General features: G+C 48.0%; 3 protein-coding genes across 7 annotated transcripts; all 3 read right to left on the reverse strand.

The window, feature by feature from the left end:
* Positions 1-16978: 16978 nt before the first annotated feature.
* On the reverse strand, positions 16979-28878 carry IL13RA1 (interleukin 13 receptor subunit alpha 1; the record flags this gene model as incomplete). Its single annotated transcript, XM_080624913.1, has 10 exons — positions 16979-17095; positions 17663-17747; positions 18323-18419; positions 18862-18994; positions 19710-19861; positions 20225-20409; positions 22454-22574; positions 24194-24329; positions 25626-25783; positions 28800-28878. The coding sequence occupies 10 exons, from the start codon at positions 28876-28878 to the stop codon at positions 16979-16981; spliced, it is 1263 nt and encodes a 420-aa protein (XP_080481039.1).
* Positions 28879-34272: 5394 nt separating this feature from the next.
* DOCK11 (dedicator of cytokinesis 11) lies at positions 34273-103860 on the reverse strand. 3 transcript variants are annotated; one of them, XM_080624985.1, is made up of 54 exons: positions 103753-103860; positions 89270-89386; positions 88955-89044; positions 88704-88786; positions 87777-87846; positions 85307-85402; positions 82117-82251; positions 80912-81089; positions 80384-80463; positions 79295-79378; positions 77234-77374; positions 75860-76069; positions 75397-75519; positions 74314-74396; positions 72719-72841; positions 72480-72556; positions 71213-71397; positions 71056-71121; positions 70816-70908; positions 70296-70419; positions 69567-69688; positions 69078-69164; positions 67827-67916; positions 66079-66197; positions 64115-64184; positions 63913-64038; positions 63168-63239; positions 62693-62839; positions 62024-62107; positions 61513-61624; positions 57808-57986; positions 55745-55861; positions 54858-54933; positions 54322-54428; positions 51945-52056; positions 51751-51817; positions 50889-50936; positions 50645-50722; positions 50277-50419; positions 49544-49659; positions 49094-49231; positions 47682-47864; positions 46891-47004; positions 45070-45285; positions 44930-44987; positions 43306-43412; positions 41737-41859; positions 40655-40768; positions 38762-38908; positions 37654-37864; positions 37137-37327; positions 36429-36529; positions 36013-36151; positions 34273-35067 (listed from the first exon to the last, which is right to left on the reverse strand). In XM_080624985.1, the coding sequence occupies exons 1-54, from the start codon at positions 103852-103854 to the stop codon at positions 34945-34947; spliced, it is 6297 nt and encodes a 2098-aa protein (XP_080481111.1). In that variant the 5' UTR covers positions 103855-103860; the 3' UTR covers positions 34273-34944. The 3 variants fall into 3 exon arrangements, with proteins under 3 accessions (XP_080481111.1, XP_080481112.1, XP_080481113.1); XM_080624986.1 differs by lacking the exon at positions 50645-50722; XM_080624987.1 differs by lacking the exons at positions 80384-80463; positions 80912-81089; positions 82117-82251; ... (4 more) ...; positions 89270-89386; positions 103753-103860 and having other exon boundaries at positions 77234-77395; positions 79295-79355.
* Positions 103861-108410: 4550 nt separating this feature from the next.
* WDR44 (WD repeat domain 44) lies at positions 108411-130940 on the reverse strand. Of its 3 annotated transcripts, XM_080624697.1 has the most exons (20): positions 130772-130940; positions 125958-125991; positions 122823-122897; positions 121975-122605; positions 121020-121150; positions 120832-120924; positions 119792-119928; positions 118704-118787; positions 118325-118431; positions 117189-117340; positions 115946-116084; positions 115787-115851; positions 115356-115469; positions 114619-114741; positions 114154-114345; positions 113927-114028; positions 112361-112476; positions 110860-110987; positions 110056-110187; positions 108411-109269 (listed from the first exon to the last, which is right to left on the reverse strand). In XM_080624697.1, exons 1-20 carry the CDS (start codon positions 130846-130848, stop codon positions 109175-109177), a joined length of 2727 nt encoding a protein of 908 aa, XP_080480823.1. In that variant the 5' UTR covers positions 130849-130940; the 3' UTR covers positions 108411-109174. The 3 variants fall into 3 exon arrangements, 2 of the variants coding, with proteins under 2 accessions (XP_080480823.1, XP_080480824.1); XM_080624698.1 differs by lacking the exon at positions 108411-109269 and having other exon boundaries at positions 110109-110230; XR_013957523.1 differs by lacking the exons at positions 108411-109269; positions 112361-112476 and having other exon boundaries at positions 110168-110187.
* Between the last annotated feature and the right edge of the window lie 11691 nt (positions 130941-142631).

Here is a 142631-nt window from a genome sequence, read left to right on the forward strand (position 1 = left end):
AAGGGGGTGAGGGGTGCTGGTTCACCGTCTCCTTCAATGCCAGGACTAAGGATCATTACATCAAACAAGCAGGTGCCAGGTTCAAAACAAACAGAAGGAGGCACTTCTTCACGCAGGGTGTACTTAAGCTGGTGAACTCCTTGCTACAGGCCAAAAATGACTGGACAGTTTAATGTAAGAAAAGAACCACAACATTGGGAAATGCTATTTATAAAACTAGCACCTCTGGTTGAGGAAGTCCGTGAGCTGCAGATCCCTGCAGGCACCTGCAAGCGCGCTCACTGCATCCTCCCTAAGCCCCTGCTACTGGCTCCCAGGCAGAGATGAGCCTCTGTGGTGGATTTGTTCTTACGTCATCAGCCTGTTCCCATGTTGAAGCTTCAAGCTGGAGGGGGAATGTTTGGCCGAACAGTCCCCATCTGAGGTGGGAGGAACTGTCCTGCAGTGGTAGGCAGAGCTACTCGCTCACAGGATAAGTAGACACGGGGCCCATGCTGCTAGGTGATTCTGTAGCACAGTTTCATTTCCTTCCTGGGAGTTCTTCATTGAAATAATCTTAACTTTTCCATAACAGGAAGAATAAACCCCAGCAAGTTGTCTTTACGCAGGTACTAAGCTAACAGTGAATGTGTATTGTACCACCGCGGTGAGTCACTACACGACTGAGGATTACGATAAACTGAGTGCACTGTTCACAAGTTCAAGGGCAAACTTCTCACCTCTGTCTCTGAAGGATCCTTGTACTGGTGAACTTTTCATTCCAATGTCGTATTTGCTTAAAGAAGTCAGTGTTCTGTAGGATAGTCCTGTGCTTCCAAGATTGCAGTGGGAGATGGGGTTGGTGTTGGGTTTCTGACCTCTTTATTATGAATATACCCTACTCACGTTTCCAGCTATAAAATAAACCATATAACACACACGTGCGTGTATGTATATATTTGCAGGTAATTATATCCACTTTGGTAGTTTAACATCACAGAACATTGATCGTCTCAAATGAATGTTCTCATATCCCCTCCTCCCTGCTTGCAAATGTATTTTATTCTTTTAAATAACTCTTCCCTGCTCTAATTTCCCCCTTAGCAGGAAACCAACGTTTCAGCAAAGCTTGCGCTCTTGGAATACCAAAAATAGTTTGGCCACAACAGTGGAAGGGTGAAGGAAGTGAGTGAGAGGCCCTGCCATGCTGGCCCCATCAGCACAGTGTCTTTGCAGAGCTGATCCAACCATTCTGGGGGGGGTTTGTTGTTTTAGTGATATACATACAGTATTTATAGAATTAAAAACATTGCTATATAAGGGAATGCAACAAGAAGCTGGTTCTGGTGGAACTGCTTTGCTAATAAAGCACCCACTCCAAAGGGGTGCGAGGTGGTAGCCCTGGGCAAGGCTCCAGGCAGGGTACTTGTGGGGACATGCTGTTCCTAGCTCCTGCTTCTGCCAGCACCAAGACAAGGGTGGAAAGAAAGGGGAAAACGGGTTAAAGGAGAGAGAGAGAAAAGAGTCAGGAAAGAGGTAACTTCTTAAAGCTTCTGACAGGAAAACTAGGGAGGAAATTAAGAAAAGAGAAAAAGGGAAAAATAAATTCAGTGGTATCTCTTCTCAGGAGCTTTCAACTAGAATTACTGTCCTAAAGAAGGGGTCTCCTTACCTCGTCTACCACATCTTCAATGTGTTTTGGTGCCTGGCTTCTCTTGCTCTCAAGAAGAAGATGGTTTCATCAGCTCAGCCCTCAGCCATGCTGGTCCAGGTCTGCAGCAAGGGAGCAATCTGGTGAAGGTAACTGGGAAGAAAAAGAAGGGAAAAAGTAAGTTCTGGGAGCACTGTCGGCATAGACACACACACATTGAGGGCAGCCCTGAGGAGGAGAACTTGGGGTGCTGGATGAGGAGAAGCTCCCCATGACCCAGCTTCAGTGAGCGCTTGAGCCCAGAACCCCCCCATGTGCTGGGTGCACCCCCAGAGCGTGAGCAGCAGCTCAGGGAGGGGATCCTGCCCCTCTGCTGTGCTCTGGGGAGACCCCTCCTGCAGCCCTGATCCAGCTCTGGGGCAGCAGCACAAGAGGGACGTGGAGCTGCTGGAGCGAGGCCAGAGGAGGCCATGGAGCTGCTGCGAGGGCTGGAGCAGCTCTGCTCTGGAGCCAGGCTGAGAGAGCTGGGCTGGGGCAGCCCAAAGCATTCTGCGATTCTGTGATTTTAAGCCAGTCCCCCCAGAGCCTCGGCTGCCCTCCCGAGGGGCCAGGGCCATCAGCCTGCTTTGTGCCACGCTCTGCCACTCGCCTCTCAGCCCCGCTCCCCTCTGCACTGGCTGCAGTGACAAGTGCCTGTTGGGCCCTGACAGCGCTTGGCTGCCAGGAAGAAGCATTCACACACGATGGCAGCTCAAGAGAAAAGTTGAAAAGGAATCAAAGCCATCTCTATTGAAATAAACATCTGCTCTGCTTTCAGTATCGTGGCAACAGGGCTCACAGAATGCACGGGCAGCCCTCCAAGGACTCCTGGCCCATCACAGCTATCAGTACCTGCTGAAAACAGGCTGGCGGAGCAGCCATGGCACGGTGGGGAGCACAGGCAGGGGCACTCACAAGAGGAAACTTTGGTCAAAGCTAGAAATAACTTCCTCGTTCCCTTGGAGGAATATGGCTTAGAAATCCACTGCCCCTGCAGCGATGCTGGCAGATAGAGCCAGCGGCACCGCGGCTCTTTCCATGTGGCTGGGATGTGTGCTCGTCACCCCAGCCCACAGCCGGTTTCCTCCCAGTTGTCCCAGTGCAGGCGAGGAAGAAAGCAGTGGGATGCAGCTGAAGAAAGGCATCTGTCCCTGGAACCCATGCAGGGAGAGACGTGCTTGGTGGCTCTCCATTAACACGCAATTCCCTGAGGAGTGGTCAGGATAGGCAGAGACCTGTTGCTTTTGCCTCTGCCTGCAGCTTCTGTAAGGCCAAACTGGGCCATTAAATGCAAACCTCTCTGCTCCCTGTTTCTAGCTTTGCGTTCCTGTTTTCCTTCAGAGGCAGCACTAAACACAATGTCAAGCTGAGTCTGAACGGAGCAGTGAGCTCTGAGCACTGGGACAGTGTTACTGTCACAGCCAGCGGACCCAAGTGCTGTGTTTGTCGTGTAGACCCTTTGCTGGTCATGATGATGCCTTCGCAGGGGGAAAACCACAATAAGCTCATGGAAACCCACCTGAGCCTTCAGCTGGAACTTAGTAAGGATGGCAAAGAGTCTCCTAATGAATGAATTGGATGTGGCTGAGCCAGGAATCAGTGTGAAGGGACAGACTGAGAATACCTCTATTACTGAGCTCCTTCTCAGAGCAGAAATGCACATGAAATACAGGAATCTGATATCTTCCTGGGAGACTGAACAGAGAGATACTTGTCTTTGGTCCAATTTACCCAAATTCCTCCCAGGGCACTAAGTGACAAACACGGCCTTCACTGAGAGCTTCAAAAGGAAATTGCTGTTTGCATGAGAGACACACTGAGTTGAGTTGGGAACTTGAGCAAGAGGAGAGAATGGAACAAATCTCTTGGAAACATGTCCAAAAGCCACTGGATTGTGGGAAATGAGGCTCAACATCTGTGTCCCAGTTGGGTTCTCACTTGACAAGAACAGCGAGCGCCTGGCTGCTAGACATCACAGATGGTGGCTCCTGTGTAGAGACAATCAGGAGGTGCTCAAGACTCCAGCAAGGGCGGTAAGAGGGAAAGGGAGCGCGATCTGAATGTGAGGACAGTTTAGTTTTGCCAGTTTTACAGCAAGACAGGGTAAAAACTAGAAAAGGGAACAGAACTACCAGAAAACCCTGCTAGGTTTTCATCCCGTTTGAATATGTAAGTAGGGTGAGCTGGAAAAATGTCCTGCCTCCACAGTTCTTGTTTCCAGGAAATGAGCCCTCAAGCAGCACCACAAACCAGCATGGCTGCGACTAGCTGGGGGGCAGATGTGGTGACAACAGGGTGACAACTCTCAGCCCTGGGTCTGCAATCCCACTGGTATAGGCAGAGCCTGGTAGGAGAAATACAGCTCCATGCAAGGGCCAAGGTCTCTCTGGGTGAGGCCAAGGCACCAGCATGGGGAGCTGCATGGATGCAGGTGGGTTCAATGGCAGAGGCTGCAGCAAGGAAGGGAAATTTCCACTACAGCCCTGTGCGTATGGAGTTATTTTTCTGCCAACTAGAAGTAACCAAAGAGCAGATGACTCATAAGTACACATCTCCCCTGGCTGCGTCGGGAGCTCTCCTCTATCTGGTCCAACTGCTATGTGCACTTATCCCTTGTGCTGACGAGGAAGTCAGACGTAAACACGTGGATTGAGGCCAGCAAGGCTACTGGTGAGACTGTAAATACCACCATGGTGACAGGGTGAGCTGCGTGCTAGAAGGCTACATCTACAAAACACGCAGCTGGTGGTGCATCTTTCAGGTGTGCTCGTGCTTGACCACCTTTGTGTCCAGGGAATTGGGCATATTCTTCACGGAATAATGGTGGGACCTAGTTAAATACCAGCTTCTACCAGCGGTGTTGAACAGCACACTCTGCCACTGCAAAGGTTAAAGTACAGGGAGGATATGAGTGAGAAAGGGATGAAGGGAGGAGGAAGCACCACAGACCCTATTACCATTCACTGCTAATGAGCTGCTGAGTACATGGGTCAATGGTTCCCCCTTTCTCAATGTGTGAATGAGGAATGACAGCAGAGTAGCCCCCACGATGAGTGGGAAAGGATCCGCAGGAGATGTGTCAAGAGAGCACTCCAGAGCTTGATCTTCCTGCTGTGTGTGGAGAGGCTGCCACAGGGCGAAATGTTTGCTAGGCTGACTCAGATACTAATGGGAGTCAGGGGATAAGTGGGAGAAGAGGGAAACAAAGAAGTCAGCACTGCACAGGAGAGCTGAACTTTCATAAGGGGGAAGTGAGGAAAGCTTGTTTTTGAGCTGCTTTGCCAGGAAATCCTGTGACTAACCTTATTTCACACCAAAAACTGTGTGTGTGGCATGCAGGACAAAACGCACAACAAAGCTGGGCAAGGTGGGCTCACACATCCTTCATAAGCTTATAGCCAGCTCCCTGGGAGCCAGTGGAGCATCCCAGCAGAGCAAGGCTTTGCCTTTGCAGCTGAGACTGTCACATAGGGCCCGGGAGCAGGTTTGGTAACCCTGGGGAGGAAATGAACCCGGCGGAGCTGTGTGTTCTTGCAACAAGACCTGCTCTTTTTGCAATGTAAAGAAAGCAGATCTGCCGTGCTGGGCTGCACAGGAGCCTGCTTTGGCAGAGCCTTCCACTGGCTGCCCATACCACAAAGTGGACAGAAGCGCAGAGATGATCTGAGGAGTTTGTGCAAGCCAAGCAGGATGGACATGAAGCACAGCATCACCTGGAGAAACCTGTGCTCATGGCAGGGCAAATCCAGGAAGATGCTAACAGACGATAGAAGTCAGGGGAGAAGAGGGAAGGCTCAAGGGCAAGGGTGCCAGTGCAGAAAGACTGAAACAAACTAACGCTTGACTTGGTTAAACATCAACTCACAGATACGTGTCACCAGGAACTTGGTCACGTTCAGGCTAGACAGACACAGTGCTCCTGCCCCCTTGCCTGCATGGTCACATTCACCTGGCTTATTATAGCTGGGGTAGATTGAAGCCTCTCCTGGTGCTACCCCATGTGGTGCAGCACACTTCGGTTGGCAGGTAAGGGCCTTGCAGCGTGTCCAGCTTTCCACCCATCTCCATGGGGACCTCCTGTCCCCACCATGGGTCAGCGCAGCCCTGACCACCCTCTCTGAACCTCACCTGCAGCTGTGGTGCTTCCCCAATGCTCTGCATGGCAGTTTCTGTAGGTGCTCTGCTGTGCTCCAGAGATGCCCGAATAGGTGGATCTCATTTAACCCGCTTTGATGTGCTTCTGCTGTCACCTCGCATTCCTCCATCCATGGTGTGCCCATGCTGGTACTCCTGTGGCATGGACTTCTGGAGCAGTTTGTAACAGCTGGATGGTGCTGCTGTAGGCATGGTCTGCAGCCCCTGCTTTCCATCACGATAAACACCCTGAGGCATCCTGCAGCACAGCTTATCCAGCCCTCTGGTTTTGTCCCAGTTATTCCCCCCCCAGAATCCCAGACTGGTTTGGTTTGCAAAGGACCTTAAGATCATCCAGTTCCAACCCCCTGCCATGGGCAGGGACACCTCACACTAGACCATGTCGCTCAAGGCTCTGTCCCTTTTTTCCCAGGGGGACCTGAGGAATGGTCCATGGCACAGACAGACCCTGTGTGGTTCCAACATGGGTGACCCTTTGCTGGTTTTGGACACCTGCCTCCATGGTGGCTGGTGCAGACCTGGGTGCACCTCTGCCTGCTGGGGACGGCGGTGATGCCCATGGCTCAGTGCAGGGCCCTGGCACATGGCAATGGGAAGGGCTCTGGCTTCCTCCCTCCCTGAACCCTGCCGGGCATTAAAGAGAGGGGGGGTCCTTGTGCAGAGCTCTCTGCAACCTCCAGCACATGGCAGGGATGGGAGTTTGCCCCAGTTGATGCCAGGGCAAAAGCTCAGCATCTTCCACCTCCCTCCCGGTTTCTACTATGTCTCCAGCCTGAGAAAGGCAAGCAGCCTGGCAGCATGCCCAGTGCATCGCTTTGCAGGGTGGAGGAGGACGAGGGTCAGAGTCAGACCTTGCTGGGTCAGGTAAGGTGGGGATAACCTCCCCTTGTGCGCCAGCGCCCAGCCAGGGAACCATTCCCATGGACATCCGCCTTTCTCATTACAAAAGCCATTCAGGAGCGGTGCCATGTCCCTGCAAAGGTTTCATTCCCTGGAAAACCACTCCACACTGTCCCTCTCCACCCAGAAGTCCCCACTTCCTCCTGCTTTGGGGGATAAGGGAAGAGAAGGAAGGTGAGCAGCACACAACCACCTTCCCCAGCGTTAGCCCTCACGTTATTAGCTGGGAGAGGCAGCAAAGCTGTGGGCAGATCTCACAGTGGCAGAGAGCACCTGGTGAAGCCAGGCCTCTCCCCCAGTTATTCCATAGATATTTATCTCTTGTTATTCCATAATATTTATCTCCACAACACCAGCACCTGCCCCAGCACCGCCTTTGAAGAGCATTTGTTTAGGAAACAAAAATGAGAGAAAATAACCAAGTCACCCGAGGTGCGTGAGCACGAGAAGGAAGCTCCACAGTCCAAAGGAGCTTCCCTCTGATGCCTGAAGTGGATGGGATTGGGGGGCGGAGGAGAGATAAACCACCAGATTGCCTGATTCCATCCATGTGCAGCCAGGCCGGTTCAGCAGGATTTCTGGCTGCTGACATCAGGGTGCTCCTCAACAGAGCAGCATAGGAAGTGTGCAGGAAATGCCAAAGAGATGCTCATTAGTGACTTATTAATGAAATGCCACCTTTCGCCGTCATCCTAGGCTCTCCAACAGGGCCTGGGCACCCCGCTCTGCCCCCTAGGGGCTTCCCAAGTGTACTTCACCTTTACTACTTCAGCCGGTGCCGGTGGAGCAGCGCCGGGTCCTTTCCTATTCATTCGCCCCACTGCACCTATTCCTCTTGATCTGGCAGGAGCAGAAATCATGTTCGTATCGTGTTGGCAGATGCTCCTCCAGGCGCCAGCGCTGGACGTCCACAATCCCATGGGATTGCATTCATGGAGAGATGTGTAGTGGTAGAGGTGACTTCACCAGTGCGACGTGCTGCATGCCTGCAGCACCCATCTTCTGCTACTGGGAGCCCTAAAGCAGGGTGTAGCACATCATCAAACATCCATGGGTGGCTGGTCACGGGTCACAGACTGCTTGGTCCTACTTGTTAGAATACAGACAGCCAGTTAAAGCAAAGGAAACAGACTTTGTTGAAGTATCAGAGTGTGGCTGTTGCTGGGATGTAGGGGTTGAAGGTGACTGCAAGAGCCCTTCCTGCAAAAGGGATTTTGATACCTGCTGCTAATGCTGGGCAGCTCTTCAGTAACGCACCATGGGCACCTCTCACCCACTGCACTTCTTGGGAAAAATAAAATCATTAAATATCAGGAGATGGCTCTGTTGTGGCTCCTGGCAGGTACACACCATCCATCCATCCATCCATCCATCCATCCATCCATCCATCCACCCTCCATCCATCCCCTTTCACCTTTGGGCTACATTTTGCCCCTCGACCAAAGGCCCATCTGGTCTCTCTGGGTGCTGCTCAGTGCCTGGGATGAGGGCTGTGGGTGAGTGGAGGAGTGGGAAGAGCTGGAGGACTCTCACACAAGAGCAGTGGGTTGGTGGGAGGCTGTAGTTCAGGAACATTCCCAGCTGGGAGGTCCCTGTGCTCTGAGAAGTCCTTGGAGCTGCTCCCTGGGCAGGGAATGGCTAAGAGCTCATCTCAGTCTCACCACAGCCCAGCAGGAACCTCATGGTGTCTGACATTCTCCCAGAGCTCCACATCCTGGACACAAACAGCTACAGCTGCGCCTGGAAAGGAAAGCTTTTACCTTCTTTACTATGACGGGAGAGCCAGGAACTGCCTCGATTGCACCAAACAGTCAAAAAGGCAGGGAAAGTAAAAATAAAAACACTAATGCTACAATGACCTGTATGTGTCCCATCCGTACCTGTGCTGTATCAATCAATCAAGCAGATGGGATTCTGTGCTTCTGGAGGTACAACATGCCAAAGCTTTCCATTTTACCTGGGCTTAGCTTTAAAAAACCACAGGCAGCTTCTTTCTCCCAGCAAAGAGGAAGCTCTCGCTCCTGCGGCTCAGGAATCAAACAGGACTACAACACAAAATGTATTGCCTTAGCTTACACAACAGCAAGTTCTGTGTTTCTCCGTCACTCATTCAGAGGCATCCCCAACAGTTGAGCAGTGTAATAACAGCATCAATTGTGTTTCAAGTCCTGTAGAGGCCGCACACAACTCGTCTATAGCAGCAGCAGGGGATGTGCTGACAAGCCTGTCCCTGCATCGGGAGCTCCGCATGCTGGAGAAAATGCTTCTTGCGCAAGCTAATTTCATGTGTCTGACCTAGCAATGAGTAAAAATGAAACCACCATTGACAAGCAGGAGGTGAACGTAATCGAAGGACAATATAAGCAGAAGCACATTCATAAAATCACAGAACCCCAGACTGGTTTAGGTTGAAGGGACCTTAAAGCTCCTCCAGCTCCAACCCCTGCCACGGGCAGGGACCCCTTCCACTGGAGCAGCTTGCTCCAAGCCCCTGTGTCCAACCTGGCCTTGAACACTGCCAGGGATGGGGCAGCCACAGCTTCTCTGGGCACCCTGTGCCAGCGCCTCAGCACCCTCACAGGGAAGAGCTTCTGCCTAAGAGCTCAGCTCAGTCTCCCCTCGGGCAGGTTCAAGCCATTCCCCTTGGCCTCAGTAGAATGTGTGCTGGCTCCTCTGCTGCTCCTCAGCTGAAGGAGCTGGGAAGGCCATAGCTACTCCTGCTCTGAATCAGCGAGCATCACACCCCTTTTGGGGCTGCTTACCTGTACCTCTGGTAGGGAAATAACTCAGCAAAGCTGTGCTCTGCACTAGTGACAAAGGTCTCAGTTGCTTTCTCTTCCCAGTTGCTTAAAAGGGAAAACCCACAACGAAACAAAACAAAACACAAAACCTCTAAAGATTTCCATTTCCCAATCCCGGGGTGTTACATTTCCTCAGGCGGAAGCAGCACTGTACAACAGCTGAACCAGCTCCAGGTTGTGTGATCTACACCTCTGTGACCCAAGAAGATAAATCCACTCCAATCCCAGCGTTACCAACATCCACAAGTCCCCATGGACTGCCTGTTGTTAACGGTACATTTCACAGCTCTGGAAGCCTTCAGTGACTACAATGAACACTATGGAACCCATGTGCATTATGAAGTTGCTATGCAGTTCCCCACATACAGATGAAATGAAGGTAGCAGGTATAAATAAGACCCTTTAAAGACCAATGTCATGAGGTTGGGTCCTAGCAAGCTGAAAATCTCTTACTGCTTATGGTGCACCTTATAGGAGCACAGCAGAGCCCTGAACCCTCCGGCTGCTCTTGTTCAGAGTGCACTTCCCTTTTCTGTTCTACTTCGCAGCAACAGGGCAGAAAAATTGCTTTACGGGCACTTTCAAATGGAGTTTTTAAAACACTTTTAAAGTTACCATTTGCAAGTGTGCAAAAATTCATGGTGTGTAAAGCAAACAAGGCAGGGAGCTGCTTGGGAGCCACATGGAGCCTCCTTTGAGAGCCCTGTGAGCAGGGAAAGCCCTTTGTGCATCGGAAGGGGCTGGCAGGGCTCTGCCTCCCTGTGCTCCCGCCAGGCACTTGCACCATATTTGGTAGGGAAACAAGGACACAGAGCAGAAGGAAAGCCTGGCTTGGTAGGCAGTCCACAGCCAAGCCTGCTCTGTGTATGCTGTTATTTATGGTCACCATCTTGGTGAGCACTGATGCCCTTCCTCTGCCCTCCAGTCGTCACCCCACTGGGGATGGCGCTCTGAACCATGGCTTCCAGCATGACTGAGAGCATCAAAGCAGCAGGCTAAACCAAGTCCTGAGAAACAGGGGATAAAACAGACAAGAAAAGAGCCTTTGGGTATCTTAAAGCTAAGGAAAGATGAAGAGTGAGCTCAGGACAAGATTGGGAAGATGAGAATGAGCTGCAGTGAAGCTCAGCGCAGGCAATTTTCCTTTTGGTTTAGTCCTTACAAAAAGGGTCCTCTATAACCACAGCAAATGAACTTTAACAAGCAAATAAGCAGACACCCAGACAAACAGGCTGGAGAGCATCAGATAAAGCAGACGTCTTCAGGTAGGCAGAGCCTTAGTAATCCATCCTCACATAATGCACTAAACACTGGTGCAACCTGAAACACAGGCAGTTTTCTTTAAGGCCTGTAGACAAGAGGAGAAGTTTTTAAAACCATAAGGCTACACATGATATTTGTGCTCCAAAAGGAAGAAAATATTGGTCCATTTGTCCAGCTTTCTTCCAGAATTACTCTAGGGATAAAAGTGAACAATTCCTTTCTCCTTTCTTTGCGTTGTTTACCAGCCACCCAGAACAGTTTGTGCCAAAGCAATCCAGTTTCCCTTTTTGATAAGCCTAACTTATGAAGCAACATCCTTCTAATCAGCTTGAGGAAACACAACAGTTGATCACCGAGGTGGATATGCAGCGAGCTGGGAAGAAAAGGAGCTCTTAAAAAGCATTTGTTCACCCAGGACAGCGAATGCTGCTGTTCTGCAGGAACCTGCCAGGCTCACAGCTATGCTCAGTGCTTTAAACAACTTGATCATGTGGAGAAGGCACTCATAGACTGTAGTGAAGGAGGGATGCTTAGAAAGTGTGCTCAGGACACAGTTAGGGTATTGAAACATTGCAGCAGTTTTCCTAGTGGCACAGCAACACAGGTGACACAAATGCAATCCAGTGAAGTTGTACAGAGCATTCCTCTTGGGCAGGTGGAATCGGATTTGCAGTAAGGAGCATCTCACAGGGCAGCAGCATTGCTAAAAAGCTCTGGAATCGTAGACAGCCACAAACCGAGGAGCAGCAACACAGAAGGAGAAGCTGCTTGACCTGGATGAACCTGGGCAAAGAGGCACATTGTTCTGCCGGTTCGGGGATGGTGCAGCAACACACACAGCTCTATAGGAGACCGGCAGAAGCCTTTCTCTCTGACTGGTGTGTTACCGGCTCTTCTACCTTTTATTCCTCCTAATAAACAAGTTACAATGCCTTATGTATGCAATATAAGCACTGTGAAAATCAGCTGTAGAGAAATGTCAACTGATGGCTCTGCCTTAGTACCTGCCGATGGAGTCAAGGCTGGCTCCCAGAACACGACGGGATGTGAAGTTAAAGCTGGATAGCCATCCCCTGGCTGACCTTCCCTGTAGCTGACACTGACATTTGAAGGCCTGTGCAGTTTTCAGGGTACCAAGCTGGCATTTTTGAAGTTTCTACACTGACATTTTGTGTGAAGGAAGGAAACCAGTGAGGCTGAGAGGCTTTGAAGTGCAGGGGGAGGAAAGGCAAAACAGACCCAAGCTCATCTCGGTGCTCTCACTGCCACTGTCAAACACCCCAGAGGATTTTGTTTCAACTTGCTGCATGAAAACAGGTTAAGGAGAAGTGGCAGTGACTGAAGTGCCTTAAAAGTGCGTTTCTGGTGTTTCAGACTTTACAGAATTGCTCTGAGGGCAATTGCTGAGAGCATGGGATCTGATTTATCTACCATGAGATCAACAGGAAAGGCTGCCCATGGTACACTCCAATTTGTTCCTAGCATAAAGCACATTCAGTTGGATTGTTCTGGTTTGGTTTTACTAGTGAAGATGTAGGGCCAGCTCTACTTCTAAAGCAAGACGTTAGTTTAACTTCTGATTCAACCTGCTCCTAACTCTGCTCTAGCTTAGTGAATTTTGTCCAGCCTCCAAAAAGTGACAGCACCTGAGCTTAACAAAACCCCCATTCTCACTGAGCTTTCAACATCTTCATGCTCTTTGCTAAGGCCATTTTAGCAGTCTGAGCCAAATTAAGTAGAGGAAAACTTCAACGTAATACGCTAAGAGTTTGATTACTGGCAGTACTGGTTAACTGCAAAGCTTCTCTTTGCAGATGATTTGTGTAAGAGTTATCAAAAGTATTGCAGTACTTGGGCAAAAGGCAAGATATGGAGCAGAGAGCTCTACTAGAACACACTGGGCAGTAACCAGAGTACCGCTGTAGAAGGGATACTTCAGTGATAAACGACACAAGGCTCACAAGCAAAAGAGGAAGGATTTCGTTAACCTGAGCAACACAGATGGAGAAAAGAGAGCAAAAAAAACCCCAGAAGTCATCAACAAACTTTCAGGCTCCTACGTGCTACGCACGTGAGGCAGAGTTTCCGGACCTGAAAGAAAGTTTGCCTCTGTCCTGTGCCTCCCACTCAAACCCCTATTGCTTTGCTGTGGTGAGAGCGTGGATTTAGTTACATCAAAGTGATCTCAAGTCTCCTGCTTTCACCATGATTCAACATAGGTAGAACGAAATCATCCAAGTAGATCTTAATCTGATTTTGCATTTGGATTTCAAGTGTTATCTAGAAGCCACACTTCTACTGTGGCAACGCAACGTATGGCGCTTGCTGCCATAAAACTAACTTTGCAAACATCGAGTAAAACTGAGGTATTTGAGTGAACCATCAGTAGCCCTGGCAGATCTGCTCCTCCCGTTCCTGGACCTGAAGATCCCCACTGTAATGCTGGGGTGGAGAAGAAGGGGTGCAGGTTTCTGCAGTGCCCTGACCCTTCCTGTGCTTCCACTCACCTACCTCCTGCTCTTGCTTGGGTGAGGGGAAAACCCTCCAAAATGGAAAGTTTCTGCTTTTTTTTAAATGAAAAAATAAATCAACGTTTCCCTTTCAGGGGAAATTCTGAGTATTTGAGGTTCCAACTCAGAACTAAGCTTATTGAACGCTTTCCAGTGAATGGAAATACCCAATCTCTATATAGTTCTTCCTAGTAAGTATGAAACACCATGGCTCACAATTCGGTGTGTTCATCTATTGAGTCCTTCTCTTTTAAAGCTGTCCAACTATGTCCTGGCATTCCTTCACTGAAATAAATGAAAATTCACCAAAGTGTTTCATATGGAACATTTAAATTCCTGTAATGTATTAAAATAGGAAAAGGTCACGCATGGGGAGTCATTAACATCATTGAGGGTCCTTATTGCCACCAAAACTGTAGAATGGGGAAATAAATCCTCAAAGTCTTGCTTTTTAACATCAGTTTATGCCTTATCGGTTATCAGAGTGATCTGCTGATGTTCAGTTAGGGAACCAAGCAGGCTTTCAAAGAAGCCATTGCTAATGTGTTCATTTGGCATTTGAGCACATTTGGATCTAAGCAACTAGGGATTGGCTTCTGTCAGTTTAGCAACCTGGCATCTTCAAGGACTTCAGCAGCGAGCAGAAGACACAAAATATTGGAGCTACCTTTGGGAAGGCTGCAGCAACCTCAGCCAAATTCCAGTCTGAGAATTTATTAACTCCCTGCAGCCATATGACCTGTCACAAAGTACCATGGCATTGAGTACACAGAGGGGGAAAACATGAGGCTTGTGCACAGCTCCATCTCTGTTTTGTTACCCCAGCCAAGAAACCAGGACCTGTTGCATTCCTCCCCTGATTCTAGGTCCCTTCTGAAAGGGAAGAGGGCAAAGCAAAGTCAAGTGTTTTTTCTCTGGGTTCTGCAAGCCTCAAACGTGGTTTCTCATTAAGCCACTGCCATCTCCTCCATCCCAGTTTATCTTTGCAACCCCAGAATGGAACGCCATGCAACTCTATTGAAAAACATTCAAACATCTTTATTCAGCCTTTAAACAAGCTTCTAGACCAAGTAACTGCAACGAAGAACAAACAAATGACAGCAAAACTTGGAAGATGCCAAGCTATAAAACTCCCTAACCAGAAACAAGACACACTGAGGGTGAAAATACCCTCAGACACTTCACAGGCCAAAACACAGGCTCAAGAAATCCATCCACAAGGAAGTGTGTCAATGCCTATTATTTGAAGGAGAATTACCCAAACCATTTTGCTGTAGTGATCTAAACCATCCTCTTCATTCACGGCCTCCTTTTGCTGAACACCTCCCATCTGGTTTTTCCACCCCTTTAGCTTTATAAATTCGGGGTTCCTTCCTGTTTTTCAAACAAATGAGCTTTGGTTTTACCACAAAGCCCAAAACAAAAGTCAACAGAATTGAGGGTGAATACCAAGGCTCATCTTCCTAGATTGCTATACTGAAAGCCACAGGAGTTTATATTACACTGTTATGCTTACTTATCTTGAAATCATACCTCTCTGGTGAGTGGTCTGTGATGAGCAAGATTCTAGATGAGGTAGATCGGAGAAGTCTTTCTATCACTGTAATAACTGTTGCGGGGGAGAGGGAATGAAGTTGGCACAGGGATTTAATTACCCTTTCCCCCATGCTATTCCTTTACCTTTGCAGGATCAGACAGTGCTGCTGGCTGGCATTGTACAACCTGAGTTTTGCTTTAGCTCACTGAAATCCCTGAGGCTTTCTTCTCATTTGTCTCATGAACCAAGTTTTTTATAGACTATTTTATTTTTCAGCCTGGTTGTAGGTAAAAGATTGAAGCTAACACAGGGTTGCTTGTCCTGCTACATTTCTCCTCCCCTTTCTACCACCAATAACGAGAGGTAGATAAGAGATGTAGAGGAAACTGTACAGTTGAGAGGAGAAGTGGGGACTGGAGAAAGAATTGGCTTGAGAGGGAGGGAGTACATAGGAAGGTAAAGGATGGAGATGTGTAGCTAAAAAGCAAGCTCCGTTCTAGTTCTTGGAGCACAAAGTGTTCTGAAGCTGTAACATTTCACTCCAGATTTCTGCCTCAATGGAGTTTGAGGACGGGGCTGAAATCTGAAAGGTCACTGGTTATGGAATTTGCTCCTGGCAAACTCCTGAGCACATCTCTTCCCAGTCTGCTGAGACTCACTGTATCAATAACTAACATGCCTGCACCTAGCTGCGAGGAACAAGACATTCCTGAACACTAACCATAGGCAGTTTGCACGGATCCCTTTCTCCCCATGGATCCCCTACTCTCCATGACACTACTTTCTGCTCCAGCACAATCAAGGTACTGCTGTTAACACCCTTGCAGGGTGAAAACTAATGCTCAGAATGCATAGCAGAGAACTGTCACAGTTGTGCCAGAGAGCATCTGTTGAGCTTTGCTGGGTAAAGCAACCTCAAAACAAAACCACCAGAAAAGCATCAAATCAATTAATCATTAAAGTCATCAAGCTGCTGCGGCAAAATACAGAAGAAATTTGGTTTGATAGAAAGTCTAATGGGCACCTGGTTTCAATTGCTAAGCTCCTAGAGGGGAAGCTCAAATCACAGCCCCATCACTAACAAAAGAATAAAGCTTATCCCTTAGAAAGCAGGCCAAGGCTGTCATCCCCTCTTCATCCACATCCATCAGCTCAGCAGTGAGGATGGCTCTTGAAGCCTTTGAATTAGTTCAGTTTCTATGGTTTGGCACTTGCTCATCTGACCACAGCTCCTTAGACTCACGCATCCATCCTGGTAATTATGCTGCATAGACTCAGGATGAGTTAGCTTCCAAAAATCAGGTGTTTTCAGGCCAATGTGGCCAAGGTAGAATCAGAGTCTGCTGAGACTCAATACAGTTTCCTGCCACTGCACAACACAAGTGAAAAAGTTATAGTTATCATTTTAAAGAAAGTATAATCAAGCCAAGGAGTTCATGAAGACATCTGAGGGCAGGCACTTGAAAGGACAAAAAGCAGCCTTCTCTATGAATAGTCTGAATGCCAGATGGAAAGTGGTGAGGCTTTTCACACACACTGGTAAAGAGAAAACAACTCTCTAATGGGGTTTGCCAGGCCACTGCTGACGCACATCAACCAGAAGCATAAGAAAGGCAGTCCATAAATGTCCTCTGGAAAGTGTCCTGGTGCACATGGAACAGGCCATCCACAAACTGTCCATGCTCTGGCATCCCACCTGGCAGCAGTTCCACAGTAGCACTAAGGAGCCATCCACTGTAAACGAGCTCCAGCTCATCTGCTGCAGAATAGAGCCAAATAGTTCCGAGAAGTCACAGCTCTTGCTCAAAAAAAACCATTTACAGTCCAGTCTGAGGCACAAAACCAGTGCAAATGACAAGCAACAGGGCAGAGCTGGCTGGAGCCAGGAGAGATGCTGCAATGCAGTCACATGAAATATATGTACATGCTCATCTTGAACGATCCAAGATGAGTATTCCTAGCAGAGATGGAGGAATGGCCACTGTTAGTGATGTGTCTTCTGAGCATCAAAGTAAGGCTCAGAGAGGACTCAGCAAGGTGAAAGTTGGTGAATGTCTTGGAGGCCTCTTCACATCTTCATTGTCACCTGAGGTACAGGAGCAGGAATGAGCTTCCTCACCTTTCTCTGGTAAAGCAGAGTTTATCAGTTTTCTGTTTCAGAATTAGTGCACTCTGGAGGTTCTGTTAAAATTAAAGAATGAATTTCCTCTTCCTTTATTAATCGGTCGTAAGCATTCACAGGATCATCCTTTGCACAGCTCTGGAAGGGAAGAACAGCATTTTAACAGCAGTTCATGGCCGTCATGGTTTGTTCAGCCCAGTAACACAAGACCTGTTTCGCAATATGTAGCCCTATATTATGGTGGGAAAGCCAAGGTAGATGGGCAACAAGCTATGCTTACTAGGGACACGGCTTCGGCCTGGTTGACAGGAGTAACTGCTTTATTCATCACCAGAAATATGGACATCTAGCAGAGAAAGGCTGAATGTTCACAAAAAGCAGTTTAATGGAGTAGCAAAACCCCCAAATAAACCAACCAACCAGAAAACTCCTACCCAAAAAACCCACCCCCAAACCAACCCAAACACATTTAAGGGATGAGCAGGCTCTGAAATAACAGAATAATGCAATTCCACTACTGTAGCTAGAGAAGTAGATGCAACTTGAGGGGAAAAGAATCCCCCTCAGCTTTGGGTAACTGCTTCTGAACAACTCTTACTACTGTAAATCCTTCATCTTTTTACAATATATTTACTTATATACAGTTGGCTTTAAGACCAACATTTGGGTTCAATAAATTAGTTGGCCCAACAGGTTCTTACTAACCTGGGAATCCTCATTCTGCTCTCCAAACATGCGCTTAAGAATTGCTCTAGGGTCTGGAATTGGTGGAAGAATCAGTATCTTCAGCCTTCAGAAAATGAGAAAGGACAGATTTAGATGGAAGATGTATTGAACATCACCATTTCAAAATCACATTTGGCTGCAGTCAAGAAAATGCGTGGAGTCAGCTTTGGCATCGCTGGTCAGCCCTCATGCTCTGTATAACCCAGTTCCTAGTTTTACTTCCCAAATCAAAAGGAAATGTAATTGTTCACACAGATTCTAAATAACCTTCACTGTTGACCAAGACAGCAACAAATGTGGACTTTTTAAAGAACTCTGGTTAAATATAGACAAGCTTAATTCTGAATTTAGACTTCATTGCTTAGAGACAGTATACAACAGCTGTGCAATAAGAATCTATCTGCAAGCTGATATAAGCAACATTACCCATGTGCATTCAGAGCATGTACACGGTCTACAAACCCAGTTTTATTGACTGAGGCATGATGGTGCCATCAATTTTGTTGTGCAGCAGATGTTATGGATAAAACCGTTGCTATTGAAACATGCAACTGATGGACAGTTACGTGCAAGAGAGAACTGTAACACAAGGCACAGACCAGCAGATTTAGTGGGCTGTAAATGGAGATGGTTATTTACCTTTTTAGATAAACCAGTAGGATTACTGTAGAGACTGCTACTATTACTGGAATGGTGACTATCAAAGCAAAGGAGAACGTAGAGTCCATCTTCTCACCTGGAAAACAAAAACTGTAGAAACTTAGGGATGCTTTCAGAAGGTTTTTTAGGAATAATGAAAACGAATTAATTCTCTAAGTTGTTCGTAGGTGGAATGGTGGTCAAATACACCAGCAGCTTGGTAGGCAAGGTCTGGTTTTGCAAAGCATATTCTAATGTAGATACATTAGGCAAGAAAAGGCAAACCAGCAAGACTCAGGACTGAAAGAGTGACAGCAGTGAAAGGGGTCACTGCACTGATGGAACCCCATCGACATACAGAGCAGCACAGGCAGTAACTGATGGCATTGCTGAAAGACTAGAACTCTCTTGCCCTCTTTTCACCTAAAATTAAATAGATCCATAGGAAGATGATCTTTGACTCCCATTTCTTTAGCAGATACAGTAGAGTCATTACAGACGAAGAATAAAGTGCAACAAATTGCAGGAACTGCTCTCACCAATGCTCTCCTCTTCACTCCAGTCACTATAGAGGTTGCTGCTGTAACACTCAGGCTTTGGTTTTGCTCTCACTTTGAAGATGTACTTGCTGTTAGGATCAACACTAGGAATTGAGGTATAATTACTTTCAACCTAAGGTGAAAAGAGAAGGTAATTTGCCATGTATTCTCAGTCATTCACAAGCCTGTTCTCATTGTGCAGTTAATGTATTCTGAATGTTCTGACAGAAGATCTTTTTATGAATACTGAACTTCATAAAAAAGGACACAGTATCATTTAACCATCACAGACTGCATAAGCAGAGATTCCAAAGCTAGGATTTAATCTTACTCACTACAGCATTTGGCATCAGTGATTCAACTAAGACTCAGTGTCTGGAACAGCGTGTGAAAATCTCTAATTCACACTGCCTTCCCCTCCCTGTCAGGGCAGCAACTTTGATCGAACTTTGACCATAGCAAAGGTTTAGTGAACAGATGGGATTGAACGTCATTTATTTATGATCCAAAATGCCAGTTTCCTGAGGAATGCTGATATTACTCATATTATCCCAGACTGGTTTGCATTGGAAGGGACTTTAAAGCTCCTCCAGCTCCAACCCCTGCCATGGGCAGGGACACCTTCCACTGGAGCAGCTTGCTCCAAGCCCCTGTGTCCAACCTGGCCTTGAACACTGCCAGGGATGGGGCAGTAGATGGGGAGAAAAATCTGACATCCACACGACAGCTCAGCCAGCACCCAGACCCATTCACATGCAGCATTTACAAACAAGTACTGTGATTACTGAGACCAATTATAAAAGGTACAATTAACTGACTGTTTTCCTATATAAGCTATGAAAAATTACTTTGATTAACTGTGCATTGTCCATGTCACCATTGTGATATTCAACTTCGTAAAATAAACAGTTTTCTGGAAAGGGCTCTGATCCACTCCATTCCACATATATCTCATCATTCACCTTGGACAGTGTAACTCGTCTCGGGGTAGCAGGTTTTACTGAAATACAACATGGAAGAATTAGTTGAAAAGTATATTTCACTGCTTACAAAATTGTTCACGTTGTGTATTGCACAATATTACACTTACACCAATTTAGGAACAGAAAGTGGAAAAAGAAGTCAAGAAATAATGAAAACAACTAAAGAGTATAAGTAAAAATGACCCCCCCACCCTCCAAAACCCAAAACCTATCTATATAATTCCCAAATCAAAGCTTGGTAGGTGAAGGAAGCATCTAATCGTGTTGTCTCATCCACACCTTATGAGGTGCAAGCTTCTCAAACACAACAATGTACCAACAAACTTCTGTTTTAATTATTTCTTATAACACCATATTATAAAATGTGGTGTTAAACTCACCAAGGGTGGTGGGGTTTTTACTTGCACACAGAGGCCTAATTTCTTCAGACTCATCTTTAATCAGAATCCTTATAGCTGGGTAAGTATTGGTAACTTTTGGGAAGCTAAGATTGAAAACGCATCCAAAGACTCCTTGGTGCACAGAAGAGTTGCTGCACTTCTTATGCTTCTTCAAACCATCAAACCTAGAGGAATAAAACCATTGCTTTTAAACTTCAGTAGAACAGGACAGCAAGGGGCCAGCTTGTTTGGAAACCTGTGTTACAAACTCTAAAGCTGTGCTATAGCATGTACAGAAGGAAAGCCAGGCAAAGTGAGAAGCTTCTGATTTATCTCAAGCTGAATGCTGGTTTTGTGAGGAGTACCAAGTAGCAGTGAGGGGCAGGGCTGCTTTGTATCAAAACATCAAAGGCAATTGGGAATCTATTCCTAGGAAAGAAATGATTTATCAAGTACACATATTTGGATCACTTCCCATCGACAGAATTTCACTTCTGTGCTAGACGGAGCTGCTCTATCTCCTTTAGCTGTGCCTCAGGTACCACAGCTCTTGAGTTCCGCCCACTGCCTGTGTTTGCTTTTCAGAACATCAGTATTCACTTTCAATCACAGAGGCTGGAGAACCTTCTCCCTTGCTCCCCTTTGTTGCCCAGATCCCAATGAAAATATGCCAGTAGCTTTTCCTCATGAGAAAATGTTTTTTTTTTCTAGTTAGTTATTTATTTAAAAGTGAGAGAGAGTAAATCACGGCTTCGTGTAAGAGCACAACAGGAGGGATGCTCCCCTGTTTCACATCTCAGTATATAGGGGCTGGGGAAGACAAAATTGTCTGTCCCATTCCCAGCACAAACCCGTTTTTACCCACCCTTGTCACCTCTTCGCCCCGGGGCTGATGAAGATGGAGCACTGAGAGCAGAGAGCACCCTGCCATGCATCAACCTGCTCTTGTAAGCCTCTGTTTCAGCAAGTATTACTGAGCACTGACTGAATTTGTTTGTTCTACGCTAACATTACATTCACATTCACTTTGGATGAAAAGATAGGGCTGTAGAGAAAACCCAAAAGCTCCCCAAACGCACCTCACCTGCCTTATGGAAAACGCATTTTCCAGTCCAAAAATCAAATGTTTCCTTAGTTTTCAGTTTTAAAATCTAAAAGGGATTTTTCTTACCACACAGCATGAATTAAAACACTTTGCTGTCCTGCAGCTTCGTCTTTCGTTAAAATTAAGGGGTAAGTTGAAAATATATAGCTCTAATCCAAAGCATTATTCCAGAAATTCAGATCTTCCACTGCCTCCTTGGTACTGTTCTTGTAATAAAGAAACAATCTGTTTGAGTAGCAGCTGAGAGACAGAACAGTCCTCCCTGCTTTTAACTAGAGCAGTGAGTTTTCTGCTGTTTGCTGTCCAAATGTATTAAATCGAACAACCAGGCAGTGAGACTGCCACTGGAAAGAAAGAGGAAGAAGTATAGTTAGTTGAAATAAGACAGAAAGCCGGTTTAAAGCTCTAACAAGGAGCTTTCAGAAAGAAAAACTCAATATTTCTACAGCAGCTAATGCAATTTGGCATTTCACAAGCCTCATCAATCTGCAGAAGTATGCATAGATGAGCGTGCACAGATCTTGATGCCAAGTGTTTGCTCACAGCACGACTCTGTTCCTCTGGAACAAGAGCCTATCTATGGCACTCTGCTGGCAAGCGAGGATGATGCTAAAAAGATGTTCTCCATAACATTCGAGGTGAATCGGTTATTTATGACATCAAAGACGCAAACAGGACTACTTCTAAGTGTTCCTAATGCTTTCAAACCATTTTCCAATGATTTAAGAGCTTACACAAACATTAGTGAGTGATTCCAACTTAGCCCATGTCTGCTGGGCTGCAAAGAAACCAATTGATACATTGGTCTAGCTCAATTCTTAATTCTTCCCTCTGTGAGTCCACAGTTAGAAAACAAATAGAAAGCAATAGCAGTTGTTTTAAAACAGGCTACAGAAGCAGTCAGTGCTTCACATAATAGTTATATCAACTTCCCCAAAAGACTCAGCAACAGCACCCCTGGACCCCTCAGCAGGGAAGTTTGCTGTCGGACAGGACTGAGCAATTGTACACAATGCCCAGGGACCTTTCAAAGCAAGGGGAAGCAGACAAATCAAATACGTAATGTAAAACTAAAGATTAGCACTAAAACAGTTTAGAGTCGGGAATTAAAAGTTCATACGAACCAGTAGAACAACGTATAATTGGTCTCATTGCTCGCATTTCTCCCAGGACGCCACGTACAAACCATGTACTCCAAATTGTGCCAAACACAGCTCAAGTCGACAGCAGCAGTACCTGGAATACCTGCAAGGCAAGTTGGAAAGATCCCTTAAGATGGATTCCAGTTGTTTACCACTTGCACTAGCCAAAATCTCAGCACAGTAACTTCTAGATGCAAGTAAATCATAGCAGTGAATCTCAGCTACCACCGTGGCAATTACTACTTGGAGTTACCTCATGCTAAGGTGTTGAGTCAGGAAGATATTTTGTTCTATTAAACTACAGATACTTTAAAGAGGATTTAAAGTAACTGGCAATTATATGGATAATTATAAGAAAGCCAAGCCAATTATAAGAAAGCTATAACATTAGAAATAGTCAGCATTTAATTATAGTTATCTTCTGCAGATACAATATTAATTTCTCAGTGGATTGAATACAGAAATACCTGTAGATCTCAGATATGGACAAACACAACATGGGGTAAGTTGAATTTTTAATTGAGACCCCTATATCTCTAGACATTTAACTTCTTCACATTGAAAACTCAAATTACAGAACATAAGTACAAATGAGCACATGGCAATTGTGAACAGAGACATCAGTGCATCTCCCGGGCACAGCAGTTGTGGAATCCAGTCTTACATACTCAATCTTCTATGGTACAAGTTCTGCATACTGTATTATTGTATTATAGCATATTAGATGTTTTTTCCTTGTAACGAGTAGCAACATGTCCATGAACCAAAAATAAAATGCATGTTAATTCTATCAACAATTCAGACGTATCCATAGCAAACCCCAAGCCACCTTCTACATCAAGCACACTTGTAAAAGCCCCAGCCTGGTTAGTACTTGCTGTCCCAACGATCTGCTTCCCTGATCTTCCACAGCACCCTTTTGATACAGTGCAGATGCAGTGATGAAGTCTCAGACTCTCCTGTCCATGTGTGGTTTTCATCCACATCAAGTCACACTCTTGGGTTACACAGACTTTTACTACTCAAGGCAAGAGGCTTTATTTCCCTGCTGTACCTCCTAACTCCCAGCATCCAGCAGAACGCATTATTCCTTAAAGTCTGCTTCCTAACAACCTTGCTATGGAACCCTTATTTCTGGATGTCAAGCAACAAAACCCACTTTGTCTCTGTTCATTTTGCTGTGCACAGCTCTGTAGACCCCAGCCATGTTTTTTGAAATAGAGAGAACTTCACAATTGTTTAACTAACTCATTTATTCAACTTGTTTTCAGTTTGCTGGATTCATCCCTCCACCATCTGCAAATACTGTGTTATTTCAGGGACTTTTGTTTGTACAGAAAAACAGTATAAAATAAACTGTCCTAGATGTTAGTCATGAAGTCAGCAGCTTAACATAGCCTCAGTTATCTCTTATCCCACAGCCACAGCATGGCAGGGCCAAGAGGAATGACAGGAATCACACTGCTGTCTTGGAAGATCATTTACATTTTACAAGCTTGCCCACAAGGTTTTAAGTATCAGAAGGCTTCTGTTGTGTTTGAATGCACTATGATAGTTGTGTTTAAGCTCTATCGATTGAACTGTCCCTTGTGTCTGCCATCTCCCTATTAATCTACGAGATATTTCTATGGTGTTTGGTTAAAATAGCAGAGAAAATGGGGCCATGTCTCCTCAGACCAACGGGGGCAGCTCTGCCTTGGGTCTGGCCATGGCGTGTGTTACCTTCTGGCAGGAGAGAGGCCTCCACCCACCGGCTGGGCTCGCTGGTGTTGGCATTCTTGCATTCACTTCTCACTTTGAAACGCATTTCCTCATTCAAGAACGTATCTGTCACGCGGAAGCGGCTCTTACTCCATTTCTGGGTTCAGATTGGGAGGAAAGAAGACCAGAACACATGGGAATTACTATCAGTGTAAGGACACATGACAGCCCCTTGGAAAGACTGCAGCCCCAAGCCAAATGAAGTCTGACAATGTGGGAAGACTCAGCATCACTTCGCTTCTCTTTTTTCTTCATCAGGCACACTCAGAACTCAAAGGAAAAGCACTTCTACTCCAGCTGATTCTAGAGGAAGTCTTCATGGATAATGCGAAATGAGCCTGTTCATACTATAGCTTCACTGCTGCTGACCCTTCCATCTGCTGGAACCTTCCACAAACTCATTCGTTAACCAAGTGGGCTTTCAACTTGTTCATTTGTTAATGGACCCATCAGAAGAGGTAAATCAGTTTCTGCTCAGTTAGCAAGTCTGACTGGCTCATGTAAAGGTCCAGTGAAGATTATTAGAGAAGAGGCTGTCAAAAATGACATATCGTAACACTCTTAGCAGTGTTAAGCCATTAAATCAGTTCAGCTGTTGGCAGAACAACAGCCTTCAAGTGCAGGATATCCTGGAGCTGTCAGAATTCAGCAATCAGCATGAAACTATAATAGGGCTCAACAACAAACGACTGTTTCAAGAGGCATTTTGTTGTTTTTAACCATATCCAAAAACACGTTCCTTATTATCTTCAGAACACAATCCCCATGAATAACGGGGACAGAGGAAATGTGGGAACATTAACACTTGGCATTACCTTCAAAAGACACTATGCTGTCAAATCACAGTAACACCAAGGCTAATGTGCACACCTCTTCATCATCATCGAGTCATAGAATGGTTACAGTTTGAAGGGACCTTAAAGCTTATCCAGCTCCAACCCCTGCCACGGGCAGGGACCCCTTCCACTAGAGCAGCTTGCTCCAAGCCCCTGTGTCCAACCTGGCCTTGAACACTGGCAGATGAAGGAGATCAGCCTTTGCAAATTCCCATTTAAGCTGCAGGTCACAGACTGCTCTACATGTATTTTATTTGCTCTAGAAAGCTGCATAAAGTAAAGCCCGAAACAAGTCTTTTCATGTTGTTATCGTGGTAATTCTGCATTATGGGGAGCAGCTCGGTTATCAGAGAGGGACAGGCAGACTTCTGTCATCTGAAGATCCCACATGCTGGTATGACTCATTGCTGAGGTTTTGATCCCATCACAAGAACTAAAGGATGTATTAAAACTGTGTTTCTATATATTTAATGGTGTATATGTGCTTACACACATGGTTCTCTCACAATAAGACATCTCCCAGGGCACAGCAGAGGTTAAAGAGGTGATGCACTTACCCTGTTGTCCTGGGGGACCTCATCAATCACGATGTCGCTGGAATACTCCAGGTCACAGCCACTGCTGATGTTCTCCGGGGGGTTCCATGTCCAGTTCAGGGTGCAGATTTGGATAAATGAGTATTCCAGGTTGGATGGAGGTGGGAGAATATTTGCTCCTAAAACAAAGATGTTATCAGTGTCACAATCCTGCAGGTCCATATTTTACCATTAGCAAAACTGACAGACTAACTAACTCTCCAACAGAAAAGAATACAAATGACTTCTTGGCTCGTGTTTGCTACCAGATAACCTGGTGCCCACTAAATCGTTCCTACTATTCCTGTTATCTCAGCCCATCAGTTGTTTAAATAATCATACAAAACACATCAAACATCACTGAACAGTCATTTTTAAGGAACCACAGCATGCAGCAGTGCGGTGGCTGCAGTAATGGAACACGCTTGTGGAGGAAAAGGAGTCATTTTCCACGTCTCTGCTGCTGCGGGTTTGCATCATGCATTGTTGAATCTTCACTCAAAATAGTACCTCTGTTCTATGGAGCAACACTTTCTTCTACCCCTAAAATGATCCCTCAATGTGGTTTTAGAGAGAAAGCTTTAAAGAGCGACTCCATCTTCCAAGCAGCAGCTGTGTGGCAGAACCTCAATTCAGCTCAAGCCAAGCAAAACCAAGAACACCAAATAACATCAAAGAAACCACAATGTTTTTTCAATTACTCGCCCATTAAACTTTGGCTGGCCCAGCAGCAAAACCAGAGCGGGACAAAGAGTCATTTATTGCTGGCACACCTCAGCCAGCTGCTTTTCACCTCCTCCAAAGGAAGATAGAAGCAGAGGAAGAGCCATGACTCAGAATGTTGCTGGCATAAAACCACTCGTGTATTGACCCTTTGTTACTCAGTCACAGTCTATTCAATACCCAGGCACACGGCTTGAAGGTGCTATTGGAAAACCAAGGGAAATATGGCAGAAAATAGAACAGTGCCAGGAAAAAACAAAGGCTGTGTCAGACGCGAGGAGAAAATTGCCAAGTGGTAATTCCCTAAGAAAATGAAAGTGAAATTTGGGGTTTTAAAGGGCTACTCAGTGTCCTAGTAGAAGATATTCAGTAAGAGGCCAAATGAGACAGCTTCTCAGGGGTGTCTACAGGTACCATCAGAGAGGGACCACCACCTATTTGTCTACAGAAAGAAAGTGCCCTTCTCGCACAGCAGTTTCACAACCACTTTAGACTGATCCCAACTGGTGCTGCAGGTCTTGCTCATCCCAGGGAGCCTGTTTTTCCCAGGAAACCAGGCTCAGCCTGCCCCAGCGTTTGAGGCAGTGCCCAGGGAAAGGGCAGAATAACCCCATTGAGATCAGTTTTCCCACCCAGGTCATGGTGCAGCCCCGTTTCCTTCTTGCAGCACCAGGAAGAGGGCAGACGGAAAGGCAAAGCAGCTTATTTCAGGAAGAATTCTGCTCAAAGCATCCACGACACCATCACCTTCCATTTCCCAAGAGCCAGAACTTGATGGAAATTCAAACTCCTAGAGCTTTCCCTTTGCATAAAGGACAGGCAATGGTAGAAATGAGGCACCATTACCACAGCAGGGGAGTTGGAACTGGATGATTTTAAGGTCCTTTCCAACCCTAACTATTCTATGATTCTATGACTATTACCATCTGTGTGTCCACACGGACAAACACGTGCTCACACAGAGACTGAGAACAAGTGCTAGGATTCACTGGGTTGTCTCAATGTGTTTGGCTCGTTCGAATACTCAAAGCTTTGGGTTGTTTGTTCAAGTTCTTTTTGTTTTGTTTGTTCAGTTTTAGAGCCCAGGGACAGAGAAGAGGAATTTCTGTTGAACCTCACCAGAACATCTCTGCCTGTTGCCCGTTCCACTAACAAAGACCTAGGATGGGTTTTAGGAACAGCAACAGTGTGCAAATATTGAGCCCTTTACATCATATAAAAGCATGATAAATACTTATCTAACACCACCACACAGTTCCAAGTGTTCTGTCTTGGCATGATCAAGCTTTTTCTTACATACAAAAGCCACAAGCCATTAAAAACATTCACACTCATCCCTGATCAATGTTCTAAAGGTTCCTTTTATTAGGTTTAATTAGAAGTAACTGTGCCGAAGCTTGCACACTTCTAACTACACAAAGTAAGAAGTGAGAATATCCAAGGTTTAGAAATAAATCAATACATTGTATTAGCAGAAAACTTCAAATCTAATAGGTTTCAGATTGATCTCTCCCTTAAGAAGCTCTAATGTTCGACTCAGCTGGAGATCTGCTCTTATTCAGAGGCTCGGCCAGGCTCATACTTTTCTTGTATAAAATACACAGAGGGTTGAATACTTTTGTTAGTAAAACTTCACCCTACAGCAATTCAGAACAACCCAAAGTCCAAGAGCAAACCACGGTCAAGGCCTTATTTCAGCCTTAACCCCCAAACCCCTGGTGATGCTTCTAAGAAAGCAGAGACGAGCAGAGAACAGCTGAGGCAGCTCCAAAGGGAAGACGTTTTGGTTCTAACAGCCGCCAAGTGGAAACATCAACAACCACTTCGCATCAAGCATCTTAAAAGCGTTGTAAAGAATCATTAAAGACTTCGTATTTTGTCCTCCTGTGTTTTCTTAAGGCTGATCTCATGCCTATAAACCACGTTATAGCCTGTTGAACAGTAACAATGCTCAGCGTTCGTGCGCAGCGTCTGCCAACACAGAGCCGGGAAAGCTCCGAGCTCGAGTCCTGTGAATCCCTCACAGCCACCCCACTTCCCTGCGTTGGTGCTTCCAGAAGCGGGGAACCTAAAAGCAAGGACAAAGGCACTGGCAGCCCCAGGGCGAGGGCAGCGGGTCCGTGACCGTCCCTGTGCTCAAGGAGATATTGTTTAAGCCGGTGTCACCGCCGAGCCCCGCAGGACTCAAGAGTCCCGGGAACCGAAACGGAGCCCAGCAGAGCTCCGCTGCCAAACGCCGCTTCACTGGGAGAAAAGCGGCACCATCACAACGGGGCCCCTGCACCGGCACCAGCACCGTCCCAGTGGAGCACCCGCACCCCGCACCGGCACTGTCCTAGCGGGGCACCCGCACCGGCACCGTCGCACCGGGCTCCCGATCGCACCCGCACCCGCCCGGAGCCCGGTGGTCCCGCCGCCCCTTCCCGCCCCTACCTGCCGCCGTGCCCCCGGCGAGCACCCAGCAGACGGCGAGCAGGAGCCGTCCCCGCACCGGGGCTGCGGCGCGATCCATGGCTCCGGCGTCCGAGCGCCGTTCCCCCGCTCCCACTTCCCGTCGCGGGGGCCGGGCCAGACGGGAAGAGCCGGGCAGCGGCCCGCCCAGGTAACGCGAGCCGGGCGGGACCGGCGGCAGCGGCCCGCCCCCTGGTCCGGTCCCGGTCCGAGCCGGTCCGGTCCAAGCTCCCCCCGATGCCCCCAGGTCCGGTCCCCTCCCGGTCCCTCTCCCCGCGGGCCGCCCTTTCCCGTCCTTGCCTCCCCACCCTGCTCCGGTCCGCTCCGGTCCGGTCCGCCCCCCCGCTCCACGCCGCTTCCCTACCGCGGGGGTCACCCCTCGTTGTCGCCCCACGTGTAAAAGCGGCCACATCTCGCTTTGGGAGGCGAAGTCGTTTTCCTTTCACCACCAGCCCCACGCTCAGCGCCTGCTGTTGGAACGTGCCCAGGACATTCCTGTCAGCTCCTCAGGAAAGCACCTCCATCTGTCAGCACATCCCCATCTTGATGCTGAAGTTCACCTCCCCCGGCCGAACTCCTCTGTCGCAAATCGCTCCTGCAAATCCCGGTCACTTCCACAGTTCTCATCTGCACTAAACCCGCATTTGGATCTTTCTCTGCCCCGCTGCCCCAGGTTCATCTTTCCACAAACTCCCCCAAGCTCTCTCTTGGAGCAGAGTTTGGGGAGTTTGCTAAAAGCTGGAACTGGCAGCCCCTGCCAGGCCTGACCCCGTCACTTGCAGTTTCCACTCACTTCTATGGACGTGATGCAGCCAGTGGTTTTCCCAGATTCCCACAGAAGTGGGAACGTCACAGAAGCGACATTTTGATGCGTTCCAGGAGCAGAAAACATCGGGGATGAGGCTTTCCCTTCTGAGCTGGATTGCTGTGGCAGCTCCCATTCAGCACCCAAATACAGGTGTTAACATCAGCACAGACCCAGCAGCGAGGAAGCTTTGGCAACCCCACATTCGTGATGCACATTGGTTATTCCGAAGCCAGCAGAATGGTTCAGCGTTTCCTCAGCTCTTCAAGGAATTTTGCAAGAGCTCATCTGCTGCTGGGACACTCACTTCAGAAAAAGGGAATCAATCCCTGTGGGAGCAGGGCAGGGAATCCCATGGTGAACTTGGTTCGTTCTGGTTTCTCCCAGTTTGTTTTTGTACTCCTGGAAAAAGAAGAGGATTTAACAATTTCCTGGTTTGTTATAATTGAATGGAGAATTGTGCCTTCAAGCTCCAGGGGCTCTGCCTGTGAGCGAGGACACCGCTGAAGCTGACCCAAATCACCCTCCTCACTCCTGCTTTCGGTTTCCCCACTCATGTTTCCTTTCCTCCCCTCTCCAAGCACACATCCAGCGGTTCCAGTGCTTTTGGCTGCTGGCTGCTGGCTGCATCTTTGTCCCTGTCACATTCCCTTCCCGGCACAGGGCGGTCAGAACTCCTGCCAAAGCCTCTGATCCCTGACACCTACCCGAGACTTCCCGGCTCCCATCTCATCGAGTCCTGTCCTGCATCTTGCTGTTGCAAATCTCCTCCTCACTCCTGTTCCTGTTGGACAATCCACGTCGCTGCAGTGACTGAGCTCACACAGACACACCTGAGGTATCTTTAGAATGATCAGTTGAAGAGGTACTTGGGATATGGCTTCGTGCTTGATGTACGTTGAGTCACGATCGTGCTGGTGATCTGCCCTTGGCTCTGTGCTCCTGCTGCTTCCACCCACACAACCAAAGGCATCTGACACTGTCCCACAGAACATCCTTGTCTCTGTATTGGAGACACAGGGATTTGATGGATGGATCACTCGCAGGATAACGAATTGGCCATATGGTTGCTCTCAAAGGGTCACTGTCAGTAGCTCTATGTCCAAGTGGAGATCAGTGATGAGTGGTGTTCCTCAGGGTTGGTGTTGGGACCGATCCTGTTCAACATCATTGTCAGCAGCAAAGTCCCAACCCCTGCCACGGGCAGGGACCCCTTCCACTGGAGCAGCTTGCTCCAAGCCCCTGTGTCCAACCTGGCCTTGAACACTGCCAGGGATGGGGCAGCCACAGCTTCTCTGGGCACCCTGTGCCAGCGCCTCAGCACCCTCACAGGGAAGAGCTTCTGCCTAAGAGCTCATCTCAGTCTCCCCTCGGGCAGGTTAAAGCCATTCCCCTTGGCCTGTCCCTACAGGTCCATTTCTATGTCTCAGATTTTCTCATGAATCATAGCTTTGGGATCCTCCGAGCTGGACGTGTGCTCTTCAGGATTTCCGAATCAACATCTTCTATTTGCCACTGAATAAGTCAGTGTTAACCGCTTCATTTGGTGCATTTATGCATTTAAGATTTATTGCAGTCATCTTCTTTAGAGGCAGCACATGCAATAGCTCATTTGTGTAGGTTTTAGTAGTAGCAGGTGTTGCATTTACATGAAAGGAGAGTAAGTAACATCCAGAATTGCTGTATTATGTCTATATCATAACTGGTTCATGCTTGCTTGACATGAGCATATTATCTGAAGGTTAAGTACTACAGGCTGTGATTGCACACTAATGAGCTGAACACAGCATTGCTCAATCCAGTAAGAACCCTGTGTTTAACCAAAACAGCTCAGCTCAGTGAACATCAAATGAACACAGGCTGCTCTCCTCCAGGGGCTACATTGAGAGGATGGGCTTTCATTTGTGGTTTTGAGCCTATGACTTCCACTTACATTTCCCTCCAGCTCTTTTGGGCTATGGTACATCAAATTGCGCGGTTATCCTTAAGCCTGCTGCGAATCCATGGGGCTCAGTCCCTACAGGAAGGCAAACCGAACAGATTTTATCTACTTTGAGACAAAAGGTGTTGTGTTTACGCAAACTCTGATGCAACAGCAAAGTAGCACATGGCGTATGTTAAAAATGCTTCTGGAACAAAATAAACATGTTTTATACACTACAGGTATTGTCACATCCATCTGTTGGCCTATCTCATGACAATGTCTGCTATCAGAAGACATTGAGAACAGTGAGTAATGTAGAAATAGATCCTTGGCTGCAGTAAATTCTGGGTTCCAGATTCTTTTTGGGGAAAGAAACAACACTGAAGTCACCTGTCTTAAAGTACCACTTTCTAATCTGCAGGAAGAAAAGCAGTCAAAGCAGAGAGTGAATGCTTACACTTTGCTTACTCTGTGTAGGAGTACAAATCTCCAGGAGCATGTTCGTGTACATGAAGTGCTGGCAGAACCTGTGTTGCTTTATTATGTCTGATATGCAAACAATCTGGCTCCAATCCCATTATTCAAAGCAGCCCTGGTACCGAGAGTAGCCACAAGCTCTTAATCCTCACGGACAGATGCTTTATCCTATTTTTTCTCCTTTTACGCAAAATTGCCAACACCTCCCTTTTGAAGAGTTGATGTGTTATACAGCAGGTTTGCAGCTAAAGTAATTAGAGGTGTACATAGGAAAGATGTATCTGTAGCTCTAGAGACATATAGAAAGACTGCACAGGTTGTCATTTGAAATACATCCACTGACTTTTACAGATCAAAACCCTCCTGCACTGCTTTAGGTGGTGTAAGAAATCCCAAAAGTATTAATGAACATTAAACATTTATATTCCTCCAGAAAAAGTAGTAAACAGGAGGTACCCGTTGTGAGCACCAGCTACATAAACCAGTCACATCTATGAAGCACTCCCCACGTGTATCTGTGCATTCAGCTATTTCAGCCAGAAACAAACAAAAATCTGGAAGACTTCTATAAACTGGGACAATAAGGCAGGAAAAGCATAGGCAGAGAAAACATGAGCATCTTTTTGGCACCAGTGTCCAGCTACAGCTGTGAAACAGCCTTTGACCAGTCCCTATCATTTCTAGATCAGTGACAATGGAAAGCAAAACCAGCTGGTTTGTTCCCAGTCTTATTATAACCCATCTCAAAAGGACAAATAGGATGTTACAAATCCAGCTGAACTATTTACCTGCAGGACAGAAGCACATCCTTAGGGTATGATCATCTCTGTTACTCATTAAAACTGCACAGAAGCGTGTATTCTGAACTGCACTGACTGCATGTATTCTATTTGGCCTGGTATTAAATACGTTTTTTGGCTGAATTACTGAAGCAGCCTTCCAGTAAATGAAACTGAAATGACAGGACAACTGCATCACCACCAATAAATTGAGATGTTCAGACAAAAATTCATCTTGCAGCATTAAAGACATCTGAAAATAGGGGTAAGAATTTCACTGTAATTCCAGTAAAAGCAAGGAATAGTAACTGAAAATTCACCCAACAGTGTTGTTTCAGGACATCAAAGACATCAGGACACATGAGTAAGAATTTCACTTCAATTCCAGGAAAACTATTAGGTGTAGTATTTAAAAGAGTTGTAGTGCGAGAGATCTTGGTGCCCACATCTCATCATTGCTGACTGCATTCAAGATACACCTTTAGGACCGATGTTTAGGGTTTAACTAGCTCCAAAAAATATGGTACTGTATACACTATTAAACAGCTTCATCACCTTTTAGTAATGTGGAACACTCTCACTATCTGCCCTTAAATGCGATTTGGTGAAAGATGAAAATCAATAAGGTAGTAACTGTGTTTAAACACTGCAGTCTCAATTCCTCTTTCTGCTAAGCTAAATTTAGAGCCTGCCTGGCATAAAAGCACACACAAGCAGAAGTGTGGTCTGGTTGTTACAGAGGCACATCTGTATTTTGCTTATGGCTGAATTTATGGATCACAACATTATTGTTCTCAGCAGAGGAGTCATTTTAGGTAATTGGAAACATGCATAATAAACATTTTAAACTGTGGTCAAAAACTATTTGAAGATAGTTTTTGTTACAGACATTAGAAGGTTATTACTTTACAGACACTTAAGCCAAGCTAAATACCCAGCTGGAGTCCTTTTATTATGGCATTTTGTTACACGTCCTTAACCCCCCGCATCCTTCCCATACGAACTACTGGAACCATATTTACAATGGATAGGATTTGAAAACCATGGGTGTTCCGAATCTTGCTGGATAAAAGAATGCCTGATCTGGTTTCTTCTTCCTGCATCTGAAAGGGTCTCACTAGAAACAGAGATAATATATTAAAGCTTTGGGGAGGGGAAGAAGGAATCAAAGAATTCCAGAAAATACATGATCTTCAACCACATGTCAGAAAAAACCCTGTTTTCTTCCAGAAACCAGAGCTGTTTAACAGCAGGGAACATACATGCCATATGATGGTAAAAGCCCCTCAATTGTGCACGAGTTATGTTGATGTGCTGGGTTTTTTTAAGCACATCTCTCAGATTATTGGATGTTTTTCCTGAAAGGTGTTTATAGATTTATAATTCCCAATTACATATTTATAATTCCCAATTATATATTCAGAATTCCCAACTTCAGGTGCCCTCAATTTATATTTGTGAGACCGTGAGTGGTCAATAGAGAAACTCATCTCAAATGACAGATCCCCTGGCCAGAGGTGAAATGAGCTGTAGGAAGCTCAGCTTTCATGGGGGTTCCTTTAGAATTATCTGCTCAGAGGAGGTATGAAAACGATCACTTCTGACTTGGGTTTTAGCTGTCCCAGACTAGGACAAGCATCCTCTCAGGGTCTGAGTGCAATGGGGACATCGGGACCCCAAGTCACTTTTTAGAAGAGGAAGATCTCTTACTAGTTGGCTATGATTTCTCCTTCACGTTCCCTATCCAACAAAGCTTTTAGCAGCAAATATGATACAATGCTAATTTCTATAGACTCCTATTTACAAAGTAGTTTTACATTTTATTATATTCCATTGTACAACTTTACAGAGTACCGTTCCAATTCCCATTCATAGTTCAGCAATTCAATACCTAGTTAGATGGTTTTCCATGTCCTGTTACACATTTAGCTTTAAAAAAAACACAGTAGAAAAGCAGCACAGTGGTGCAGTGTCCAGGCACTTCAATGTTGCTCAGCAAAAGAAGCAAGCACCCTGTTTGAAAGCATGGCAACTTTGGGGGAAAAAAAGAACTGTATCTTTGCTCATCATGGATTCCTTTAAACATCCTTTGTACAGTTCCACTTCTTCCTGAGAAAGCTCTGTGAAATAGGAGTGCTATGCTTATATTTCAGCAGTAGGTCTGAGTGAACAGTAACTTCCATCCCCAGATGTCCCGCTGATGGCACAGAAGACATGGAGGGAGTCGTGCATCCAGGGCGAATGCATCGTATCTGCGTGGTAGATCTAGAGGAAACAAAAGAGTTAGAGCTTCAGAAAAGGTTCCACGTCATGATTGCAATGCAGGTGTTTAAAAAGATATGCAAAAGAGAGAGCCAACCTTGTCTTCAGAGCTGTTTCACAAAGGCAGCATAACAGAGAAATGAGAAAGAAGAATTGAGCAATTTGTGGAGCATTCATATACACATTGTTGTGTCCTACTGGATCATTTTTAGTTACAATTGCATAGGAAAGAAACACTTCTCTGTAGAGCAATAATATACTGTATCTTTGCAGTAAGAGAACTCTGGGGTTTTTTTTTTGTGAGCACAGGGAGTAAATGCAGCTAAATACAGCGCTCACTGCATCTGTGCCATGTGGCAAGACTGTACTTTATAACCTGAAGGATGGTCTTACAACACAGGATCTCACTGGAGTGGAGGAACTGCTCTAGAGTGACTGTATTTGTGTCTCACCCTGTGATTCACCAGGCAGCAGGTCGGTCAGCCTCAATGTGTTACACTAGGGAAACTGAGCTCATCGGCCATCGTAACCAGTTTCTGGACATGCAGCTTTCTGCCAGCCTCTGAGCTTCCTGCACCTCTTCAAAATGGGAATTTTGCCAGAGAATTTCAACCTGTGACTTGCCACAGGATTCTTGTGATGCACAAAACATGAGGCAAACCATGGCACAGGACTCTGGATGGCTGCAGCACCAGGAAACTTACGGTATGTGTCAGCAAAGCCTCCACCCTGAAGACCACTGCATACCAACACCAGGCTGAGATTGTCCATCAACAGAAACTGGTGTTTGGAATCCACCAAGTCTATCATTTACTTTTCAAGTTCAATTACTTGCTTTTTTGTATTTAGCTACATAACATGAAGAGCGATCAAGTTTTCAGCTAGTTTTCAGTGTGAGTTATCAAGCACAGAGAGCACCTCCGTGGGCTCTTGATGTGCAGTACGTGCCTGTTCATGAATGATGTCAGAAAGCTCCTTCACCATATCCCGAAAGTTTGACTTGAGCCCCTCATGGTATTCCAATTGATCCTCCTTAATGAGTCGCTCGTTGAGCTCCAGAGCAATTCCACAGGCTTGTATAAACTTCCTGAGGAGGAAAGGAATGAACGTCACCCATTAAAACAGCCCAGACTTCTACAAAAGCAAGCAGATGGCAAGTTTCATTTCCGCCCCCCCCCTTTTCTGCAGTGTTTGGGAGAATCACAGACTGGTTTGGATTGAAGGGACCTGGGTGAAAAGGGATTCACCAGCACCAGGATCTTTATAAGGCACATCTAAGCATTCATCATCTGATTTTGGAGACAGAGCTACAAGCAAAGTGGGTATCATGTTCCAGCCAGGTTTTATTACATCAGAAATCCTACCTGAACATTTCTTTTAAGTCATTCACCTTCTTAGTAGGATATTTGCTGGACTGGCTGTCACTCAGGAAAGCTCTGGCATAGGCCAAGGGACCAGCATTAACCTAGAACCAGAGAAGTCAGAAATCATTTATGGTAGAACTTGTGTTGAGTTGCTAAAGGCAGTTGTGAAGGGAATAACCATTTTAAGAAGAACCACCACAAAACCAATCTTAGCGTATTATTTGCATGCCACCAGCTCTGCATTACTAAGGTAACCAGAGTGTTAAGTTTTCCTATGCTTTTTAAGACCAAAAGATAAATGAAGATAAAAACAGAGATGCAACCTGGTTCCTCATACTTACCTCCTAGTTCCATTTGGGAAAGCAGTTTGATCTGAGCCTTAAGGTCATTTATCCACCTTGAGAATACAGGCTCACAAAAAGGCTATTTGTGCCTGATACTGACGATACAACCTCCAAGAGTTAAGTGTATTTCAGCATTCACCCATGGCCAACTAATGACAAAATGCTAATTGCCATGAGCCCCCCGCTAATGTACTGCTGTGTGCGCGGACAAGCTGTGCTTGTGTTTGCTGTGGTGCTGCAAACAAGGTAGTTAATGAGTTCTGGACAGTAAATGTGCTGTGTCACAAGAAGATGACTCCCTGAATCATCTTATAACTCCCCGAGTCAGCTGTAACTGTGATTTTGGATGAGGATCAAGCCTTACCTGCACAGAAACACAGCCTTGCAGTTTGAGTTGCAGCTGGATCATGTCAACATCACCCGCGGAGCACAGCTTCTGCAGCTCTGCTGTCTTGTCTTTTATCTCATCAGCAGCCACATCGATTGGTTTTAAATTAACCTGGTGTTCATAATTGACTGGAATCCTCTTCTTTACATATGGAAAGGAGTTCAAAGCTAGCAGGAACAGCAAAGGAATTACAGATTGAAAAGTCACACAGCATAGGGAACTACTCTTCATGGAACACACACAAGCAGATCCTTGACCTCTGGGTTTTACTTGGTGTGTGTGAAATCCTGAACAAGACTGTATTTTACCAGCATGATTTGTTATTTTATAAACATTTGCACATAGAAACATAAGGCAAATTCCCCTCCCAGCCAGAATATTGTAGCATGCTTCTGATTACGTAGCTGAGAGAACTTCTGACTCTTTTGGGATATTTTAATAAGCTAGAACAGTCTAAAAATAGTGGCTGATACAGACTCACATTTGTACTTACTAGTTAAAATGGTCCTTTTTTTACACTGCTCTTCCACACTGCCATGCTTTTTTCCAGACAAAGTGTAAGGAGTTTCAAATACAAATCTATTGATGTTATGGTTTCTTTCAAATTCAGTCTTTCTTTCAGACATTTCTTTGTCTTCAAAATAGGGCTTCACATAAGTTACTTGAATATGGGCATACTTGGGATCGAGGTCTTTAATGTTGACCTGTGAAATAAGAGGGTTACTCACTAGAAGAACAAAGATTAATAACCTGATTTACAATTGGTTAATGTGGGATGTGATTTAAACTGATTCCCTGCTGACTCAGCTCCATTGCATGCAGTGAATCACACACCAAACACTCCCTCTGACCCCAGCTGTGATGTCTAGACCATCCACTATCAGATACACAAGACAAGGAGGTTGGGCACAAGAAATACCTCATCTGCAACAGCTAGCCATATCACCTTGTTCATCAATGCAGCACATGCCTGTGCTACTCAGTCCTTCTAGTATGACCATATTGCTTCCAGGCCATAAATTAGCACTCCTACAGTGCTGTGCTGTGGCATGCAAATCTGCAAGCTTGCCCAAAGCAAGCTTTGGGATCACCAACATTGCCTTCGGTAACCCAGACACATCCATGGTTGCAAGATAAGGGTGTGAACAGCCCTTGCAGGGAGCATAAACGGGTGTTCCATAGGAAGAGGAAGGAGTTAAAGCTGCAAGGCCCCAAAAGGTTTTCTTTCAGACTGGCAGTGTCAAAGCAACAACGATTCCACTTTCAATCATCTGCTCCTCTGTGCTTCCCAACAACATGGCTCAAGAGAGATGGGGATTGCCATTTCCCATTCATAATTCCCAATTCATTTATTTCTTCCTGGGTGCCAGACCAGCACCAAAACTTGTCAAGCTATGCAATATGTCCACACAGGAGCATGGGGATGACAAGAACAAATGGAAGCAAGGTGCTTGTAAGAGGGTGGAAGAGAGGGCTCATAGAATGGTCTGGATTGGAAGGGACTTTAAAGCTCATCCAGTTCCCACCCCTGCCATGTAATATGGCCCTGATGTTCACCACTAATTACATTTCATTGGCTTATTCATGCAGTTGAACTCTACCTTGTTAGAATCCTGGATAATCTTTACAGTCTCTGACCCAAATTTTTCTCCATAAAGTTTAAGAAGCCGGAAGGAGATCTCCGAGAGGCCCGTCAGCTTGGGTTCCTTATAGATGTATTCCTTCCCATCTTCTTCTTCAAAGAACGTCTAGCATTAATCACAAAGAGGTAGTGAGGAATCACTGGGTTTCTTTGCTTGGAAAACTGTATTTGAGATTTCCTACTTTGAAAGCAAGTTTCCACTGGCATGTCAGAAAGCCAAGAAGGTTCAGAAGGCTACAGCTTGCACAGGGTCTCACCGAGCTTCGCCTTTCAATAGGTTCCTTCAGATTAGTGTAAAAACGTCATGAATTTCCTCAGCCAACACGTCATTGCTGAACACAAAGGCTGGAGGATGACCAGAGAGCAATATAAACACTGTGGCAGCTGGGTTTGGCCAGCACTTGACTTTGTGGAAGGATGGAAAGAGGCCAGCAGGAGAAAACCCACAAAAATAAGGTATAGGGAAGGAGCAGAAAGACATGCAAGTGGAGTAAGCCCTGACAGCAGAGCCATGTGAACAGCCTGAAGGATTTTGTGTAGGCTAAAGGGACTTGAAGCAATAAATACAGAAATGAGTTTCCTCTGCTTTGATTCCTCTTGTATTCAGGGAAGTGGAACTTGGTGTATTTGCTGTAGAGACAAAATTGCATTAAAGGTTGTGCCTGCATCACCAGTCCTTCCTGTATTGGGAACAGCACGAAAGCTTCATGTTTTGGCAAGCTGCTCCCATCAGAAGTTGTGACAGAGTGTTAAAACTATGCCTGTGTAGCTGGCGTATAAAGCCGGCAAAGCTTTCAAGTGCAAAACTGGATCAAGTGTTGGGTGTCAGGATGATCCGTTGCTGAATTTTAGGGGCTGATCCAGTTATTTCTACAGCTTTTAGAAAACTAAGCTAGCAGTTGTTTCCTTTTATCTATTGCTAACCTCATTCACTTTTCACATACCCAAAGTCAAAGATAAGATGAGGACAAAAATAAAAGGTATGTTTCCTGCAGCAAAAGTCAGTGCTCCAACATGCTGTGCATGTAACAACAGTGGTGTTCAAAGGTACCAGCCTAAGATGGTTTCAGGGGTATTAATCACCTCCTTTAAAAGAAGGAACGAGGAAAGACAGAGCTAATATAATTTACACAGTATTTCTAAAGAAGGGTCCTGCATCTCCCCCATGGTTACAGGTCCAGAAGCAGAAGCAGATAGTTCAGAGACACAAGGGATATGAGGGGTAAGGCACTTTATTAGGTTAACTGCTACAGCTGGAGGAGAAAAATGAAAGCACAACTCCTTTCAGGTTCAGAAGACTTCATCAGGCAGAAGATCATGCTCCTTCTTGGGACTCTGAGCCCCAGATCTTGGCCATTTTTTCCAGCTATCTCAGTTAACAAAAATACTCTATCTACAAGTATATAACCAATACTGAGATACTTTGTCTCCAGCTTCTCCAATAAGCTTTTGCTCTACTAATATCTACAAAAAAGCAGCAATTGTCTGTAGAAGAAAATGTTATTATGACTATTTGCATACAATGGTTATATACTGTGACTGGTACATACTGTACACGCTAAATTGTGTTTGTGTAATTTATAATAACTAAAATTACAATCACCACCACTGAACCCATTAAGCCATTTCCCACCTGCTGAGGTGTTTTATGGCAAGCCCACCAGCAGCATCATAAACTACAATAAATCAGGTGCTCCCGGAGAGACACAAACCCTCACCTCAAGGGTGGACTATGGAAACGTTCACAAAGATGCGCCAGTGCCTGCTCCAGAGGAGCCAACAGGCTTCTCAGCTCCAGGTCTGGCAGAGCAGCAGCTTTAGGGAATGCCTGGTGAGTGGGGTATGTACTTACTTGTCCATAAAAGGCCACTCTAAAAAAGGTTCCAAGAAGCCTCTTCCTGGTATGCATGACTTCCAATATCTTGGCGTATGCTCCATGAAGCGTTCTGTACAGCTGGGTTAGTTTCTGGAAATCAGATTTTGACATCATTAAAGCAGGATTTTGCAAGCAGAACATCCTAGCCAACCCTGGCAGCTTCTGAGAGATGTGATCACGGTCCACCGGAGAATTCAGATGTGGATTTCAAAGGAGGTGGAACACTTGCAGTGTTCTTTGAAAAACCTCAGTCTTAAGCACATGCTCAGCTCCAGGTCCGAGAGGAGCTGCAGGCTGCAATGACACTGCTATCCTTAGGGAGAAGGCTGAGCCCGCTGTCCCTGCATGTCCCCTGACCAAGCCTTCATGGGTAGAGCAGCCTGCAGTATTTTACCCAGATATCCGGTTTTGATCAAAACCAGATGAAGGCTTCCACTAGCTTCAGCTGTACAGCTGGATGCTGTCCTGGGGTCATGGGATAAGGGAAGGAAAGAGGAGCACAGCAGCCTTTCCCAAGCACAGGTCACAGCAGGCACTGGGAAGCAGCAAGGTGAAGGGCTGGGAAAGCTTCCTTCACTCCTCTTCACTTGCACGGAATTACCTGCAGATCTAGTCCTTTCTTTGAACACACTCCACTGTGCTTTTAACTTTTACAGTCTTCAAGTCTCAAAGAGAACCTGGCTTTGACTATCACAGGGCATGATGACAGCTTTGTTTTAGGGGACGGAAAGTGGGAATTATTCACTAAATATGAGTCTTGTGTGTCTTTAGCAGTAACAATCACCCTCCAGACCACTGCTTTCACTCATGTGTTTAGTGACCAGCAATGAAGCACAACGTGTGTATTGCTGCCATCAGTTCACTGACTCATAGCTTCAAAAATACAAAAGCCTCTTGTATTTTTTCTGAGGGATCTAAAACATTACATTACACCAGAGAATCACAGAATGGTTTGGGTTGGAAATGACCTTAAGATCACCCAGTTCCAATCCCTGCTATAGGCAGGGACACTAGACCATGTCTGTTTGCATATAGGCAAACTAGTTCAAAACACTCACCTCAAATTCACGCCGCTTCTCATAAATAGGAATGATCAGTTTGGACACTTCAGAAATGGTTTCATACCGCTCTGCTTTCCACAGGCCATCAACACATTGCTCCAGCAGCTCCACCAGCACTTCCTAAGAGAGCAGCCGAATGGTGGTGTTAGTGACAGTCTAAGTTAGAAGGGAAACCCATTTTATTCTCAGTTTCTTTAACAGGTTGCAGTACAAGCAGCCACAGTTACAGCCCATGGTCTGGCTTTTCCAAAGGGAAGAAAACAAAAGATAAAGAAAAAAGGAGAAGTTATTTTTTGAAAGTTCCTTTATTCTTTATATCATTAGCACAGGAGCCAGCAAGTGTGTCTTGGTTATTTAGCTTCCTCCCCAGGAGAACACCAAAGCTCTGGGAGGGTATGGAGATGGCAGCACTGGAAGTCAGAAGTAGGCATCTAAGCAACACGCCCAAGAACATGTGTGCAGCAGCAGTGGGATGTGATGCCAAGGATCCTCAAGCCTAGTCTTGATGAATGGGCAATGCGGCAGCTCAGCCACGTGGCCCCCCCCAGCGCAGTGGTACAGGCATGGTACAGGAGTCATTGTGAGGCTTTCTGACTCACAGCACAGTCTACCCACTTCCTCAATGCCTTGCTGTGGCTTCTGGGTTGTTCTGCTAATGTGGTGTCCTGCAGCACAGCCCTAGCTCAAGGGGAACACAAGATGGGCTGTTCAGCCCGGAGAAGAGAAGCTGTGTGGAGATCTCAGAGCAGCTTCCAGTGTCTGAAGGGGGCCTACAAGGATGCCAGAGAGGCACTCTTCATCAAGGACTGTGGTGATAGGACAAGGGGTGATGGATTTAAACCAAACCAGAGGAAGTTCAGATTAGATAAGGCAGAAGCTCTTCCCTGTGAGGGTGCTGAGGCGCTGGCACAGGGTGCCCAGAGAAGCTGTGGCTGCCCCATCGCTGGCAGTGTTCAAGGCCAGGTTGGACACAGGGGCTTGGAGCAAGCTGCTCCAGTGGAAGGGGTCCCTGCCCGTGGCAGGGGTTGGAGCTGGAGGAGCTTTAAGGCCCCTTCAACACAAACCAGTCTGGGATTCTGTGATTCTATAAACCCTCACTCAGCAAAACCTGACTTGCATGTTGTCCCTCCTTGGCCATACTGTACCACGCTGCCCCGTGCTGGCGGAATTAGCACCCGCAAAACACAGTAGGCAAAGATTCTTGTGCAGTTTCTTCAGTCTCAGTGCTAGAAAAAGCTGTTAGTAGAAAATCTTTCAGTAGAACAGCTTTTAGTAGATAAGCTTTGCAAAGAAACCAAGAACCTACACCAGTTCTGTATTGTACACAGAAAATCCCTCAAAGCAGATTTCTCCTGGGAAATTGCTGGGAAGCCACTTTCCTTACCGCTGTCAGTGCACAACTGCAATTTGTTAGAGCTTGCACAAACGAAGTCTAAAATAATCACAGAATCCCTCTATTCCATGATGCCTTCATGGAACGTGCCTGCACCAGAGCCGATCACCTCAGTGAGTGACCCATCCTACCCAGCTGCGAAATATCCCGTGCTCTGTACTACAGGACCTCACCTCACTGTAATGTACATCCATCATCCCACCGTCTTCTTTCATTGCACCTTCTTCATCAATGTTGGGAGTGATTTTCCTGAAGGCAGCGCATCCACTAGGGAAGAGTTCTGTAGGGGACAAAAGCAAATGGATTAGTGGAATAACAGCTCAAATGCATCACACTTTAATGGCTGGGAAGCAGTCTGGCTGACAGTGAAGTCCTACAAGTAGCAGTAGACCTGACTGTCATTTTACTATTGAATGTATGAGACTGAACACAACAGAACTTCCCAGCCATTTGCCACGGGAGTCATTCCCAGCAACTAACACCAAGCACAACAGGTTTCCCTGGATAGGGAATCCCCAACCTAACCAGCTGCAACCAACTGAAAGTCATGAAGAACATAGGTGTATCTTTGCACAGAAGATGCAAGTATCATCAAATCAAATAGTTTGGAAAAGACCTTTAAGATCATCAAGTCCAACCATTGCCCCAGCACTGCTAAAGCCACCACTAACCCATGTTCCTAAGGGCCTCGTCTACATGAAGAACACAGCTATTGCGGGATGCTGGAGAGCTGGGTGGGAAGTGAACAGGACTGTACACTCCTAGCAGAAAGCAGTTATGTACCCCAAAACATTGAGTAGTTCAGCCTTTCCTGAACCCTTTTCAGCCTACATACACATAAAGAGCAACAGTGACAGAGAGAACTCAGTGTATTCACTTGTTATTCCTTTGGATTTGTTCCTCTTCCTTTTTAGCAGTTCTCCTTTACCACTGGTTGTGGTAAGCAGCCTCCAGGGTACAAATAAAGAATTACCAACAATACTCTCCCTTCTGCAGCCAATGAAGTGTGCAGAGGGATCAGAAAAACCAGTCCTGAGTTTTCACACTTCGCCAGCACAAAGTACAGGATTTGGAGGGACTCCAAAGGTGTCCAAAGCCACCTGAGCAGAGCACTTCACACCTTTCCAACCAAGGCAGTGCATGTACTCAATGGGCTTTTATGCAGCCTTAACTTTCTGAAATGTGAAGTATCCATGTCAATAATCACACCCTTACATGCAAATGAAAAATGGGGTCAATATATCAACTGTGGAGCAGACATTTAAAAGAAATCCTGCAGAGTGGTGTTACTTGAGAACACACAAGCCTGTCCTGCCCTTCCTGCTTTGCATCAAATCACACCACTCTCTTGTTTCCTTAGTATTCCTTACCTATTTGTTTAGTTAGGCTATAGTAGTATTTTTGACTGCATTTTGACTGCTTTACTCTAGTTTTCTATACTGCCTCTGGTGACGCTGTGGATGAACAGATTGACAGCAAGTTTTTAGCATGGGCTTCCCCTTGTGAGTACAGTTCCTAATATAAAACATAACAACATCTAAACCACGACATGATGTGTCAGTTTGTATTTCACTCAGCAACGTGCCAACATGACTGCTTAAGCGGTCCTGGCCAGCCTAGTAAATGCCTGTATACAAACAATTGGATTCCCTCTTTAAAAATACTCATCCCTTTCTAACTTTACCCACTGGTTAGTTTGTTTCTAAAATAATCATTTACCACCCAAGGAGACACTTGCCTTTAACAAGATTCTGATCCCCCAAACCCCACCAAACCTTCCAAGCACCACACACTTACTTTTTCTGTGCAGGAACTCGGCAACGAGTGCAGCGACATGAACGTAACACATGGCTGCCTGCAAAGGACAATGGAAAATCAACGTGTAATCTGTGCCTCTGGCTTGTGGGGTAAAACCATGGGTTTAATTCCAGAATCACCTCTGAGAAGTCTCCGTTTTTCACATGGATCTTTGCCATGCTGTCCAGCCACGTTTTCCGGAGCTCTGGGGTACTTGCGTAAGACTTGGCTAAACTGTACTGCAGATCTATCAGCATTTCTGGATCCTTTTCATGTTCTTTCATCTGAGCAGTAGCCATGAGCACTGTACGGATTCTCTTTGTCAAATCTTTGACTTCGGAAGGAAAAGCAGTTGCCTGACACAAAACAAATCCAATTAGAAGCAAATACTGAAATAAGAGGGGGGACTGAGATGAGCTCTTAGGCAGAAGCTCTTCCCTGTGAGGGTGCTGAGGCGCTGGCCCAGGGTGCCCAGAGAAGCTGTGGCTGCCCCATCCCTGGCAGTGTTCAAGGCCAGGTTGGACACAGGGGCTTGGAGCAAGCTGCTCCAGTGGAAGGGGTCCCTGCCCGTGGCAGGGGTTGGAGCTGGAGGAGCTTTAAGGTCCCTTCAACCCAAACCAGGCTGGGATTCTACACTACAGCAATGCAGGTATTTTGGCATCCTGAAGAGCTGGTGTGAGAGCAAGACAGAAATGCTCTGTGCATGTGAAAAAATAAATGCATGGGACCATAAACCAGGCCTGAAATATTTTCCATGTTATTCAACATCCGCTTGTTAAGTCTCTGATGTGGTCACTCTTCAATTCCTAAAGCACCAAAAGCATTTGTAGAGGTTCCCACCACAGGAATGTAAAAAATAGAGAATGAAACAGGCTCCAGACTGACCCCCTGCGCAGAGCTGGATGATCATCAAGTTAAAGCAAGCTTGTCCAGCCAAGTTTTATCATCTCCAAGGACAGGAATCCCACCTCCTTTCTGGGAAATAATTCTTTTCAAGGCTTTAAGTAAAGTTGGACTTTTCTTTGCAGCAACTTGTGCCCGTTGCCTCCTGTCTTGACATTCCCCACCTCTGAGAAGAGCCTGACCTCCTTGTCTCTGTAACCTCCCTTTTGGTAGGGGAAAGCAGCAGTTAGGTCCCCCTCAACTTTCTCTCCTCTGTGATGAGCCTGGTTGACATTCGCCTCTCCTTGGGCTCCTGCTCCCTAGCTGTATCTATAAGCTGTTCATGGCATCCTTTCCAGTGTATTGAAATCTCTCTTGTACTCTTGCACTTACATAAACTGGATATAATGGTCTTGCAGTGTAAAATATGAGTAGCAAAGTATGGCTCAGTGAAACCCTTATAGGCATCATTGTACAGAAGAGAACAGAGGGTTTTGCCAGGTATATCCTAACTATAAATTCATTATAGAACAATGCAGCAACTACAGAACGTTCCCGTCCCATGGGTGCAGTGTTGACACATTGTTCAGTAGGTTGAGTAGAAGGTGTTCATTCTAGCACAAAAACAATTCTTTTCCAAAGAAATACAACCATTAGCCCCCTGAAAGAGTGCTTTCTTGATCTTGCTGCCACTCAATTAATGAACATTAATTCCTGCTAATTATTACCTTCAGGCAACAAGAAGGACCAGGCTCTCCTGTGTCATTCCTCTCAAAGCTGGAAGTTCTCGGAAAGCTTTTTGGCCATCCTTGCAAGCAGAACACTTTGTAAAGTGTAACCTGATTGCAGAGCTCCTTCCTCTTGGTGTGAGGCCACATGGAGAGAGTATAACCTGCCTGTGCAGCTGGCCCTATCACTGGTGGCATAATACAGGTTTACTGAGCAAACACAGCCCACAGGAGCTCATAAAGCATAGTTCCAATTATCAGCTTTACCCTTAAACACAATTTCCTTGAGTGTGTCCCCAGTCTTTCATTAAGGCTGATAGCACATGATGTGATTTAATGTCTCCAACTTACCTTCATGGGCCTGTCACTGTTTGCAAAGTTGTTAATGATGAGCAAGGAGTCCTGAAACCTTGTCCCACCGCTGAGTGCCACATCTGCTATTAACTGGCTCACTGCAATTATTATCTGTTGGGACAGGGAAGGGGGCTTTATTTAATAGCCCTAATAGAGGAGTTTTATTGTCACAGTTGCATGAAATGCTCCTAGGAAAACATCACGTCTTTCCCACAATGTAAGTGATGGTTGTTGTGGCTTTTGCTGTCACATCTCCCCAGGACAAATACTCCCCAGAGGACTCAACTACTTTGCTGAGCAGTGAGTTCACAGAATCAACAACATCACAATCGTAATACAAATCCCTGTTTGGACATCAGTCACTTTTCTCTGTGATTCACTGCAACCCAGACAACATTCATCTGCCTCACTAGATGGTTAAATTTGCTTCAAAAACTCAATGCTGCAAAAGCAGCTCCAGGAAAACCCCTTCTCCTGCCTCAAAGGAGACAGCTCCTCCCTCTGTCCTTTCCACCTCAGGCCAGGGCAGCCTCTGGGGTAGAGATGCACCTTCTGTCTGTGAGTCCAAAAACCCAACAGCTTGGAGCCCTCTGGCAGTGTATTTCACCCAAAGGGCCCTGGGCCAATCACTGGGATCAGGAATTAGGCAAAGCCTGGAAATCAAGAGGATTTTTGGCCATATAACAAAAGCAAGATCCTCTGCAGACATGAGGTGACACAGTTACATTGAGCTATCTGTGCATTAAGCCTGAGGTGTTCTGTTGTCCTGCTTCTCCCCAGTCACTGACCTGAAGATGCGTTCTCAGAAACGTTCTCCTTTTGGTGAACTCAAAGTTGTTTCTCATCAGGAGATAGAGAAGAGCAGAGGCTTCGTTCCTCGTGGAGGACACCTTGGAAGTGCAGCACTTGAGGACCTCGTAGCAGAGGGCAGCACACATGTTCACCCTTCCCTTGAAAAACGCTGAGGGGAACTTCACAAGAGGCATGCAAATGTTAGGAAAGACACCTGGGAAATACTGAGCCATGCTGCCCTGTGCTGGCAGAACCAGCATCTACATAACACAGCAGGCAAAGGTTCTTGTGTAGCTTCTTCAGTCCCAGTGCTAGAAAAGCTTTTCAAAGAAACCAAGAACTTACACCAGCGCTACCTACACATATTGTACACAGAGACTCCCTCAATGCAGATTTCTCTAGGGAAATTGCTGGGAAGCAGCCTTCCTTATGTGTGTTCCGTGATTCCTCCCGGTGCCAGTTGCCAACATAGCAGGTTTTAAGAAGCCCCATGGAAAATGTCTCACAGGAGACCCCACTGTCTGGAGGCAGATAGGTAGCCAGCAAAACTCTGCATTTTCTGCTTCCCACGTCTTTGCTTAGGACAAATCAAAGTTCAGCCCTACTCATACTCATTCTAGCTCTATTCTACTCTATTCCAGTGTAATTCATACTCCTACCAGTGCTTAGCTTCACTGTGAGGTTATAGTAAAAGGTGCGTAGCACAGATGGCTTCCACCCTTGAAAAAGAGTTTAGCAGTCTCTCTAATCAAACTTTGCACAGCAACTAGTGCAAGACCTCATTTGGTAGTAACACTTTGCCGCTTATCATTCACCACTGTGCTCTTCCTGGCTGCACTTGCATGCCACGTGGATTTAACTTCATTAATGATGAGCCGCATTCAAGTGATTTGAGGGGTTGTAATTCCTTTTGAACTTGTTAGAACTGTGCGGCTGGGGAGGAATGGAGTCTGCACGTACATCTGGTCTTGAAAAGGTGCTTATAAGAACCGGCAGGTTTTGACAAGCATGAAGGGAAATGTCAGCAATAGCATCAGTCAACTGCTCTTACGTGCTTAGCTGCGGCTTTGACGCTGCTTGAGCTCAGGGGATTAAAGAGCCATGTACCAGGGCTCAGAAAAGTGTAGAAAGAGGTTCAGGAAGTCCTATCCCTCTTTCCCATGCAGTGGGAGAGGAGCAGCTTGTCAGCACAAGTATCACTCAAGCAATAGCATTGTCAGCAATAGTGTCAGTGTAGGGCAAAGATTCAAGAAGCACCAGCTTTTGGTCAAACAGATGTCAAATCTTTAACAGCAGTTAAAGTGATAAGGGCAGGTGGGGGGAAGTTTGAAAGGAGATTAAGTGCACTGGTCTCTTCTATCATACCTGTATAAATTGTCCTGTCCCTTTGGAGTCATGTATTACATACCTTGCTAATGAAAGCTCTCAGAGAGGCGAACACATGCTTAAGAGCTGCTTCTGACTGCCCGTTTTTGAGAAAAGCCAGATGAATATCAAAAACCTTCTTCATGAGGGCATTGTGGCCATCGTTGCTTAAAAGCTGGGTCTGGAAAGCAACAAGAGTGTATTTTACAGGAATGGTGTGCCTGAAGCTGGAAATGACAGAGAGAACTTTGTATGATTAATCACATCCATTCTTAAGGCAGATAAGGAACAGTAAAAACCATTTATTAATGTGACGACCAGAACAAACTTGCACTGGTTGGTCAGAGACTACTTTCATAGCAGAGAACAGACCAGAAAAGGATTTGCTGTTGTAAAGCCTCCCATAATGTGACAATCAAGGTGAATGGATCACCATCATCAACATGTAGAGATACAGTCACTTCCCTACAATACTTTTGATTTCAACGCTGACCTTGAAACTCTGGGTGAAGAAAGAGATGGTGTCCAGGACTGTGAGGCACACTTCAGTGGCGATATTGCCCTCCAGCAACGCCTGGTGCACGATATCTGCTTCGGAGGTGCCTGCATCTGTGGATGGAAAGCAGATCAGGAGGAAAGGGTGTTCAGCACTCCAGCTTCCACAGTATCTAAATGCTGATATAGATAACTTTCTCCCCTTGCACTTCACTTGGGAGATGAGGTAAGAATACCAAGAGGCTGAATTTGTCAGCTCCAGTCAGAGGAGCTGCCTGATGCCAACCAAAAAACCCCAATGCTGGTATTTCCCCTTAATCTCACCGCCTTTAAAGCCAGACAGAGAACTTGGTGTCCAAGTTGTACCCGCAGAGGGGAAGTGGTGAGGTGCTTAACTGGGACAAAACTCAGGAGAGGCTTAGGGCAGATGGTGGCCCAGGTCCCTGTGTGGGGCAGCTCTCTGCTGCTCACCCCCCAACACCATGGTCACCTGAACCACACTCAGCCCAGGAGCTGAGCCAAGACAGGCAAGAGGAAAAAGCCACACAAGCCTTAAGTCCCAGGGGGGATTTTTAAGGGGTTGGCTTAAATATCACCCACACCAGTTCAGGAATGTTGCAGGGAGGAGCAGCGACCGCTGTCACTCTGCAGTCTCAATAGCCTGAAACAATGAGCAGTGAGTGTTAAATGGGTACATGCAGCTTTCAGCACACTAACTCTGCTGTACATACTGTGGTTGAGCGTGAAGGAGGTCTCCAAGCTGCCCAGATGCTGGAGCCGCACCTGCATCCCCCCTGCTCTGCTGCGGAGCGCTGGCATTGTCTGGGATTTCCTGTCGGCTCCGGTGTGCTTGGACAACCAGGCATCGTGCACCCTGCGAGGGGAAGCGAACACTGTGGGTTGGGGTGAGTGGCAGGATTACATGAGACACCAGGACAGAGTCTGGCCTCCCTCCAACTCACTCATCTGGTTTATCCCAGACAGTCCCATGGGACTGATGAGGCTGCCCAGGTCTCTCCCACACCTGCTGGCCCTGGAGCTACGGCCGCAGCAGTGGGGCTGCTCAGAAGCAGAGGTACAGCCGAGGCTCGTGTCTCACCTGCAGCTCACCGCAGGGGATGCTGCCAACCTGTGCGGGCAGCCGGGAGCGCCGGGGCTGGGGGGTCTCATGCAGGAGCTGGAGGGGAGGGAAGCAGCAGGAAGGATGAGGGAATGCTACTGGCATGGTGCTGAGCAGAGCCCCGGCCCCGCAGGCTTCCTGCCTGCCCTGGTTTGCCTGGCTTCTTTGGCCTCGGCAGGGAGCATGGGGACAGCCCCCGAGGCTGGGTGGCAGAATACAGTACCTGGCAATGTTTCTCTTCCCCATGTATCTGAAGTGAAACAAACACACCCTAGAAAGAAAATAAAATATGAACCTGTTACAGATTCTGTAGATCAGGAACACCCACAACACCTAAAGGAGCCGACAGGAAACCTGGAGAGGGGCTTTGGACAGGGGCCTGTAGGGACAGGCCAAGGGGAATGGCTTTAACCTGCCCGAGGGGAGACTGAGATGAGCTCTTAGGCAGAAGCTCTTCCCTGTGAGGGTGCTGAGGTGCTGGCACAGGGTGCCCAGAGAAGCTGTGGCTGCCCCATCGCTGGCAGTGTTCAAGGCCAGGTTGGACACAGGGGCTTGGAGCAAGCTGCTTCAGTGGAAGGGGTCCCTGCCCGTGGCAGGGGTTGGAGCTGGAGGAGCTTTAAGGTCCCTTCAACACAAAGCAGGCTGGGATTCTGTGGTTTAAAACATGCCCTTGTCCTTGTCAGCAGACACACTCCTCTGTGCGCGAAGGTTTGGGTCTGTATTTAGAAGTCACTTGACCCCACACTCTTGGTTTCCAAGCCCTATGGCACATCCCTGTCTCCTCACCCATCTGTCCCACAAGCCCACGCAAGGCAGAGGCTATGCCCAGAGCCCTGCTTGCCCACGGATAGTGGGACACCCTTTGACAGCCCGGACCGAGCACAGGGCACTGCCACTGCACCCTGCTCCCTCCATACACACCCTTCCTCCCCAGGGGGAGGAAGAGCACTTCCTTACACCCTGGCTGCACACCCCCGTGCTGCAGAGGACCGTGCATGCTGAGGGACACCCTGCACTTGTGCCTTCTTGGACAATGCTGTCCACAGGAAAGTGCAGTGTTTGAATTGCAGCCTCATGATACTCACTCCAGAAGCACAAGGACATTGATCAGCTCTTGGGGGGAGAATTTGTTCCAGTAAGCTAAAAGAGTATCTGAAAGAAAAAAGCCCACAGTGTACTGAAATGTAAAACAGACTGAAGGGAGACCTTACAGACCAGAAGAGCTGGCAACTGCCTCTTGTCTTTTGGGTTGCCACCCAGCTGAGTAAGAGCCACCAACCTTCAGAGTTCATCTTCACAACGTAGAGGTAGCACATCAGGAGTGTCCGGATCTCAAACTGGTCCAGGCGGCTGCAATGAGACACACTGCTCCTCGTGGAGCTCCTGCGGATCTGCCGGGACACAGAGGTGACATGGAACCAGCGGCCCCATTGCCTGGGCTGTGCCTGAGCATGGCACCATGCAACATGGGCACAGCAAACCATGTGTGCCAGCATTCCTCCTGCCCCCCTGCACAGCACCGTGCTTGGGAGACATCTCATCCAGTGATGAGAAGTTTGGAAACCCTGGACGCACGGCCAAGTGCTTCTCTGCTGGGAAAAGAGATGTCTGGGCAGAGGACACTGGCTTATCCAGCGGAACACAGGTCAGCCCCATCAGCCCTGCATTCACTGCCCTGCTTCTGTCCGCAGTGTCTGAGCTCCTGGACAGTTTCAAAGTCAGGTCTTGCCAAACAAAACAGTTCATCAGCTGTCATGGTTTGAAGCAAGAATCTAACTTTCTGTTCAAGATGTACACCTAAACCCAGCAATGTCAAAAAGCTCTTAAAAAACTCAGGAAATTTCAGCTTGAGAAAACATATTTTCTTAAATATATGATGCTGGAGAGGAGCTCTTCATCAGGGACTGGAGTGACAGGACAGGGGGTGATGGGTTTAAACTGACAGGGGAAGATCAGGTTGGAGATAAGGCAGAAGCTCTTCCCTGTGAGGGTGCTGAGGCGCTGGCCCAGGGTGCCCAGAGAAGCTGTGGCTGCCCCATCCCTGGCAGTGTTCAAGGCCAGGTTGGACACAGGGGCTTGGAGCAAGCTGCTCCAGTGGAAGGGGTCCCTGCCCGTGGCAGGGGTTGGAACTGGAGGAGCTTTAAGGTCCCTTCCAATTGAAACCATTTTATGATTCTAGGATTTTTTCTCTCCTGATCTTTGGAAGTGGGGTTTTTTTTTCCCCTCTTACTGACTTAGGCAAAGAGAAGTGAAATCCTGCTGTTGGGCCAATCCACGTGGAAAGGCTTGGGCACTGTATGGTAAAACACAACTTCTAAAGCTTTCCCAGCTTTTCTGGGCATCCTCTGAGCTCGCCCTAGCTCTACTCTCCGACAAATGGATATGATTAAGCTCTAAGCAGGATGCTCCTCTTAAAGCTGTGCCTCACATGTCTGGAGAGTGATCCACAGCCCTTCTTCGTTGTGTACTCTGGGACAAGCTGTGGATGTGAGTCATAATCACATAATCAAACAGAACTAAACATTCAGTTTAGAGTTGGAGACACACTGCTATAGCCAGAACTTTGCTGTTCACCAAGCCAAACTATCAAGTCACACTACTCACGCGAGGGGAACGGGTGACAAGCAAAGTGTCTACCTCTGTAGAGCAGCGTTAGAGCTGCTCCTCCATGTGGCATTGCTTCTACAGGGTTCTGTGGCTTTTGCATTCCCTAACAGAAGAGCTGTTCCAATGACCCTGTAAAACCTACCTGCAAGGACACAGAAGAGGATGCCTAGCTGTGGGCAAGAGCCAATCTGCAAGCTCAGCAGGGTTGAAGCATATGCTCACTGCTGAATATGAACACTTTGATAGCCAAGTGTTTGGCTGTACTTGATCTTGTAGCCTCATGATTCATGTGGGAGAGCTTGAGAGGCCCCACCTTCCTGAAGCATGTCAGGACACAGGCAGCAGGAGCCCAGATCACCTTTGTCTTGCTTGTTGAAAGGGCCAAAGTATTTAAAGATGCGTTAATAATTCACACCAACCCAAGACATCTGGAGAGCGCCTCGAGGAAAACCAGGAGCTGGTTTGCACAAATACCTGATTTCCATGTGTGCAGCCTGCCAACAAGGAGAGCACACCCTGCCTGAAGAGCGGGGTCAAAGCTCTTCGTGGGGTGACCGCAGGCACCTCCAGCAACTGTGGGGCTGTGGTTATTGGGTTTCTACCAACACCTCCCCTCCTTTTAAGCCAGTGGTCACCAGCAATCCCATATCATAGTGCTCTGCCTCCAGCTGTGCGTGGAAACCAGTTCCAGCACCATGCACTGGGCACTGGCCAGGCTCACACCCAACCACGCACAGGGAGCATGCCTGAGTATGGATAAACGCACCACGGCAGCAGAGATTTTCCCCACAGATTTTGCCTTTCATCTCTGATAAGTAATTTGCCACCAGCTTTATTTTGGCTTGGAGATGTTTGAAGAGGGTAAGCATACCAGAGCCATGAGTCTGACCTCCTCTCTTCAACAGCAATCGGGTTGCTTTCAAGCAGAGATGTTTATAAGCTGGCTTCTGAGACTGCTGCCACAGGGAACTCCTTTCCCTCCCCCTTATTTAAGGCACTGCACAGAGGGGAGCAGTGAGCATCCTTCTTTCCAACCCCAGATACGTTACATTTTCACTCTGATCCGGGGAACTACTGGTTGCCCCCTCTGAGTTCAGGGATCCTTTGGAGTCCTCCCGCTTTATCCCATGGCCATTTGGAAGTGCTGCTCCACAGGCTGAAAAAAAACCCAAACTCCACAATTAGCCCCTTTGCACCGGCACAACTCAGCTCATCACAGACAGCGAATGGAAGATGCCAAAGCTGCCCGAGGGGAGACTGAGATGAGCTCTTAGGCAGAAGCTCTTCCCTGTGAGGGTGCTGAGGCGCTGGCCCAGGGTGCCCAGAGAAGCTGTGGCTGCCCCATCCCTGGCAGTGTTCAAGGCCAGGTTGGACACAGGGGCTTGGAGCAAGCTGCTCCAGTGGAAGGGGTCCCTGCCCGTGGCAGGGGTTGGAGCTGGAGGAGCTTTAAGGTCCCTTCAACCCAAACCAGGCTGGGGTTCTGATTCCACAACTGTTTCAGGTTTTGGGTAATGGGGGTTTTGAGGCTGGTAACAGTTATGTTCAAAATCAATGGGAGAGTTAAAGTTTAGAGGACCGAATTTACCTGGATCTTTGTCTGCAACCAGGCTGGATCTGTTTGAGGGAGATGCAAAACTGTACATGAATTCATCCCTGGATGCCTGCAAAGTAATGTAGAGTTTTTGTGACCAATGGAAGATAACACCGATTCTCTTAGAGAAGAGAATAATGGAACAGAAACAGGCAAATTAAAGCAGCTTTTAAAATACAGATTAAAACAAATCTATTTCTTTACTTCCATAACAAGGAGACAAATGACTTGGGGAGGAGCACAAAGCACAGCAGAACATGTCAGCGTAAGTCAGAGCAGTTTTGTCCCTTTTGGTTTTCATTATTTAAGTTGAAAGTTGGAATTGTTTTTCCTCAAATGCCTTTTCATGGTTGTTGCTTTGCCCCGAACAAGGAGGAAAGTCTGATCTGCAGGGCTAAGCCTGCCTGGGAACCACACACAACCCTCAGGCAGATGGGCGACTCCCCAGAACAACTGCTGGAGTCCAAGGCTGAGTCCTGTTGCAACTCATTGCACTCGGAGAGGCTTACATCACCTCATGGCACTACACACACCATGAAAAAACACTTTAAACAATAGCAAGTGAAAAGGCAGAGACATCCCTGGCAGTGTTCAAGGCCAGGCTGAATGGGGCTTGGAGCAAGCTGCTCTAGCGGAAGGTGTCCCTGCCCATGGCAGGGGGTTGGAACTGGATGACCTTAAGGTCCTTTCCAACCCAAACCATTCCATGGTTCTATGAAAAGGCACAGTAAAAGGAACGAGCCCATTACGGGGTTGTGTGGAGAAGAAAACCGCATTATTGCTAGAGCTGCGCCTGGCTGCAGGCAGCGGCAGCCGCGCAGGGGTGTGTGGGGTGAGGACTGAAGAGGAGGAGGCCAGAGGCCAGGCTGGGCTGTACTCACGGGGCTGGAGGCAGCAGTGCAGGAGTAGAGCACCTCGCGGCCGGCCACGCGCTGCAGGTTCTCCAGGAGCAGCCCCAGCAGCGGCAGGTAGAGCTGCGCTATCTTTGCCTGCTGGTTCTGCAAATAGATGGGGAGAAAGATGCTGGGAAGAGCCCGGGCTTTCCATGCAGGGTAAAAGGAGAACTGAGCCAAACACATAGATAGGTGTTTACACACTGTACACGGTGTCTGAGGACACGGGTTGGTCCGGCTCCTCCGCTCCACTTCAGAGCCGCCAGGTAGCGATTATCCTTTTAACAGCAAGCTTGGGGCACCCAGGGATTTTGGGGGCTGAACAACATTCCCAGTCATACAGGAAGAACTGAATCCCATATTTCCCAACCCTTTAACTGGTGCTTCATTCCCTTAGCTTGATTTTTGAGGCAACACCCAGGAGTAATGAAGCAAAACCATTTGCTCCTTGCTTGGTGCTGGCTAGTGCTGCCAAGTCAGGAATTCTTGATAGCAAATACTTTGAGTTCAAACACTCATTTGAGATATAATGATTGTTTTGTTTTACTGTACTATTATTGATAATAGATGTTCATTCTTCCTCACTCAGCCAAAGACCTGCTGTAAAACTATACACATGACAATGTAGTATGAAAAACAATGTCCATATAATCATTTCCATCTTAGTTTGTGTCTTAGCAAGATCTGGATTAAGTCCATCACTACAGAGAATGGTGCTCAGAAAGAGTGATTAAACAGTTTGTAGGAACAGATTAATCTGGATTAAGTGACACCGATCAAAAAGGGTCTGGTTGACATTTTCTAAATGCAAGGTTCTTTTACGCGCAATTCTCTTTTTGTTAAAATTTATACTTCTGCACTTGACAAAAAGGTTAAAAAGAAGAAATTTCAGGCTTGCCAATTAAATGGCACATTTTGATCAATACAAGAATCCAGACTTCTGACTCACTATGACAAAAGGTAACAGCAATCGGCCTGCCCTGCCCCTGTCGTGGTACTTGCTCTGGTGTCTGGGGACACCGGCCGAGCCTCCTGCCCTGGCTCCAGGCAGTGTCCTGCTCATGCAGCCTGGAGCACAACACAGGTACAGAAATCCAGCGGGACAGTTTCGGGCCGGGTGGTGTTTTGGAGGAGGCAGGGAGCGTGTAGCGGCCAAGCAGCTCCTGCATTCACGTGAGGATTTCCAGGCACCCGGAGAGGCAGAAACAGCCTCAGTAATGACAGGGAGCTGGCAAATCTCTCCCGAAATATCAAGTCGTGGCACCTGCCATGGGCTGCACTTTTGTTTCCAGGCTGTGCAAGTCACCGTGGATCCTCAGTGCAGAGAAAAGCAAGCGCACCTCCTGCTCAGCCCTTCCAAACAGGCAGGGAAAGAGATGAGAGGAGCTGGCTCCAGGTCCATGCGAGTGCAGGTCACTTCTACCCCTCGTGCCCAGGAAGGTATCTGCATTCCCAGATAAAACTCAGCAATGCAGCACACCAGGAGCAATCTGAGGAGGTAAACTCTAAACAGAGGCATGTTTTCAGCCTAGAGCAAGGCCAGGTAGTGTCTCTGCACAGGTAGCTGGGCACATTCAAGGATGTACGGGTTAGCAGTGAGCAGCATCAGGGAAGAAAACCAGCCCAATTCCAGGCTTTTCAGCAACAGCAATGCTGAGCCCCTGACTGAAGAATTCCCCAGTGGAAACCCGGCATCTTACCCACAGATCCTCTCCTCTGATTCACCAATTAGTAAAACATGCAGCTGATTGTAACAGCAATCAGTCCTGTTTCCTAATTACCGTACATTAATGCAGGATATGAATTTAAGCCCAATACCAGAACAACATCAACGTTGCTTAATTTTGTTGAACAGCCTCGGGGCTAATGACACTCTCAAGTTCCTTAATAGCTCAGGGCTTTAGTATCTAAATACTCAGCAGGAATAAGAGCACTTATCTGTTATATTATGTTATATAACACTTATGCAGTTATCTGACTGCATTGCTCGTGTTCTTGAATTAATAGAATTCAAGAACATCTTGTTTAAAAGCCAACAGAAAATGCCTGACCTTGTGCTGGTATCTGTTGTCGAAGGCATGCTTTATCAAGAGATTTTTCAAGACCGAGATGGCTGTATATCTGATATCGTAGTTGTCCTGCAAGGCAACAGAGGCTTCTCTCAGAAGCATCCCCACCAGGAAATGGTGCCTGCAATACTCATCAGTTAAACTGTATTCAAGATTGACATCTGAAAGAAACAGCAAGGCAATGGTTAAGGGAACTGCTCCGAGGAGCTGGTCAAAGCAAGACAAAACGTCAGGTAAGCCACAGCAGCCCTCGCAGGCTCATCACTGTCCCCTACAGTGCACTGCTCTGACAACAGCTTTCTCCACCACCGAGTCATAGCAAAGAACTTGGCATCTTCCAGCTCAGGCTAATCACCCCTGGAGACATTCCAGGCCAGGCTGGATGAGGTTCTGAGCAACCTGGTCTAGTTGAAGATATCCCTGCTCATCGCAGGGGGCTGGACCAGATGAGCTTTGAAGGTCCCATCCAACCCAAACTGTTCTATGATTAATTTCAGCCCTCACTATTTCAGCAGCAGCTAAAGAAAAGGATTTCTGCAGGGTGAGGCTTTACAAAGCTCAGTGCTCCAGAGTGATTCGTGAAGGTCGATGGACTCACAGCCCGGGGCCTGCTTTACTCCTGGCTGTGGGCTATCCTGTAAACCCCAAACTACCCCGGCAGCCGAGGTGCCAACCTCCACAAGCAGCTCTGAGGGTGGCAATGAGCAGTGGGGAAGGTGCATCCGTCATGGCTGCCCAGCCCTAGCAGGACCCTTCCTGCAGCTTGTTCCACATGTCCCGTGACATCTGCATTCCTTCTCACCAGGTCAGAGAGCAGGGAAAAGGCACATACTCCTGCTGAGATAAGGGATGCAAACAAGGACATGGTGCCAAGTGGCCACTACTGCATCCTCCAGCAGTTTACACAGCAAGGACCAGGGAGCCAGGGCAGCATTCCAGGCAGCAGCTTGCCAGGAACTGAGGCTCCTTTTGCTTCCTACAGCAGGTAAGGAACACTGACGGCCAAGAGAAAGGCAGCTCAGTACCTGATCACTTGGTTAACTTGTACCCTATATCTCATGTAGATTGGGGCTCTAGATTGTGGTCAAAGGAGCGGCTGCTCCTTTGATGACAAGGGTAAAGGCATCAGGGTAGGGCAGCGTTTCCACTGACCTACCTGGATAACACAGCAGGGAAACGACACAGACTCCAGCGTGCCCTTGAACTGCTATGAATGACCTTGTCCTAACACCATTATCTCTGTCAGACAACCCATACATCTAACTAGAGCCTCAACAGGCACTGTTTGACTGTTGCCTTGAGCCTCCCAGAGGGATACCCCCAAAGCTGTGTGTTCTCCCCCAGAGGTACGAATGCTGTGTGCTCAGCTTGGGCTTCTGTCCTTGGAAACCCCATAGGTGTGAAAGCTTTCCTGTGGTAAGGCAGGGAGCATATGCACAGCTTTGAAAATCCCAGCCAAAGCCTTTCAACAGCTCTGGGGCTGGAAAAGTCAGGGTTAAGTTCGTTGATTCACATGGAGCATGTAGTGGTTTGTGAAAGAAAGTGTGATTCAGAGGAAAGGGAAAGCAAGCTGCAGCATTATTTAGCTTTCATTGTGAGTCATGTTAGTAAATGCCCAAGAGTCTCACATCATGGTTAGTTCATGAGCTGGATGCAAGCTGATTGATTGGAAGCTGTGTATTTAATTTGACATTAGAAAGCTCAATGCTGCGCCTGCCTACTGAAGTACCCGTCCCACAGCAAACAAGTAATACTTAATTCATGTGTGAAAAGGGACAAATAAGATAGCAAAATTACACAGGAATAAGTAATTCTCTAAATGTTGGAGAAACAGGACAGTACGTCATGTTCTAATGTTGTTTGGAAGGCTGTTGCTTAACCCCCAGCTCCTGCCAATCTCTTGAGTTCTTTGCTATCACAAGGTTGCAAAAACAATCCTGCGCTGCGGGCTGTGAGAATGGGCTCTGGGCTTGCTCTGGCTGATGAAATACATCCCTGGGGTGAGGCAGCAGGGATGGAGACCAGAAACCAGCCCTCACAGCTGAGACGGTTCAGGGAAACTGCTCCAAGATGCAACACTTCAACTCAACAGGATGTGGTCACAGGACGTGCTCTGCTGGCAGGCCTGTCTGCTGCAGAAGGTCTCTGTATCCACCTTCCTGGGGGCTATTCCTTCCTGTCCCAGAAACACAGCAGGAGGTGCTGGGCACGTCACTGCTCTTCATCCAGATGAGGTGAGGTACACCAGCAGGGCAGCTCCTGGGTCAGATTGCACCTCCCCATCTCTGAGCCTGCTGTCCCCACAGGGTCTGTCCATCAAACCAGACCAGTCTGCAATGGAGATGTATCACCACATGTCTCTACCATGGCAGGCAAAGCACAGGCACCATGCCAAGGGCACTTCCAAAGGTTGCTCTACTGCCATGAGATGTGTGTGAACCTCAGCTGGTAGGTTCTAGTCACGGTAAAACGGAGGAGAAAAGAGTTGCTGCTCCTATAGCTTTTCAGTTTCAGCATTGCAAATGCAAAGGTGAATGTGAACCAAGAAAGAGCATCATCACGTTATCATGCCACAAATAAGCAGTGGGAAGGCATCGTGGTTGTGAGTTTTCAGCCATTTCTAGCAGTGCACTTCGTTAAACTATGCCAGGCAAGTAGCCAAACTGATACAAGAGATTAGCAGCTGGTCCAGAAAGCTCTGAGCAGTCAGAAATACACCAAAATGAGGAACATTTCACAGTGGCTTCCGCTTCTGCCCCCTGCATGTGTGTGCAACCACTTTGGGACTTGTATGGTTGCACCCTGAGGCACAATCAAACATCCCCTTGCCTCTACCAGAATAAATCACAGAATCACAAACCCACTGGGCTTTCACGTGGGGGAATCCCAAAGCTGATTCTCCTCTCCCGTATTTATCTTGGCCAGGCACCCAAACCTGGCAATCTTTACCTGATTTATATAGCACGAGGCGATGCCTATAGCAATCTTAGGAGGCGGCATGGTCCACATCTGCACAGGCCCTCAGCCTCTTGCAAACCCTACCTGCCCTGTGGTGAGCAGCATCAGGATCAAGAGGGACATGGTGTGAGCAGCCTGGAGACAGGGTGGTGGTGCCACAGTATGTATGTCCTTGGTATGTGCTAAGGCTTGGCATGAGCTCAAGTTCTCTGCTGGCTACCTTCAGCCCAGGTTGGAGTCCAGGCTTCAGTGCCTCATGCACTGCTATGCTCTTTTTCAAAATGAAAACAGAAGGTAACCTGAATCACCTTCTTGTGGCCACAAAGAGAGCTGGCGATGCAGAGGGAATTGAGTCTGTTGCCCTGTATCTCCATTCTCTACAGCACTGGTCAGTGGGGACCCTCTGCTTCTCAGGGGATGCTGACTCTTGTGGGAACAAAGGATTACACTCGCACAGTTTGTGCATTTACTGAAATAGGGGCAGTTTCTTTCTGCTATTGTTAGTCCCATGCAAACTTCAATATAAGAAACACTGAAAAGATGAATTGCCCACCACGCTGGAGCAGAATGACGTAAAGTTGCCAGAACAGCATCTTTTCCTGAGGTTAATGTAAATCAGGCTAACCAGGACATAAATTTCCTTGACACCAAAGCAAATCCCATCTGGTCAGAAGCCATCACAACCAATAAATTACAGCTCTCTAGCAAGTCTCTTGAGAAAGGACATACCTTGAACTCTTTGCAGCTTGGGTTTGGAGAAGGTCATTGGTAAGTTCAGAGGAATGTAATGCTCATGGTTGCAAATGGTTTGGAGAAATTCAAACTTGTATTCAACCAGCAGCTGAGACAAAGGAAAAAGAAAAGACAAACAGAAACTCTTCAGTTTGACTCATGTGCTTCCAGTTCAGGATTGGGGAATGTAAACAGCATTTGATGAAACTCAGTAATAACAGGCAATTTTTTGTGTTGTTCCCCCTAAGTGTCCATGCATGGATTTGCCACCTGGGACTTCTTTACCTTTCTCACCCAGACTATCAGCAAATCTTTCCTTTAGTTCTGATTCTACATTGATTTAAAGCTTAGCTGCATTCAGGCTCTCAGCCAAAAGAGGTCTCTGCCTCCAGAAGACTCTGCAGGAACAGTGTCTAAAAGGCCTCCAAGAGTCATAAACTAATCACTACACAACTTTGATGTAGATACGTATGACTGCAAACCACCTTTCAAGAAACATACAGCTTACCTTGGGGTCTTTTGGGCTGAATCCAGAAATGTAATCATTTATTAAGTTAAAAACAAATCCTCTGTCCATAAAGGTCAAACAACGCTGGGGAAAAAGTAGCAACATGTGAGTGAGCTTTACAAATAGAAGCAATCATCCTAAATCAGCTCCATGCTCCTGTCCTGCCAGCAGCCAGATTGGGTCCTCCCGGCTGCTGCTGACTTCCCAAACATACTTGAGCCTGTTTCTCTGGAATTATTTGGATGCCCTCACTTGAGTCTGCAGTGGACACCAGAAACATTTAAATGAGAGCTCCCATATTTCCTCTTGTGTTCTGAACAGTTGCTGGGCACAATTGAAAGTCCTATGTAACATAGAGTATTGCAGCCTCTCTCTTGGAAAGATTAAGCTTCTTCCCCAGGAAATCTTATTCCCTCCACAGTTCTCAGCCCAAGGCCAGGTTGGATCGGGCTTGGAGCAACCTGGCCTAGTGTGGAAGGTGGGGGAAGGGAGTTGGAACTGGATGATCTTAAGGTCCCTTCCAACTCAAACCAGCCTCAGATTCTAAGAAACCAAAGAGGTGACAATGCACACACACATTTGTTTGCTTGCTGCTCATTTCTCATTGTTTGGGTTGATTTTCTTTCCTGATATAAGCATGAGAAAGAAAGAAAGAAAGAAAGTGCTGACCTTCAGGAAGTTGGCCAGGCTGAAGTTGACATTCCTGGACTCCTCAGGGATCTCGTTATAGCGAATGGTGACATGGGGAATGATGGCAAGCAGCAGCGAGTGCAGGGCATGCTGGTAGGAGTCAGGGAACCGCTGGCCTCTGGGCAGCTGGAACCAAGAGCATGTCCCAGTCAGTGCTGCAAGGAGCATCCTCCAGCACGTGTGTCACTTCCCAGTACAGCACTGGCACAAAGCAAGCACTGGCTGGAACAGCAGGAACTAGGAACAAAAGGAGGCTGCACGAGCCATAAGAAGCTTGGAAATTTTTGACTTACAACTGAGAGTGAAAAGGGGAAGAAGGGAAAAGTGAAAAAGGAAGGATCTGTCCGTTCTGCTTGTCAAAGATTTCATAAATAAGAGTTAGGTAGTTTTCCAGGAAAGCTTTTGGAGGACAGCTTGTGATGGCTCTGTAATGTGCATCAAACAAACTCATTACCTTGATTTTGTTTTCTTCCAGTAAGTACATTGCCATGGACTTTGCCAGTGCTTCAAAGAAAAACCACGAGTACTGAAAGGAACAGAGAACATCATCACTTTTCTCAGCAGGACTGAACATGGCAGGGGGGTTGGAACTGGATGATCTTAAGGTCCTTTCCAACCCTAACTATTCTATGATTCTATGTTTAACTGTGTGAGGAAGCAGAGTGTGGGAGGGAGAGCTCACGTTCAGATGATGTTCTGTAAGCTGGGCAGTACCTGCATGGCCAGCTTGGTACCCAGAGGAGTCCTGCCAGTCTGGGGTGGGAATAGCTCCATTGCCTCTGCACCCCAATGCAGCAGTATGGGGTATAAGCCCAGACTGGCAGAAACCCATCCTGCTCTCATGAGCCATATGGCTTGAGGAAAACAGATGAAACATGCATTAGTGGTGGACTAGGCAGCCCTGGGGGAACAGACAGACTTGATGGTCTTAAAGGTCTTTTCCAACCTAGATGGTTCTATGATTCTGTGAAAACTGGCAAAATGAAAAGCCCTTTGCTGTGTCCTGCCACGAGCACAGCCAGATCCCCTGCAAGAATCCATCTGTTGCAATAGGAGAACCTCAAGGATGTGGATGCAAGGAGCTGCCCTGGTCGCTTTGCTGCTGTGGTGGGTTTAGATGGGTGAAAGTGTTGGGCTTCATAGCAGACCCCCTTCTCCTCTCCTGCAGCCTCAGCAGCCAAGTATTGCCCATACTGCACCTTGAGGAGCTTATTGATGGTCAGAAAATCCGCTGACTGCTTCAAGATCGTGGCCATGGAAAGGACCAGGATTTCATGGGTCATCTTCGCCTGGGTGACACTGGGTTTCTCGGCTCGAAAGACATACTGAAGGCAAGAGAACAGTGTCAGCCTGTGCCTGCTCCCAACAGGGAGTTGTGCAGAGCCGTGTGTCATGACTGACCTTTATGAAGGAGCGCAAGTAGTGATCTAGACCTTCTTCATGGCACTTGGACACAATGTGCAGAAGAACCCTGGGGAGAAATGTGGTTTGTATTCAGCACGGGATGCAAAGCAAGTTCCTCTGGCTTATGAAAGCAGACACCAACTGTCTCAACCCCAAAAGCCTCACTGCTGGCACTGCAGAGCCCATACCTGGAGGCTGAGCACCCTCACAGCTCCTGTGGCTGCACCAGCCCTGCCACAGCACAGCCCTTTCACAGACCACTCAGAGAAGAGGTGCCCAAAGCCTCTTTTCCACTGTGGTGCTGGTGTCTCCCAGCCCAGCTGCCTTCAATGCTAGAGGCTACCTGCACGAGGAGGTGCAGGTGAGGGGCAGCATTTCTCTGTGGGCAACATATCTTGCTCTTTGGCCTCTGTGCATGCCAGGATTAAAGCCTGCTGGTACTGAAATGCAGCTGCAGCGAGCATCAGGCATCTGAACAATGCTCACGTGTCAGGTAAAATGAAAACAAACCCATTAAGCTCGTATGCTCTGCACCCCGTTCTCTTTGGCTGCACCTATGGACCTGCTGTGTGGAGCACAAGCTCATTGCCCTCCTGCAGAGGCTACAGGTTCCTCCACACCACACAGCGTATCATGGGTTGAGTCTGTCCTGACCTGCAGCCCTTTCCTGATGAGAATACAAGTGAGAATGAACAACTACAGCACGGCATCAGGTGTGCAAAATGAACACAACCCCCACAGAATCTCCAATGAGAAGCAGGTAAAACATTCTCCATTGTTGTTATAATCTGATACCTTCCTGCATCCCCTGCATTTACTCATTCCTCATGGAATCTACACACACTGGGTTGTTCTCAGGCTGCTGCCTTGCAGTTCACTGGGGATAGGCAGCCCCTGGAGAACATGCCAGCCCTCTGGAAGCGCTCCAGGGAGCTGACGAAGGCAGCAACCGCTTGGATTCCCCAGCCAACACTGGGGTTTACATTCCAATCCCAGCCAGAGGGAACAACAAACTATTGCACATTGTCACAGACCCCAAAGGCCAAACCACAGGGAGGAGTTTACAAGCCCTTTATCAGGTCAAGTGGATTTTAAATTCCACTCTGAAAGTCTGGATGAGAAAGCAGTTGTCATTGGAACAGGAAGCTATTGACAAACTGGGAAGCACCAGGCCAAGCTTTGATAAAGCCTCTGGAAGTGAAGGTGGGAGCCGGTCACCCAGCAGGTACCTGGGTGTTCCCTGTCCCTGCCCTCTGGTGATTCAGAGTGGGATTACAGTGTTCTTCACAGGAGCTGTCCCCACAACTTGCACCACAGGGCACAGGACCATGACTGCAATGGGCTGGACATCCCTAGGGGCCCGGGACTCAGCCTCCAACCTCCAGTGTCATGGGAGTGAGATGGTTCTTGTACAGAGATGCACAATACATCCTGGAGCCAGAGGAAGCCAAGAAACCTGGAGAGGAGCTTTGGGCAAGGGCCTGTAGGGACAGGCCAAGGGGAATGGCTTTAACCTGCCAGAGGGGAGACTGAGATGAGCTCTTAGGCAGAAGCTCTTCCCTGTGAGGGTGCTGAGGCGCTGGCACAGGGTGCCCAGAGAAGCTGTGGCTGCCCCATCCCTGGCAGTGTTCAAGGCCAGGTTGGACACAGGGGCTTGGAGCAAGCTGCTCCAGTGGAAGGGGTCCCTGCCTGTGGCAGGGGTTGGAGCTGGAGGAGCTTTAAGGTCCCTTCCAACCCAAACTACTCCATGATTGTACGATTCTTCCCCACACAGCTCCCACAATGCCCGATGCCACCAGATGTGCCAGGGGAAGGCAGCAGCCAGTGCTCCACAGCAGAGCAGTGACAGCCAACATTGTCACGCAGCACCTTGTACCAGGAAACCACACCCTGCTTTGCACTGTGGTTTGTGGCTTTGCCTTTGTAACTGAAGGAAACCAGAGGGTTCGCCAGACACTCACATGGTGCAGTTGACGGCTACTTCATCCTCCTGGGTCACATTTGTGAGGACTCTAAATAGTTGCATAAGAATTACAGGTAGAAACTGAATCATTACTTGGATCTCCATGGCGTGCAAGCACTAAAACAAATGTTCAAAACACACTTTTAGTTCAACATTCCACAGATGTGAGATGTTTATAGTGCAGACATTCCTGTGGCCATAGCACAGGCATTAGCAAACCGGGCAGGGTTTGGGCTTCATCCTGCCAGAGGACCCGAGACCTTGACCCCACAGCAGCAGCGCTCAGTGCCTTTGGGAGCAGCATCAACCACTCATGGCACTAATCCTCCCCTTTGATGTGCCCAGGCAGCTATGACTTTATTAGAGGTCACATGCTGTGATTTGCCCCCAATAACAGAACTAAAGGCTGAAGCTTTGCTCCTGATTCTTGTCACTTGTGACAGGTTTTTCAAGTGACCAAGTCCCGTTTACCCCGAAGCCTTTGGAGCATGGAAGTCTGATGGCCGATGGCTTGCAGTGAGAGAGCACAGCTTGCTACTTGCAATGGGATTTAAGCGACTTGGTGAAGGTCAAGATCATCAGGTGCACACACCCTCCATGCACCCCATAAACCTCTCTTGCCTGGGTCTCAGGATATGAGCCTTCGCAAGACAATGTGTTTCATTTTCAGTTTTCAAACCTGACAATGAAAGGGTCTTAAATCTGTATCTAGGTATTTAAATTACTGAAATTATAGAGATACTGGTGATTAAGAAGCCCTCGCTTGTGGTTACATGTAAATATCTCCCTGCCTGCACCTACCCAGCCCCTTGACAAAATGCTCACAACAAAGCAACTGTTCTTTTAGTGCCTGGCTTCAAAACCTGCCATTGTTTCTATTCCTTAACATATTTACGCATTACCTGAAACACACCCAGTAAGTTTGTGATGACAAATCCCCACCACTGGAAGCGGAGCTGCTGCTACAGCAGCGCTCTCCAAACCAGGCAGTTATGGAAGGACACAAGGACAGCAAACAGTCCAGTATTCCCTGCAGAAGCCTTTGCTGGACCTGCTCCAAGGCCCTTACTCTTGCCGCAGTGATTGCCAAAACGCTGGGTCGGAGGTCATCTGTGCTCAAATGTAACTGACTGATAATCCCACATATCTTTGTCAGCCTGATAAAATACCCCATTTTGAATGGATAAGCCTGAGAAGAAGGAACTGTGCTGCAGCTGAAAGGTTTGAACCAGATCTAGGGCACCAGGAGGAGGGTTTGCCACGTGCACGGCAGAGCGATGCTCTTGTATTATCTGCTGTGAAACAGACTGCAGCGATAGGACAATGGGTGATGGGTTCAAACTGAAACAGGGGAAGTTCAGGTTAGATGTAAGGAAGAAGTTCATTACTGTGAGGGTGGTGAGGCACTGGAACAGGCTGTAAATGCTCCATCCCTGGCAGTGTTCAAGGCCAGGCTGGACACGGCCTTGGGCTACACGGTCTAGTGTGATGTGTCCCTGTCCATAGCACGGGGCTGGAGCTGGATAATCTTATGGTCCTTTCCAACCCAAACCATTCCGTGATTCTATGACAGGCAGTGAAGCCGCACACAGAGCAGCCAGCCCTCTCAGTAAGCAGAGGTAAGGATATTGCGCAAAGCACCAGTCCCAGCACTGCAGTGAGGGTGTGCTCCCAGCACGCAGGGGTCTGTTATTCACTGACAGTCTGTAAGAGCCCAGCTGATGCCCACTGCCAGGCGCTGCTCACCTTCAGGTATTTCACAAGTTCTCCTGGCACTTCCTTAGCTCCTGCCTGCACCAGCTGGCAGTATTGGAAGAATTTGTGCAAGTGCATGTCCTGGAAGAGACAAAGGAGTTCAGTGCAGCACCCTCAGTGTTTGTCAACCCCTGCTCTGCAGCTTGCCCTCAAACCCCCGCTGACCTTCCTGAGGCAGAGATGTCCCCAGCAAGCCCCATGGCCCTGTCAGTGGCCCCACTGGTCCCCAATACCATCTCCCAGGACTACAGTATTGCTCCCTGCCTTTGCCAATGTACCCAGCCCCTGCCCATCCCCTGGCTCCCAAATACTCTCAAGGTTAAGCACAAAGCTTCCAGCAGTGTTAAAATTCTCCTGTGGCTGCGCTACCCTGAGCCCTGATCCCCATCCAACACTGGCCTGGGTAAGTGGGAGCCTTCCTCTCCCAGCTGTGGCTCTTCATCTGCCTCACCAACCTAATGCCCACCTGAGGCACTTTCCTTCCCATTGCTCTCCCTCCTCCTCCATGGGTAAATTTAATTGCTGGGTTATTTAATCCTGAAAAGCATCTGGGGATGTAATCTGGTGGGAAATGGAGCTGCTGTGCTGCTTTCAGTGCCGCACAGAATCAGTAAGACCCTAAACCAGATCTGGGTGATGCTGAAAGCAAGTTGCTGTGAATGTAAATGCAGCCAGTTACATCCAGCATGGGAAAAGCAGCCCTGCCCAGGGCATTTCCCCATGAGCAGTGCTGACAGGAGGTGCCCCAGAGCACTTTGCTGCACGTCGCATGAAGCTTGGGGAAGTCCATCACTGCCATAGGACAGGAGAACACACAAGGCTTGGTAAACCGGCCTGAACTGGTTTCAAAAGGAAATCAGGACTCGTGTTTTCTTGTGTCTGCTGCTGTTGGAAGACCTTTTAAAAGAATCTGAATAAACAGACTAATATCTGCAGAAACCTCCCATTGCCACAGTCCTTCTCTTGCATTGAGGCAGCTCATTTGCTCGAACGTTTCCTTGGTCCTGCCAGTTACAGTGCAATTGGCCAAGAAAACATCAGCCTCTCCCCAGCTCCTTCACACAACTGCTCATCACACCCAGACAAAGCAGCAGATCCCTGCAAGCAATCCCAGACCTGCTGCTGCAGAAGGATCTCTGTGCTGCTCTGCAAACACAAATACCTCTTCCCCACAGCAGCAGCAGAGATAGAGCAATCACTTCCTTTGTCTTGAAAGACTTGAACAGCGAGATGCTCATTTACCTGGGTGTAAATGGTGGAGTCCAAATGGAGTCTGATCTTAAACAGTGGCTTTGCTCCATCCACCCACTTCGCATCCACGCTGGGCTGCTGTGAACAGACAACATTCAAGCACTTGGTTTCAGACTGCAGTGAGAAGGTGGCTCTGTGCAGACAGACACTGGTCAGGTTGGGGTGGAACAATGGGTTCCCCTGCCGCACCAACACCAGTGACCTGACTGCAGCCTCAGCAGGGCAGAGAACGTGCCCACAGAGCACGTGTCCCATCTCCTGCTCTGCCCCATCTGCAACAGTCCAGCCTCCCACAGAAATATTCTCTGCAACCTACAGAACCACAGAAAGTCCTGCCTCCCATCCTGAAGAGCCTTAAGCTCTGGGGGCTGCCATGCAGCTGAGCAGAGCACCAACACGGGCCCAGAACTTACAGTGATAACAAAAGCTCAGCCTTCCCCTTCCTGTTACATGTAAGTCCATTTTAAATGGCCTTCCTACCCTTCGTGCCTCTGTGTCTCCAAGGCCTAGGTAGCCAGGCGGAAGGTTGGATGAAACTGGCAAATGCCGCTCCAGAGTGACAATGCGTCCATCCTTCAGCAACGGCACCCAGGCGTAGCCCACTGCGGAGGCAACCAGTGCACCCGAGTTAGGTGGCACTCAGTGATCCATCACCCTGAGGAGATCAGGCTCGCAGTTGTGGAAGTGGCTTCAGCAAGGCTGGGATTGACCACATCAGCCTTGGTAAAGCACGTTCAGCTGGTGACTTGGTGAGCACATTCATGCACAGCACAGCCAAGACCAGGAGTGGGTTGGAGGGGCAGAAACACTCTGCGAGCCACGGTTGTGCACCAAGGGTCCTTCAGCCACCCAAGGACTGGCTGAATGGAAAGGCAACCCAGCCTGCAGGACCTGGGGGTGCTCAGTCTCTTACACATGCCCAGTGTTGGCAGGATCGGCCCCTGAGGCTCTGGTCTCCCATTAAGGTTTTGGCGGTGACCTGACTGACAAAAGCCCATTCATACAAACCAAGTCAAGAACGTGCAGGAAGAGCTTCAGTATACACTAAACACATTGCGTTTTATTCCAGTTTAGACCCAAGATTTGTACGAGGATGCTTTCAAAAAGCCAAAATTCAGACAGTCCAGTATTTTAATCAAGTATTTTTTCATGTCCCTTTGTTCATTTTATCTTGGACTCCAATAGAAGTAACCGAAGCATTGAACGTACCTTGAGTTTCAACGGTGTCCTGCTTTTTCGATGTTGCCTTTGTATTAATTTCACAGCTGACATGATAGAAGGTGAAAAGCAAATGATGCTTTTGATGGAGGTGAATTGGAAGCTCAATTTTAATCTAAAATGATATCATGATAGATAAGACTGTATTTTTAGTCATGGAGTAGTATTTTAAGCTCTATTGCACAAATGCTATGCTGTACGCAGTTACACAAGACACATTCCTACCAAACCGAAATAACTCCTGGCTAACATGTTCATCACATCAGCACATTATTTATTAATGGGGGTGTGTGACTGGAGTGCACAAAGCGTGACAGTAAAGACAGCAGAAAACAAACTGGCATTAAAAACTGACAGTCCCTGGCTCTGCTGAGCTCTTCTACTGAGCAAAGGGCTGGTGATTATTTTTACCCATACTTCACCCAGCCCTGGAAAAAAGACATCTCCTGAAAGGCCCCTTGGCTTTGTAGCATCCAGGAAAACCTGGTATTTCCCACCACTGCATTTTTACCTCATCATAGAACTCTGGACTCTGGTTGTGATGCAGCACAGCAGCGTATGCGTTTGTGGTCAGGGGATGCCCTCCGGGTTTGCCGTATATACACTGGGAACACAAATGAGGAGCTGAATTCAGGCGTGCTCTCACCCTAAATTAGCCGGCCAAATGAAAACAGCTTTCCTGTTGTCCTGCTCAGCCCGGCTGGCACACACGACACAACAGCAAGTGGCAGCCTCATTAACAGGTACCCACCTTTAACGGCCTGGCATCAGCTTCATCGGAATCCCTGAACTCAACGCAGACAGCAATATTCCTCGCCTGAAATGGGGGACAACAGGAGGATGAGCCATTGCTGCAGGTCAGCAGCATCACCCCATTCCATGCGGAGCCTGCTCTCCAGGTCACCCACCTTTGCAAACACCTTCTGGTTCTCATACTTCAAATGCAAGGGGTAGACATAGAGATGGTTTTTGTAGACGGTGAAGGGATAACAGTATTTAGTGACTTCTGGGATAAACTCTTCCACTTCAACCGCAATGTCCTCACAGCTCTTCTCAAAAGGCTTTATAGGAATGTAAGAAGCTGTCACACAATCTGGAAGAGAAGGGAAGCTTGGATACGAGCGCACCCAGCAATACGGGAAGCACAGCCCACGTGAAAGGAAATTCATAGGTCCCAAACCCTGCTCCACTTCTCACCACAGGATCGCGTGTGTTGACCGGCAGCAGGATTTGGACCACTCCTGCCGAAATGATTAAGGGAAAATTCTCCCCTTGATCACGCAACATCCATGGTCCCCAAATGGAGGAGCAATAGTGAGAACAGATGGGTGCAGGGGCAGCACAGGGCTCTGCTCTCCTGGCCGGGGGGACTGCAGAAGTGGCACTTTACTGTAGCTCTGGGCAAAGTCAAAGGGTCTTGTGAATGACCCATGTCTGAGTAGGGACAGCCGCTCTGCCCAGGACCTGCACCTCCAGTCTGCAGGAATGTGGCCCATTAAGTTACTGCTTTATAAATCCTGGAAACATCCCCTGACTGAAGCAGACAGGCTACTGAGATGGTGGTGTCTCAATGCGCGTCAGCCCTTTCCCACTCTCTGCTTCAGAAAGATGTCCCATGGTTACGTTGTCTCCAAACACCAGTGCACAAACCGGGCCTAATTCACTGAGACTCACATCCACCATGAGGGTGAGTTCATCTCAAGTGATGGCTTTTCAAAGAACAGAAAAGAGTTAAGTCCACTAGAAAAGCCTTCTGAATAGGGACCAGCCTACAGAACCTGTAACAGGAGCTGCCAAAGGCCCATGGAGTGACACTGAGCACATCACAAGTCCATTCTTTGCCTTGCTTTCCTTAAATGTAAAGTAAAGAATCAAACTGACCATGCATGTGAAGCCCTCTGGTGTTAACAGACTCAAATTGCTATATGAGATTGGTGTAATAGTAACAGCAAAACCAGGCAAGTGGCTTCCTTTAGATTTAAGATGTGATGGCCAAACAGCAAACAAGATGCACACTCAGGTGTCCTCTGCACTTGAACCACATCCCTCCACAGAACCCAACAGAAGGACTTATGAGGTTGTGCTCTTGTTCATGAAATAGCAAAACTGCCCATAGAAGGATTAACTCCTGAGGCTAGAGCCATCAGGATTCACTTGAAGATCCAAGATCCTTACTTGTGAAGTCTAGCGGGACATCCTTGATGACAATATGTAACTGGGCCGGAATGACCTGTAGCTTTGTCTTCTCTGGTCTGTGTTAGAGAGAAAGGAACAAGAGCGTGAACCTTGAACATTCAGGTGCTGAACACATCAGCTTTCTGTTACCCCCAGAGTATTGCAGAAATTGTCATCTCATGCTTCTGCTTAACTGTTCTATTGCCTGCTCAGCCCCTGCCCCAGTCTCTTACACTTACTTCTTATACTCTGCTAAAAGCTTCAGCATGTCTTCATTGGACAGCTTGCCACTGTCTTGCTTGTACAGAGGTGAGAATTTCCCTTCAGCATCCAGAGTGCCCTGGGAGTCTTTGAAAACTGGTCTGCAGAAAAGAGGAGACACGTGCTTCAGTGCTGGTAAAACAAGCAGATCCTGGGGTCTTCGACACATCAGGCTAAAGGGCAGGTTCACTGCCCTGTGACTGCTCTGATCAACACCAAACCTCCTGAACACTCCCCCATCCCCACACACCCCACTCCATCACATCACGTAATTGTATGGGACATCACCATGTCCCTTCTCTCCAGTGTGAGAAGGACACACACAGTCCAGTTCCAAGACTGGTCCTCAATGCCCCAAACCCTTCAATCCCCTCCCACTAACACCAAGTGGTAAAGTATCTTCCTAGTTGCACACAGGGTCAGAGCATGGAAATTCTCCTAGGAAAGGAAGGCACAATGAAGACCAGTCTCAGGACATACATCAGCTTCCTCCTGAACCCAGAGCAGGAGACTCGATTCTGCCCTGAATGAATACTAATATTATTGCCCTTGAAAATAAAGGCTGTGGATGTCTGTGTACAGAAAGACCATTAAAGCATCCATATTCCCTTTCTGTGTAAACACCTTCCTCTGAAACTCACAGGAAAATGGTTAGGGATGCAGAACAACACAGCTCCCCACATCAGGCCACTCAACTCCTTGGTCTCAAAATGCAGCTCCTTACCCAGCAGGAACAAATCTGAAGCCTGTCAAAAGTCAATGTCCGCACAAAGCCCACTGCTAGGCTGAGGCTGCCCTTGAGAGGCTGTGTGCTGGCTCCAAGGAATAAGCTGCATCCCAGAAACACCAGGCTGAAGCTGAGCAGCCAATGTCAAGGGCAAAATCCCTGCACACCCCCAAATCCCAGCCCACTGTGACAGTCATTTGGTGTTCCCATGTCAGTGCCATCCCTTCATCAGCACCACAGAGCAACTTAGCGATAGCAGGCAGTGGCAGGGGAATGAACTCGCCTTCAGGCATTCCTCTGACGTATGATTTCAGGGAATGAGCATTGATACACTTTATCAGTCCCAGTAAAGAACAGTGCGGGAATGGGATCACTATTTGGGGTCAGCCCCAAGAACATTAATTAAAGCAGAGCCCCACATAGGAGCCAAACCCCAGCTGATAGCCACTGCCAGGCCAGGAGGTCCTGCACTCTCATCCCTGCCTGGCAATGACTGGTGCCAGGAGGGAATCTCTGCGCTGATTCCCGCAGCAGCCCAGGATGGTGATATTCATCCCCCGGAACGTTCCGCCTCTGAGAGCAGCAGCTACAGGTCAGCAGGAAGGTTACTGCTTTCCCAGCACTGTTTACTCCTTCATATTTCATTTCTAATTCTAGATAGAGCATTCCAGGCCAACTCCATTCTGCCTTGGGAATCGGAGCCAGACTCTGCCCTCAGCTGCAGCTTCACTGACTTCAAGCCCTTGGTGCTTTGCCCACCCACTCTGATTGTGTCCCGGATCATGTCCTGGATAACCTGCAGCAGTGACTCTTGCTACAGCCGAGGCGCAGCCCGTGGTGACTGACCTGGCCGCCCAGCCAAAGGGCATCCGGTACTGCCCCAGGCGGCTGCACGCCTGCTTGGCCACCTTATGAACCTTCTGGGCAGTCTGCAAAACACAAGGGAAGAGTGTGAGCATCCATGGAGCCCTGGGGAAGGAATTGGAAGCACTGCACTGCCCAGGGAGAAGCAACTCTCCGTAAGCTGCAAGGCACAACTCCCTAGGGCAGCTGAGAGACATCCCTGTCACTGCACACCAGGCATAGCTATCACTTTTGCAGAGCAATAGCAAACACTGGACTAAGATTAGCTCTTAGACTGTGATGAGCTCTTAGGCAGAAGTTCTTCCCTGTGAGGGTGCCCAGAGAAGCTGTGGCTGCCCCATCCCTGGCAGTGTTCAAGGCCAGGTTGGACACAGGCGCTTGTAGCAAGCTGCTCTAGTGGAAGGTGTCCGTGCCTGTGGCAGGGGTTGGAGCTGGATCAGCTCTAAGGCCTCTTCCTGATGTCTAATCTCAGTCTCCCCTCGGGCAGGTTAAAGCCATTCCCCTTGGCCTGTCCCTACAGGCCCTTGTTCCAAGCCCCTCTCCAGGTTTCCTGCAGCCCCTTTAGGCACTGGAGCTGCTCTCAGGTCTCCCCTTCAGGAGCCTTCTCTTCTCCAGGCTGCCCCAGCCCAGCTCTCTCAGCCTGGCTCCAGAGCAGAGCTGCTCCAGCCCTCGCAGCAGCTCCATGGCCTCCTCTGGGCTCACTGCAACAGCTCCACATCCTTCTTTGTGCTGGGGGTAAGACACTGTGTAGCACCATGAAGCAGCGCAGCCCATTTCTCTAGGGCTCAAGTGTCCCACTTTTTTGCTGCCAGCCCAGGCTTTGCCTTGTCGAAGTGTAACAGGGAACAGGCCCCCATGCACCAGCTGCTTTCTAGAAATCCTCTGCCTCTTTCCAGGGGAAGGAACCAAATCTCCCATCACAGCACAGCCGAAGCCAGCCCGGCAGCAGCACAAGTAGCTGAATGGATGAAGACCAGTATTTGTCAGAATGAGCAACCCACGTTCCAGACCACACTACTTCCTGCAGCAGCAGACAGCATTACTAAGCATGGCCCCATCCAATACCTTCCCCGGGTCCGAGTTCTTCATGTACGGCTCTGCACAGTGTGTAATGCTGCCCTGCAGCACCTTCTCCACACGGGCCACCAGGAAGATCTCCACGTGTGGGTCAGTCACAGAGAAAACCCCCTGCAAGAGGCAGAGAGCAGGCTGTCAGACAGCAGGACACCCGACCTGCCCCTTCCCACAGCACGCACAGCCCCTGCTTCGGTTGCTGCTGCAGATGGGCCATGGGGGCTCACAAGGCTTGAGCATGGTCAAGTCTTAAAAAGCTCTACCTGGAGCTTTGCCTGTTGCTGCCAGTGAGCCCAAAGTAGCAATTGGCTTGAGACACTGACCAAAACCCCCCCAGTTCAAGAGAAAAGGTGACTTCAGCCTCTCCACACAGTGGACACCACCACACTGCAATACTACTGAACAGCCACAGCCTCAAAAGGGACACACAATGAGGAGAAAGTCAGTTCTTCACCCGTTTTATGTAGCGCAAGGAAGCCTCAGGGACCCCGTGCACGAGGCTCTCGCCTGGAGAACATCCCTTGGGGCCCTCCACGCTGGATGCAGCGTTATCCATCAGCATGTCCCGGACAGACGGGGGGTTCAAGTCCACGTGGAAGTCAGCTGAAATCTTGCAATTATTTTTCAGGTCAAATAATGCCAGGCTTAGGAAAAAGGGCTCGACCTGGAAATGTGATTGAATACACGTCAAAAAACCTCACTGTACAGGCCAGCACTGCTGAGGAACTGCATGTGCCAAGTCTGCCAACTTGTTTGTAGCTGCTGACCTCGACAACACAAGGCAAGCAGCAATAATTCCATGTATTTTTAATTCACAAATCCTAGCAGGCATGTGTGCATGTAAAGATACAAACAAAGGCCTGAAGATAAGACTGTAGCATGCCCGACACATTACAGCATGACTTGGAGGCATTACAGCAATACTAAAAATGTGCTGATTAGGTCAGAATCTGGGCCCGATTAGGGACAGAACAACAAGGATCTCTGCGCTCAGTGACACATTCATCTGCTGGGGGTTACCAAGGAGGAGCTGGTGCATGAGCTCTGAACTGCCAGAATGAACCAGCAAAGCCTCTGCAGTTCTAACAGGCACCACACAAGGTACCATCTGCAGTGCCAGGGCTGCTGCCCCCGCTGCGATGCTTTCTGCTGCTCCAGCACCCTCACATTAAGGGTTGACTCCAAAGGCAGAACATGGTAATAAGGATTATGTTTTGGGAAGAAAAGACTGGAGGAGCCTGGCAGAACAGAGGCTGAGGAGAGATGTGATAGCTGTCTACAGACATCAGAGGCTCCGAAAATACAAGGAAGAGCTTTTTAGGCTAAGGCATAACAACAAATGCATATAATAAAGTGAACAGAGTTGTCTGGGACTGCTGGGCTGTGAATACAGTTAGCCCGGGAGTCAGAAGGTTTCAGAACAAGGAAATCCCTTGCCATTAGGGGAAATGAAATAAAACACAGAAGTGAGTGGTTTGGAGATGGAGCTTAATCATTTACCAACAGGACTTTCACAGGGACCCAGACCATGGCAGACACAAACTCCCCATTCCCTATGTCTCTGAACTGCTGGGAAACCAGCAGTCCATGTTCCCGGCAGGCTAAGGCACACCAGGACAGACCCTGGGCCCAGACACATTTTTGGAACACCAGACCACCAAGGTAGATAAATCCTTCAATGACCCTGCGCCAGTGCTCACTGCTTGCCCAGGTCCCATCGGAACCATCCCAATGGGATGCTTTTATCCACCCAGATTAATCTGCTGAGGGTTCTTCTTGGCAGTGAGGAGAAAGAAGACAAGGCAGAACACGCCAGAGCACTCCTTACATTGGTGGGTCCTCCTTCGGCCCTGTCATTGAGCTGAGCGAGGAGGTTGAGGGAGAAGTCCTGGCAGCTCACCACGAAGCGCCTGCTGCTCTTCTCCTCAAACGGCTTCACGTCTGGCTCCATCCCAGAGAAGTCCAGTCTCTAGGCAGCAAACAAGCAAATCTGGTCTCATTAAACAAGAAAACAAAGGCCCGAATAATGTTAAGGGGTCACATTATGGCCAATACCATCTTAATAATCTTTGACTCAAGTGGTACAGAAGGTACAAGACATTCACAAATGAGCGCCATTTGGGGATGTTACACAAATGTATTCACGACATGAATTCATGAGGATGTATCAATTTTTAGCAATCTGGTTTGTAGAGCACAGAAAACTAAACCTCAGTATGATTTCAGTTCCTTCCTGCTTTGCTGTAACCCTGGGGATCTTCTCAAACACCATTTACAGCTTGGGGAAGAAAGCGGAACATAAGCAGGCATTACCCTCAGGAAAGTATCTTCCACTTTGAGGATCTGACTAGCTTAAGAGGTGGTCCCTGTGCTTGAAATAGAGAGAAGGCACATGCTGTTGGGATGGCATGAGGATGCCTCCTCGAAGTGGGAGGCATTTCTAGATGCACAGCAATAACTGACATAGTTAGAAACAACAAAGACTGCCTGTAGAGCCAGCTAGAAAACCCAGTCTTGATTATAATCAGCTCCTTTCTTCCTAACCCAGAACACCCATGCCTGGTCTGTGTCTCAACATCCACCCTTCTTGAAGAAGAGATACACATGTCCAAAACACCACCAGCTAGACAAGACCTTCACCATACCCATCATACTGGGCAGTGGGGACACACAGCTACCAAACACCCTTAAACACCAGCACATCTCTCAGCGACAATCTGGTATAGCCCAATCCTGCACAAACTCGCATGCCAAACCTAGGGAGCTGATATCTCCCAGTCAAGTAATTCCAGCAAAATAGGCTGCAATTGCTCATCTGATTGTGGGAAACTCTTCCCACTGCTTCCACTGTTTCTCTTCAATGAGGAAAATATGTTGCAGGTCTATGTTCCTGCTCCCAGCTTCCTTAGCACCAGACATACAAGGGTGCACAGGCAAACCAGGATCGACCAGGGCAGCGATTCTGGGTGTCAGGTGTTCCAGCAGATCCGACTGACCCACACCAGAATGAAGAGCTCTGGGTACAGAGGGAGGACAATGAATTCAGCCTAACCAGTTGGTTAGGTGAAAAAAACCGATCTTAGATGCTCCACGCTGAATAATATTTCCATGGTCTCCTGGATGTTTATCTTCTTCCTGTTAAAGACTTCAAAGAAGGGCCAAGAGAAAAGCTCATTTTGTACAACTAAACCTTGTAAAGACTAATTACATTTCCTTGTTAAACCTGAAAGTTCTTTTCCACAGGTGTGAACAAGACAAAGCCTGCCACAAAGAGAACCAGAAACCACCAAATAACTTGGAACAATTCTCTCCAACCGTATAAACAATTGCAGCCCATTCCACTGAAATCCCACACCTGGACCTTGGCAGAAAGCTTCACAAAGGTGTCAAAGCTGAGAGGAAAGCAAGCCAATAGTCAATGAACTCCTACCCCAGAGCATGAGAACAGCACGGGGTGGTTTTCCTGGTTGTATGTACCCTACATCTGAAAACTCCCTAAAGACTGAGACTCTCCCTGTAAGCCACTCACAAGGTCTTTAACATCACTGTTAGACTCCAGACATGCTAAGGCCATGTGGGTTGCAGGTGTCCTTGCAACACTTCTACTGCTTCTGCAGCCATGCGAACCTCCCAGACACCCAGATGATGGGTTTGAAATCCAGCAGCATCAAGATGCATCATACAGAAGCCAGTAAAGCTGGAGGGAGGCCACGTGTGGGGCTGCTGTCACTCATCTCTTTATTTGGGCTATCACCTGAGCACTGACACGTTGTTCAGCTCTCACATGAGCTGCACTTCTGCTCCCCAGCCCACTGGAAAACACAGTGGGAAGAGGGGAGGCAGGACCCAGGGAACAAAACCTCACATTTACAACTATGGGGATGTTTACCTGGACTTCTGGGTCGAAAGAAAAGAGGTTTTGTCGTCCATCGTTTCTGCTCAGTTTGTTCAGCTGCTCTGTTTCTCTTCCATACTAGGACAAAGAAAAGCGCTGGTATTACTGCCTGGCCACACAGGGCAGACACTTGTTACTTGCAAAGAATGGAAGCAAAACAAAATAGAAGTTTTCAGGTTCCCTTTGTGGTACGTGAGATGATCATGGAATCCCAGACTGGTTTGGGTTGGAAAGGACTTTAAGATAATCCAGTTCCAGCCCCTCTTCCACAGGCAGGGACCCTTTCCACTAGAGCAGCTTGCTCCAAGCGCCTGTGTCCAACCTGGCCTTGAACACTGCCAGGGATGGGGCAGCCACAGCTTCTCTGGGCACCCTGTGCCAGCGCCTCAGCACCCTCACAGTAAAGACTTCCTTATATCTAACCTACACTTCCCCTGTTTCAGTTTGAACCCATCACCCCTTGTCCTCTCACTACAGCCCCCAATGAAGAGTCCCTTTCCAGCATCCTTGTAGCCCCTTCAGACACTGGAAGCTGCTCTGAGGTCTCCACGCAGCTTCTCTTCTCCAGGCTGAACAGCCCCAATGTTCTCAGCCTGTCTCCATATAAGATACACTCCAGCCCCTGATCATCCCTGTGGCCTCCTCTGAACTTCTCAGCTGTAACCACCAACACTGTGCAATGGCAGTAGAGCAATGTGGCTCTGCCAGATGAGAAACCAGACAGAAGCAGGCAACCACAATGCATCATAAACAGGATGTGGCTGCCACCTAACTGCTCCTCTGCTCTCATGGCCTGGACAGCCACCCCTGCTGAGCAGGAATGAGCACTACTGACCACAACGCCCGTCATTTGCTCTAACTCTGGTTCTTCCTTAAATGCCCTACACTTGGAAACAAGGAGAATGCAGCCTCAAATCATAGAGCTCCATGCATGAGACAGGCAGATATGAGAACAGGGACCCCACCAGCACTTGGAGCCTGCATGGCTCCCCCAGAGCTGAAGACACAGAAATGCAAAACTCCCTTTATAGACATGGAGGAGACAACTATGGGCTGGGAGAGCGTCCTCTGCACACACAATACCTTCATCAGCTCTGGATGCATGCTCCTCTCCAGGCTCTCCAGGATGTTCTCTGATTTTCCCTGCGTGCCCGATTCATCATCTGCAAGGACACAAAGAACAGATGTTCAGAACAACTGCAGGGGCACTGCTCTGCCAGAAAGGATCCTGCAGTATTTGCTTAGAATAGCACAGAAACACTTCATAGGGACTTTTCCACTCCTCAGAAGTAAGCTTTTTCCATACATTACCAGCACCAGAGTGTGTTATTCCAGCCTGCTAGGTCTTTCCAAAGCAGAACTCCAGCACAGAGCCAATTTTCCAGGAGTCCTGAAAATTTGCCATGGATTCCCCATCCAGAAGGAGGGTCATGTTTCCCACCACTTTCATCCCTCAGACTATTGTCTCCATTATACTAAGCCCTTTCACATGATATCATGTGTCAGCCACAATCCTTGCTATTAATACAGGAAGACAAACATGCTTCTCCAAGCACACTGCTCACATCCTCCTGCAGAGGGGTGAAGGTAGGTGCTTATTTAGAAGCTGACCTTGCACAGGTTCCACAGTGTCTTTCTTCTCTTGCACCAAACTCTCAGTATTGCTCTGGATGATCTTCCTCAGAGTCACCAGCCATTCTTCCATCTCCTGCTCAGTTTCAGCTGCCAGATAGTGGCTGTACTTGTCTATTGTCTTCAGTTCAAACGCGTAACGGCGCATCTTGGGGCACTGAACAAAGAAACAAGAATGAGAAAGATCTGTATTACATTTTGCTCAGCAACTCTCTGTGGAAGCATCCTGAACTGAAACACCAGGAAGCACAATGCCAGCATCCTCGCTGACACTGTGCAGCCTCTTCTGCAGCAATCACAAAGGGCTTCATGGCTGTGACCAAGCCGTTGGCAGCTCCATGCTCGACAGCTACTCTGAAAGTGAAGGGAGCCAGACTGAACCACAGACACTGCACTAAGAAGCCCAAGCAAGCTCCTTCTTCTGTTGTCAGACCTTTAAGGTTTACCCAGAGAAGCGAGGGACTGGATTTGTCTGACACAGTAAGTAATGCTGCACTCCAGGACACTTAGAGGCACCTAATTGAAAGCAAGTGGTTCAATACAACTTCTCTGAGCTCTGCTGGCCTTTAAACAGCATTTTCCAACTAGAAGCCAAGGCAAACCTGATGAACATCTTGTACATCACTGAGATGTGTGCATTGCTGCTTTTCCTGTCTTCAGAAAGACATAGGTCCTATGTTCAGGAAGCACACAGCTCCAATTCACCCACGCTGAAGTGAGTAACTTAAGCTGCCCTGTAATGGCTCCATGGTGCTTGGAGCTTTGGCAGAGGCAGCAGCAGAAGGCACAGCAGCAATCCACTGCTGCTCTTCACTCTTAGCATAACAAAACCAACCCAGGTTTAAGCTCTGTACAAATACCTGCTCCTAAAACCCTACAAGACCATTGCAGGCCGAAAGTCCCAAGGGGCTGCATGTTTCCATGGACTTATCGGGATACAACTTAAGAAACAAGAAGCTGGTGTAAGCAGCAAATAGAGGAGGAAGGTGCTCACAACTAAGTATGGCACCCTCATGGACTGCCTTGCCTGCATTTTAATAGGATGAGCTGACACAGCAAACCAGCTCTGGGTTAGTTTGTAAATCCATACCTTCACCCTTCAATGGCCCAGACCTTAGAGAGATGTCTGTCTCAGAGCTAGCAGAGCATCAGCCCATGTCCAGCTATGCAGGAAGCACACTCACCTGAACGACATCATTGCAAGCATCCAAGAAAATACAGCCTTTGGATTCCTTGGAAATCTTCTCATCTTTGTAGGAATTAAGAATATAGGAACCATCTGTGAGTTGTGACAAGTAAAAATACCTCCTCTTGAATACCTGCAAAAGAACAAAGTCTTGCTCATGCAAGTATTCACTCTGTTGTGTATCACAAACCGCAGCCATAGTATGTGCCCTCCTGCTATTGAGAAAATACTGTAACAAGAAACACTGATGACCCCGGAGTGTTGTGATTCACCCCTTTGAGTACAACTTGTTTTCATAGAGATTTCATCATCTTCTTTAATTCTAATGTCCTTGTTGTTATGATAAGTTTGTCCATCTACAGCAAAGCCCCAGGGTTTTCAGCTCCCCTCTCAGCTGGCTCCAGCCTCCTTTATCTTGACCAAGTAATGCTGCATGGCACGTTCAGATCAGCTCACTGCTTGAAGATTCATCCCAGCCTAGAGCAGGTATTGTCAGAGTCTTTTTGATAAGACCTTAGTTAGAATTACAAAGCAATTCTCTGGAAGACTTTGGAACAGACATGTGGAAATTCCTAGCATGCAAATGCAAGCCAAGGGACACTAATCCATTCAATGGCTTGGGGCTTTATTGTTTGGTTTTGTTATCATTTGCTTTGTGGGTTTTTTTATATATATAAATATATATATACACATACACACACACAAACCTATTTGAATTGAAACCTATATGAAGTGGCTTGGCTCAGTGTTCAATTCTTATAAAGCAGTAAGCTTGGGAGAAGTGATTCTATGTTTGAGATATTGACTTCTATGAAAAAAACAAGCTCTTCACTATCTCAGAGCATCTTCCTTCACATTTGTCAGCCAAAAGGCTGGCTATAATTCAGGACTTTAATTCAGGAGAACATTTTGGCAGCAGTTATGACAGCACCATATGCTGTCAGGCTGTAAGGAGCAGGGTGCATTTCACAGTTGCTGGGTGTCTGTGTTAGGAGAATCATGAAGGAAGCTGCAGCAAGCAGCATTGTGAGTATTTTCCACTCTTCTGCATATCTGGAAGATCTACAAATAAACACAGCATTTTTCATCCCAGATGGGAGACTCCTAGTAATTTCCTGCTCCCACCACTGCTGACACGAGTACGTGTTCAACAGAACCACTCACACAGAACTGGAAGGGAGCGTTGTGCTCTGAATGACAACCTCTGGCATCATTTAGATGACTACTTAGTCACAGAGCTGCTCCAAGAGCTGTTTAATAAGATTTACCTAAACCTTTAGTCCAACAAAGCATAAAAATACATGGAAAGCTAAGCATGCTAAGCATTAAGCCAGCTTAAACACTGATTTAGCACTTCACTGAATCAATCGCAGAAACTCTGGCAGTGGATGCTACAGAAACCCATGACAGATCTCTCTTTAGATATTACAGGGTTGATATCCCTTGTGGGTATGGGATTTCACACTAAACCATTTGGCATCTTCTGAATTCTATTCAAAAGGAAATGTAGAAGCAAGCAGCAAACACTGTTCCTATGATCCTTTCCCCTTGTAAGCACCGCTGTCAGAAATAATTGTCAGAAAACTATGCTCACTTGAAATGAATACTAGAAACCTAGGAACGGAGGGGAACATCCGCTCTGATCAGGCTACAGACGCTGCTGCTGAGCACTGCAATTGCAGAGGGATGGCTACAGAACTGGGGAGGTCCATTAGGGAAGACAGGGAGCAAAGGGAGAGGAGGGAGGAGAAAACTGATGCGCTGGTTGTAATGCAGCACACTGACATGCTGCAGAGCAGACAGCAAGAGAGCTGGGCCAAGCCAGGGAAGCTCTCTGCAATAAAGATTACTCTGAAATAAAGGCTGGCGACTGTACCCTACTTACAGCTTGCTCGTGGGCTGGCTCTCCACTAAATACAATGTGAGATACCAACCACCCAGCATGTGGCAGCAATGGAACAGCCAGCACTCAAGAGATGGACGCATGTGCTTCTGCTATAGCACAGGAGCTTCTCAACATGGTGGTAATGCCGAAGATGTTCAAAGTCCTCAGGTTTCTTGCATGTGCCTTAGGAGGTGTTTTGTAAGATACAAAAGTGACCAGGATCAGCTCAGAAAACAGCTACTGATGGTTGGTACTTTGAGTTTCACAAGAGGCTCTGTGGATCTTATTAATGGAACTGAAGCCAGTGTAGTCCAGAGAACATCTTTGGAGGGTAGGTCTGAGGTGCTGAGCGCAGACACCAACACCACCACAAGAGGCTCAGTCAAGAACGAACCCAACTGACTAATTTCAGCATGTATAATACCTCATCCAGAAGTTAAAGGAACAGCAATGGCTTCAACCTTGCTGCTTGGAAAAGCAGAGGATCAGAAAACCCTGCTCTGTGCGTGGCCTTCAGGCTCATGAGTAATCATTTTAAAACTCAAATTTAGCACTATGAATGGTCCTGCTCCACCTCTCATGAAAGCAGAACTCACTGAATCGAGCTTCTTGAGATTTACTAATATCCTTACAAAGCAGCCTCACTGCAGCCACCCTTCAGCTGCACAGTTGAGGGTAACTCCCTCATATTCTCTCTATGCTGTAAGGAGGCAGCTGCAGGGTGGAACAAGAGACGGGCTCACTGCCACAGTGAAAACCTGAGCTGGAACTGCTAAAAACCTCCATTGCAGAATGTGAGCTGTGTCATGCTGGATTACGCTCAGTGTTGAACAGAAGACAATGCAGCTGTTGCTTCTAGGTCAGTAAAGCTCCATCTCCTTAGTGATATCACCCCTGCTTTTAAAGCTAAGACTTGGCCTTGCAATTTAAAGCTGGCCTCCATACATCTTTCCTACCAGCAAGGAAACCATCAATTCAGAGGAGGCTTCTCTGCAGGGCAGCTGTTTCAGTTGTTTAAATCTCCTTCCTCTTCTGGGCCTCAGCTGCTCATTCAGAAACAATCCTGGTTTACTGAAACATGCCTTTTTGTTCAGCTTGCTTGTGACGAATTGAAGTGCATGGGTCTTATATTCTGGGGAGGGAAGGGGCGAAAGGCTCTTGCCAGACTGGGTTTTCCAGTCCACCTTGGGATACTCTACAAGAGGGACAGATGCCCATCCAGACACAAGCCTGCACTCCTGATCTGGTCTGAGCTTAACCTCGTGCCTTGTTCACGATCAACATAATGCTGGATTAAACTCACCTTCATGGTAACAGTGATGGTGCTGTTCACATTGGCTTTGTGCAGCCAGCCTTGCTTTATCACCCCACCCTTCTGGGAGCACAGGGAGGAGGAATCCTGAAAGAGAGCAAAAGAGGCCAGGCTGGACACAGGGGCTTGGAGCAAGCTGCTCTAGTGGAAGGGGTCCCTGCCCATGGCAGGGGTTGGAGCTGGAGGAGCTTTCAGGTCCCTTCCAACCCAAACCATTCTGTGATTCTATGAAAAAGAGGTGAACTGCCTCCCACACACAATTCCCCTTGGACACATGGATTCTCTCCACCCTGGAAAGCAATACTGTTCTAACTACAGTGATACAACACATGGAGTATGTGTGTGACACAGACAGCTGCACATACAGTGTTCTCACAAAAAACCCCAGGGTTATCTCTTTCCAAGAAAGAGGCAAAACAGGCGAGTTTGGGTCACCTTTAAAAAGGACAGATTACACCTACACTGACAGAGCTGCACAGCAGTTTGCAGTGAGGAAATGCACAGTGGCTCTTACACAGTGTTTCAAAAGCTTGGGGAAGAAGAAGATTACCAAAATGGTCTGTTCAGGAGGTTGCAAAATGCAGAACTCCAGCCCCATTGTGTCATTTCCCTTTGGATAAACCACCTCTCCATTCTACATTTAGGTGAAAACCCCCACGCCACAATAGGTGGAACATAACTGCACATTTGATGAACCAGAAAGTTTCAAGTGAGCAGCCAGGCTGTGCTTGGTGTGTGAGCTGTGATGTGCACCTCTGCTCCTGGCCCATGGTCGCAGCCAGGGAGCACAGCTCTCCATCCATACCCAGCTGTGACCCCCACTGGGGAGGGAAGGCAATGAGATCCCAGACTGATGAAGAAAACTTGCCCTGGGACTTGCAGTGACTCAGCAGCAGAGGTGGACCTGGGCTGTCTGCCCATGGGCTGTGAACAGAACGGTTTTGTATTGTCTCCTGCATCCCGAATGGCAGGTTTTCACTCTTTTCTTGTCAAACTTCCAATGACAAAGTAAACTCTGTGATGCTTTATTTCCCTGGGTAAAACAACCCGCGATTTCTCCTTTATATTGCTTCACATTTTTCCATCATGAGATTGCTTTTACTCAGATTTCCATTACATAATTCTAATGCAAATGTCACGAAACTGTAACAGAATCCTTCAGATATGGCCATGCCAAAACATATAAATGACAAAATAGCTGCCAAAGCACTTGGAATACTCCTTCCCAACCAACCTCAGTAACTTCACTTTGTGAACACTGACCAGAAGAAAAAAGGTTTCCACCCACTTTTGATAGCACATTTGTGTCCTTTTGCTTTTTCAAACGCATGCCCCATCCCTGGCAGTGTTCAAGGCCAGGTTGGACGGGACTTGGAACTGGATAAGCTTTAAGGTCCTTTCCAACCCAAACCAGTCTATCATCCTATGCTATTACCATACTCCACAGCTCTGTCTCCAGCCCATATTAGGTATTATTAAAGAGGTACCACCTCAAGTTAACAACATAATGCAACCCAACAACACAGGAAAAGAAAAATCCAAAACATTTCCATTTACAAAGAAGCCATCCCAGTCCAGACCCGAGGGGTACTGAGACACATGCAGCAACTGGGAGAACATGGAGCCAACAGCCCCTTCAAATCTTCAGCCCCACAAGAAAGAAACTTCCCTTTTCCTCCGTCCTCAGCAGCAGCAGCTCAGTGCCATGTGGGTTTTAAACAGCTGAGCTAAGCTCTTCCCACTGTAAACTACAACTTCCTAATGCCATGGGTGTGAATTAGGCTTCACGTGGTACTTGGGGCAGAAAAATGCTCCCCCTCCCTTTTGTAGCAAACATGATCTGCAGAGGGAAACACAGCATCCTCCAAAATGAGCACCAGGATGGGGATGTCCCGAGTGTCAGAGCCCCCAGCTCACCTCAGGGAATTGCTCCAGGCTTGCAAATCTTCCCTGCGACCAGCTGAGTGCAAAGAGCCAACTTCCAGAGGGAGCAAACCCCTCGGAACACTGGCATAGCATATAGAGAACAGGACTGACATGCTGTGAGTACCTGCGGTCGGGGTGACTGGTTGGGAATTGCAGGTTATGTGCTACAGGAGGACCCCGGTATCACAGTGTGGTTGGAAACCAAATTACCCACTTTTCATTCTGGACATGAAGAATTTTACTTTGTCATTGCTTGGCTTCCTTTTTTCTTCGCCTGCTGCACTGTTTCAAGTAAACCCCATTATATTATGGCCAATCTTGCAGATAATTTAGGAGACCCTCAGCTCCAAGAGATTACCCTGAAACATATACTCTGAAATACAGCACTGTCTTAGTTTTGGTCACACCTTCACAGCACAAAACATCTCATCCGAAAACCATTGCTGGGAACTGAATTCTGACTTTGCCTTGTGAAATCTGCTTTTTAACAGAACTTACAGTGGAATATGTAAAAACAAACCAGGTACCTCCTTACCTCATCCTTTTCAAAGTCTTCATCGATTTCGAACACATGGCTTGGAATCTTGTCTGGCCTGAAGGATTTGCTGAAAACACAACACATTGTTATTTATAATGACTGGGACACGAGGTCCTGTAAGCCAGCAGCCGAGGCTGGATCCAGAAGGAAGAGCCAAACTGCAGACTAGAGAGTACATCAGAACTGTTCTCCTGCAGAAGGCACATCCCCGTACAGCTGGAGAAAGCTCATTTCTGAGTGCATTTCATGGAAAGTACGCACAAGAAGTATGTAATAAGCTTGCTCCTTGTTAGCTGATTCTGCAGAGATTTTGCTGACTTGCATTTATGCAGCAGGCCACTTTATCTTCCATTGGAGCACACGACTCCCAAGCACTGCAGCATTAACAGCAATACTGCATCCCCAACTGAAGTTGTCCAACACCCTCCCCATGACAGGGGGCACAAAGAGCTGCTCGACATGAGAACACCATGTCCAGCACGTACAGAACATCAGCCCAGGAGGACAAGGAGGCTCCCAGTTTGGGATGAGCAGACACTGCCAACAGTATTTATCCTGCCACAAGGCCTGTCTGTGGGGCATCCTCATCCCAGACGGACACTGGTGGATAGGATGTGAAGTAATGAAGTAAGATCCCCATGGCCTGGCTTGGAACTGGATGAGACCTAAGGTCCCTTCCAACCCAAACCAGCCTGGGATTCTATGACCCATGCTGACAACATTGTCAGCATCTCCCTGGCAGAGCTGAATGACAGCATTGTGATAACATGAACCTCTGGCCCTCTAACTTTCCCAGTGACATACCCCTGGAGGGAAGGCTGCTTGTGAGACAGGCATCAGAAAGGGCAGACTGGTTCTGTTAATCCTGATCAAACCCCAGCCCTGTGACCATGCATTAGTATTCCAAGGGAGCACAACACTTACCATGGCAACATCCGAAAGTCTCCTGAGTATTCCTCATACTTGTAGTTCACCACGTGCCAGTCTGAGCTGTAGGTTTTAATGCACTGAAAGGAAAACAATGCAGCTCTTTGAAAGCTACAGCAAGCAAAACAAAACCATGTACAAGGCTGAAAGGCTACAGGCTGCTGGGTGAGGGAAGCACAAGTGGAACAGGCCTGACGAGGGCTGCTCCTCTTGTCTGAAGGAAGGCGCTGCGTGGACTCCTTCCCTACCTCTTTGACGAAGAGACTCTGAGCTTTCTTTAGAGCATCTTCTGGCACTGTTGACTGGACAGTCCTTCTCTGTCGACTGATGACTGAGATCTGCAGGGAAGAGGAGAACACGTTTTCAGTGCAAACTGGGTCTTCAGCGCTTGATACTTGCTTTAAATAAATACTGAGGTCCCAAATCGCCAGTCGGACATTTTGGCTTTATGTGTCAGAAACGCAGCCAACATGAACATGTGGCTAAGAGTGGAAATCTTCCAAAGTAAGCAGGACTGGAGGCAAGTGAGCCTCAAGCACAAGAAACAGCCAGCACCAACTCACAGATACATCTTCGATGGGGAATATCAGCAGGTCCCGGAGGGGATCGCTGTAGATCTGAACCTTGCGCTGAAGGATCACGTTCTCATAGTCCAAGGGTTCAACCACTTTAGTTTTTTCCTGCAGAAAAAAAAAGAAGATGAAAAAAATTACATCTATAACAAATAAAATAACCAGTAACTAAGACCTTGTGCTTAATTCAGCCTGACAATTACATAACACAGTTTGGACTGCTCACTAATTCAGCAACATGTGATGCAGGTAACAACCCGTGTGCATGACTTCAGAGAGGGAACCGAGGGGTTAAGTTATTTGTGCCTGGTAATAAGCTACGGGAAGAAACAGAGCTCTGTGCTGCTCTCGTCCAAGCACAGCCTCTAATTCCTTAATGGAGCAAGAAATGCTCCTGGGCAGGCCACAGCTTTAGCAGCTGCTTCATCTCTTTACATTGGAGCAGCTCATCCATGGAGCTCAGAGGAAACACAGCCTCTGGCGCTGTTGAGATGAGAGCAAGGCGGCTGCTGTGACCTCCGTGGCAGGCATCTCGCCTGTGGAAGGAAGAACAGCATCCCTCTGGAAATGCAGGAAAGCCCTCTCCATAAATCACACCTCAGCCACAGCCAAAGGCTGGGAAAATCTGGGGCCTGGTTTTGCTCTCATTTACATTTCTGGGAAGCAAGAGGAACTACTGCAAAATCCCCAGTAAAAACTATCAGAATATCAATACCTTCACTGCTGAATTACTTTTACCTGTGTTACACGTCACAGAACCCCAGCCTGGTTTGGGTTGGAAAGGACCTTAAAGCTCCTCCAGTTCCAACCCCTGCCACGGGCAGGGACCCCTTCCACTGGAGCAGCTTGCTCCAAGGCCCTGTGTCCAACCTGGCCTTGAACACTGCCAGGGATGGGGCAGCCACAGCTTCTCTAAAGGGAAGCCAGAGGAGGTTTGTAAGCAAAGCAGCCGCTCACAGAGGGATGTATCCTGTCTCCTGCCTGCCACCGAGGAAACAGAGGCTTCTCCATTCATCCCAATCTGTGCCTGCTGCCCAGCGGGGCCAGACAAGCCCATGCCCCTGCAAACAGACCGGCAAAGTAAGGAGGAAGACATCACAGATACCTTTTGTCCCACCCCAGTGCCCCGTGTCCCGGCATGGCTGGAGATAAAGCTTTAAGCCCTGAAAATGAGCTTTCAGAGCCTTAGTTTTCCTGAAGAGCTTGGTTGAAGCACACACCTCCTGGCATCCAGGAGCCTCGCGCTGCCCGCTGCTGTCACAGCAGCAGATGGCACCCACCACAGTCATTATCGCAGCAGAGGAAAAACTATTACGCTAAAGTAATTAGAGTCTTAGAAACCACAAATTCCTCCATGGGGAAAGCCAATATCCAAGCACAAAGAAAGGCTGCTAGCCCAGCTACAAAATCAGCCCGTGTCTGCGGGAAAACACATGCAGTGCTGTCAAAGCCTCTGTCAAGGTTCTCTGGCACACACGTGGCAGCTGCATGGAGACCTCAGAGCAGCTTCCAGGGTCTGAAGGGGGCTGCAAGGATGCTGGGGAAGGACTCTTCGTCAGGGACTGTAGGGACAGGACAAGGGGTGATGGGTTCAGACTGAAACAGGGGAAGTTCAGGTTGGATTTATCAGGTTAGACAGGGGCAGCAGCCCCCAGCTCAACACACCAGGATCAAAATCAAGACCTATGGGAAACACCTCAGGGGGCAAAACCAAATCTGGTTTTAAAGGGAGAGAACAGAAGAGCGGTGTGCCTGCCCGGGGAAGCACACTCACCTCCTCCTTACTGGTTCAAGCCCCACACACCAGCCTGTGCCCCAAAACACATGCTGCTCTCTCTGCCCTTCTGCATCTGCCCTGAGACCGTTGCTTCCCCCAGCACAAGGAATAGGGTCGCAGGCCCCATCCGGGCTGGGTCACGAGGCTCCCCTTGGACAACACACAGGCAAACAACAGCCTCTCTATTAGAGTAGTGACTCTTCACCAAGCAAGCTGGCTGACATTTGAACAGGAAATTCAGTGAAATGACTTCAACAGAAACATGCCCACGAACACCAACGCAAGGCTTGGCTTTGGCCAAGCACGGGCACAAGTAAAACCCCAAGGAAAGGTCCTGATCCTCAGTGCCCTGCTTGTGGTGCTGCCCTCTGCCAGCCCAAGCACAAATCCCCACTAGACAGAAACCACCAGAGAGAGCCTGAAGGAAAGGCTGAGCAAGGGAGTTGTCAATACCCAAGAGGGGGGAAATCTTTAGGAGTCAGATTCATTTCCCACCTTTCTGTATCCATCGGCAAAGCCTATAAAATTCCTTGTATTTGCTTTCCAAACAAAGGCTCACAATGACAGCTGAGAATATTCATGTGGGAAAGGACAGGAAAGGACATTTCTGTTTCAGCTTTTGTTGTCTGAAAAACAGTAGCCACCTGTGTTCTAGAGCTCTGCATCTGTGTATCATACAAACATGCTGGTATTTGTATCGTAAGATTAACTGACATTAATCAATATGATTCTTCCCCTGTGAAGGTGCTGAGGCGCTGGCACAGGGTGCCCAGAGAAGCTGTGGCTGCCCCATCCCTGGCAGTGTTCAAGGCCAGGTTGGACACAGGGGCTTGGAGCAAGCTGCTCCAGTGGAAGGTGTCCCTGCCCGTGGCAGGGGTTGGAGCTGGAGGAGCTTTAAGGTCCCTGCAACTCAAACCAGGCTGCGGTTCTATGACAGTGTTTTTCGGTGATTCTTTTCCCCCAGAATTACAACAGGTATAATCCACGTGAAGTGATGTATGGAAACAGGGGATGAAAAATGTTTAATTCAACCAGCCCAGCTCTCTCAGCCTGCCTCCAGAGCAGAGCTGCTCCAGCCCTTGCAACATCACCAAGCAGGGGGGCACCTTTAACCGATGTGCTTGTCCCCAAGCACTGACACAAGCTCCATGGTGGCTGCCACCGCACGTTTCCCATTGTACAGCGGAAGCCAAGCCCAGAGCAAACCCTGAGCAGCACAAGAGCTGCATCACCATCACCTTCAGCATCTCAGGGCGCCAACAGCCAGCACAGAGACACGAAGATGCACGGCTCCATCCCCACCCGGCTCCACCAGCCCTGCAGCGCTTCCTCTGTGCCTTGCCCTGCACAGCCCTGCGGCCATGGGGCTTTCTCACTTCCTCAGAAACAGAGCTCTATCCCGTGCATGCACCCAGCTCGCAAAGTGTCTGGAGACACAAGTGATAGGAATATTAAGACTTCAGGGAGACCTTAGAGCAGCTCCAGTGCCTAAAGGGGCTGCAGAGAACCTGGAGAGGGGCTTTGGACAAGGGCCTGTAGGGACAGGCCAAGGGGAATGGCTTGAACCTGCCCGAGGGGAGACTGAGATGAGCTCTTAGGCAGAAGCTCTTCCCTGTGAGGGTGCTGAGGCGCTGGCACAGGGTGCCCAGAGAAGCTGTGGCTGCCCCATCCCTGGCAGTGTTCAAGGCCAGGTTGGACACAGGGGCTTGGAGCAAGCTGCTCCAGTGGAAGGGGTCCCTGTCCGTGGCAGGGGTTGGAGCTGGAGGAGCTTTAAGGTCCCTTCAACACAAACCAGTCTGGGGTTCTGTGATTGAATTGATGGTTCTTTAGAGGAGCTAAAAGGAGAGGATGAAATTGCACGGACCACATGTCCATATTAATGTATTATCTCTGGCTTTACAACTGTGCCCCATAATTTAGGAAGCATTTTACAGCCCCCCTATTTCCTGCCTCTGCTGTTGCCACCCTGTAATGCACTAAGGTGGAAAACTCAGCAAAGCCCTGATTGTAAAACAAATCCCCGGGGCAAAATAGGTGAAACACACAGAAAATAGGAGGAAAAGGCAATCTGGGGAATTCATTAAAAAATAAAGAGGGGACAAAACCAGAAGCATACAACTACTCTTTGGACATACTGGTCACCATCACATCACTCCCAAGGCTGGCAGCAGCCTAGGGCAGAACAGGACCATTTCCCACTGCAATGCAGAGACTGGAAACCTGAGGATACCTTGCAGACAGCAGAGAACTCCCCATTTCTTATTTGGCTCATGGAACCTGACAGGACATGGGAGAATTTAAATGGAACTGAGAAAATTCACTTGGCAAACAGCATGGGCACATGGAACTGAGACATTCCTACCCACAGCAAAGCCTTCCAAAGGCAGGGATACAAAGATCTCTGCTCAGGGCTCTCTCAAATCATGCGGTTTTTAACAGCTTTCTGGTTTTAAATAGCACATTTGTGACTCTTCCCTTTTTCTGCCCCCAGCTCCTGCACTCCCATCTGATCCCATGGCTGTGCTCTGATTCCAGCTTGCAGGAAGGATACAGAGCTGAGACGCACACAGAATTCATCCTTCCAGCAACCCAGGCATAAGAAAGAACAAGGAAGAGTGGGAAACCCTGAGCTTGGTCATCCAGTGCCTGCAACCAGCACAACCCTGTGCAAAGGCAGAATAAAGTCTGTGCCCCAAAGACTTGGCATTCAAAAGCACAGGAGAGGGAAGAGGTGGAATGGGAAACGAGGGAGGCAGAGCAAGCGGAGGCAGTGTGAGTCAGCACACATGGCAGCAGTTACAACTGATGCAGCCCTGCTGCTGCCAGGAGGTTTGTGGGCTCCTCAGCAAAGCCATGTGGATTCCCATAGAGGCAATCAGAAGGGAGACGAGGAAGCACCTCCCAGCAGGTGATGGGGAGGTTGTGCCCATGAGCCTGCCGCAAACCCAGGCCTCGGTGGATGGAACAGTAGGGCCAGGGTGAGATGTGCAGAGATGGGCTGTGGTAAAACCACAAGGATCAAAAGTAATCAAGGAAGCCGGGTACGAGGAGGCCAAACCTGTTTTTACACTGGCCAGAGAGAAAGTTTAAAAAAGCAGGAGGAATTCCCAGACTGGAATCCTGGCTGTGCTGAAGGCACAGAACCACTGAGCTTGAGAACCATGGAACCCCAGCCCGGTTTAAGTTGTAAGGGACCTCAAAGTTCCTCCAGCTCCAACCCCTGCCACGGGCAGGGACCCCTTCCACTGGAGCAGCTTGCTCCAAGCCCCTGTGTCCAACCTGGCCTTGAACACTGCCAGGGATGGGGCAGCCACAGCTTCTCTGGGCACCCTGGGCCAGCGCCTCAGCACCCTCACAGGGAAGAGCTTCTGCCTAAGAGCTCATCTCAGTCTCCCCTCGGGCAGGTTAAAGCCATTCCCCTTGGCCTCCTCTGCACTCGCTCCAACAGCTCCATGTCCCTCTTGTGCTGTTGCCCCAGAGCTGGATTGCAACTGAAGAGAGGGGGTGTCTCAAAGCATCTCACAGACCCACACCTCCCTCCTGCATTGACAGCCATGAGTGGCAGCAGAACCTCATGTGGGCACCACGAAGGGCAGGCTGGCTGCTGGGTTTTGGGACTTGGATGTCCTTTTCGCAGTGTAATGCCCAACTCTGCAGGAACAAAGCGAGTGTTTGCAGCCATCAGCGCTGACCCCGAGCGTGGTGCAGCATCAGTGCAAGATGCCAGCTTGAAGCAGTCTTGAGGAAACAGCCATAGGACATACAAACATTTACCTGTCATTATTAGGCCTGGCAAATAGAACTAATTCAGGCTTTGAAATGTCTTCAAATTGGCTTACAAATTACAGGAAGTCAGGATAATCAGCGTATGGCTCTTCATTTCCCTTCCACTTACTCAGAAGTGGACTCCACACTTCACATCCTTTAGGAGATCACATTTTGAAAGCTAGCTCTGCAGCCACGAGGGCCAGCAATGCTGTTCTTTTCCTGCAAGCTCAAGGTCCTGGAATAATCACTTGAGCACAGGAAACCGCCCTCAGAAAGAGGCTGCACTGCAATGAAGTGATAGAGCTGCTACAGCACCTCCGAAAACGATGCCCTGAGCAAGTCAACAGGAAAAGCACCACTGGAGGCGAGTGGTAGCTGGGGCACGGCTCATCTCCAGCACAAGGAGATGCTTGAGGTGGTCCAGCACGGAGCCTTCACAGGGCAATGAATAAGGGCCAGCATGTGGGCTTGCTTCTGATACCCTTGTACCTCTCATTGTGTGACAGCTCAGCACAGACCTCCACAGCATCCCCAGTCCCCTGCAGTGCCACGTGTTCCTCCCTGCCCAGGTACACCCTGGCTCAGATCCAGCCCTTCCGCACGAGGAGCAGGCAGGGACCGGTGCAGCTCCACGCCAGCAGAGCTGCATCCACATCCAGCCGAGCATCTGCCGCAGAGCCAGAGACACGGAAACACGGCACAGCTTTGACGTTCTCCTCCCAAAATAACCGCGCTGATAGAAAGTGGAAAAAGAGCACTGGTTTCTATGGGACGGCCAAATTCCTGCCAGCTACAGCTCCTCCAAGCATTCTGTAAGCAAAGGCATGCTGAAAAAAGGAAAGCAGTAATTACGATGACAATAATACACGTTATTTATATAAGTTCTTCACTGGCGCATCCCAAAGTGCTTTTCAGATGTCACTGGCACTTCATCATTTATTTATGTAGTATCGGTTTTATATTTAGTATCCCGTTCCAGAATAGCCAGCTTCAGAACATCTGAGAGCAATTAATCACAACAGCACGGCCCTCCCCTTCCTGCCTGCTCTTCAAAACTCTTGTTTTTCACTCAAGAAACCACTTGTGCAGGGGCCGAGCCAAGCAGGAGAAACACTCCCCAGCTCCTCCGGGACATGGAGGGAGCCAGGCAGTGGGGAGAGACTTCATAGAATCAGCGAATGGTTAGGGCTGGAAAGGACCCTAAGATCATACAGTTCCAACCCCTGCCATGGGCAGGGATGCTTCACACTAAACCATGGCACCCAAGCTCTGTCATGTTATGGTTTGTGTTGAAGAGACCTTAAAGCTCCTCCAGCTCCAACCCCTGCCACGGGCAGGGACCCCTTCCACTGGAGCAGCTTGCTCCAAGCCCCTGTGTCCAACCTGGCCTTGAACACTGCCAGGGATGGGGCAGCCACAGCTTCTCTGGGCACCCTGTGCCAGCGCCTCAGCAGCCTCACAGGGAAGAGCTTCTGCCTAAGAGCTCATCTCAGTCTCCCCTCGGGCAGGTTCAAGCCATTCCCCTTGGCCTGTCCCTACAGGCCCTTGTCCCAAGCCCCTCTCCAGGTTTCCTGCAGCCCCTTTAGGCACTGGAGCTGCTCTCAGGTCTCCCCTTCAGGAGCCTTCTCTTCTCCAGGCTGCCCCAGCCCAGCTCTCTCAGCCTGGCTCCAGAGCAGAGCTGCTCCAGCCCTCGCAGCAGCTCCGTGGCCTCCTCGGCTAAAGCAGAACTTGGCCAAGCCCATGCGGCAACAGCAGGGGAGAACGGAGCAGGAAGCCACAGCACAGCCTTGGGTTGCCTCAGCAACAGAGCAAACAGCCCCAGTGGGGACGTCAAACCCCAGAGATGGTGCTGGTGGTTTAAGCAGCTCAGGAAGTTGTTGGCCTCAGCCTCCATCTTGGCTCCATCTCCAGGCTGCAGGCAACGGCTGCAGCATCAAACCCTCCTCTCCTCAGCAGTTTCAGGAATGGTCCAGCGCCTAAAGGGGCTGACAAGAAAGCTGGAGAGGGGCTTTGGACAAGGGCCTGTAGGGACAGGCCAAGGGGAATGGCTTGAACCTGCCAGAGGGGAGACTGAGATGAGCTCTTAGGCAGAAGCTCTTCCCTGTGAGGGTGCTGAGGCGCTGGCCCAGGGTGCCCAGAGAAGCTGTGGCTGCCCCATCCCTGGCAGTGTTCAAGGCCAGGTTGGACACAGGGGCTTGGAGCAAGCTGCTCCAGTGGAAGGGGTCCCTGCCCGTGGCAGGGGTTGGAGCTGGAGGAGCTTTAAGGTCCCTTCCAACCCAACCCAGGCTGTGGTTCTGTGGCACTTGGAGATGACCAGGTCCTGACGCTGCACAGGAGGTATTTCCTCCTTCTGGCTGCACCCATGCAGTGTCCTCTCCGCAGGGGCCAGGCTGCGGTGGGGATGCACACCCAGCACTCAGCCAGGAGCAGGGATTGCCCTGGACCGAAGCAGACAGCATCTCCTTCCAGCTGGAAGAGCTCCCAGGGGCCAGCCCCGTGGCAGGAGATATTAATAGGGGAGAGAAAGAATTGCCTTTCAGCAAGAAAGCAGAGAGGGGTGAGAAAAGGGTCAGGAAGGAGCAGAGCTGACCCCATTAGACAGCGAGTGGGAGGCAGGGAGAAGCTGTAAAGACAAGTCAGGGCTGTGCTGAAGCAAAGAGGAGCCAGCAAGGAAGAGCTTTGATTTGTACCTTTTAAGGGATGAAAGAGATGGAGGGTATTGGTGGCAGGAAACACGCTCCAGCGCTCCTAAGATGACAGCTGTGGCCATAATGGATATTGAACTACCCTTTTCTTCCCTGGACACAACAGGAGTGAGGCCAATCAAGCAGGGAAAGTACAGCACACGCGTGCCCCGAGCCTGGCTGCTGTTCAGCGGCTGTGTGCGACCGTGACTTGCATTCTCAGGCCATGGAAACGTCAAAAGCTTCGTGCAGTTTTGCATCATTAGAGATAATAATTCAGCTGCAAAGGGCTAAGTGAAACGCTGAAAGAGCCACCAAGCTGCAGCTATAAAAGGGTACTCCAATAGGCACTACAGCAGGTAGGCCACGTTCAAATGCCTCTGGTCCTAGGAGGGATCTCTGCAAATATCTCCAGATAACACAGGAGGCTGAAACAAAGCCCGAGAGCATCCCCTCACCGGATGCAGAGTGCACCAAAGGCCCAGCCGCATTGCTGGCATTTGCTGTACCACCAGCAGCCATCTGGTCCAGGCGTTTCACTGCACTGATGGTGGGAGGGCAGATGCTGGCAGTGCAGGGACACCTCCATCTTCATGACACTGTCCCTGGCACAGAACAAACCACTCTCAGCCTGGCCCAGCAAGTGCCAAAACCCCAGCCACACAGCCAGCAGGACAGGGGAAGAAATGTATGCAAACACGTGTAAAGCCTGAGTGCTTTGTTTTCTTCCAGAGCTTGCCTACAGTGGGCAGGAGGACACATACACTGAAGTGATGCTTGGGAAGGGTAAGACCCAGTGCCCATCAAAAGCTGTCATAGCCTCCAGAAACCTCAAGAAATGGATGCATTGACTACAGCTCATCCTACAGCACCCATTCCTCTGCGCATTGGTGTGCATGGGGGAGCAAGGGATCACTTCATTCCTCCTGGACTGGGTTTTGGTGGGAGACATGCTGGGGATCTGCTAAGTAGCCCCAGATCGCTGCACCGTGGGCTTGGGGCCGTGCTCCCCTTCATGGAACAGCGCCTTTCATGCACTGCATGACCAGGGTAGGCGCTGGACACATCCATGGCACACGCTGCGCCACAGCACCCAGCCAGCACCCAGCTAAACACAGCCCCTTCCAGCACCCGAGCGAGCCCCATAGCAGGAAAGCACGTGATTAATGTTAAGAATGCACTGAAGGGTTTCTGGAGTAAACCCTTGTGAGCAAGCATCTCCCCTTGAGCTCCTCCACAGAAGCCACCCCAGCAGCTGCTCCGGAGGCAGAACCTGCCCTTCCTGAACCGATAGCGCAACTCCCACCGCTCACACAGGGGCAGGAGTTCCTCCCATGTCTCATGTACATCTCTTTCTCTACGCACATTATGCAAACACAGCGTGCTGACTACCCCCGGGGGGGACATGCCCGTATTCTGTGCCTCTCTTGAGTGCCAAGAGCGCTACGAACGCTGCATGTAAAGTCTTCACATTGATCAAAGTGAATTCAGCTTATTAAGAGAGGATTCTATGCAGAAAGCTGATTTCGTCTGCACAGGCATCAATTCAGACGCTAATAATATAGTTTAAGCTGTAAAAAAACCCCCAAATCACACAGAAAGAACAAAATGCCTCTTTGCCTCCAGTCAAAACCTTCTGAATATCACCGCTAAGGAGCTTTTTATCTCCTTTCTGAGCCTGCCTGAAACTGAGCCACCCCTACGAGCCCAGCCCAGCCAGGATCAAACAAAACCCAGCTCCTCCCGGCACAGTGCCCATGGTGAGGGGTTCCAGGGAGCACATCCTGCAGCACCACACAGCACAGGGGAGCAGGCACTGGGTTTGAATACCCCATCCCTGGCAGTGTTCAAGGCCAGGTTGGACACAGGGGCTTGGAGCAAGCTGCTCCAGTGGAAGGGGTCCCTGCCCGTGGCAGGGGTTGGAGCTGGAGGAGCTTTAAGGTCCCCTCAGACCTGTGTCTGTGGCTCTATGATTGTGCCTTGCAACGCTCTCGTGGCTGCCCAGGCTCTGTGTCAGGCAGTGCCTCGGTGCTGGCTCCTCCTGCCTCACTGCATGACTTTCCCATTAACACTCAGCAACATCCTGAGCATGGAGAGCACGGGAAGGGGGAGATTGCGCTGAAGGTCTGAGCCAAAACCACCCCTGTCTATGCACTGCCAAGGGTCCCTGGCTGCAACCCTTGAGGCTGAGCCTTCATGGCTCTTCCAGCTCTGACCAGCACTTCACACTCTGGCTCTGAGATTGCACTTCTGACACAGGGTTTTACTGTGGTGCCCAGGGTAATCTCTCGGTGAAGGATGGTTTAAGTTATCACACTGAGGCTTTGGCTGTTCCTCTCCTTAACCTAATCTTCACTTTGTTCTTTGTCTGCTAGCATGTCATTTCTCCCACCGGCCAACTCAATACTTCTGCTCCATTTGCCTGTTTGTTTAAACAGTGACATTGGTTGTCAGTTATCGTGCCAAAACTCCATCCGTGAGTTACAATCCGCAGCACACATCAGGGACCACTCGAAGCTGCCATTGACACAACCTGCTCTGCAGCTTAGCAGAGGGAGGCGCACAGAGAACCGCGGTTCTCGCACACGCTGGCTGCTCCCAGCTCCGCTCCGCAGGGCTCTGCCTGCGCGCAAGGGGTTCCTGAGCTCCTTTTCCTCACCAAGACCTCCCTTACACAGCCTGTCTGTGAACACGACACACGGCCAGAGCACCATCCAGAATGCTGCAACACCAGTGCAGTTAAAAGGAGAAAAAGAGCCCCAGCTCTGGGGCCCGCAAGACAGGAGGGACATGGAGCTGTTGGAAAAAGCCCAGAGGAGGCCATGGAGATGCTGCGAGGGCTGGAGCAGCTCTGCTCTGGAGCCAGGCTGAGAGAGCTGGGCTGGGGCAGCCTGGAGAAGAGAAGGCTCCTGAAGGGGAGACCTGAGAGCAGCTCCAGTGCCTAAAGGGGCTGCAGGAAACCTCGAGAGGGGCTTGGGACAAGGGATGCAGGGACAGGAGCTTTAAGGTCTCTTCCAACCCAAGCCAGTCTGGGACATTGCGATCCTTCCCACCCACCGGGCCTGAAGCTCCTCTGAGCTCCCTCACTCTCCCTGCTATAGCTCTGATCACAGCTCCACTGATACGATGACAGGAGCAGCACTGACTGCACCCGAGCAGCTGGTCCAAAGGGTGGGACACGGGTACCCCAGGACACCTCGAGAAGGCACAACCTCCCCTTCCTCTGATGTCCGACCAGCACCACATCCAATGCTTCCCTTTCACACACATGAAGGAGCTGACTCTGCCACCAACTTCACTGCAGCTCTGCAGCCCAAAGGGAAGTGTAAATATCCTCCTGGTGCTCGACAAGCATAAATGGAAAAGCAGGAACAGAAATCGGATGACGTGAACTTCACATCACCTGCAGGACAGCAGGCTTGAAGCTGCATCATCCCGCACATCACACTTGCTCAGGCTTGTCACGCCGAGCACGGTGCTCCTGGCTGGATGAGTCTCCTCCAGCACACAGATTATGCTCCACACAAGCTGCCCGCGTCCCTGACACTAAACGCTTTCCTCACTGAGACATTTTCATTTATGAGTGTTTCATTCACTGCCTACAAAGGGCTCCTCACTCCAGACAGCTCCTGGTCTCGAGGGAGCACTCTGAATGCCCAAAATGCTGAGCTCAGTGCACGCACTGAAACAGCCCTACAGTGACCACTCCCGTGCATGAAGCTGCATGTGCTGGTATCCGCAGCATTAGCTCTGCTCCCCGCTCCGTGTCATCCATGCTCACCACTGTGGATACCTGTGGTTTCAGCTAGGCAAGGAGACAGCCAAGGTACCTGACAGGGTCACCAGGGGACAGGCAGGGTGTCCCCAAAGGCTCTGGGAGTGTTAAACTATTCATAGAATCACAGAACCCCAGACCAGTTTGGGTTGAAGGGACCTTAAAGCTCCTCCAGCTCCAACCCCTGCCACGGGCAGGGACCCCTTCCACTGGAGCAGCTTGCTCCAAGCCCCTGTGTCCAACCTGGCCTTGAACACTGCCAGGGGTGGGGCAGCCACAGCTTCTCTGGGCACCCTGTGCCAGCGCCTCAGCACCCTCACAGGGAAGAGCTTCTGCCTAAGAGCTCATCTCAGTCTCCCCTCAGGCAGGTTAAAGCCATTCCTCTGTCCTGCAGCTCCATGTTCACTTGCTTTTGTTGATGTCCCGTCACCTGCTGTATCCAGGCTGTAGGAAGGGGATGGGATGTCCAGGATATACAATTCCAGTCTGTCTCAGACAGCCCGAAAGCCCCAGCTCATGACACCTCAGGACACAGCACGCTGCCAGCCTGCACCAGCCCCTGCTCCCCATGCTGGGGCCCTGGGTCTCAAGGAGGGCACAGGTGAGCAGGGGATGTGCCCACACCATGCTCTGCAGCTGCCCGGCTCAGCAGTGCCAAGGCTGAGCCTCACCTTGGCAATGGGATCAGAAACGACGGCTTTTCATCTCCCCGTCAGCCACTCCCCAGCATCACCTTCCAGGATGCCCTCTCCACCCTCCCAACAGCCATAGACAACAGCCTTCTTTACAAGGATGCTGACCTGGTGGATGGAGAGGAACCACCTTTTTTCTTGGAGCAACCTGGAAAGCATGAACCTCATCCTTAATTACTGAGCATGATGAAAGTGCCACCTGAGAGTCATATAAGCTTCTGCCACCTCCTTCCTCCCTCCCTGCACACTGCAGTGTCCTATGGCTCTTCCTAGTGATGCAGAAGTGCTGGGATTTATCCCTTGCTGCTGAACTGTCAGAAGCAGGAAACTGCCAAGACCCAGGAATCAGAGACCTGCCCTTGCCTCCTCTGGAGCAGCTCCGCGGGATTTGCCTGTCAAAGGAGAGGTTGGCAGGGACATGGGCAATGAAACCCTGGAGAGGATCAGGAAGAGGGCGGCTGCTGATGGATGCTGGGCCCTGCTGGCTCCTTTGGGATGCTGTCAAGGTGTTCTTCATTTTCATCTGCAGTCCCACCCATCCCTTCCCATGCTGACAGCAGGCACTGAGGAACCATTTGCCTGCAGGATACCAAAGCTCTTCAGGTCCTACACAAACAATTTCATTTTTAATGAGAGGTTCCATCAGGTTGTACACAAACCATTTGTTCCTACGTATTGCTGCCGAAAGAGGGAAAGCAAATCCCATGGGAGCCCGTAAGGATCCCTGAACAACAGCACATAGGAGGTGATAGCCATGGTGCTAGGAAATCAAACTGGATTATCACCATGGCTATTTCCAGCTTCAGAAATCAGTAATTGTACAAGAAAACTCTGGTTTAGAAGAACAGTTGAATCCGCTCTGTTTATTTAACAACACATGCCATCTAATGTGATGGTAGAGAACTAATCTTGAGCAAGCTGCTCTAGTGGAAGGTGTCCCTGCCCATGGCAGAGGTTTGGAACTGGATGAGCTTTCAGGTCCCTTCCAGCCCAAACCAGCCTGGGATTCTATGACTCTGTAACAGAAATTACTCTGAACTTGTACCACACTTTCTGCACATCTCATTGCCTACCCTTCCAGCAACGCCAAGGTCAAACCGATTACACGCTGGAGTAACCCAACGAGTGGCACATCCAGCATAGCCCCGGCGGCTCTGGGGCCCAGCGCCTGCCCGAGCAGGGCGCAAACGCTGCAGCACAACACACGCAACCTGCTGCAGGGAGCGCATCCCGACCGCACGTGGCTGCGCCCAGGCACGGCATTCCCGGGACAGGTCGGTGGTGGTCCCGGCTCACACCGGTGCCGGTGCCTCTCCCGCTGCCAGGCCGAGCGGCTCAGCCCTGCGCTGTCCGCCTGCCCCGCGGCGGGGGGAGCTCCGTGCCTGTCCGCCCGCTGCCCCGCACGCTTCGTTCCCGTTACCTCCCGCTGCCTCCGCGCCAGCGCTGACCCCAGCTTCTGTTCCCCGCAAACCCCCGGCCCGGCTGCGAGCGGCGCTGGGGCGGGCTTGGTGTCGGCAGGTGGCGAGCGGGGCGGAAGGCGGGATGCACATGGGGGGAACCCGGAGAGGGAGCGCTGCCCTTCCCATCCTCATCCCCATCCGCATCCGCATCTCCATCTCCTGCCTCGCCCAGCGCTGCCCGGCCCCGCTCGCCCCCTTCCTCTTCCCCCGTTCAGCGCATCCCTTGCCCAACCCTGCCCCTTCCCCGGGGGTACCGCCGGGCCGGGCGGGGCTCCTGGCGGCTGCGGCGCCCCCCGAGCCCAGCCGAGCCGCGCTCACCAGGACGAAGGAGCCGCGCACCGCCTCCGAGACGCTCTGCCGGAGCTCGGCGGCCGTGCCCGGCTTGCTGAGCCGCTTCGTGAACTTCCTCACTTCCGACATGGCGACATGGCCCGAGCCGAGCGCCGCGGGGCCGCGCCGAGCCGAGCCGCTGCCTCCCTGCGGGCGGGCGGGCGGGCGCGGCGGGGCCGGGCCAGGGGCGGGCGGAGCCGCTGGGCGGGGACCGGGAGGCCGCTGCTCGGTTCGGTTGGGCTGGGCTCGGTCCACCACGCCCTGCGTCGGCTTTGTCCCCGCCGCAGGTGCGGCGCTGGGGGAGCAGCCGGGATGGCGCAGCCGAGCAGATGGGCTCAGGCAAAGGCGTCCGGGCTGCGGGTGAAGGGACCGGGCGCTGGAATGGGGCTTTGGGCAAGGGCCTGCAGGGACCGAGCGAGGGAACGTCTCGGCCAGTCCAATCCAACCAACCCGGGGCTGTCAACAAAGGCCCCAGGCCCTGCCCCTCGCCCAGGAATTCCTCGCCCTGCTCAATCCTATGGGACGCACCTGATGCCTGCACTTGGCCCTGCCCGCCCCTGCCTGCACCAAGCAGGATCAGACCCGCAGCGGGACAGATCCTGAGCTGATGGGCAGCGCCCGCAGCCCATGGGATTTCCCTCTGGCTGCCCCGGGAAGAGGCATTTGGGATCCTGAGCCTCCGGCGTGGAGCGACCTCGTGGAGCCCATTGGGAGGCAGGAGGGAACCTGCACTGGAGCCGGGTCGGGGCTGAATCCAGCTGGGAACTGAGCAGCACGGAGCCGCTCGCTCAGCCCCTGTGCCCTGCGGGAGGGATGGGAGGAGAACGGGAAGAGTGGGAAACACAAATGGTTGGGAGAGAACAGTTTAATAAGTGAAATACATTGGAATACTAATGACAAGGACAATAAATAACATGACAGAACAATAGTAATAATAAGAATAAATAACATATGACAATAACAACAATAAAGGACAACGTAATACTACTACTATTAATGACAACAATAATATATAAAGTACAACCTACTACAACTAACAACTAAAGTACAACAGCATCCGACCACTAAAACTGAAGAACAACATAACACTGCTCCCACTACAATGAAACACAACTACTACAAACAACAATAACATCAGCAACATAATCAATGACACGGTGGAGCTCAGCCCGCGAGTGGTTGTTTCTGCTGGCGGCAATGGATCTTAGTTCCTGCCCTGAGTGGTGCTGAACGCCCTGGAAGTTAGAAAACACGCGGGGATTTGTGATTCCTCTTGACAATCCCAGCACCACCTCCAGCCAAGCTCCCGAGTTTCAGATTTGGTGGGATTTGGGCAGGTCGGTGTTCAAACAAAGCACATGGCCGGGGTGGAAGCTGGTTGTAAAGTGCAGGAAGGCCGAGGGGGATCCTGAGCTCCGCCTCCCTGCTCGGGACTTTCCATTTTAGCCCAAATCGGTGTTTCCAGAAGCAGCTAAATCCAAGTCCCCTTTGGCACCCAGGGCAGGGGAATCCACTCCGGTCACCGCCGCCACGGGGCTGCTCTGGAGCCTGGCGCCGGTTCTGCTGCTCTGGTGTCACGTTGTGGTGTGGCAGAACACGGCGCTTCTTGTTGGGGCTGCAAAGGGTCTGTAAACCAGAGAGAGCTTAGTGCTTTATTCCTTCTTTTTCCTCCTCTTCCCAGAAGGTGGAGGAGAGCTGAAGGGCAAAAAGAGCTGGGAAGGGCCGGGCCCATGGGGATGTGTTACATCCAGCACAGAGCCCAACTGTCAGCCTGAGCCTGCCCCAGTGAGCTCCCCTGAACACCAATGAGCCCAAAAATGCTTTAATGGGATGGTGAGGACGGGCACCTCGGCAGAAAACCGCGAGGATTGGGAGTGCTGGGAGCGGGGTCGCCTTTCCTGCCCCAAAGTTGCAAGTGGGGAATAACTGAGCACCTTCTCTTCAGCCTCCTCCACCTCCTGCAGCAGCCTCTTGGTCTTCCCTCCCATCAGTGGAAATCGGTTGCAGCCAAACTTCCATCCCATAGTTGGAAAGCATCTATGGCCAAAGATGATCTTCTTCTTCCACGTATAGTAACATTCAATACAGTGGAACATGAACTTAGTTGGAATCTGTTGTGAGCAAACTAGAAGCAATCTGTAAGGGCAATGCTGGAGGCAAACCCTGAAGTCACACACATACAACACATCCATCTTGCAGAGGTTTGTGGCAGCACCGGCACATGGACAGGGGATAGGGGATGGGAAAGAAACCCTCCTCTTCTGACCAGACTGGGAAGCAGTGTGGGAAGGGGAGCGCGGCACGTTCCACACACATCATGTCCTTGTTACTGGAATATCTCTGGGACTGGGGAGCAGAGGCCTGAGATGTTCTGTTCTAATGACACACGAGGGTCTCTCAGGGCTACCTGCAGAAGACAACACCGCATCCTGAAGTGACTTCCTACAAAGTTAAATTCTTAACCACATCCCTCACAGGCTTCAGATCACCGGGATTTGCTTCCCAACCTCTCAGGGTACCCAGCCCTGCCCAGGCTGCAGGGACCAGGGAGGAACCACACTGGAAGGTGCAGCCAACACAGGTAAAACAGCTCTTTCGCCTCCTTCCCTGACCGGAGGGACAGCACAGCCAGCCAGGGACATCACATTAGCCTGATGGTGGAGGCCCTCCCATTCCCCAGCAGCACTATAGCACCAAGGGTGCAGTAAAGAAGAATGAGTATTTCTGTCCTAACATCTATTTGTGCAGTTGATGCTCCTTGTAAGGGCTGGAACAGTGTGTAGAGACCAGTCCTGTGACTGAAAGGGTTAGTGGCAGGTTTAGGATTTAATATCTCATAAGCCATCCAAGATAAAAGGCTCTTAATATCATTAGACAGTAACACTCCATCTTGCCCTGCCTGCACTGCATATCTGTGAGCCCTTTCATCACCTGTAAATGGGCCTAGCCCTGAGCAGCAATTCACTGTGCAATTAGCCTTAAGCAGGTGATTAATCCCAGTACTTCATCCATTGGACTGAGGCCAGCATTCCTGCACTGACCAGCAGGGTCAGTAACCCAGATCCAGACACGCTTTCCAGCTGAGAAGCAGAGGGTTATAAATGCCATTACACCTGCAGTGTCCCAGCCTTAGAACTCCTGTGGGACATGGATACAGCTGTAATGTTTTAATGGGTTTCAAGTACCTCAGATGTGGCCTTATAATCACACCTGCACTTACCTGTACCTCTCCTGCTAACAAAGCCAAGACCAGGTGACTCCAGGGCCACAAGTGAGGAACTCCTCCAGCAAAGCTTTGTATGCAGCTCGTGCCTCCCATCAAAGCAAGGGTTGTGGTGTGTATGTGGGCGATGTGGTCAGACATCGGTGCTCAGCCAAACCTGCAGCCCCCCAGCACTTCTGGTGCGCTCATACACCCAGCTGTAGCACCAGGACTGTTCTAAACACTGAGCAACCTGGTCCAGTGCATGGTGCCCCTGCCCGTGGCAAGGGGTTGTAAGTGGATGAGCTTTGAGGTCCCTTCAACCCAAACCCCTCTGTGATGATTCTATGAAATACCCAACCCTTTTTAGCTTAAGAAAAGAGGAGTTATGCAGCATTCGTCTTCTTGAACTGCTGGCTTTGGGCCCAGACAGTAGACAGAAGGAACCTGTAGGTGAAGTGATGGTGTTTGCACTGCACAAAGCAGCTCCTTGCCTTGCATTTGTCACTTAATACATAGAGCAGCTGTAGCAAACTCCAGAAATGGCTTGGATCAGACACAGGAATCACAGTCTCCACATGCATAACCTGATACAGAAACTCATGGCTGGAGTCACAAACCACGTGTTGTCTTGTGCCATCTCCTCACTTCTGTCCATTTGTCATTACTTTGAGCTCCGCTAAAATCTGGAGTGAGCTTAGCTCATCTCATCTATACAGGTACCTTTAAACCTGAGTCAAGCTTACTCTGAGTGTGTCAACTGAAAATCACTTTATACATCAGTATGTACTCATGATGCTCCTCTTGCAACAAGAGGCCTTTCATGCTCAAGACAGGTTTACACAAAGTCTTCCTTAAGTTCACTTGAATAAAAAGAAAACCTTAAAAGAGGAGCAAGACTCATTTCCTGCTCCTCTCTGCCTTCATTCATCTACTCACAGATTGATTTCGGTTGGAAGAGGCCTTCAAAGCCCATCTAATCCAACCTCCCTGCAACGAGCAGGGCAACTAGGTTGCCCAGAACCACATGGGAAGGAATCTTAATACACTTTGGAAGCCTCCTCCTCACACATCCAGTTGCAGTGCTCCATTCCCCATTGCTTCAGGAAAAAAACTGTCACTAAAGAAGTGCCAAGATCAGGAGAAGCAGAACTCAGGAGTTAACCAGTGCAGGCAAGGTCAATGATCTGAGGAACAGGTCAAAACCACTCACACAAAAGTAGGCAAATTTATGAATCAAATGGAAAAGAAGCAACAGTTTCCAAGTGTGTGACCAAGTTTAATGATACATCTGTTCTGAACCACTCAACCATCAATAACATTGCGTGGGTCCCGATGCCCAGAATGTTACTTCATTGGTGTTTTATATGAATATTTACAAAGACTTTCAAAATTCAGTGGCACAAAACAAACGAGAACAACTTAAAACTTTAAGCTACAATGCTTAAAAAATGTAAACAGTTTATTTTACATACTTGTAAAATAGAAGAATTTTCTAATGCAGCTCAATTTTACCTGGAAGGTGACTATATCCTGGTGCCCGTGAAGAAGGAATGAGAGAATTCTTTACACAAGTATTGTGCTCCAGTGTGCAAAAAATCAGAGATAAGAAAGGAACCCAAAGTCCACGACAATTAAAAGACAACAAAAAAAAGAGGTTTTCCACGTCCTGAAGTTGAGAGATTTATAAAAACATTTACACACGTTGCTCACCCATCACAAACTCCCAGAACTTAAACCTGGCAACAACAGCGACTACAGATTCAACATCCCATCCAATGGAATCTTGTGCAAACAGCAGATCAGAGCATTCCTTCAACCTTCCCTTCCCATCCCTGACATCTAGTGGCCACTGGCACCACTGGAATCCTTTTGATACCTGTTCAAATGAGTGCATGTAACCAAGACATGTGTTCCTGTGCAGAAATGCGTGCAGGCTCATAAGGCCAGTGCAGAACAACTGCTCATAGAACGTTTAGAGTCTGATGTTTGGCAGAACTATTCTTAGCCATTCCTCTCTATGCTAAAGCCCAGGTGTTATAGGCAGACACTGCTTTCCCAGGATCCAATATTTGAGTAGCCTTAAAAGAAAGATTTAAAAAGAACTCAGCCTGTAACACTATTATATTAGATACTCTGCTTTGCCCGCATTATTTCTGGGGATGAATCCCACAGTACCATAGCTTTGTGCTGTCAGTTGCAGAACAACTAAGATACATATTTCTTTTTGTTAATGAAGACTTTGATTGCTCCGGTGAAGTCGGCTGATAAAAGCACTTCTGTGTGATCTGTCTTCAAAGCTCCTTAAGGAAAGAGAATGAACTGTTAGTTCATCTAAGAAAGTGTATTAAAAGATCAAGCTCTCATTAGAAGCTAAGCTCTCGCTGTGACACCTTCCCTCCTTTATCACATTCCTGTTATCCATGCAATGCTTCAAGGAACATCTGCACCTCTTGGAAGGGGAACTTACGTTAGAGGGCTGGAGCCAGGCTGAGAGAGCTGGGCCAGTTCAGCCTGGAGAAGGCTCCTTAAGGGGAGACCTTAGAGCAGCTCCAGTACCTAAAGGGGCTCCAGGAAACCTGGAGAGAGGCTTTGGACAAGGGCCTGTAGGGACAGGACAAGGGAAAGGGCTTGAACCTGCCCGAGGGGAGACTGAGATGAGCTCTTAGGCAGAAGCTCTCCCCTGTGAGGGTGCTGAGGCGCTGGCACAGGGTGCCCAGAGAAGCTGTGGCTGCCCCATCCCTGGCAGTGTTCAAGGCCAGGTTGGACACAGGGGCTTGGAGCAAGCTGCTCTAGTGGAAGGTGTCCCTGCCCGTGGCAGGGGTTGGAACTGATGAGTTTTAAGGTCCCTTCCAATCCAAACCAGTCTGGGACTGTATGCTGGTAGAACTCAACTTCCTAGCAGCTCAAATGCAGAAAGAATCCTGAAGTACAGAGGACAACAGCTCTGCTCCTCACTTCACATTCTCTCAAGAATACAGCAGTTATCAAAATGTTTAACTGCTAAGGCAGGAATGTGGATCCATGCCACTGCAAGGACTTTACTCCTCATGCCATGGCATGAGGCAGAGCTCATCTCAAACACCTACCAGAGGGTATGGTGTCTGATGTTTCAGAATCTTCTCCCTTATTTTCAGCTTCTTGCTTCTCTGAAGTTTCCAGTGCCACCATCAAACCAGGATTGGGAGCAAAAATTGCCGATGTGACCACTGCATTGTGAGCTTCAGAAAGAAAACCCAACTTTGGTTACCTGGCTGCAAGGAACTGTTACACAAGAACAGCAGGCATCCATTTCAGTAACTATCCAAGGATTTCGGTGCTGGTGGCACCAGGTAAGCTCATCATTCAGAAACAGTCATTGGTTTATAAGCTTGGGGAGCTCAGAAGTTCCTCTAATTATTAACTGGTAATAAAAGCCCCAAATTAACTGGTAAGGGCTCTGAAACATGTTTAATACAAACACATCCCCAAAACTTGTGTGTGTGTGCAGATGAGTTGCTCCTTTTTTGCATTGTTTTTAGTCACTTTTCCCCATAAAGGACCTAAGGATCAATCTTTACACTTACACAAGCAAGCTCTGCCAGCACAGTGTTCTTACTACTCTTACTCAGTTTTGCTGGCAGAACCTGACTGAAGTTCTCTCGCTGAAAGTGGACATGTTCTTGGCTGCTCTGTCTCTTGCCACCCCAAGCATGCATTTGCAGTTTCTTGTGGGCAAGGTTTTCTGAGAGGCCACTTACTGAAACCCCACCCATTCCAATGCATCTTCCTGACAATCTGTTCAAACTAAATGAACAGCACTGCTGAGCAAATGGAAAGGAGAAGATAAGAAAACCTTCATTTTTGAAATCATATGAGCTTTGATAAAGCACAGATGAAAGATCGTTTCTTACCTTTAATGCCTTCCCAGAAGTCATTACGGTCTCTCCTTACAGACGTGAACTTGCTCAAGTCATGGTATGTACTCCAGATATAAACGTATTTATCTTCTGAACCACTCACAATGTAGGTAAAGTCATGGCTAAAGAGTCAAAGAAGGAAAACCATTACTTTTCTTAGCTGTTCAAGCACCCACTACAGCAGATCTCCAGATGATGTGCAGCTTTACAAGTGCAATCAGGCCAAGGTCCCCATTCAAACTGATGCTTTATTTTAGTGACTGCAACTCAAAAAAAGCTAAAAATATAAAAAACCACTTAAATGTGTGTGCATGCAAGTGCCTGAAGCTCTCCTGCTGGGAGGAAAGGGTAGTTCCCATGAAGAGCACACAGAAGCTGTTCTCCTGCAGCTTCTGGCATAGAAGAGCAACATGAAAATGGCATCATCTTGAAGAGCAATTTGTATCTGAGTCTGGAACCTGTGTGAGCACCAGTGTGCAACAGGAACTGCTAACAACAGTCACGGGCAAAAAAATCCACACAGGTGGAAGAAGAAAGACATTCAACAAGATTGTAACTAAATGACTGTATAAAACACATTGACAGAGACAGAACCACCCCTGCAAATCCACTTCGGATTTACCTACTGTGTGAGTATGCCCCATAGCTGAACTCTACCCCAACTGTGCTACAGCTGTCAGTAGAAACAACTTAATTTGGGAAGTTAATCTTGAGCAGGGGGCTGGACAAGATGACTTCCAGAGGTCCCATCCAACCTCAGCCATCCTGGGAAATGATGGGTCAGCCTTAAAGATGCTTTCAAAGGTCATCAAGATTAAACTTGGCATTATTCCTTAAGCACTGCTGCCCTCCTCTGTTCAAACAGTCAGGTCAAACAAACACCCAAGCATTTTTCCCCTTTGGTTTCTGCAAGGCTCAAAAAGGGAATAGAACATTCTTCTCCCTCTACTCCCCCTCTTTTACTACTCTAAACCCCAGTATTCCCATGGCAGTCACAGCAATGCACTCAAACTCAGGAAAGCATCTTAGGCTTGCATAGAAAAAGAGGAAAGAATTCCCACTCAGATCTGCAGGCTGTTTCCTGAGAGTCATGCTGAATGGGCAGTGACCAACGGCCTTGGGTAGCACTTGGGTGACCCACACATCTGCAGCAATACCTGACAAAACTAAGGAAATGAAACCTGTTTACCATGGAGGAAAGAAATGATGCAGTGTTCCAACCCCCTCAGTTCTAGGAGAGTTTCTGCATTTACAGCAGCAGTAATGGACATGCATTGTGCTGTCAACACAAAAGGACTCGATCCTTCACAGAAGCTTCCTGCTTGCAGGCAGCTTTGTCATTCCTGACCACAGCTTTCAGTCACCTTTGTACTCTGAGCCAAGTGACATTTCAGAGGCTCAGTTTCATACCAAGGTAAACAGATTAAACAAAAGCCTCTGTACTTCAGCCACAGCAATTCCCAAACCCAACAACTCCATTGTTATATTGTCTTACCTAAAGCTAGCTTTGATTTGGCTGCTGCTGTTGACATAACCTTTGTATTTCATAGACAAAGACAGATCTCTCAGGTCATACAATCTGATCCTGGAATCATTTGATGTCACTAGTATCTAGAAAAGAGATAAAATTTAGGAGTAGAAGCCATGGGCATGCCCAAGACTGAGTTCATTCAGAGTCGGAATTCAGGTCTTCTGAATCAAAGAAATGACACACACAAAGAACAGCCCCAAAGAAGCAGAAGGATTGGACAATGACAGTTTTCTCTCTCATTTTCTGTCAATGGACAGAACACAAGTTCGCTGTCAAGATGATCCTGCTTGGTCTGAACCAGAACAGCTGCTCTTTACTGAAGTAAAATGTGGGCCCAAAGAACAGCCATCATGTTCCACCATAATGCAGTAAAGCAGCTTTCTAGTGAGGCAAATTCCTGGCGAGTCGTGACCTATCATTAATGGAGCACAAAACAGAGGCCATTAGCTGCTACATACACAAACTGGGCTTTTCTTGGTCCATGCCAGCATGCTTCCTATTCATATGTTTCAGATCAGAAGCTTAAATGTACTTGTAAGGAACAGAGAAGTCTCTGAAAAGAGTTGTCAAAATGCATAAGGGCATTGAGCTGATGAGCCCTTTCATGGTACCTTAGAAGTAGAGCAGACTGTAGGTTAGCAGCGAGCCTCAAGATGCTGCTAGGAGAAGGGAATAGCAGAGTAGCAGTCAAATACTGAGCCCCACTTATCTGATCCTTTATGCAACAAAGTTGGAGCAAGTCTTGGAACACCATCACATTAGAGATCTTCCTGCTTGTTTTCAGAAGAGCTCGTGGTGAGCTGTGTTTTATTACACCATCTAACACACACCAACACACATCTGAGGCAAACCCAAAGGCACTACTGAGTTCTGAATCTTCTGCATGTTTTAGGGGTTCAGTGATTTCTCTGACATTGATCAGAGTAAATACAGGTGATAGCAGCTGGTGATCTGCTACTCTGATAGACCCAGCTGTTGATCCCACATCACCCCTGAAACTTTATATACAAGAGATAAACTCATAACCTAAAGCTGGAGAGTTTAACATTCAACAGCATGTTCTTTGTATGATGAGAATTGAAGCCTTTCACAAGACTTCAGTTTCGACTGAAGCTAAACAGAATGACTGATTCTGAAATACACTTGTTTGGATAACAGCTTCTGAGCTTTCAGCATCTTTTCAGCTTCTCTATGAAGTACACTCCCGAATGAGTATTAAATTTGAGAGGTTACTTATGCCAAAGAAATTTTCACTGAAAGCCATCTGTAAAGATTTTGTCACATTTACATTAATCAGAACGTAATGTTACTTAAAAAGAATATAATCTATTTTACCACTACTTAGTATTGTATTAACCTAAATCAGCAAAGAGTAGTGCTCATTTTAGTAGTGCTAAAAGACTTTAGTCTTTAGTAGTGTTAAAAGATTTAAGCCAGTGACTACAAGCAAGACTTAACACAAACTTCTTAAGCATTAAATATAAATACCAGGCCTCAGGACTGAGCTAAAGCTTCCCTGAAACTCAGTACCTTATTTTCTCCAGGCAATGGTTCAATGCCAGTAATTTTCCTTCCAACTCTGTTTCGGCCTCTGGTAGAGCGCACGTGTATTTGTGTATGGTACTTCAAGTGCTGAAAAGGTATTTGAAATAATTGTGAAAACAAGTTTTAAAATGCTTGTTTCTTGATATTTCAATAAGCATTTGAAATCTGTTGGTTATTTAACATTAAAAAATACAGTCTCCAAAAGGTTTTACCTCAGTGTCATAGAAGATGCATCTCCCATCATATGTGCCTATGACTGCATATTTGCCATTCTGACAGAAGTTGGCAGCTGTAATCAATTTTGTCTGCCCATCTACTTCATTCCATAATGCCACCTTCTTGTCAGGAATGTTCCAGAGCCGCAGCTTCCCATCCAATGAACCACTTAAGAAGTACCTGTCATCCTGAGAGGAGACACTACATTAATCTCTGCTTGCGCTTCAGGTATGCCTGCCTTCCTTAAAGCCTTCCCGCCTCATTGCCAAACAACTCTACAGAACCTCCCACATAGGAGCTCTCAGAGGAGTTGATTACAACGTTTAAGACTGAAAGGACAATATAAAAACTACTGGTAAATGGAGTTCCATTTCTTACAGCTGTTCTACAAGATTACACACACAGGGGGACAACTCTTATAAATTCTGCCTTTCGAGAAGAAAGAGGCCAATTGCACTTACCCTTGGATGGAATGCTATAGCAGTGACAAAGTCGATGTGCTGGAAACAGCAGAGACATTCTCTTCTTGATATGTGCCATAATCTGACAGTTTTGTCCATAGAAGAAGAAAGCAAGAAGTAATTCTGTGAAACAAGAGCATTCCATGGTTACTAACACAGATACAAGTAACAGGAAATACAGAAGCAATCTGATTGGTAAACCCTCACCAACTTCTCTCTTGCCATGAAATTCAACATTTTATCCTTTCAGATACAACATTACTGATCACTTTCCTTAGGATCCCTACACTGATGCTCACAGAAGATTTTCTGGAAGAATCTCAATGGAAATGAACACTTGGAAAGCAGTTAAAGTATTCAGAGAAGAAAAAGAACAACAGGCTTCAGAGAAGGGGTCAGAGTCTCTCCTGCCTAAGATCCTTCAGCCAAAGACCCAGAGTGTGTTCTTCAAATTACAACTGTATTCCAATGAGGAGAATTAAGTGAGCAAGTTTTATGTGAAACAGTTTGAAAGTTGAGCACAAGGCAATTCTCTAATTTTAAGATAATATATTCAGCAACTTTAGAACGTGTCCACTTTGACTATTTCAGGCAGCATACGTGTTGCCTCCACAAACCTTTCCTCTTAACTTCAGTGACTGTTTCATGTTGTTTAGCTGTATGGTTCCAATGGCAATTAATAAAGGAAAACAATAAAAACACAAAAGAGCTCCATAGTCTGTATTAACGTGCCTTACTTTAGACCAGGAAAGATCAAGAAGATCTGCTGTATGCCCTTTGTATTTGCAAAAAGGTCGCTGTCGAAATGGGGCATTTTTATCATCTGGGTCTTCATCAACTCCACTGCAAATCTATCAGAGGAATGGATAGAAACATTACAAAGTGTCAGCTGGAAAGTTAACAACAGGCAGTTACTGCTTACCAAAAGTACAGAGCCAGTAACAATTGAAGAACAATTCTTACGACTTTAAAATAACCCTGCACTAATAAACAACTCCAGTAAACTTCAACACAATGGGCTGTGAAACATCTTGAAATTGATTGAAGGTGTCTATCGATAAGACAGTTTGTCTCTGCCTCAGAAAGACAAGCCAAGAACTCTTTAATGTGTTTGGATAAACCAACAGTGAAGATTTGGCTTTACAGAACACATATGTAATGCACATACCCCTGCATCGTTATCAGACTTGGAAGAATTCAGACTCTCTTGAGATGGAGAGGGAGAGACACGGCCTAGAACACAGGCAGAAAAAACATGATCAACTTTAAGTTCCCAAAAACCTACTATTTCTAGAGGTTTAGAGCTCCAGGGATGCATGAAACATACCTTCTGTATTGTACTTCATCCGCATGTTGTTGAAATAGTCAAAAGCATTCTTTAAAACCCATATTCTTACTACGTTGTCCTGTCCTGCAGATGCAAGTAATCGACCACAGTGAGAAAACTTCATTGTCCAGACAGCACCCTGTCAAAACAGAGGGGGCATTAACCTAAAGTGCCATACCAAAAAGCCTTTCTAGAACACTTGACAAGATTTAAGACATATACAAGATACTACAAGTAAAATAAATTGTAGATGAAGACACTGGAAAGTGGTTGTTAAGGCTGGTGGACTGTGCAAAAAGAGTTTGAAAGAAACATCCCCAGGGCAGATGACCACAGTGTTCTACATTAAATCCAGCACAGTGGGTGACAGTCAGCCAGGGCTCCAAGTGACTTACAACCTGCTGTTTGCTTGGTAGAACTGGCAAGTATTTGTGGCTGCACTTGAAGTTAGCACAAGCTGTGCTAACACTATTTTTCTAAGTAGAATTGTGCTTGGTTACATCAATTCTGGCACACAAAATGAGCATTACATCTATTTGTTAAATTCAGAACTGGCACAAGGATTTTGCAAGGGCTGTGAGGAAAACAATTCTTCCATTGCGAGTCTGAAGAGTCAGCAGTCGACAGAGCACAGTACCACACAAGTAGTATTCCATTTCTTCCTGTTATAATGGAGAGCTGTTAGGCATCAATCCACCAACATAGGGTCCTTTTGGGATATTTCTGATGAATTTTCTAGGTTAAGTAGTCAAATACTGGCATGACAGAAACCAACACAGATAGGTTACCAATAGGACTGGAAACTTCAATTGTGGGCGACAAGCTTGAAAGCTCTGGTCACCAACCTGGCTGCTGTCACTGTCCTCAGCATAACACCTGGAGCTGGTGGACTGTTTCAGTTGGTGCCAGACAGTTGGTAGTGGAACATAGCTTATTTCAACCTAAATTTGGAATTGACGGAACCAAAACCGCTAAGTATCACTCATATCAAAACTCTTCAAGGAAAAGCTCTGGAGAATCCCCGAATCCTGAGTATCTACAGATTCTTTTTTTCCCTGAAAATGTGATCAAACCAGCCAAAATTTAATCTCTTGCCAGAATATTATTTTCCAGAATGAAACTGCTCATCAAGAACAAAAAAACCTGACAGTCATTTCTGGAGGTCATCAAGTAGATGGAAACTAAAAGTTGAATCTCAGGGTCAAGAGATTCAGTAAAACCCCAGATGAAATTTGAGACCTACCATGTGCTCCCCGCTGAGATCCTGAACAACTTTAATCTGTTCAAAATCATAAGGTCCCTTGAAGCCATGTGCTGCTTTGAACTTAACAGGTCTTGTATACGGCATCCCTTCATCATCACTGGAAGAGGGATCATCTTGATCTGTATGGAAGACTAAGAGAAACACAAATTCAGCAGCAAATACACATTTTATCTCCTGGTAAGCATTTGCCAATACTTTTTGGTAGCAGATTAGTCTTGAATTAGCAAATTTTCCCAAGCAATTTTAAGCTCTTAAAGCAAAACAAGAGTACTGTTGTGTCAAGGTCTAAAAATACATCTACGCTGATTTGACGTTGCAGTGAATCCAGACACGGAACACTCAAAGTAAGAGCTGCTATCCACTTTTGTTCTGCCCCTTTCTTTGCACCCCTCTGGCATTCAGCAGATGCTGCACTAAGTGATTTCTGTCAGTTTAATGTGTGCTGAAAATGACTGTATTGCTTTCTTCTGACTGAAGAGGCTGAAATGGCCTGGTCACCTGCCCACAAAGCATAAGAATTACAAAAGAGCTGGGGCAAACAGCCAGCAGCAATGCAAGATGCTGAAGTGCAGCAGTTCTACGGCACTCTATGGCACTTAGCTCAGGCAGTGGTTAGCTTGGCTTACTGCAGTACTAGAAGTCTATCTGAAGGAAACATTGATGAAACAAGAGGAGAATTCAGTTGTAGTTGGGAAATCTAACAGCAGCTCAAGCTATATGAGAACTCTAACGGTGGCACTGGTTGTCAAAACAAATCTGATTTTATTGAAGTAACGAAGACAACCAACACTTCTACCTCTGCTGCAAAAACTTCCCCCCAAAAAATTACATTTTGATATCCAGGCAGATTTCTAACAGCACAAGAAAAATGAGAGCATTCAACTGGTTTAACTGAAAAGGTCTCTCAACTATTACTTTACAAGAATCATTTCTTGTAATCTGCTGGTCTCAAAATCCCTAAGCTACAAGCTTTAACTCTAAAAAGCCAAATCAACAACTGTACAGTGGTAGAATAAGCAGTCCCTCAGCCAGCTTTGAGTCCTAGAAGCCCTCAGATAAAGAGATTATCCTATTAAAAATACATATGTCTATACAAAAGAATCAGTGTCACTTACCTTCATCTCGAACACTCTTCACTTTATTGACAGCACGTTCGCCGTACTCCTCAGCAAGGTGTTTTGCTCGCTTTACAGACTTGCCAAGGAACTTCTTCAGCTGGGTCCTTAAAAAGCAAAGGCACTTTTTCAACACAACACTGGCAAATTCTCTATTATGAATCAATAGTTTGGATTTGAAATGCAGTATTATCTCGTTCCATTACTGCTTCTCAAAACAAGCAGGTAACCTTCAGTTCAACTGCAGAGCAACGGGCTTATGTAAATTCGGGTATCACTTGTATTTAAAAGGTAACTTGTTCACAGGTCAGAAGGGGAGCTTCAGCTTGGAAAAACAAAGCCTGCCTTTTCTTTGTAGGGACACGAAACAGCATCTTACGTTTTCTGTTTTAACCTCCCGCCATCGGAGTCAGTTTGCTGGGTCTGCATTTTGTCTTCGTCATCAGACTGTGCTGCATCGTTACTAGGAAACACAGAAGTGATTGTTTAATATGAAATCAGAATGAATCCGAAGTGAATGAAACATCAGTAAAGTAGGATCTGCATTTTTGGATCCATTCTTTCATGCAACACACTGGAAAAACATGGAGGTGATGTGAATCAATAAAGCAGATCTTACAATTCTTAGGCATCCTGATACTAAAACTGTACTCACTCTCCAGAGGCCAAAGATATATTAGCCCCTTCCACAGGTTGCAAACTTCAGCTTTCTGTGATGCTTTGAAAGCTAAGAGCAAATTACATTACGGTACTAGGAACTGGTAACATGTCACCATGTTCTCAAGCTTTGCTTTCCTTAGATCAAATACATTAATAGTGGTTCATTCTGAACAGAAGTTCGTACACAGAAGAGCACAGCTCTACACAAGTGAGCTGTTCAGTGATAATTCAGCAATGCAAAACCCCTAAAGATTGTCTGATGTATAAATTCACATAAATCCAGGCCTTTGAAATCAACATCTAGACTGCCACGATTCCCTGATCATTAAGAAACTGTATTTTTCTATCAAAGTTAAAAAAAAGACTCAGGTTTAAACATTGGAAGGGCTAAAGCTCTGTTGAGAACAGGGAATACTCAAAGCAGCCAGCTATACCGATGACAACAGATCTTCAGAGGACCAAAGTCTACTAATTTAAACACTGAAAAAGCTACAGGAGGTGACAGCACAAACATGTAGTGCTTGGATATAAGCTGTGTTTAATTCAGTAGAGAAATGACAACATGCAGCACATCAGGTGCTAACTGCAATTCAGTTGCATTCTCAGACACATTTGGCTGTCAAGTGTCAGCAATACCTTCAAATTTCAGTTAAAAGAATTTAATAAACAGCCTACTTCAGAGAGAGCTGGGAGTTAGCACTCGAATTAGAGAGATGGATCAGGACTTTGGCACAAGAGCAGCCTCCACATATGCAAAAACTCTGACAGCAACAGTATCAAAGAGGTGAAAGCTACCATCATTCATACCTGACATATTCTTTAGTTCTCCTCATGATATGCAAAGTTAGAGGATTGATGCCTGTTGGCAACTTCTCTTCTGCCAAACTCAGGGGTATTTCTTCACCTGTATCAAGGTTTTTTATCATTACACTTGCTAGAATTTCCTATGGAAAAGAAAATATGAAATCAAGATGACCTGGTTAGACTCAGGAATCATCTGACCTTAAAAATGAGTTATCCTAATGGGAACTTCTGTAGCTCCCTGTATAGTTATTTTACAAGGACTAAGTTAGAAGAGCTTTAGTGTGTTAGCACCAACATTAGCAATCACTATACACAGATGAACAATTACGTATCACCACAAGCTTCAATTCCATAAATCAGAATCACCTACAGAGACATCAGCCACTGCCTGACACCTTCCATGCTAATGTCAAACATTATGTAATTACAAGAGGTTGAACTATTTTCCTTTCAGACATTCTAACAGCTGAAGTTTTGATTCAGTCAAAGACAACCTTTACCTGCAGAGAAACAGCATTTAGACCTAACTAGTATTACACAAAGGAAAAGGGGTTTTTGGACCATCTCATGAATATATGTATCTGTTTTGAAATAGTTAAAGCAGCTATACACAGATAAACACAAAACTGGCAGCAGCCTGATAACTTCATCAGATTAATGGAATTTATTAACTGAAGAAACTGGTTTTTAACATTGGGAAAATCATTCTTCTATTGCTGACTTCTTCCCCTTTTAGATAAGTGACAAAATGCCAAGTCTGTTGTGTTCCCTCTCACTGACAGCTTGTAACCTGTTTGCACAGCAACAAACACAAACTCAGAGCATTTCAGATCTATTACAGCTCACACTTCCAAACACTACTACCACCTATGACTCAGGGCCCACAAAGTGGACAAAGCCAGCAGGCCAGCACTCCTGTGTGCATCCCTGGTCAAAGAATGCAGTGGTTGAGAGCATAGTGATGTGAGACTACTCCAATTCATTCAACAGACTGGAAAAACAAGCATAAGAATGTACCATACACAGACCACATGCATTAGTACCTCATCTGTGAGCTCTCTTCCAGAATTAGACCTGGGTCTTTGTGGTCCAAGTACTTCATTTGCTGTTTGACCGTCAGCTGCTTTCCCATTTTCCTGAAGTTTTGCAGACATAGAACAGGTTATCTCTGTTGTAACACTACAGTAATAGTCAATGTTACAGTTCTCGAACTGAGAACCATTTCCAATACCTGTGCAGTGACTATTTTATCTCCACTAGTTGCACTTGCCAGGTCCAAAGAAGGCTGAGAATCTTTGGGCACTCCCTCTGCCGCTGTACTTGGAGTTAGAAGATCACCAGCTGAGAAGTGCTCTCGAGAAACTGAAAAGAAAAATCACATTAGAGACAAGAGCATAACAATGCCACAGGCTACAGTGTCAGAGTCCTAACAACACCCTTACACCCCTGAAGACCCTTGCTGACAAGTGTGACTTAATTTTAAACATCAAATGCCACCAAATCTGCTTTATCAATTACGTGCCTCATCCATAGGTGGAGGCACAGGCATGATTTCATGCCTAGTTCTCTGAAGTTTCATTAACTTCTTATTTTTTTAAAGGTAATTTACTTTAACTAACCCACGACTACTCATTTTTGCTACATCCTGACTTGTGTTTCTATGCAGCTGAAGATTGAACATGTTTTACTTGGAGTACTTTAACTTGTCAGAGGGGAGACTGAGATGAGCTCTTAGGCAGAAGCTCTTCCCTGTGAGGGTGCTGAGGCGCTGGCCCAGGGTGCCCAGAGAAGCTGTGGCTGCCCCATCCCTGGCAGTGTTCAAGGCCAGGTTGGACACAGAGGCTTGGAGCAAGCTGCTCTAGTGGAAGGGGTCCCTGCCCGTGGCTGGGGTTGGAACTGGAGGAGCTTTAAGGTCTCTCCCAACTCAAAACATACTGATTCCATGATTCTATAATTAGCTACCTTGGTAGGAAGTGTTAGTTTACCAGGGTCTATGAATTAGGAACAGTTGGAATGCAAAAGGGTATTTCTCCACTGTAAGAAGCTAAGACTGTGGAAGAATTATTTTTTTCCCTGTCATTTACATATCAACTAAACTAAAATCACAAGATCGAATGATTCTTCACTCAAAACACAAAAATAGTAACCATGCAGATAACGAAACCCATCTGAAATAGAACACTTGCCTTCTAAGCCAGGTTTTTGCACTTCAAAATCCAGCTCACTCTTCTTCTTCCGTGGTGGTGGGGCTGGCCGGGCAGGTGGGGGTGGCCTCGGGGGGGGGATGTTTGTTGGAGGTGGAGGCCGTGCTGGGACAGGCTTCTTTGTGCTGGCAACTATGTCAGGCTCTACAGTGAGCTGCCGTGGGGGCTTTGCTGGAGGAATTTCTTCTGTTGTAGAAAGGTCTTTGGTCGATAAATCTGAAACCACTTGTTCTAAAGTACTGGTCTCTTTCTTGTCTGTTAAATCCTCATTTTTGGGTGCTTCTTTCTGTGCTTCAGTTTCATCCATTTTACGGTCAGTTGCATTTGTTACTTTTGTTAGTTTAGCAGTTTCCTGTTTCTCAGAAGCAAACAAAGGCTTCCCAGACTCCAACTCAGTGTCCTTGCACACACTCTGATATACCAGTTCTCCAGGGTCTTCTTGTAATGGTATTTTAGTAGCTAATACTTCTGGAATATTATTAATGATACCTGCTCCAGAAATCCAAGCATTTGCATCTGAAGTTGGACCAGTTAGATCTTTTCCTCTAGGATCTAAAGAATCATCATCTAGTTGTTGTGCCTTCTGGCTTTCTTTTATAATACTGTCGATAATCTAAAGAAACAAACCCAAAGCATTCCACTGTTAAACAGCAGCCACCTCTAGCACGGACTCACCAGTCAGTTTGGTTTTTACCCTTCAGATGAACATTCTTACTAACATTAAGGACAAATTCTGATTATGTAAATATCAAGATGAAGACTGATTATTCAATTATTTAATATTTCTAGTGTGATGCTGGAAGCATAAAGCATCAACATTAAACACTCACCTCTTTTGAATCATCTTGTTTCATTTCTTGGACAAAGGTTTCATTTCCAGTTTTGTGTATCTTGCTGTCCACATCCTATGGGAAAAAGACATAAGATGATGGTAGTTCTTCAGTAAGACCCAACAAAAATACAGCTACAACACATTAAATAGCATAAAGGACAAGACTTCAGCTCCATTTGCACACATTGTACTGTCACAGATGTTTGAACTGCAATATACAGTCCAGGTGAGGAGTATGTCACATCCCCACGCACAGAAAGCCTGCACACTACTAAACAAAAGAGCAGTTCGAAAGGTTTCAACCTCAACTAAACTCAAATTGAAGGTAGCACGATGCTTACAGAAACATATACATTCCATGACCTGCAACAAGGAAAGTCTGTATTAAAATATTTCTTTCTCTATCAGCTTGTGGAAAGGATGCAGGAACTGTGTTATCACCACATGTAACAGAAACCTTGTTAGAAATCTCCAGGTTAAGTCAGGCAGATCTATCAAGGGGTCACAGGTACGCTTTTGAGGCTCTGACATGGAATCTTAATGTTCCACAATTATCCCTAGTGCACACTGTCTATTTTAGTCACCATTTTTATGCAGATCCTTCCAACATCTGAATAAACTGCACTAGAACAAATGAAATGACTGACTTTAAGCAAAACCCAACAACATTGATGAAAAACTGCATGAAAATTCAAACCTGACTATACTGTTGATTCTTTATAATCAACACTCCTAGGATATCATAGTACTGCTGTAAAGTCAGCTTCAAGTTGAAGAAGTGTAGTTTCAAGATGTACAAACAACATCAACACTTTGGCACATCCTACCAAATGAAGAATTAATGAAAACAATTTGGTAAAGGTGGCTTTGTGTGCCAAAATAATGTAGGAAATACCCTTTTAATAGTTCTAAGTCTTGTTTAATTTAAACAAACCAACCCTACAAACCCCATAGTTAAGATACGCAGCCCTAGGAATCAGGAATGTTAGAGTTGGGTTACAATTTGGGCACGTCAAGCATCTCAAAACAGAGACAACTCAGAAATGTGTCTAGTCACATTTTGACTATATCCAAGAATGGAGACTGCACATGATCTCTGAGGAACTTGTTCCACTCTTTGACCATCCTGCACAGGCTATTTGGAGACTGCAGCTGCAGATAAAAGCCTGTATTTGTCCCACAAAAGAAAAAACTACTCACAACTGACTCAGAATTAAGTTACCGAGCTGGAAACATTAAACAAAAACCAAACATCTCAACTCACATCTTAAGGCCAGGTTGGACGGGGCTTGGAGCAAGCTGCCCCTGCCCGTGGCAGGGGTTTGGAACCGGATAGGCTTTAAGCTCCCTTCCAACCCAAACCAGGCTGTGATTCTATGATGAGCTGACTCCCTGAGTTGAGATATAGAACTGCTGTTCTACTCCTCCTTCCTGTCTACAGACCCAGAACTCTGCTGCTGAAGTCAGCAGTCCTCAAGTGTTAAAGCCCCCAAAAGTTGGCTGTTATCATCATTTTTGTTAGGCTGTTAATTTAATCCTGCTTCTACAGCTTTGGATATGTACAAGATACCTCATCTCCATAGTAAACAGGTATTTTAAAACAGGTATTTTAAAAGACTTCCCCATATTCTCCTGGACTACAAACAAGATACAGAGTGACTGCCTAGGACAGAGAGCTAAGAGATTTCTCCTTAGATTCTTCTTAGACACTCACCTAATCAAAGAGAATCTTGATACCATACTAACCTATAATGTTTGGAGAAAACCATAGAGCTCTTACAGACATCCATCCTGGAGTTCTGACCTCAAGAAACAGCATTATCATGCAGAGAGCTATGGTAATAGTTCTTCCTCTCTCTCCACTCCCCCTTCTCCTTCCATACAGTTTCTCTAATCTAAATGCAAGTTCTCTTTTGCTTTAGCACTAAAATCTCCCTTCGGAGGTGTGAGGACTCAAACCCTTTAGTGCAATCAGTGCCTACAGAGGCCATTATATTAATTTCTAATTCTGTTGACACAAACCTCACACACCTCTTAAACTTTGGACTGGGGAAATATTTCTTGCTCATTCCAAGACAAACGATATCATTAGTCACACATTCACTGAACTGATATTGTACCAAGCAGAGAAGCAACTCCTTTTTCCACCTTTAGAAACTCAGCTTGGAAGAAGTGACTTAAAAAGACACTTAAAAAAACCCCAACCCCCCTACAAGCAACATACAGAACTCCATAGCTAATAACTCAGTGAAGACATTAAAGTTAGTTTTGAAATTCACGGATTGCACCGAATTTAGTCAGAATGATAGGGCACTATTTTGTGAAAGGCCTTCACATGTTGTACTTAATCACTGAAGGGACATTAAGCAGAACACGAAATACGGGCTAAGTCTCTGTTCCATATGAGATACCATAAGATACTGCAAAAAGATTCTTGATTCAGAGCAGTGCTGCTGACAAACCAGAAACACCCTTTTGACCAGGATTTCCCAACCCTTTAAGGATGGAATGTCAAGCCTTCTTTACTCTACGACAATGTGTTGCACAGCATCACCTTTGTCCTTTCTGAGCCCAGGAAACGAATGGTTGCTGTACAAGGTTCCAACTCCTCACCTATTAGATGTGGGCCAGCCTCAGCTGCACTGTCACCATGCACAGATACAGCATACCACGTACCTGTGTGGGACGTGGCAGCGCTGTCTCATTAAGTTAAATATAGTGTTTTATCTTCACATAACTTTGAGGGGAGGCTTTGGAAGTACAAACCCTAAGCTTTTTCTTATTTTGAAGACAGAAGAGAGCAAAGTCAAGTATTTCATATAAATAACCAACATTTAAGTGCTGCTTACTACTCACAAACCACTTGAAAGAGTGCAGTCTAGTAACTGAGTCAATTCAATTGCACTTATACATTCCAGAATAAAATTAGCTTCAAGACATGTTAACATACCCTAAATAAAGGTAAAGTTCAAGGAACTTCAAGAGACATAAGCACAACAATTGCTACCTACAACAAGTAAAGCCTGTAATTTCCATCTGCAGATGTTAGGTCTCCCATAGCACATCTACTTCAGGTAGAAACAGTCAGCACTGGGTTTAGCAACAAGCATATGATTGATTTTAAGAAACTCACCTTTACTACATGGGATCCAACTTTTGATGGTGACCTGTTAGAAAGAGAATACAAGACTTAGGTAGAGTGCAAAGAAAAAAGATTTCTGGACAGCAAGCTTCATCTTAAACAGTCTGAAATACAGTCTTGCTCTACAACAAGTGTTGACTTGATACTTCAAACAAGCAACAAAGGGTAAGTTTCTCATACCACTCCTTTACTCAAGAAGAGTTGAATACCCAGCTGTGTCTACAACACATAGATCCACAGCTTCCACAGTCCCTGGAAGTTTCCCAGCAGAATCTTCTACAAATCCTGTTTCCATCACCCTTTCCTAATAAACTGATGGTATTCCAAGTACATGTTTAAAAACAGAGTTTAAAACTGGCATGTAAAGGGAGCACAGGGTAGACATCAAAGAAACCAAAACCCCCAGAAATCAGAAGTATCAATGCCCTAGTGGCTTGTAAACCAAGTGCCTGAGCCCTGATCTGCACAGTCAACACTATCACAGCCATTCTGACCTTCAGACTCATGCAAGTGTAAGGTATTGCTTCTAATCACGACATTCAGAATAAACATCAGTATTTACATAATAACAGGAGGGAACTGGTTTTTCACTACTTCCCAAAATACATCCTGGGAAACAGGGAATATGCAGTTGCATCCACTCACACACAAGCCCTCGTGTCACTAATTACATGAAAGAACAAGGTGTCCTAAGGGAACAGTATCAAATAATTACTGCTCCTCAGGTCACTGCTCTCTCTAAGCAGTGAACAGTCAACTCTCCCTGTATCCTGAACTTATATTTTCCATGAGATCTGCAGAATTCTACAAGATATTCAAATACTGAGTCACACTGACTGCAGGGCCTTACATAGAGAGAAGTTGAAAGGTTGGGCCACAAGATGTTTTGAGGTTCCTTCCACACCAGGCTGCTCCAGTGACAGAGGTGACAGAGCTCGCAGGCGTAGAACATAACAGTGCTGGGAGCTCGGTATTGCACACATACACCTCTGATGCTAAGGTGAAGCTTTATCACTGAAGCTTTTGAAGGAGTGCAAAACTGCTACAAGTGTTTGGCAGTAACAGCACCTTCAGATCAGTTCATAACAAAGCCAGTAAGTTTAGTGTTTTGCTGAGACTATTTGAGCTCTGTGTTTATAAGCCCCAGCGCTCCCTTATTCATGAGGATCTGCTGCTTCTGTGCTCTTCGTTTAGCAAGACAGATACAGAACAAGTTTTGTAACTGCAGCCTCTTGTAACTGAACTTCCCTCTGGAATGGTCTTGCCTTCCTGAAGTTACCAGCTTTCTCCGGTCCTGTTTTACTTTAAGGCCACTGGTTTTACAGATGCAGTATCTCAACTGCTTGCATTTCAAAAAAGAATATAGATGCTGGCAAAAGTGTCTGAAAATAATTGTATGAAGGTCAATCAAACCTTGATTTTGCTTTAAAAGATCTGTAGCTTTCCAGGGTTATCAGGCAGAACATGGAGACTGACAAATGCCACAGAAAATATAAGGCAAAAACTCAATTTTGTTGCCTAGTATTACTGTTTAGTTAATAGTGGAATTTAGAAGTTGATAACCATAGAGCTTGTAAACCACATTCACACGGAATACTTCTCACTTCAGTTTTCTTACACAACACCACTGTAACAGCAGTTTAAACACAGGATGGGCTCAAGGTTATCTCCAAATATTAAACAAAACTCAAAGTAAAATCCCATTTCACCTGCACAAACACAACCTGGTGCCTTGTGAAGCTCAAGCCAAATAAACCCATTAAGAACTTTTTCTAACTATTGTTTATTTATTCAGCTGTCCAATTCATCCTCACCCTCCCCAGACTCTAGGAAGCTGCCATTCCCACTATCAGGTAGCTCCAGCCCAGCGCCTATTTGAACCAAGCTTCACATTTTCAACTATCATATGTCAAATAAACCATTCAGCCCTACAAAACCTCCCCCCAGTGACAGGAATGCCTTGGTCAGACCCAGGACCACACTGCCGCCTCTCCCAGGAGATGCACACTGTTACTGTACTACAGGAAGGAGATGTGAGGTGTACACAGAGCAGCAGCACACTGCACAGCACACACAGGTTAAGCCACCAGGCCAGAAAGGGCATTTCCTGCAGTCCCTCCACCTGCACATGATGCATTCTCTCTATAAGCTGTGACTGGCCTGGAAGCTACAATTACTCTTGCTGCAGCTCCCTGTGGCAGCCCACACCTTCCAAACCACAAGGATTCACTACTGCAACGCCCTGTTCAGGCTGTCCTTGGGAAGCTAACTCAGAAACACGTCTGCAGTGCTGCAAATCCCTACAGCAGTATCACCAACACTTCACACTCCATCAGTCGGCTGCCAAGATCAGTTTTGCATGTTGCCTGAAACACGCACAGAAAAAAAAGTTGTACTAAGCATGTCCCATGTGCCAACAGGGCACAACTTAACACCATCAAGCTTCCTACAGAGAGGAAAACTAGATTCTTCAGGAAAAGCATGGAAGCAGCTTCAAACAGACAGGACTACTGAAGTCAGAATTCAAGGACTGCGACGAAGGTACTAGAGGATATTTCTCATGATCTACATCATATCTCAAATCCAGTGCCTTTTCAGTAGAATTGCACGTAAAAGGTAAGATCTACCATAGAAGTGCAGCATACAGGCCTAGCCAGAAGGGACATTGTGGTCTCCCAATATGTGGTTTAAACACACTTCACCTCATGGATCCAGGAGAGCTACCTCAGTCCACTACCACCTGCAAGAAACATTTTGTAATGAGTTCGGTGATGTTTGCTGCTTAATTCTTAGAGAACACCAGTTATGTCTGCACTTGAGCATGCACATATGGTGCTTTTCTTGAGAGAGGGGCTTAAGCATCAGCACCTATTGATTACAGTGGGAATTGGGAGCTTACATCCAACTTGCAAACTCCACTCCTGCACAGCAGGAGACAACAAAACAAATCAACAACAAACAAATCAGCAGGTTACACAAACAGCTGAATTTATCAGCACTTATTAAACTTCCCCACATGCAACTCAGGGTGTGGGGAAGCTACAGATTCCACATTTTTAACGAGGGCAAACGTATCCACAACACTTTGTGAAACTGGCTATAGTATATGCTGCCAAAAAGGATTCCCAAGGGGTTTTGCTGATGATCATCAGAACACAAGGAAATGCCTCCAGCTGCAGATGGCAATATGAACTTGTTTTCAGTTGCTCTTTCTCCCATGAGAATGTTTTGACTTGATTTGTGGGGCCCAACTCAACATCACTGCAAGTGCCTAGGTCTCAAAAGGACAACTGACAACCCTGCTTCTGAGAAGCACCTAACGTAGATGTGAAATTAGCTCTGAAGAAATCTCAAAGCTTATTTAAGAGAAAATACTCTCCACATTGTCAGCACAGATTCAAGAGCAGACTAAATTCCAGATTCAGTACCTGCACTGCAAACTAACCCCTCTGAGATCACCCTGTTACCTGACTCAGGCTGACAGAACTCTGTTAACTGGAGTCAATGATGTATTCTCAGAGGTTATGGAAGAGCAATAGAGAAGTTAAAGGCATCTTTCACTTTAATTTCTAGTGAGTGACTCCTTATTACCAAGTTCCGCTCAGGTACATGTGGCGGAGACCTGCAAAGTCAGGACATGAGCAGCTAGGACATGCAGCTGGGCCACACTGAATGCCTGGTTCCCCCTTCTTGCCAGACAAATCCATCAGCCTTCTCCCGTCCCCATCCTGCCAGGTTCCAGCTGTTCAACCTGTTGGATAGCTTTTGTTGTTCCTAGTTTTCAGCTCTTTTCAATGACTTTGAGTTAAAGCTACTCATAGGAGAGTTTCCTGACTGCCAGTGCCAGGCGAGCAGCAGGAGCAGAACCTCACTCCAGCACGAGCACTGTTAATGTGCTCACCGCATCTTGCAGAGCCATACTCTGGGATGTGCTTTTCACCAGGCTACGTAAAAACCTAAGCTCAGAAAAGCTTTTGTACAGGATGTGTAGGTGAGAAGGAAAGATCCAGGCTTTCTTTTGTTCTAGGCATCCAGTGACCACTGACAGATTAAAACAAGCTCTTATTCAATTATTAAAGCTTCGAAAGGATAGAGCCCACAATCCATATCTTATTGCTTTCTGGACAAGCTACATGAAACCTTACCCGACAAGGTCAAGCAATGGATTGGTTTGGTCCAGACAACATAAAAACAGAACTGATACAAGCCAGAACCTTCTCAGCACAAAGCCAGACAGAGATATGTACAATTTGAAAGGAGGGAGCGCATTTGGCCGACATCAACAGGGTTGTGATACCGAAAACCTGAGGTAACCGCTGCTCGAACTATGCACAGAACCATACCCCGCACAAACAGCAGCAGCATCAGATCAACACCATGAAAACCGAGGGAGCACGCTAGGAGCAGTTCCACACACAGCTGCAGCCTGTTGCTGGAGAAGCTCACGCCCTCTCCTTTTTCCCTCAGAAAACTTGTTATTCTGGGGTATTTACGGGTCACCTCCGCTCGCCTTAACCCCAAACGCAGCCTGCTCGAGGATGCGATCTCCCTCATAGCCAGAGTCCCTCCCCAGCACACCCAGACCCGCTCCGTCTCTCCGCATCCCCGCTCCCACACATCCCGCCCGCCCCAGGCCGCTGCCAGCGCGCTCCGGGCCGCGGAGCCCGGCGGAGGGGACGCGGGGCCGGGTAGGAGGGATCAGAACCCCATTCCCTCCCCACAGGACGCGGCGATGGGGGAGATGCGGCGGGGGCCGCGGTCCCTCCGGGCCGCGCTGGGGCCGGGGCAGCAGCGGTAGCACTCACGGTGCGGGGGGCGCGGCGGGCGGGTGCACGTCCTCGGGCGCGTCGTAGAACTCCTCGGTGTCACTGTCGGACGCCATGGCGGGCGCGGGGCGGCCGCCGCCTCGGCGGGCACGACGGGCGGGGCGCGCGCGGGGGCCGCGCGGGTCTCGCGAGAGCGGCCCCAGGCCCCTCCCCGTGCCGGGCGGAAGTGAGAGGGGAACGGGAGGGGCACGGCTCGTGACGTCCCGGCGCGGGGCGGCAACCGGGGACTCCGCGGGCAGAGGCGGAAGTGGAGACGAGCGGGACACAGCGCCCCCTGCGGCCCAGTGCCCCCGGTGCGGCCCGGTGCGGAGATGGGCATCGCTGGGGAATGGCTTTAACCTGCCCGAGGGGGGGACAGAGATGAGCTCTTAGGCAGAAGCTCTTCCCTGTGAGGGTGCTGAGGCGCTGGCCCAGGGTGCCCAGAGAAGCTGTGGCTGCCCCATCCCTGGCAGTGTTCAAGGCCAGGTTGGACACAGGGGCTTGGAGCAAGCTGCTCCAGTGGAAGGTGTCCCTGCCTGTGGCAGGGGTTGGAGCTGGAGGAGCTTTAAGCTCCCTTCAACACAAACCGTTCTGTGGTGATCTCGATGATGTGATTGTGACTGGGCTGCTAAATCCTCAGACTCCCTCCCAAAATTGCCCCGGGGCCAATTGTCCCAAAAGCGGAACCCATGTGCGGAAGAAGAGGAGATCATAGGTCAAACCCCTGCTGAATGGCAGGCTCTTTGGCACGGGGGATAGTGCAGTCGCCAGGATTTTCTAACATAAAATCATACACAATTCAATTACTTGAATTACTTTCTGGCTTCTACAACTTGCTCAAGGGTCACAGGGGTGAGCACAGGCTGGACACTGAAGGTTTTCTGGTCTCCTGCCACTGCCAGGCTGACTTCTGGCATAAAGGGTTGTGTCTGCACAAGTGCTGCTGCTCTTCTAGCTCGGAGGAGTCCCTGTCTCTTGTTTCCCAGCTCATTTCCTTGCGCTACTGATGTTGGCAGACAGTTCCCACTGAATCCTAACACACTGCAGGGAGATACAGGGTAGATTTGCAGCCTCTGCAGAATATCACCAGTGTCCTGACTCATCCGGTCACCCAGGGACATGAGGTTCTAAAGCAAGGTTATTATTTACCATTGTATTAAAACAAATAAGGGCAAGAAGTGTGTTTAGAGAGAGGTTGGGGCTGGTTCCCTCCTGCAGCACAGCCCGCGGCTGATCTGTGTGCCCTCTGGGCTCAAGGAGAGGCAAGGGGGAGAAGTACCGGTCCCAGGGCTCCCATGGGGAGGGGAGGGTCAAAGTCATGCTCAAAACGTGACTGAACAAGGTCTGCTGCATCGCATCCCAGGCCTTGGGTGCTCACCTGTGTAAAACTTTGCTCCCCTGAGAGTTTGGTGAGAGTAGGAGAGACAGAGATGATCAGAGGTGACAGCTATGTGGAGCCGTGATGTGGCTTGGGAATAGCATCAATGGTCAGATAAAAGGGGGGTGATCCCCTCTGATCTGAAGTCCTGAGGACCAAGCCATTGCTGGTGTAAGAGGAGCAGGAGAACAGGAAAAGCCACATACCTCGAGCATCACGCAGCAACACCTATCTTTGCCAACCCGTTTGACAGCTCATTGATGTAAATCATGATTTTGGGTTCTCTTTGTGAGAACTGCTCTTTCCCAGTGCTGCAAACTGCCGCTCGCACACAGCCGCAGCCGTCATGCAGTGTCACTTCATCCTCTGTGCCATCCAGGGGAGAGGGGTCGCTGGGAGGTGTGATGGGGTCATGATGTAGGATAAGGTTTGACTGTGCACTGAGCTTACAACAGCCTGGCCATGTCCATAGAGGTGTCCTGTGGCTTCTGCTACAGCAAATAACCTAGAATCAGAAAACCATAGACATAGGTTTGGGTTGGAAGGGAGCTTAAAGCTTATCCAACCCCTGTCACAGGCAGGGACCCCTTCCACTAGAGCAGCTTGCTCCAAGCCCCTGTGTCCAGCCTGGCCTTGAACACTGCCAGGGATGTGGCAGCAGTGATGGCTGATCCCTTGCAAGCAGGAGTTGGTTCTGGGCTGATCAGAACTGTCACTGCCTGGGGGTTTTCCCTGCTTCTAGAGCCGGAGCAGCAAACTGGATTGTTGGAGGTGAAATAGCCTTGTTTGTGTGGTGTGAAGGGATGGAGGGAAGCTCCCACATCGAAGGTGAGGTGCAGACTCAGCACCTGCTGAATAAAGAGCACTCGAGAAAGCCCCCTCTGTCCCTCCAGGTGCCCTCTCGAAACTCAGGCTGTGCAGGGATTGGTATTCAGAGAGTTTCCCTGCTGCCATAACTTGCACTACATCATCTGCTCTTACAAATAAACCAATTTAATTACAGCCATGCTCTTTAATCATCCCTCCTGGCACACTGACACATGCAGGTGAGTTGTGTTTCAGCCTTCACTCAGGTCCTCTGAATTGCCATGTTTCCTTTTAGTCTGAAGATGCTCAGTGAATATGTGTGCTTTAGGTAGGAATGGTTCATTTTTGTTTTCTCTCTGCTCCATCTCTAATTGCCTACAAGCATCCGCATGTTCATGAGAAACAAATCTGTAGCTTTCACTAAATGGTTCTACAGAATATTTGTATTTGCAAGTAGAAATAGAAAGGATAATAACATTGCAGTGAAGGGATTACACTGCATCTGCTCTATTGGACCCAAATTCACACTAAAAACGGTCACAAAAAAATCCATTAGGTTTCTAAAGATAAACCAACACCACAAAGTCCTGTGATGTCTGGAAGTTACAACTTCATATGTGCCATCACCACGAACCAGGCAGTACTAAGAAAACTTCTGCTCCTGGTCATCACACCCATGCTTACTAACCTGCCACCGCTGGCCTCGCCGCTGCCTCTCTGATGTGGGTCAGGACAACCCAGGCTGGGCTACAACCAGCAAGTCAGGCTGTGTTTAACAGCACAGCAGAGAGGGAGACCCTCCTCCCTCTACCTGCTGCTCACACTCCTTCCCATGTCACCTTTTGCTGCTCCTGTCCTGCCATGGTGCTCTGTTTGAAGGGTAACACAGGGTGCAGTGTTTCTTGATGTGGGTTTCCGTTTGTGTCCCTTTGCTGCTGAATGCATCTCTTTAATTCTAATCAGTGGTTTATTTGTTTAATAGTGTCCAGGAAACATACCCGAGGGAGAATCTGAACACAGCCACAGAGCTGAGAAAGATTCATGTTATATGACAAAACATTGTAAAAGGCTATTCCCACATTTGGGTCAATATCTGCTATTAATATCACAAGCAATGAGTAAATGAGTGTCACCTTATTATATGTTATTATATTTAATGAGAGCCAGTATTTACTTTTCCTCTAAAGACCTTTGAGGACCACATCACCATCGTGTGCTCTGGCAGCCAGGAGGGCACTCTGCCATCTCAGTGGTGCTGAGTTTAGCACAACCACCACATCTGAGCTTTGAGAGGGCACTATGTGGCCTATCTCTTATTCTTGGACAAAGTTATCAGCATTTCACTTAGTCTCCATTGCTAGCAGAGAAATGCCTTATTTGTGGGGACAAATCTCTTTCCATCTGCAGGTGATATCTGCTGTGGAAGCTAATGAAGAGAGCAGTAATTTGTGAAAGCAGCTCCAGGACTCTAATGTGGATATTGCTGTGGCTTATCCAGCAGCTCCAGGTCCCTGCTGTGCTCTGGGTGAGCAGTGGCAAAGCAGCTCATTTGCTGACATCTACACTTTCATTCCCACCTCCCTTAATTTCCTGTGTTAATGCAAAGAATAAGAATCTCCGGGATCTATAGGCAGTGCAGGAGCCCAGCTGCGTTCTGCACGTGGTGGCCAATGCGTATATGAGCCCAAGCCAGAAAGCTCCTCACCCCCGAGCAGCCGCCTCCACAGGGAAGCTTCCAAACCGCTGCATCCTAGCAGGATTTCTTCCTTCATCTTTTTGCATTCATCAGCTGTCCCCTGCTCATTCATCGCTGCAAGCTCTTGGCACCATGCTGTGGCTTTTCCATTGACTGCCTCTGCTTTCCTTGCAGCACCATGCACAGAGAGCACAGATCCCCAGGACCCACCACCATGGAAATGAAACCAAACCACATAGAATCGTAGAATCCCAGACTGCTTTGTGTTGGAAGGGGCCTTAAAGCTCATCCAGTTCCAGTCTCTTGCTGCTGAGGGGAACAGTCAGGTTAAAGCCACTCCCCCTTGTCCTATCTCTACATCCCTTGTGCAAAGCCCCTCTCCAGGTTTATTGTGGGCCTTTTCCAATGCTGTAGTTGCTTATACACAGCATTTTTCCTTCTCTTGGTTTAATTTGGGATGTGTACACCTAAATGTTAAATCTGCATTACAAAGTAATTACTGAGTAATTGAAATGTCATAGTCCTGGATTAAACTCCTTAAGCAGAATTAAATGAGAGGTTTCTGTTCCTGGCTTAGAAGGGCACAGTGTGAATGTTTGATAGCAGCAGCAAAGCCAGAATTACAGGTTAGGCTCCCATCTGTGTGCATGACTAACACCAGGAAAAACAAAACCAGTCTGAACTCCTCAAGGCTGGAGCCAAGACACAATGAAGAAGATGTAACTTATTTTAGATCCAGCTTTCTGCTGCAAGGAAGCAGTTCCTGCTACAGCCACGGGCTCTTGTGGCTTGGAGCTGGGGCTGCATCACAGGGAGGATGCCTGGACCCTGTGTGGATGCAGTATGTCCATCCCAGACATCCTGTGGTGCTTCATTTGGTGGGACTGGCCTTGCTACTGCTCAAAGCAAACCTGCTGAAGCTGTGCAGCCACCTCTTGTTCTTCTTGGAAGTGATTTAAAAGCTCACAACTGCAGTGATCCTGGTCCTGCCAGCGGTTACACTGCACTGCAGGGTCAGAATTTCAGCAAATACTCACTGGGTATGGGGAAAGAATCACAGAACCCCAGACTGGTTTGGGTTGGAAGGGACCTCAAAGCTCCTCCAGTTCCAACCCCTGCCACAGGCAGGGACCCCTTCCACTGGAGCAGCTTGCTCCAAGCCCCTGTGTCCAACCTGGCCTTGAACACTGCCAGGGATGGGGCAGCCACAGCTTCTCTGGGCAGTCCCTACAGGCCTGAGCCCCTTTAGGCACTGGAGCTGCTCTAAGGTCTCCCCTTCAGGAGCCTTCTCTTCTCCGGGCTGCCCCAGCCCAGCTCTCTCAGCCTGGCTCCAGAGCAGAGCTGCTCCAGCCCTCGCAGCAGCTCTGCGGCCTCCTCTGGACTCATTGCTGGTCTCCACTGGGACATGGAGCTGTTGGAAGGAATCCCACCCCAGTACCTGGCAGTGGCTGCGCATTGTGTCCCTGTGCATCGTGTCCCTGTGCAGAGCCAGCTGGAGGCCAGGCTCTGCAGTCAGTGTCTGTAGGTCACAGGGGTGTTTTGTGCCACCTATCCCTGTGTCGCTGGCTCCTGCTCTGCCGGCAGCGGGAGGGAAGCAGCTGGGAGTGAAGGCAAAGGAAAAGCCTCCTCCAGGCTTTTCTGTGCTCCGGCCAGCCCTGGGAGGAACAAGAGGGTTCCTTATGTCTGCTCCCATATTTAACACAGGAGGGAAATGCTCTCTCCAGCCACCTACTGACCCTTCGTTCTGCATGTCCTGGTGTGCAGGACAGTGGTGACTTCACCGCAGGGTGTGGGACACATCACTGCAGGCGCTGGGGACAACACGGTGCATTTGTCACTGTTGGTCTGAACCTGTCACCATCTCCAGCTCTGCACTGGGAATCTCCATCCAAGCTCGCGGCTGGGCAGGGGCTGGTGGTTATGGAAGGAAGCAGCAGAAATGCTCTCCACTGAGCTGATTTGGCTTTAAACTCCTACCCAAGGAATGTTGAGTCTTCCCATAGCTGCCTTGCTCCTCATGGGAGCCAAAACCACCCCATGGTTTGGCTGGAGGCTGCAGTTCTCAGCCCACCTCCTTTCCATTTCCTTGCCAGCAGCTCAGCTGCCTTCATGACATGCCAGCGAGTGCAAATTCCCATTTCCTTCCTCAGCTAATCCTGAAAGGGACAATAAATAACAAGAGGAGTCTTTTAGAAGCAGGTACAACATACATCCGTGGCATGTTACTGAGGTTATACGGTAATTTGTTCTCAGCGTATCTATTGGTATGAGCATCATTTGTATAGGTCTGTGCTACAGAATGGCTCCCTTCTCCTGCAGCAGTGTCCTTCCTCCTGGAGGTGATTCCCTGGAGCTGATCTGGAAGCAAACAAACAGAAACCCATTTTCTGTGGAAAGAGATCAAGCCAAATGAAATCACAGAGGTTTTTTAGGAAAAGCCTTACGATTCTTCACCTAGAACAACAGGAAACTCAAGAATCGTTGTAAATCCACCTTCTTTTAACAGCTTATTGCTAAGAAATGACAAATGGCTGTTATTTGGCATGATCCAAATCCCTGCCGACCCCTGCGTGCTCCGTGCTCGCTGCAGTAAGGAGCAGGACATGCGGAGCAGCCACTGCAGACGGCCTGGAGGTGTCAGGAGTGTCCCTGAAGACAGGCAAAGAGGGAGGCAGGGGGAAGCGCGGCGGGGAAAATGCGGTTCCCAGCGTTAGTGAGGAGCTGAGAGGGGGCTCCTGGCCAGACCTGGGCCGGAGGAGGTGGGAAGAGGAGGCTGGAGCAGGAGGGGGACGACGAGGAACTACGGTTGGAGGGGTCTGAGCGAGCGCTGGTCCCTGCGAAGAGTGAGAGGAGGAACGTATTGGCACAGGGTGCCCAGAGAAGCTGTGGCTGCCCCATCCCTGGCAGTGTTCAAGGCCAGGTTGGACACAGGGGCTTGGAGCAAGCTGCTCCAGTGGAAGGGGTCCCTGCCCGTGGCAGGGGTTGGAGCTGGAGGAGCTTTAAGCTCCCTTCAACACAAACCAGTTGAGTTCTGTGATTCTATTCTAAACGACCTTGGTTTGGTTCAAAGCAGAGCACTGCTGTGGGCAGCCCCCGGAGAGGTGCCCGGCACAGGCACAGCCCTGTCGTGGGCTGAGTGCGATGCCTCAGTGCCTGGGCATGGGCAGGATTAGGGCACTGAGCCCATGCACCCACAGCAGAGCTCTGAGCACCCATCCCAGCCTGGCCGAGCTCCACAGCGCAGCCCGAGCTGCAAGCCCCACCGGAGGCTTTGGGCAGCTGATTCCCCTGGGTCAGCATGGTTTGGTACTCTGAGGGGAAAGAGACCACGTCCTGCTCCTGCCACTGGTATCCAAGAGCTAAAGACATCCTTAAGGGAAAACAGATCATACCTCCCTTCAGTGAAAGGCAAAAGGAGCTAACTCAAAGCCATTTCTTTGCCTCCACATGAGAGCTGAGCTGTAGCATGCTCACTCCGTGGGACCTTTCCACTTGCCTGCCTTTGCAGCAGCTCTCAGGGGTTATTTTGACCTTCTCTGCTAGAAATAGGAGTCTGGTGGCTTTTCCCAGCTCATTTCCAGCAGTTTGGTTCTTGGGTACTGCTTGAAACACTGGACACAGGGAGTCTGCAGCAAAGCAAGCTGAGCTCGGCCCCATGCACCATCTGGCTTGGCTGTCTCTTTTCTCGCCTACAGGCTCTGCTGCACAGTCACTGCAGGAAGGCAAAATCAATTTTAAATGGGTTAACTCTTATGAGTGTACCTCTTTCTTGACTATCTGTCATAGGCTCATTTAGATAGATTAACTCCTGCGAGTCTAGCTCTGCATCCCGAGCACATCCCGAATTAAGGAAATCTGGTTTCATAAGTTCTATTGGAAGGGCACTGACTCATCACAAGTGCAGGCCAGTGTCTGTCTATGTGGATGCAGCAGTCACGCTGTGGGCAGGGGTATCTGCTGCCAGACCCCAATGGTCATTTCACCTCTGGAGCTGGAACAGCTGCAGACCCGGAGCACTCGGCACAGCGGCTGCTGGAGCTTAGCCTGAATCCTGCTGGAAGCAGCCTGGGTTCCATGGAGGGAAGGTGGCTCCTCTCTGGCACGGTGCTCGCAGCACGATGCTGGCATCAAGTAGAACGGGCACTGCTGCAGTGCACAAATCCTGTTAGGAATGCCAGGCAGAGTTTAACCCGCTCCTTGGTTTTTACAACAGCAAAATGAGCAGCTATTCCTACCAAGCCCTTAAAGAAAACGTTGCCATTCCTGGGACTGAGGTTACATCCCCAGGCAGATAAACCCCATGCACACAGCACAAAGAAATATGTCAAGGACCAGAAGAAAGCACTTTAAGAGATACTATCTGTGTGTAAAGAGCCCAGTGAGTAACTACTCATATGAACTTTGATGTGAAGAGCCAGCAGGCCCTTTCTGGAGGAGCTCGCTGGCTCTGAGCACATGCATTCAGCAGTGTGAGGTGCCCTGCCAGCCTCCAGTGAGAGCAAATATTGACATCTTGGGGAGGAGGGAAGAGAGACTTGTAAATAGCATCTGGGATAAAGCTTTGTTTAAGCAGACAGAACCTTTCTGCTCACAAGCAATGAAACCCAGCAAAGACCAAATGTCAGACCGGAGCCTTTAAAGAGCAAGGCAAATGACCACAGTAAAGGACACATTACAATAAATAAAGCTGAAATCGTCAGCAGCCCTCGGAGCACTTGGAGGAAATAGAAGCTGCTTCTACAGAGCTCCAGCATCAGCATCCCCCCATCATAACACAATGTGCAGGACCCGCTGCAGAAGCCAGTTTCCAGCTCATGCTATTGAGGATGATCCTGAACCAACAGCAGATGATTTCTCCTCCTTCTTCAGTGCATGGAGTGTCAGGATTGTGCTGCTTCCCAGCACAGAGCAGCAGCACCGAGGGTCCCACTGAGCTGTTCTGAGCAGAAAAGCAGAGTTTCCCCAGGGGAAGAGCTGTGGGGCTCACTCACCAGCACCCCAATGCTGAAGACAGCCAGACAGACCCAGCTCCCCCAGTGCCTGTGGAGCAGGCGCTACAGGACACACTCCAAATGGAAAGGGGTAAGGATGAGCATGGCTGTGTAACAGCATCAGGCTTGGGGCATCCTCCGTGCCTGGGCAGTGCTGCATGCACAGGCAGGGAAACACACTCCGAGGTTTGCTTTGCCAGCCTGGAAACATGCTCCATGCTTTGCCAGCCTCTTGCTTGTGCATCCAGCTCATGCTAAACCTCCAGTTTACTTCCAACCTCAAGTTCATCACCAAAAGGGAGCAGCAAATCTAACCCATTAAAGCAGAGCTTTGTCTGTTCTTCAAGGGGAAAACTCAAGCCTGGCTTATTGCACTGCTTAGTTACACAGGATGGAAACCTCTGGGATGCAGCAGCCAGGCCAGGCAGGGGCTTTATCCTGATGGCAACCATGACTGTTCTTATTCCTGCTAATGAGGGTCAGGCCAGTGCTCAAATCACTTCCCATTAATTGAGGGCTGAACAAAGCAAGCTCAGTGAGGCTTAAAGCCAGTGCAAGCCCTGCACATGAGCTGATCCCACTCACGCGCGTAGGCGATGGTAAGAGACTTCCACAGGGGTGGCAGTGGCGGAGCCCTGACCGCAGGGATGCAGCACAAAGCTCAGCTCAGTCTGTGTTCCCAAGTGCGTGCTGGGGACAGCAGCTTGTTTGGAAGCACAGCTTTTGAGCTCCGGTTGGATGCATGTGGCCCTCAGCATGTTGAAATTCAGACTCCAGTGTCATCCCAGCCCCTCGCATGCCATTTGCTGTGATTTCTGTATTTCTGCCTGTTGTAGTTCCATCTGAAGGATAACCACATTGCTTCAACCTGAGGACTAACCCGGGTTTTATGCTGCATAACATGAATCAGGGATGTGAAACTATGGCCATAATTGCTTTGAGCCCTCTAACCTGAGGTACTGTGGGACAGAACCATGCCCAGATGCTCTCCAGTGCAGTGGGCACTCCTGTTACAGCACCATGGTCCCAATATTCCCTATCAAAGGGAATGGCAGGCTCTGGCTCTGACTATTGCTCAGGTGCAGATGACACCACAGCCCTGGCTCCCATGGATGCTGTTATGGGAAAATGCTAATGTGACTTTTGCTGCTTATTTGTTGTGGGCCAACACTAGAAACAAGAAACCACAAATTATACCTGGCTATAGAAAAGACAACGGCAGCTCTGCAGAGTCACTTCAGGAATCATGGGGCAGGACGTGACCATAGCATAACAGTGTACAAATGTGCCTGTACCCTCTCCCAAATATCCTGTGGAGCCAGTACCAGTCTGTCCCTGCTGCCACCAGGCCCTGGGCTGCACCATCCACCAGCAAGGCTCAAGCTCCAGTTTGTGCCTTCAGCCAAGAGCTGTCTCAGGGCTTGATGCTCCAGCAGCTCTTTGTTCAGCAAAGGCCAGCAGTGATGAGGGGAGGCCTGGGGAGATGGCAGCAGCTTGGTACGTGGTTGTGCCCAGCTGAGGTCACTGTGCACTTATCGTGCCTTTGTTACATGGCAAAATAAAGGGAAAAAAATAAAGAGTAAACTGGGAAATGCCAGAACTTTACATCACTGCAGTGGGGCGAGCTGTCCTGCCATGGTGTGCTGGCAAGCACCGGAGAAGCATGGAATGGTTTGGGTTAGTGCGAGCTAGAGTGACCTCTGTTAGAGGAGGCCATGGAGCTGCTGCGAGGGCTGGAGCAGCTCTGCTCTGGAGCCAGGCTGAGAGAGCTGGGCTGGGGCAGCCTGGAGAAGAGAAGGCTCCTGAAGGGGAGACCTGAGAGCAGCTCCAGTGCCTAAAGGGACTCAGGCCTGTAGGACTGCCCAGAGAAGCTGTGGCTGCCCCATCCCTGGCAGTGTTCAAGGCCAGGTTGGACACAGGGGCTTGGAGCAAGCTGCTCCAGTGGAAGGTGTCCCTGCCCGTGGCAGGGGTTGGAGCTGGAGGAGCTTTAAGGTCCCTTCCAGCACAAACCAGGCTGGGATTCCATGTTTTGAAAGAAAAATCTGTAGGAAACGGAGGAACGGAAGGAGCTGAGGTCACTTTTCTATCTGGCAGCTGCAGAGCTGTTGGCTGATCAGTGATGTTGGGCACAAGTGTCCCCCAGGCATGACACAAGGGCAGGTGGGAATATCCATGGCTTCCTTCAGGCCCAGGGGGACCTGGCAGGACACCTAGACAGCTCGTCCCTATCCCGGGGAGACTCCTCTCAGCAGGAACCCCAGAGAAGGCGGTGTTGTTATGCTCAGAGCATGGCCCCATCTGCCCAGAGGGGTTGGGGCAGCATCTCCCTGCAGTCGGGGGGGGTTAATGTGGGATGAGCACTGAGCTGCCTTGTCCTGCTCTAGCAGCAGTTTCAAAGTGCTGGGTTACATGATAAAAGCTTTAATCATTGTAGAAAACAGGGAGGGACAAAAATAGCCCTGAATGCTGTAACACACTGGGGGACATCTGGGTACATGAGTCACTTTTAAGCACAGAAACGATTTTGAAGGAGCAGGACCTCTGATGTTGTTTGTGAAACTCTCACAGATGGGCTTAATAGCAGGGGAAACAACTCAAAAACCGTCTGAATACAAGTTGGCAGGAGGAGCTCTCTGTATGCTACAAATACATCTATTTTGGCAGTGGAGATTCAAGGGAAGAGCATCCACATCTGACTTCCAAAGACTCACTGAGTACTTATTTTTGTCAGCCAGTTTCTCCTTAGGGAATCGTTAAGGGAAAAACATCCTGGGGGAGCCAAGCAGTATCTCAACAAACTCCTGGAAAGACAAGCTGTGATTTTCAAGAGGAAGCATTTGAAAAGGCACAATCAGTGCGTGCCCAGTGCTCAGATGGGGCTGGGTTTCCACGGGCCTGTTTTCCCTTTCCTCCCTTGGGAATCAGTCTCCAGCAAGTGCCTTCACACAGACCAGGGGGCTCGGACAGTCCAAGCCAAAGGCAGAGCCG

Source organism: Psittacula echo, assembly GCF_963264785.1.
Source record: "Psittacula echo genome assembly, chromosome: 8".
In the NCBI taxonomy this organism is placed as follows: domain Eukaryota; kingdom Metazoa; phylum Chordata; class Aves; order Psittaciformes; family Psittacidae; genus Psittacula; species Psittacula echo.

Coding starts and splice junctions, on each gene's coding strand:
- DOCK11 (XM_080624985.1), bottom strand. CDS start 103,854: ATGTCGGAAGTGAGGAAGTTCACGAAGCGGCTCAGCAAGCCGGGCACG. Junction 77,375..79,294: donor CTTTCGACCCAGAAGTCCAG/GTAAACATCCCC, acceptor TTTGCTGCCTAG/AGACTGGACTTCTCTGGGAT. Junction 54,429..54,857: donor GGTTGCAGACAAAGATCCAG/GTAAATTCGGTC, acceptor GTTTTTTTTCAG/CCTGTGGAGCAGCACTTCCA.
- WDR44 (XM_080624697.1), bottom strand. CDS start 130,848: ATGGCGTCCGACAGTGACACCGAGGAGTTCTACGACGCGCCCGAGGAC. Junction 120,925..121,019: donor ATAAAATAGTCACTGCACAG/GTATTGGAAATG, acceptor GCAAAACTTCAG/GAAAATGGGAAAGCAGCTGA. Junction 118,788..119,791: donor AGAACTAAAGAATATGTCAG/GTATGAATGATG, acceptor TGTGTTTCCTAG/TAACGATGCAGCACAGTCTG.